We start from the raw sequence: 144,179 nt of genomic DNA, 5'->3' as shown, positions 1-144,179 counted from the left end.
GGACCAGCCTTCTCCCAGTTACAGACTCTCACTCTGAAGTGAGAGACTTTCTCCAATCATTCAGTTCATTGCACATGCTCTCACCCTGCGCAGGAACTACCCATGCACCATGAACCCTTCCCACTATCAATCTCCTCTAGATTGATTTTAAAAAATATGAAAGGGATAGTGCCCTCACCGTTGGGACTGCCCAAGGAGTGACCCCCTTTGGTGTACCAAGAGCAGCTGGGCTTTTATCCCCCTGACCCAGCCAGGAGCTGATGCAAGGGGCTGCAAGACTGACTGCAGTTTCTCTCTGGAGTCAGGGCCAAGCATAGGGTCCCAGTCCTTGCAGCACTTAGCAGGGACTTCAGCTGTCTCAATAGACAGCAACCCAGAGGAGGAAGCAAGCAAGCACCCAGATGCTTAGGTACTCACTCCCAGGGCAGGTCTTCTCTAGTCCCCCAGTGCTGCAGCTGTTCCCCTATAATGTTGTACCACTGAGCTACAACCCTTCCCCAGAATACCTTTTTCAGAACTTCCCCAGAAGAGCTGTTTGTTGAGGGACAGTACCAATCATACCACATACTGAATCATTTCGACTCTGGTGGGTTACATACTATTTGTTAATAATAAATCCGTCACTTTTGAGTTACATCATTGATATTCATCTTTCTAACACTGAGATTTTTCTTGACCTAGAAGTTTGCTGTAGATTCAGTTAGATGTTCATCATAATAGCTTAGTAATTCTAGAACACAATACTCTGTGGATATCTCCATGGGCAGGACATAATTACATTATATTCCATTTTATACTATATTTATCTTAGGGGAAATGCAGTTGGCAAAACAATTGTCTGTGAGTGATAGAACTACCTAAGCAAATATAACTTGCCAAGATGCACACTTAGATTAGAATCTTGCTGGTACTTGGATATTCCACCCATTTAAAAAATCTAAAGCAGTGCTAGGTCCAGGGGTTGAATGCAGTTCTCCACGCCCTATCTGGCCCTCAGAAATCTCCCCAGGTGTTTATTGGCTGGCTGGAATGTGTCTGTGAACTCTGATAATTCTTCTTGCTTACCCATAGGGAGTATAGAGAGGGCTAAGTGAGTGTGTGTAGAAAGTAGGTCACAAAGGTAAAATTCACCTTAGATGTCCTGTCCACTTCTGCCTCTGGCTCTGCCTACTACTTGTGTGTGGTGCTTGGAAAGTTTTTGCAAAAGGGAATGTGGCCCTTGGGCTAAAAATGTCCCCCAACCCTGAAGTAAAAAGGAAAGAAGGCCATAATCATTGTTTTAGCCAATTTGTTTTAAAAGACTAAGAAAAATAGCTTTTTTTGGTGAAGGCAGTTAAGAATTTTTGGGTCTCCTCATGTTGTTAGTCAGTGCTAAAGCAATTTAATTGCTTTGAACTGCTTAATTTGCTGCTTTTCACTCTTCTTGTTATAATGTGTCGGAGAGTAATTACATTCAAAACAGCTATAGCATCCTAAATAACAGCTTTGGGGCATTAACATGGGTATCAATAGTTTTATCTATATTTAGTGCAATAACCTTGGATATGTAATGTGTCTGTGACACCTGATTATTTAAAGCATTCAATTGTTATTATTAGTTAAGTGATAGTCACTTTGCATGTGAAAACTTTGCAGATAAAAATCTTTCTTACATTTCTTACCTTTCTTACATTTTTAGTGTGGGATATATGGCTATGTTTACACTGGTTTGGGGAAGGGTCATAGAAGGGCACATGCTATATTCAAATAGGACTGTCTGAAACCCTGGTAAACAACACTTTGTGAAATAGCCCCATCACCCAACTCATTATAAGGAAACTCCCCATGTTCCTATATTTTATCTGCTCTATATTTGCCTATATTCGAAATCTGCTCAGAGCCTTGACAGCACCAGTATTAAAACATCAAAAGTCTGCACAAATGTGTTTTAAAAAAACAAAATAATATGACATGAAAGAGTTGCTTGTTTTTTAAACAGTATCCAAAGGAATTCACTCTCTAACTGAGGAACAGCCATTGATAATACTTCCCAGTGTTAACCAATACATTGGTGATAAACTTCAGAAGGATGCAACTTAAAACCACTTCCTATGAGTCATTTATACTTAGCTGTTATTATGTGCTTTCAAGTCAATTAAGACTTATGGCAACCCTATGAATCAGCGACCTCCAACAGCATCTGTTATAAACCACCCTGTTCAGATCTTGTAAGTTCAGGTCTGTGGCTTCCTTTATGGAATCAATCCATCTCTTGTTTGGCCTTCCTCTTTTTCTACTCCCTTCTGTTTTTCCCAGCATTATTGTCTTTTCTAGAGAATCATGTCTTCTCATTATGTGTCCAAAGTATGATAACCTCAGTTTCATTATTTTAGCTTCTAGTGATAGTTCTGGTTTATTTGTGCCCAAATGCCTTATCATCCCTGTTTCTACTTAAAACAAACACATTTGCCAAAATTGGGCCACTCACACCATATATGTTCAAATGACTGGGTATAACAGCAGCAGCAGCAACAATAATACACAATCATGGTTCACACTTCACATCATGCTACTTGTGTGTTTTGCAATGTATTTATTATTATTTATTTATTAGATTTATATCCCTCCCTCCCAGTAGGAGCCCAGGGTGGCACTGAAACCAAAATACGGACTTCAAAACCAAAATATCAAATTATCACCAGGAAAGCATCAGGAAAAATGTAGTGGTGGCTAAGGTGAGTTGAATGTCCCTAGTTCAAATCCCAGCCCAACCATGAATTGATGAGATGGACGTAGGAAAGCTGCTCTTTCTCCAACTTGCGGTCCTCCTCCCTGTCTTTCATATAGGGATAACAATAGAGGATAATACCTCGGTGACAGAGCACATCTTGTGCCTGCAGAAGGTCTGGGGTTCAATCCCTGAGAGTTAGAAGAATCAGGTAACTTGCGATGTGAAAGACCTTGGACTGAGGCTCTGGAAAGCCTCTGGTACTATGTGCCCAAACTAGAATGGTTGGACAAAGAGTCAGGCCTAGTGTTCATAGGTAGCTTCCTATATTCTTATTTTTATGTTCCTAGTTTGGTGGTAGGGCACATTCTTTGAATGCAGGCTGTCTCATGTTCAATCCATGCCATCTTTGTTTACCAGGCTCAGGTTGGTGGTGTTGTGGAAAACCTTGGCCTGAAGCCCCAGAGACTCAATGCTAGTCAGAGAAAAATTGCTGGGCTAAATGAACAAGGTGTCTGAACTGTAAAGAGGCCACTACTAACTAACAGGGTAATTACATAAAGCACTTTGAGGACTTAGGAACATTTGGAGCAGAAGTGGTCTATGAACAGTAAGTTGCTCTTATGCATTTCTGGCAATAAAGATAATACATCAGATAATTAAACATGGGTTTCTTTATTCCCCTTCAGTTAAGGACACTGTAAAAGCAGGATCTCTCCTGAGAATACACCATATTGACCTTTCAGTCCTCTTTAGGTAGTATTTGTTTCCAAATCCCACAGGGGCGGTCTCATTGAATCTATTGCTCCTCCTTGCCTATTTTTTCCTCCATAATTTGACTTTGATGTATCTTTTTCACTATCAGATGTCAACATTAACAGGTTGGGTGTGAAAATAGTATGAAACATTATCAGTCCTGTAATCGTGTATCTACTCAGCACAGCTCTATTAACGAGGCAAAATGCAATCTGATTTTATTGATTTAATGGCAGAACAAATTTGTAGTTAGTAATCTGCTTTAGGATTTTGTACGGAACTGGATTCAGCATCATATACACCCATATACAAATATGAACATATGGCTTGACATAAGGTTAAAAGGCCCAGTTTTTGCATTTATGAATTTTGCCACATCTGTATGAGAACTAATGAAAGTCAAAGCAAATCGAAACTGTGGTAATAATGAATTCAAATGTTATGAAACAAATTCTGATCAAAGACAATAACTAATTTGTCTATAACAGAAATTTTGATAATCATGGTTGTTATCAAAATATAAATATAGTGGTCCTGCTCAAGATATCACATTGCAATATAGATGTGGAGATTTAACCCTTCCCAGTCCTACACCCTGCAGAGTCAAGGGATAATTTCATTAGATGTGCCAGGCCTCAGTGTGTATGGTGCTACTAACACATCTGCATGTGTACACCTTCAACTTGTGCACACCTTGAAAATCGAAGAAAGAAACGGCAGGTGGAAGCCTGCTACTGAAAACAGATTTCCCTTGTGTAACTGGAATACAATGTTTGAGCAGGGCATAGTATTGGCATAATACCCCAGGTATTATTCCGTACATCGCAGTGTGGTGTTGATTACATGATTTGCACCATGCTCTTAAGTTTCTTTGCAATAGCTCTGGTTGTTTTATGCTGATGTTTTTTCATGAAAATTGCAGTGGCCTTGGCAGCTAGTCAATAAACACATCTTGTTCTGTTCCTCATTCTATTCTATTCCTTTTCAATAGCAGTATAAAATATTATGCTGCGCTGGCACAAAACATCAACACTCTTATGAAGTCTGTCACTGGTGATAACCACAATGTGATCTGACATTTCTTTTCCTGATTTTTTTTTTTTAAGTTCACCATCTTTGGGCCAAGTCAGGACTACAAGGACAAAGTTGCACACTTAGCAGCTGCACTTCATCCATATGGATTCCTGCTTTCCTGGAGACTTGCCACTAAATCCATAGCCACAGTTTTATCTAAGGTTATGCACAGGGAGCAGGAGATGAATTGAATCAATCCAGGCAGATTCTAAATTCAGGTGGCCAGATTATGTTATTTAATTGTTTTATCACATGATTACCCAATGTGAGCTAAGCAGGGATTCAGGTGCTCAATGCAGGAATCCAGCCAGAAAACTGAAAGGCAAGAGCTGACATGCTTCTCACTGGGCAGAGTATTCCTTGCACACATTTTCATTATGTCACCTCAATTAAAAATATTACATATGTACTTTTTGCGACAGTTAAAAAATCAGGGTAGGGGCCCAGAACATCGCCATATAGACTGTGAATACACTAGTTGGCAGATCAAAGCATTTCCGTTAGCCACACCTGGAGGGGGAATGGGTTAATCTGCTGATCAGTTGTGAAATCTCTTTGAAGCTAAATAATAATAATAATTAATAATAATAATAATAATAATAATAATAATAATAATAATAATAATAATAATAATAATAAATGCACTCAAGCTGCTTCTACCAGGTTTTACAATAAAGGGCCCGGGGTTTGACTAGCGTCATGTGCCCCTGTTTTCAGAAGAGAGAGATGGAGACATACTGGAACCGACAGAACAGTGAGTATGTTTCTTCCCATAATCTGGAATCTCCCGATACAGGACAGGCACCTGGAATATCCCCAGTGTAACTATAACCATGCTTTCCAAAGCCCACATCTGTGGATCCATTCATGTTTACTGCTAATGGTGTAGAAGCCACTTCCCAACAATGAGATTCCATTTACAGAGGTAAGTATCTGAACATGGAAACCAAACAGCTGGACCAAATCATGTGGGCTCTTCCACCATCTTTTCTGGGAAGAAGGATGACCATCAGGCAGGAGTTTATGATTCCTGTAAGATTAAACTCTTGTCCAGGTTAAAATATAAGTATCCCGTTATTCCCAGCAACTGTAATTTCTTTCCTTGTAGAGGGGGCAGGGAGAGGAGAGAAAGCACAAGGAAATCAATATCTCTTGTGCAAGTTTGAAATAGCCTCTAAAGGTGCAGACATGAATGGGTTTAGCTAAACTGGTAATGTTTCAAACCACAATGATGAAAACAATACTTAAAATAAAAAGGAAATCAAGAAAGCTCTCTGTTGACAGTTCCGTGAATGAGTGCATGCTTTGGAGAAATGTAGCACTGAAAACAATTTCAATAAGGATTACAATTGGTTACTTTACAAATAATTGCCTGTCATAGTCAAATACAGGAGCTTATCCCAATTAAAATTATTTGAACTTGAACCAATGATCAAATGGTTTTGTTTGGTTATCTCACTGCAGGCATTCAAACAGTCTCTCTCTCCTTTTTGCTGCATAATTCATGGTGTATGACATGCCAATTAGTAAACAATAAATTCAATGCAGAACAGAAAAGTAAACTACATTTTCTGTACCATTTCAAACAGGCAATAAGTCATCACGCAAGACATTATTCTGCTAAAGATGGGACAAAATGATGGATCACATAGTTACCCATCTAAACATAGTTAGCAAATTCTGAACAGGCTTGGTGTGGATTTTTTATGTATTTGTTGTGTGTTTTGTAGTTTTTTGTTATTTATTTATTTATTGGATTAACAACTGTCACAACCCCCCCCAACAACATAAAGTATACACAAAATGACACTCTTTGAAAGCTTGTATAAATCTTTCACAAAACACTAATGGCACTATACTTTATTATCATTACTAACCTTAAGCTGTACAACAGTTGAAAGTGCATGCATGTGCACACACACACACACACATCAAAAAATCTAACTGAGCAAATTAAGAGGATAAATATAGTCCGCAATCCACCATCCAAACACACTAATGTTGAACTAAGAGGGACACGTCTTTTAATCTTTTGAACAAAAAGGGTTTATGTTTCCCAGTTCCCAATGCCATGGAGACTACCATGAGTCTAGGGTTGCTTCAATGACCTGTTTATTGAGCATTCATCCTGATTTGTTTGCACAAAGTTTGTGGGGAGGTTAAACAATGTCAGCTATTTATTGAGCATTCATTCTGATTCAATTCAGGGAGACTACATGGTGTTGGGACAAGAAATTTAAATCCCACACTTTCCAATGCACTTTCCAACACATTTTCCCATCAGTTTCCTTATTCTCCTTAACAGAGTTACAATTCCCAAAGTGGGAACTCATAGAATCATATAATACTAGAGTTGTAAGGGGGTTATAAGGCCATTGAGTCCAACCCTTTGCTCAGTGCAGGAATCCAAGTTAAAGCATACCCGACAAGTGCCTGTCCAGCTGTCTCATGAATGCCTCCAGTGTTGGAGAGCCCACCACGTCCCGAGGAAATTGGTTCCATTGTTGTACGAATCTAATAATTAGCAAGATTTTCTTAATGTGCAGCTGAAATCTGGCTTCCTGTAACTTGAGCCCATTATTCCCTATCCTTCATTTTGGGATGATCGAGAAGAGATCTTGGCCCTCCTCTTGTGTGACAACCTTTCAAGTACTTGAAGAACACAATGATATGTCCCCTCAGTCTTCTCAAGGCCCAGTTCTTTCAGTCTCTCCTCATAGGGCTTTGTTTCCAGTCACCTAATCACCCCTGTTGCCCTCGACTGAATCTGTTCCAGTTTTGTCTCCATCTTTCTTAAAGTGTGGTGTCCAGACCTGTACGAACTATTCAAGATGAGGCCTACCCAGTACTAAATAATGGGGAATTAGTACTTCACATGATTTGGAAACTATACTTCTGTTAATGCAGCCTAAAACACCATTTGCCTTTTTTGGAGCCACATTGCATTGTTGGCTCATATTCAGCTTGTGATCAATAACAATTCCAAGATCCTTCTTCCATGTAGTATTGCTGGGCCAAATATCCACCGTCTTATAATTGTGTATTTGTTTTCTTTTTCCTAGGAGTAGAACTTTGCACTTATCCCTGTTAAATGTCATTCTGTTGTTTTCAGCTCAATGCTGCAGCCTATCAAGATTCCTTTGAATTTTCTCTCTCTCTTACAGGGTATTTGCCATCCTTCCCAATTTGGTATCATCTGCAAATCTGATAAGCATTCTCTGTATCTGCTCATCCAAGTCATTAATAAAAATAATGAAGAGCACTGGGCTCTGTCATACCCCACTCGTTACCTCCCCCCAATTTGAAAATGAACCATTGATAAGCACTCTTTGAGAATCCAGTTGTGGATCTACCTGACAGTTATTCCATCCAACCCACATATAGCTAGCTTGCTAATCAGAATATCATGGGGCACTTTGTCAAAAATGTTGCTGAAGTTGGGATACATTATATCCACAGCATTCCCATGGTCTACCAGGGAGGTTACTTGATCAAAAAATAGGATAAGTTTAGTTTGGCAGGATTTGTTCTTGATAAATCTATGTTGGCTTCTAGTAATCACCGCATTGTTTTCAAGGTGTTTACAGATTAACTGCTTTACGATCTGCTCCAGAATTTTCCCAGGGATCGATGTCAGGCTGACTAGTCTGTAGTTCCCACGTTCCTCCTTTTGGCCCTTTTTGAAGATAGAGACAACATTAACCCTCCTCCAGTTATCTGGCACTTCACCCATCCTCCACGATTACATAACGATAATAAACAGCGGTTCTGAGAGTTCTTCAGCCAATTCCTTCAATACGCTAGAATGCAGTTCACTGGGCCCTAGAGATGTGAACTTGTTCAAAGTAATTAGGTATTTCTTGACCATTTGTGTATCAATCTTAAGGTGAAGTCCTGCCCCTTCAACCTCATGTTCCCAAGGAGGGTCATAGACCCTCTTTGGGGAGAAGACTGAGCCAAAGTAGGAATCAAGCACTTCTGCCTTTTCTTTGCCATCTGTCATCATTCTGACATCTTATCCTCATTGATCTTTTCCTCAGTGATCCCCATTTCTTTTCTCTGGCTTTTATTATGCATGTTCCTGAAGAAAGCTTTTTTGTTGCTTTTAGCATCCCTCACTAACCTCAGCTCATTCTCAGTGTTAGCCTTCCAGACACCATCCCTGAAATTCTGTACTTTTCCTTTGTGGCCTGGCCTTCCACTTTCTATATATGTCCTATAAACTTCCTATAAAAATTTCAGGTCATCTCAAGTTATACCTTGTTCCTGTTCAGTTTATTCAGTGATTATAAGTTTCTTTTCTCTCTGGGCTCTACCTGCTTTGAACAGGTAATATGGGCCTAGATAGATCACTTAACATCTGTTCATGGTATTCCTTTTCACACAATCTTCCAACGATGCAGGTTGTGCTATACATGCAGAAGAGAAAGAAGAATTGGACCACTGTTTTTGCCTCCTGCACAGATCTCTATGCAGCTCCATGCAATCAGCAAGGTGTATTTTCGCAAAGTCCAAAATCACGCAGGCAGAGCCTCCATACAAACATATTCTGTGGGCAAAGGTTCTATGTACAAAGAGCAGACGAAAGTGTAAAAGTGAGATTTTACTCCTCCTTGTATTCAGCTTATGTGGGCACTCAGACAACCTTGTGGAAAGTGCTGTTGTGGCAGAAGAAAATGGCACATTGCACTAATTATTGCCATTCCCTCCTGCCCCTTTTGGTTAAGTTGCTACTGACTGATAAAAATGTCACCTTCCTTTAATGGCATTCTTTACAAAATGACTCCCTTTTGTACAATAGAAGCGGAAATGTCAGGGCACCTAAAATCAATTTCTGAAACTTCTGGGTAGCTATAAGCTACAATAGCTTTCCATTCAGCTGGATGCAGTAAAAGGAAACACTTTGAAAATGCGTGCAGTTAAAAGGAAACAAATTATCTTATAAAAGGCACTAAGGGTGTCTGCATTATAGCAACTACACATTTAGGTTACATAATACTTTAGAAATACAAGGTGGGCCTCTACACCCATATCTGTCCCTGTTTTATTTCTTGTACAAATTGTACAGAGACTAATGTACTGCTGTAAAAATTACAGTCCATACTACATTGGTTTCATACTGTTTAGACTGTTTGTTTAAACTTTCAATGAAGTAGTTTTATTTAAAAACTGTATTCTTGTTTGTATTATTCACTTCATTTATTTGGCATCTTAGCAAACTCCTTTTAATGCAAATTGGGTGAAAAAAGTGCTCTGTACTTTTGTATTAAATCCCTTGACTCTGCTCATATTCAGTCATCACTTTATCCTGTTAAAATGTGCTCAGCACAGTATATTATTATTGCTTAATTAGGCTGCATTGCATTTTCATTGGACAATCCAAAACTCAGAATTGCTGACATTAACTTATTAGAAAATGCTAAGCCTCTTCTGCCCATTATGAATTGAGCCAATACCAATTCACAAGGGCAGAATTCATGTAATACTGTGCTCAGATTCAATTATAATTGTAGCTACAAGCAATTTAAAATATTTAGTATTTATTTTTATAGCATTCGATCAATTGGTCAGTCTTCCTGGTCTGGAGAAAAAACAATTTATTTCAGCAGATATGTAGACAGTGGCTTTTCTCCTTTGCATTTCATATTAACCATTTAAAATGTACACTGTTTTACTAGAATCTTGCATGAGGTACACCACAAAAACTAAGGGGTAGAGTTTATATTTTTCAGTTCCCCAAGGGCACTGCCAGCTTATAACGGTCCAGAGGTTTTTCTCAAACCCTTAAGCTAGTGTTCTCCAACTGATACCATCCAGACATTTTGGACTACAGCTGTCATCATCCCTGACCATTGGTTGTGCCTTTTGAGGGTTATGGGAGTTGTAGCTGAACACATCTGGACAGCACCAGATCAGGGAAGATTGCCTTAGGTAAACTCCATTATGTACCATGCTCACCAGTTCAACTGTGTTCCCCTTACAATGCCATTTCCTTTCATCAGGTGTTTGCACATAATGTCTTTGAAGAAAGACCAGTATATCTTTACCTCACCTTTGGCTGCTTGTGTTCTTTATCAGATTCTCTGCCAAGTCAGGCTCATTGAAGGTTTCAGACAAGTTCCTGTGCCAGTTTTCTGGCAATCCCATCTGTGCTCTAGGTGGCATGGGCAGAGCTTGGAAAAGTTACTTTTTTGAACTACAACTCCCATTAGCCCAATCCAGTGGCCATGCTGGCTGGGGCTGATGGGAGTTGTAGTTTAAAAAATTAACTTTTCCAAGCTCTGGGCATGGGTCTTCTGGATCATTCATGAATGCTAGAAGTGAGTTCAGTTGTTCTCCAAGTACACCTCCAGGTTCCTACTGGTTCTGCCCAGTTCTTGCTGTTGAAGCCAATTTATATATAAATTTGATGGCAACTTTGGGACATTGAGTACAGGGTGTCACCTTATTTCCTGCCCAGATGTTTCACAGTATACCATGGCATAGCCTAAGGTTAGCCAAAAAGGTGTCCTGCAGATGATGCTGGAGTACAACTCCCATCATTCTTGACCTTTTACCATGTTGGCTGGGGCTGATGAGAATGGAGTCTAACTTCATTGGAAGGTATTGTGTTGGCAAACAGCCAAATAGTTCCAGCAAACAAAAAAACTGACATTTGAGAAATACTGTTATTCACCTGCTGTCGTGGGAGACCATATGAACATGACCTTCACAGCCTTCTCCAGCCCTGAAGTAATGTCTCACCATCAAATTAAATCTAGCATAATTATTTGTCAAATGAGCTGATATATTAAATCTGTTGTGGAATAATGATGTTGAGTTATGATGGCCACTCAACTAATGAAATGTTTGACCCTGTCTGGACAGTATAGAAATAGCACTTAGGGATTAAAAGTGGACACATACTGTGTAGTAATGTACAGTATAAATTAATGTCTTTCAAGTGTTCCTCAATAATTAAGCACGGCAAATACTACCAGTGAAACATGGCATTTTCAATATGATAGATTTTGTCAGTGAAGGGATTCCTCCTCTCCATTTTCACCTAATTAATTAGCAGTAAATTTGGAAGCAGCATTCTGACCTACTTATAAATCTCTGTGGATACATGTATGTTTATATAATACTTCTTTGGGTTACCTCATTAGGCAGAGTGCAATAAACTAATTTTAATGACTGAACAGTATCACCCATTTTTTTTGTGTGAGGTACCACAAACTCCTTAGCTGAGTGAGCAAAAATATATACCCTATTAGCATCTAAATGTATCACACCATGTACACATCTTATTAACATGTAGAAAGAATTACAGAGGTTGGAAAACCAGTCAACTATTGTCAATTGACTAGTCAATTAGCCGCTTATTATTTCAGTGTTCCACAGTTATAGTCAACTAACTTGTTTGTTTTTAAATTAGCATAAACCTCTTTATTGTTTCAGCTCTAACAAATTAATATATAAAATATTTGATCAGTGTTATGTAACATTTATGAGAGAACTAAACGTTCTTTTTCATCCAGGGATGTTTCTGAAAATTCCCCTTTATTGTAGCACAAAATGAAGTTCTTTCTTTTCCTTTGCTGACAGCAGCCATAGGTAAAGGCCAATATGGACTGGACTACAGTGAGGTGGGTGGAGTTAACCTTTTCACAACATCAATGTCCCAATGTAAGTAGCCTCTTGGAGCTCCAGAGAGGAAAACATACAGGTCCTCCTTTAAAAAAATATACATTTTTAGGAGCTGAACATTGTCTTGGAAAATCCAGGAAATGCAAAAGCCAATGGATAATCTGGACATTATTCCACGGGTGTGTGGATCAGGTCAGGTCATACTGGAATTTGCAAAGATAGGATTCTTCAAGCTTCTCTAGTCAGAGTCTCAATGTGCTTTTGGTTCATGCAGTCAGGATATTAAAAACACAGTAATAAGGAAGATTTTTGTTCTTCAAAAACATAAATATCAAGTAGTTCTCATATTGAATTATTAATCCATGCCATTTTATTTAAGTTAATAAACCTGGACAAGGATTATGATCAGGAACATGGATCAGAAGCACCACCCTTTCTTAAAATATGCTTTTTGTCTCATTTCCTTATCTGCTTATCACAGGCCTGTGAAACTGAATATATCCCCTTGTCATCACCCCAACAGGAGGGGTGAGTGTAAGATTAAAGGTTGTTAAATATTGCATCTGTCAAGTGTAGGTATTCTAGGATTTGCAGAACTTGCCAGCTCAGGATTCATGCAAATACCCTTCCATTCATTCCTTTCTGCTCCTCTCTCTATCATCATGAAGTGTTGCTGCAGTGTTTTTGTAGCCCCTCTGCATTCTTAAATAAGGCCATGGCATCAGTAGACTGAGAACAGAGGCTCAAGGGGCAGGGAGAGGAGGGATTAATCATCACAAGACAGTTTTCAGAGGAACAGGATTTCACTAATGTTCTTGGACAGAAGTGATGACATTCAATGAACTCCACCAGGGCATGTAATTTGGAATTAAAGCATTGCAGGAATGCAAACTTTTGAAAGAGCTGGAAAATTTGCCTTCCCTCCAGTGAAAGAAATACATCATGTTGTAAGGCAGAGTAAGCCACCCTTGGAATTTGCAGCAGCAGAGGGTTCTAAATCACAAAATTGTACCTCTATGATCATGCTGGTTTTGATTCAAGAAATATACAATGGGGTTGAGAGAGGGAGATTTCTGTTCATTTAATGTTTCATTTCCCTCTTCTCTGTTCCAAAATCTTACATCTTATTTTATACATTAAACTCATGTAACTATAATACCCAACTCAGGGTGGAAAGATGCTTTTCAGCTTGCCATGTAGTTTGCAGTTGTGCAGCCGCTGGCATTTTGTGGGCGTAATCCTAACCCCACTTACTTGCAAATAAGCCCCAATGCATTCAATAGGACTTACTTCTGAGTACAGTTGGTTAGGATTGCGCTGTTCCTCCCTAAAGCTTCTTTCCTTCTTTCTTTCTTTGATGGTTTACTTTATGGTAATAATTCTCTGTTAAAACAGAAGATTTGTTGGTGGATACAATTTTATCCAAGTCCCCATCATCCTGACAAGTTATATTTTCCCTTTGGGTAGGCACTGTCCTCTTGTCTGGGAAGTGCACATCCTCAAGACAAGGTCCACCTCATGTCAGGGAAGTAACTGTCACTCCTCAGCATGGTCCAATCTGTCTCTTCATTGCCGTGAAGCTCCGAAGAAAGATGGAGCCAGGCTGTACTGAAGGGAGGAGTCATTATTTTCTCTTCAGCCTAGACTAGCCTTCTCAGCAGACTTACTTTCTCCTTCTCTTGGACTTCTGGACTTCTCATATGCATATGGCCCCCTTGAGAATAAGAAGGGTCATGGCTCAGTGATAGAGCATCTGCTTTGCATGCAGAAAGTCCCAGGTTCAATTCCCTGCATCTTCAGATAGGACTGCAAATGTGCCCTGCCTGAAATCCTGGAGAGCCACTATTGCACTGCAGCCAACTCAGAAGGGACAGGAAGGGGGGAGGCATGAGTTTCAGGCTCCTTCGCAGTCAGAAGAAGCAGAGTTGGGGATTGTTGTGTCTGAGCAGGAGCGTACGGGAGGGGGGCAGCCTTCTCTCCAGCCAGTTCCCATGAGTAATGCCCTTTCCGAGGAGCCACCCGTGCCGCCCCCAGTTGACGCAGAGAACTTGTGGGAGGAAGCTTTGAAGTCAGTGCCAGTCCCTCCTTTTCCAAGCAGTTCCCAGGAGGATTCCAGTGTGGCACTGCCTCCTGACCTCGAGCCTGTTGCTCGGGAGCAGGTGTCTTCGGATGAGCAGTTGGAGGCATGCGCCCCGTCTCCTCGTTCTCACCGCCGCAAGAAACGGACAGGGCAAAGACAGGAATTACGAAGGAGTCAGAGATTACGTTCAAAAACATTTCCTATATAAGCCTGCCGCTCCCAGGGGGTGTTCATTGAGTCAACTTCCTTCACATGTTGCAGAGCATGTCTAGAGTATAGTTAGGGACTTTAGTGAGTTAGTGTATAGTTTCCATGAAGCGCAATGCCTTTGATGTATCCATTACTCTAATAAAATGAGATTTACTTGCACACACACTCCAGCCTCATTCTTTCGGCTCTGGACAGGACAGTTTGACTCAACCACCATCCCTACTCGAACCTGTTCCCATGGCGGATGACATGGACCAGAACGGAGCAAGATGGGGAGTACCTATCACCATGGAACCCTTGTATGCCGAGATCCAGAACCTCCGAGTGACTACTCAAGCCCTGCAAACCGAGAACCAAACCCTCAGAGCCACAACACAAGCCTTGCAAGTGGATAACCAGAATCTCCATGCCTTGGTCACCCAAGTCCAAGCTGTGCCTCCAGGGGTGGCAGCCCCTGTGAAATCTCCAGTGGGACTCCCCGTGCGATACGGGGGCCAGAGTGAACAGTTTGCCACATTTCTAGCCCAATGTGAGTTATACATTCAAGTGCGCAGAGCTGAGTTCCCAACTGACGACGTGAAGGTGGCGTTCATCATCAGTTTATTGGAAGGAGAAGCGGCAAAATGGGCCACCCCGTATTTGATTCGCAATGACCAGATATTGCGCCAGTTTGACGCCTTCAAGAATGCGATGGGAGACATGTTCCGAGACCCCCAGAGGAAGGAGACGGTTGCCCGCCAGTTAGGGACCCTGAGACAGGGAAAGGGGTCTGTAGGGCAATACACGAATGCTTTTTGTGTTTTGTCTCAGGAGACGGAGTACAATGACCCAGCCTTGATGTACTTCTACAGGAATGGACTGAGCCCAGAAGTGCTGGATGAACTGGCGTGCTCCACATCCCCAGACTCACTGAGGGGTTTGATTCAACTGAGTTTGCAGATAGACAGCCGCTTAGAAGGAAGAAAGTTGGAGCGAAAAATGGAGCCTTCACGAAGTCAGGTTGCTGCTCCGCTGCCTCTTGTGCGCCCCGTGCCCAATCCTGGCATCCCTACTGTCTCGGGAGAGGAGCCCATGCAGATTGGGGGGGCTAGACCATGATTGACAGAGGAGAAGAGGGAAAGACGCCGGAGGAAAGGACTGTGTCTCTATTGCGGAAAGTCTGGACACCTCGCCAGAAATTGTGCAGCCAAAACCTGAAGATCCCAGCCGCCGGAAAACTTCACATCCCAGCTGTCGTAGAGGCTAGAGAGTTGGGGAGTGCTACAGATACTGAGCCTCCGTTACGACCCCTTCCCTCCCAAGGGGCCCTTCTGTTGCCCATTCGCATCACCCTATCCTCAGGCGAGAGTTTCTCGGCCAAGGCTATGATCGACAGCGGAGCATCCTCTTGTTTCATAGACAGAGAGTTGGCGCTACACCACGCTATTCTCACAAGAGAACTGAACCAGCCGTTGGCAGTGGAAACTATAGATGGCCGGCCTCTGAAGTCTGGGGGGGTGACTAGGGTGACTGAGTCTGTGGAAGTGAAGGTCCCTGGACATCGGGAAGACCTGTTGTTCCATGTGGCGTCTTTGCAGCATTTCCCGGTAGTGTTGGGTATGCCTTGGCTGGTTAGGCACAACCCCACAATCTTTTGGGATGAAGCTGTGGTGGCTTTTACCTCCAAGTACTGCCGTCAACATTGCCAGCCTGAAGAGGAGCCACAGGTATTGGCAGGCGCATCTCCCCCAAGGGAGATAACTTTGCCCGCTAAGTATGGGAGTTTTCGGGACGTTTTCGATAAAAAGGAAGCGGAGCAACTACCTCCTCACTGGCCCTATGATTGTGCCATAGATTTGGTGCCAGGGGCACGCATCCCTGCCGGGCGGATCTACTCTCTATCTGAACCAGAGTTGGCAGCGTTAAGGGAGTTTCTGGACTCCAATTTGAAGAAAGGTTTCATCCGCCCTTCACAGTCCCCAGCAGGTGCACCCCTGCTGTTTGTGAAGAAGAAAGGGGGGGAGCTCCATCCCTGTAATGACTATTGGGCCCTAAACCAGCTCACTATCCCCAATAGTTACCCGCTACCACTCATCAGGGAAATGTTGGAGAGGTTGCGATCCGCCAAAATTTTCACGAAACTGGACTTGAGAGGAGCGTACAACTTGGTGAGGATTAAGGCAGGTCATGAATGGAAGATGGCGTTTCAGACCCATTATGGTCAGTTTGAATATTTAGTAATGCCATATGGGCTGTCGGGAGCATCTGGAGTCTTCCAAAGTTTCATGAATGACATCTTCCGGGACTTTGTGGACCGCTTCATGATAGTTTATCTGGATGATATTTTGATTTACTCAAATACTCCCGAAGAACATGACTCACATGTGCATGCAGTGCTGCAGAAGTTACGGGAGAACCATCTTTATGCTAAGCTGGAAAAATGTGGGTTTGACCTAACCACGTTGGACTTTCTGGGTATCGGATCTCTCCAGCAGGAGTAGAAATGGACCCAGAAAAAGTGCGTTGTGTACTCACGTGGCAACCCCCCAAGACCAAGAAGGATTTGCAATGCTTCTTGGGCTTTGCGAATTATTACCGTCGTTTCATAGCAAACTACTCCCATCAGACCGCACCGCTCACGGATTGCCTGAAGGGCTCAGGACCTTTCCAATGGACAGAAGGGGCACAAGAGGCTTTCGAGAGCCTGAAGCGAAGGTTTGCTACCGAGCCCATACTACAGCATGCCGACCCGGCGCTCCCTTTTGTGATAGAGTCGGATGCGTCGGACGTCGCAATCAGAGCGGTTCTTTTGCAACCGTCCCAGAAAGGGGGTGAGCTGATGCCTTGTGCCTACTTTTCCAGAAAACTAACCGCCTCTGAACAAACTACACTGTGTGGGAAAAGGAGCTATTGGCCATTAGAGATGCCTTTGAAGCCTGGAGACACCATCTGGAAGGGGCGTAGCATGAAATCAAGGTGCGCACGGACCATCGTAATCTAGAGAGTCTTCATACTGCCCGTAAACTCAATGAGAGGCAAGTGCGCTGGGCTCAGTTCTTCGCACGGTTCCATTTCAAAATTCATTATATCTTCCAAGCACAGAATAAGCGGGCTGATGCCCTCTCAAGGAAGCCAGAATTCCTGAGGGATCTCACCCCAAAACCAGTACAGTACATAATTCCTCCCAAGCAGGGAGTAGTAGGGGCCTGCCAAGAGTCTTGGGAAGCTGAAGTGCGTGAAGCGCAACAACAGGACCCTTTCGTGCAGAAGCAGCAGGTTGAAGAGGGCGCGTCACCCCAGGCAGAACAGAAGGACCTTACATGGAAAGGTGGCATACTGCATCATCAGGAAGCTGTTTATGTGCCCCCTGGAGAACTGCGAGTGAGGGTACTACGTCAGTGCCATGATGCCCCCACGGCAGGCCACTTTGGGGTTTTTAAGACCATTCAAGTTGCCACTTGGGATTTCTGGTGGCCCAAGGTGAAAAAGGACATAGAGCATTACGTCCGGTCTTGCCCCACTTGCATGAGAGCTAAACATGCTACTGGGAAGCCACCGGGGCTACTGGAACCCCTCCCCACTCCCGGAGGACCCTGGCGAATGATTACTATGGATTTTATAACAGACCTTCCACCTTCGCAGGGGAAAACCACAGTTTTGGTGGTCGTTGATGCCTTCTCAAAAATGGCTCACTTCATTCCGTGTGTGGGACTCCCAAGCGCTCAAGACACTGCTAAGTTGTATGTGCAAACTGTGTATCGACTGCACGGTCTGCCAGACAGCCTGGTTTCCAATCGAGGCACACAATTCACCTCGTGTTTTTGGCAAGCGTTGTGGAAGTTGCTGCAAAGTGAGTTAAGACTGTCCTCTGCCCATCATCCCCAAACAGATGGGCAATCCGAGAGAGTTAACACACTGTTGCAACAGTATTTATGTTGTTTTGTGGGGTATCAGCAGGACAACTGGATGTCCTACCTGCACTTAGCAGAATTTGCCTATAATAATGCTGTGCATTCGCACACGCAACAGACTCCTTTCTTCACCAATTTTGGCTACCACCCCCAAGCCTTCCCTGCCCCAAAAGACAGTCTCTCAGTTCCAGCCGCTGAGGATTACTTGCAGGAACTTAACGCTATGCAACAGCTACTCCAAGAGCAACTAGAACAGGCCAAAGCGGATTACAAATGCGCCGCTGACCAGCATCGGAGAGAGGGGGACCTTATACAAGTGGGAGACAAGGTCTGGATCTCTACACGTTTCCTAGCTATGCCTGGCCGGTGTCGTAAACTGCAGGATCGGCGTGTAGGGCCCTTTGAGGTGGAGGCACAGATTAACCCCGTGGCTTACAGACTAAAATTGCCGCCCACCTTCAAGATGCACCCAGTCTTCCACAGGGCATTGTTGACCAAGGACGCTGCCCCCGACCCTCACCATCCGCGAGTGGAGCCCGCACCGCCGTTGTTGATAGAGGGGGAGGAGGAATAGGAAGTAGAACAGATTTTGGACTCACAAAAACGCCGAGGGCGTCTTCAGTACCTGATTCATTGGAAGGGGTACGATTCAACTGAACGTTCCTGGGAAACAGAGGAGAATGTACACGCTCCGATTTTGGTGAGAGAATTCCACAAGGCTTATCCAGAGAAACCTAGACCTCAGGGTGGGAAGGGTTAAAGCATGGAGGGGGGGATGATGTTGCACTGCAGCCAACTCAGAAGGGACAGGAAGGGGGGGAGGCATGAGTTTCAGGCTCCGCAGTCAGAAGAAGCAGAGTTGGGGATTGTTGTGTCTGAGCAGGAGCATACGGGAGGGGGGCAGCCTTCTCTCCAGCCAGTTCCCATGAGTAATGCCCTTTCCAAGGAGCCGCCTGCGCCACCCCCAGTTGACGCAGAGAACTTGTGGGAGGAAGCTTCGAAGTTAGTGCCAGTCCCTCCTTTTCCAAGCAGTTCCCAGGAGGATTCCAGTGTGGCACTGCCTCCTGACCTCGAGCCTGTTGCTCAGGAGCAGGTGTCTTCGGATGAGCAGTTGGAGGTGTGCGCCCCGTCTCCTCGTTCCCGCCACCGCAAGAAACGGACAGGGCAAAGACAGGAATTACGAAGGAGTCAGAGATTACGTTCAAAAACATTTCCTATATAAGCCTGCCGCTCCCAGGGGGGGCTCGTTGAGTCAACTTCCTTCACACGTTGCAGAGCATGTCTAGAGTATAGTTAGGGACTTTAGTGAGTTAGTGTATAGTTTCCATGAAGCGCAATGCTTTTGATGTATCCATTACTCTAATAAAACGAGATTTACTTGCACACACACTCCAGCCTCATTCTTTCGGCTCTGGACAGTACAGCCACTGCCACTCAGTGTAGACAGTACTAAACCAGATGAACCACGAGTCTGACTCACAGCCTTCATCTTCCCCTATGGGAAGGTCTGCTCTCAGTGGTAGAACATTTGCTGTGCAGGTTCAATCCCCAGCATCTCTAGGTAGGGCTTGGAGAGGACCTTGTCTGAAATCTTGGAGAGCTGCTGCCAGACAGTGTAGACAATACTGAGCTAGATGGGCCAATGGTCTCACTCAGCATAATGCAGCTTACTATGTTCCTAAGATGGCACATTGCACAGAAGTCCAGTATGATCAAGGACCTGAATCTGTGAAATGGGCTTTAAAGAACAGCATTCTTTTAGGTACACTTGGCAAGTGGTTGAGCATAATTATACTGCAGCTGGTTGGGTCCTAAAAGAGAATTAAAACCAACCAAGTAACTTCCAGCCTCCATACCATGTTTGCTATATTTTATTGCCCTCCTCTATTGCAAGTCTAAGATAATAAAGGCAATCTGTACCATAACCCTACTGTTCAAGACGTAAGAAGACAAGGATTTTCATAAGCTGCATTTCCGGTGTAAGATATGGTTCTTCCTCAATAAAAACATCTGTGAATACTACATACATGGATGATGACAGCTTACTGGGAACATAAAAAACAAAACAGCTCTTTATTTAGGCTACTGCAGAATATTGAAAAGCTCATTTGTTTGCCATCTAATGATCAAGTCAACAATAAGGCAACTTAAGGGAAAGTAAAGCTTCCTGAGTGTCAAGGTTTGGAAAGAGTGTAGAAAACACAGGGCACTAAGGGGCTCATACAGATGATCAAGTGATTAGCCTTGCAAACACTGTTTACATAAGAAGAGCCCTGCTGGGTCAGGCCAAAGGCCCATCATGCAATACTCACCGAAATTACTAACAGCATGAAATACTGTTCCATGTGTATATGTGTGAGAAGGAATACATTTGTTATGAGAGGACGACCATCCTATTATTTGGATCCCTTTTAAAATGCTTAAGAATGTGTGTGCAGCCTTAGAGGAAGGTTTAAGGCAGGGGTGGGGAATCTGTGGCCCTCCAGATGCCATTGGATTCCAAGTCCCATCAGCCCCAGCCAGCATGGCCAACAGTCAGGGATAATGGGAGCTGTACGTAGTCCAGCAACATCTGGAGGACCACTGGTCATTCTTCACCCTAGTTTAAGGGGAGGCTGTTACAGTAGCTACGTGGTTGGCTTTGAAGAGCAGCAGAGAGTCACTGTGTTAAGCAATTAAGAACACCTGCAGTGTGCTTCAAGGTTCTTTTATTTCTATGCAGTCATTTTGGTGTGGTTCTTTGGAATGTCTTCCTGCTACTATAAATCAAACAAAAATGAATTTTCCTGACAGACTTTGCTTTATCTGAAATTAACCAATAGCATCTTACTTCTGCAATGTGTGTCCATCCTTTTGTCTCTCTCTTCTGCCCACCTCACATTGTCTCGATTTGTTAAATGGAAATAAAAGTTGACTTTTGAGTGTAAACATATTAGTTGTTTATTATTATTATTATATTTGAATCATATTATTTTATTTCATTATTTCAACGTTAGACTTTGTTGAGATCCAACTAGAACAATTTTTTTTAAAGAAAAGAAAAAAAAAGAAAAAGAAAAGAACAAACAGAACAAACAGGCTCCTGCTGGGAGGAAGGGCAGGATATAAATCAAATAATAAATAAATAAATAAATAAACTAAGCTAAATTAATTTGCAAACTGTAAATTACAATCGGGAGCAGGTAAAAACACAATTCCACACATATAATCAAAATATTTTTCATCTTAGTTCTTACAACTCTGTTAGCATACATGGCATCACACTCATGCCAGTGAGTGAATTTATGATTTTTGAAAAAGAAAACAGATGTATTGGAGGAAGTTTGGGATATAAATTTAATAATAAACAAAATGTGTATGAAACAGTGCAGGATTTTTTTCTTTATTTCATATACTGCCTTTCTGACAAAGCACCCAATTTACAATTTTAAAATACTAAAACAAATCCATGATAAAGTGGGCCCAAGGGGGGCTGGGAATGGACAGTCCAATTGGAGCAGGCCCTGATGTTGTCTTTGCCTGCCTCCCTCGTTCTCTCTTTCCTCCGCACAAGGCAGATGGTGCCCACTGGCCCTTTGGTGAGGAGGAGACATTCTGTCTGGGGGGATGTGGCCTTTGCCTTCTTCCCTCACTCTTTTCTGTTATTTATTTTTACTTTCATTTTTACTTCATTTACTTTCTAGAATCACTTCCTATCATTAATAGGCAAAAAAAAAACCCTTGCGGTTTAAGAACGTATGTATAACCAGGGAAAGACATCATGAGGTAACTCCTCCCAGGGGCTTTTTCAGATCAGGAAGTGTGAGCAGACAGGGAAGTTTGAAGAGTACTGGGAAAATATTTAGACAAAGTAACACGCACACCCCACCCTCAGTCACCTCGCAACAATAAGGTAACCTCAAAACTCCATAGCCACCAAAATTCTGAAGAAATTCTAAAGTGCTCTGAGAACAAGCTATTGAACTGGAAGCTTCTTTTGCAAGGCAAGAAAATGTGCAAGAAATTGGAGGGCAGATTTCATTACAGCACTACTCTGGTCATGTTTGAATTTCCTGGTGATTTACCTGAATGACCTCCAACATGTAGAACTCCTTGAATGTTGGTTCTGCCATTTACACAGCATACCTGTTAGTAATTTTAGAGTCTCCCTCAGAAACACCCCCCCAAAACACACACACATTTAAAACTCATGTGACAATCAGCACTCTAGTTTTTTGTTTTTAAGCCTTGCAATAACCAACTGGGAAAGAAATGAACTTGTTTCTGGAATTCTCAAAATTCTACATAATGTGCATCTTATACTATAGAGCATTCGCCTTCACAGTAGGCTTGGTTTTAAAATAATATCAATGGAATATACTTTTGAGATGAAGTAACCTTCTATTTGCAAATCATATCAGCTAAATAAGTAGTCTAAGGTTACACTATGAAAAGCCTGCAGAAATACTCTGATTGGACACTCTAGGTTTTGACACCTAGTTTTGCCCTTTCCTTTGGTTTTGATCCACTATAATTTATCTAATGAGCCTCGCTTACACGCCATTTTTTAATGAAACAGTCGACATTCCGAGTTTTACATATTTTACATCTAGCTTTCCACTAGCTAGGGAGCTCATTAGCAGCTATTTCTTGTGGTGAATAAATGCCACCTGAGAACAGTGCTACTCCCTAATTCACAAGTTTGCATTCTTCTAAGAGGTCACTTAACCTTTAAGTCAACTGCAGTCTAGTAATGGTAAGCAGTTTTCAGCAAAATACTTTTGAGGATGTAACTTTTGTATTGGATTTTGCAGATTATACAGAGGTATCAGAAGTTTAGGACTATTTAAAGCTCTGTCATGTGTGCACATGTGGCATGGCTGAAGACTGTTCAGGCAGACCTTTGAAAATGTAGGGTTTAAATTTGTTTGGAGTGCAATACAATCTTTGAGAGGATATATCTCACAGTGGTTTTGACTGCTGCAGTTCAAATAATCATTGCAGTCTCTTGAATTAGTAACATGATCCCCCCTTGTTAAAAATAATAATTTTTCTATGGATCATTTATTTATTATTATCATTTTACAGTGCAATCCTATAAGTGTCTACTCTACTCAAACGTAAATTCTTTTGAGTTCAATGGAGTTTACTCCCAGGTTAGTGGTTATAGGATTGCAGTTGTGCAGGGTGGTGTGGATTGTCACACACCTGGGAGAATAAAACCTTCTGACAGCTAATACAGCATACTTAAAAATCTGAAATTTGGACTGACTTGGTGAGTGAAAATTTGTTGGAAGTAGGGATGAAAGAAGGTGGCAGTTTCCATTCTGACCTGTATTTGTTATACAGCATTGTTTCCATTCTGCTACAGTTCAGTTTCCATCAAGTACTACATTGTTTGTCTTGTTGTCTGCTATTTAATGTAAGTTACATAAGTGATGTAAGTTTCATAACTATACATAACTTATGTAACTTTCATTCCAATATAAAGGAAATACAAAATCAATGTAAAAATTAATTATATAATTTTGCAGACTTAAAAACAGCAACAGTGATGTGAAGGGCTACCAATCATATTCACTTGACTGATTTCAATCCGTGACGACAGATAAATATGCTAACAGCAGCAGTTTCTGCTTCCTGTTACATTTTATTCAGAATTATCAGAGTTAATTCAGAAGGAATTATCAGAGTTTGCAAGCAATTTGAAAGCCAAACTGAAACCTTGGTATACCTCATGGGCAAAAACATTATATACTTATATGGATGAGAGGATTTCCTCCATTTCTTATTATTCTGTTGGCTTGCTCTGACTTGTGCTCTTGAGCATTACTTTACTTGCATGGGATATTAAGGCAATAGTTCGATAATTACTGCATTCCCTGGGATCCCCTTTCTTTGGAATTGGGATATATATGGAACGCTTCCAGTCTGTGGACCATTGTTTTGTTTTCCATATTTCTTGACAATTTTTTGTCAAAATTTGGACAGATTCAGTCTCAGTAGCTTGTAGCAACTCTATTGGTATGCCCTCTATTCCTGGTGATTTGTTTCTTCCAAGTATTTTAAGTGCAGCTTTCACCTCGCATTCTAAAATTTCTGGTTCTTCATCATACGGTTCCTCCGTGAATGAATCTGTCATCCTGTCATCTGTTTTATAGAGTTCTTCAGTGTATTGCTTTCATCTTCCTTTGATTTCATCTCGGTCAGTCAGTGTGTTCCCCTGTTGATTATTCAACATCCCTACTCTTGGTTTAAATTTCCCTTTCAATTCTCTAATCTTTTGGAACAGGGCTCTTGTTCTGCCCTTTTTGTTGTCCTCTTCTATTTCTATACAGTAACTATTGTAATAGTTCTCTTTGTCCCTACATACTAGTCGCTGCATTGTTGCATTTAGGGTTCTGACTGTGTTTCTATTGCTTTTGCTTTTGCTTTCCTTCTCTCTTTAACCATTTAAAGAGTTTCTTCAGTCATCCATTGAGGTCTTTCTCTCTTTTTAACTAGAGGTATTGCCTTTTTCCATTCTTCCCTGATAACGTCTCTGACTTCATTCCATAGTTCTTCTGGTCCTCTGTCAGCTAAGTTTAAAGCCTCAAACCTGTTCCTTATTTGATCTTTATATGCTTCTGGGATGTTATTTAAATTGTATTTTGGCATTATGATTGCTTTGTTGGTCTTCTTTAACTTTACTCGGATTTTTGATACGACCAGTTCATGATCTGTACTGCAGTCTTCTCCTGGTCTTGTTTTTGCAGAAAGTATGGAACTTTTCCATCTTCTGCTACCAATTATATAATCAATTTGATTCCTATATTGACCATTTGGTGATGTCCACGTGTACAGTCGTCTCTTTGGTTGCTCAAAAAATGTGTTCTTAAGAAACAAATAATTAGCTTCACAGAATTCAGTAAGTCTTTCTCCTGCTTCATTTCTGTCTTCTAGACCCCATTTCCCCACAATTCCTAATTCTTCTCTGTTCCCTACTTTTGCATTCCAATCCCCCATGATTATCAGCACATCTTGTTTTGGTGTGTGATCAATTTCTTCCTGTACTTCTGCGTAAAATCTCTCCCAATTCCTCTTCTTCTGCGTTTGCCGTCGGAGCATAGATTTGGATGATGGTTATGTTGATAGGTTTCCCATTTAATCTCATTGATATCACTCACTCAGACCTTGCGTTGTAGCTCCTCATTGCTTTTGCTACATCACTTCTCACTATTAAAGTAACCCCATTTCTTCTTAATTTCTCATTTCCTGCATAAAATATTTTGTAGTTGCCTGATTGAAAATGTCCCATTCCCATCCATTTTAGTTCACTCACACCAAGTATTGTAATGTTGAAGTGTTCCATTTCTTGCATGACAATTTCTAACTCTCCCTGGTTCATGCTTCTCACATTCCATGTTCCTATTGTGTGCGTCGTACAACTCCAGACTCTCCTTTTGCATCTGTGCGCATCAGCCTCTGGGCTTCCTTTCGGCTTTGACCCAGCTGCGTCATTAGTCACAGTGCTACTCGTACTTGTCCTTTGTTCTTCCCCAGTAGCTCGGTGAGTGCCTTCTGACCTGGGGGTCTCATCTTCCAGCACTATCTCATGTTGCATTTTGGATACTCTGTTCATAGGGTTTTCGTGGTAAGAGATATTCAGAGGTGGTTTACCATTGCCTTCCTCTGAGTTTGGATGCATCTTAGTCTGGTGTTTCAGCTTTGACCATTCTGCCTTGGGTGCCCCTGCTAAGAGTCTAGCCTTTTGGTCTAGACTTCTGACGACATTGCTCTTAGCTTCTTCAACACTCTCAAACCCCTCACCATGTTAAGGTGTGCATCCTAGAGGGGGTTTCTCAAAAGTAATCACTGCAATTACATTTCAGTTACTTAAAAAAAAAGCCTACAAGATGCTGGCCTTGGCTACTGCATATCTAAGTAGTCTAAAACAACATTAAAAATAAACGCACACAGAGAGGTAGTAGAATAATACTTTTTATGCATAAAATAGCAATGGTGGTCTCTCCCCTGGTAAAGGAAGTGGGGAGGGAGGCAGAGGCCACTAATCAGATCTTTGCATGTCAAACCAAGTGCACCCCCCTCAGACAGCAAGCATAATCTCTCTCACTTAACCACCTCCCAGACACTGCCCTGCCACCAACTAAGGGACACTCACCCAAGCAAACATTTTCCTGAGATGCAAAAAAGTTAAAATACTGCAAATGCAGCACAGTAGCTGGAGAGGGTGGTGGAGGCCACTTTGTGTGCCAAGTGCAAACACAGTATTCACACACACACACACACACACACACACACACACACACAAACACACACACACACTGTCATGTTTCACCTCCACAATTCTTTATCTCCATTCTGCGGCTGCCTCCTTGTCCTCCTTTATTCATGTTCTTGCCCTCCAGCTCCTTTTCCCCACCACTCCATTCTTCACCACCACCATCCTTTTTATTAAACAACTGTTTTCTCCACTCCACCCTGTCTCACTCTCTACCTCCTCACCTGTCACCTCTTACCCACCCACAGAGCATGAGGAAAGAGCGATGCTGTACAGAAGCCCAGTTTAAGGCACATGATTTTCATCCACAAATCAGGGAGCAGAAGACATTCCCTGCTTCCCCCCCCAAAGGTAATGCTGGAAACATTACAATTACTGCACAAAAGTAATAAAATTACTCCTAGTTCTATTATAATCAAAATGTAAAGGAATTACCCACTCAAAAAAGTAATGAATTACAAGTAATTTGTTACTTGTAACTAATTACTTCCAAACTCTGGCTATACAGTAACAATATGGGATTCCTAACTGATCAGTTCCACTTCAGGAACAGTAGCATGTAATTTGGAACTCTAAAATCCAGAAAGAAATTTGAATGATGAAAATTCCAGAGTCATCCATGTAACCAATCCACATTACAATAATTATTCTTATGGATCCATCATGCCATTTTATGCTGGACCAAATTAAATGAAGGGATTGGGTAATATAAGAGACCATGAAGAAAAAAGAAAAATTAAGGGGATGGTTATTTCATATGTATAGATTTGGGGACTAAAAAGGACATTGGGTTGTATCCAGTTGTGTCCCTCTGGTGATGAACAGCTCTTTAATCTTCCAGAGACTTCCATAAATGGAAAGCAAAGAGAAACCATCTTTGCAAATTACCTTTTTCCTGTAGCCTCCCACAGCACCTCCCAACCCTCTCGAGCAGATCTGAGTGGTGCAGGCAGCAGGATACATATTGGATGATAAATATGTGAAAAACACCTCCTTCTTTCACTATGGAAGTCCTGCTGGGTCTCAGAGTCTTCCATCAGTGGAGGGATACAGTTGGACACCATCCATAGTAAAGACAGGCTGCATTGGCACCATAGATTTATTCCACTTTAAACAGTCATGGCTTCCCTCAAAGAATCCTGGGAACTGTAGTTTATTAAGGGTAATTCCCAGAGTGGTTTAACAATAATCCCTCTTCCCAGGGAACTTTGGGAACTGTAGTTGTCTGACAGGAATCGGGGTCTCCTAACAACTCTCAGCACCCTTCACAAGCTACTGTTCCCAGGATTCTTCGGGAGAAGCCATGACTGTTAAAAGTAGTATCATGGTGCTTTAATGTCTGATGCGGATGTGGCCTGAGGGAGAAAAGCTATATTTGAATGATATGTAACCCATAAAATAAATATATCTGATAAAACAGGAAATATTTCTGCTAACATCAGCTGAGAAGTATCAAAAGCATAGCACCATTTCTACAGCAGCGGATACCATCAATGACGTCAAAAATATATTACTTTGAGACGTGCTAAACCTGAATGTTCTTATTGGGAAGTCAAACATTATACTTTAACACAGTCTTCCTGCAAGATATCCACAAAGAAATTATTGTCAGACTTCAAGAGCCTTTGTTAGAGGGTCAACATGACCTGACTAAAGAGAAAACGATGATGATTCAAACTACAAAATACATCATGTTCTTGGAAATGTGTGTTCCCTAATCATTTGAAATGTCAAAAATTGTTATTTTAAAATTGAGGCTTTGTGTTGAGTCATTGAAGGAAAAGACATTTGGCAAGATCAACAAATTGTTGTCTTTTTTAAGTGGTTTGATAGATAACCAGATAGGAAATGGATGGTATGCACAGAACATTGATTGCAGTAAGGACAAAGTCCATTATCTGGGGATTTTCAGATGTTCAATAGGGGTTACATGAGTGTGTCTAAGTGGGATGGCATCACGGTAGCAGATTCCAAGCTGATCTATGTTATGACCTATGTTAGGAACATAGAAAGACAGGAAACTGCCTTATACCAAGTCAGACCACTGGACCATCTAGCTTAATAGTATCTACTCTGACTGGCAGAATTTCAGGCAGGGGCTTCTCCTATCCCTACCTGGAGACTTTTCAGATTGAATCTGGGTCCTTCTGCATGCAAAGCAGATGCTGTAGCATTGAGCTACAGCCATTCACCAGGATGCCTATAGAAAGCCCCTGCATGTACAAATGTTTACACAGATGTTTGTCAAAATGCAAATAGGAACCATCCCATTACATGATTCAGCTATAAGTATAGGGATCTTACAGTCTTTCCAGAGATCATGTGTAGGTCGGTGTGAAGACTGCTATATGATGCTGACCCTTAGCTGGAAAGGAGTTACGTGAGCTGGTGACAGCCCTGCTTCCGAATGTGTGAACATCCAGCAGTTATACACAGTTTGTACACATCTTATATGTGTTTTAACCTTAAAACACATTTTATGCATTTTGAATTTTAAAAAACTGCATTGCAAAATGCACAGTCAGTTTATCTGCATTCTTATCTGTGCATAAGTCCAGAAATGGCCATTTTGCTTTAAAATTCAGGCTGAATAAATCAGATGGGCATAAGAATAATGCTAACTGGAGGGGGTGAGGTTGGCTTGGGCAACCAGAACATTGCCCTCCCAAGAATTCCAGAAGCCTTAAACCCCCTAACCAGTAGAATCCAGCCCCTCTCCCATCCCCAACACACCTATTAATTAATTTTGCATTCACTAAGACAGAAGACTTCCTCACTAGTTTCATTGAAAATACAAATAATTGCTGTATATTATACACATTATTAAACATATAATTAATATGTTTAATTATAAACCCAATTAATAGATCCCATGTCTACAATTTATTTTCTTTCTAGATTCATTTATCCCCCAGTTCCTTAACAGTGCAGTCCAGAAGTGATTGTTTTCAATAGGTCTTACTCCAAGCCAGTCTCACATATACTTCCTGTTGATGCTGGTACTGGCATTCCTGTGGAGTCTATATGTGTGAAAACAGGCAATGGTTTAGCGCACTAATCCGGTAAGTGGATGAACAAAAGTGACAGGACCTTTTCAGTGATGGTACCATGACTGTGGAACATGCTTCCAAGGATGGCCCTTCTGACCCAATCAATGGCTTCCCTTCCAGTGAGCAGTGGGGAAAAAAATTGTTCAGGAAGACTTTGGGAGTCAGGACGCTATTGCTAATTCCAGAGGAGGAGAGTGGAAACACCTGCAGCTAACTGACTGCGCCCAGCCCACAGATGAGCTATGAAGGTTTCTGCAAAGCAGAACTCTTGGGGTCTCCATGAGGGCATCACCCCCTTTAATATTGTACCATTGAATGTATTATCCAGTAGAGAGAGAGTGATGTTGTATTATTGGTTTATAGTTGAATTGTGCATGTGCGGCCCTGAGTGAGAGTCTGGGTTGTCATGTTTTTGTATGTTTCAAAGATGCCCAATACCACTTAGTATGAGAAACTGAGCTGGTATTGAGTATGGCCCTACCTGGGTGAGAGACAGGGAGGGAGTGGCTGCGTTGGATGCTAAGTATTTTTGTAGGTTAAGTGTTTTTCCTTATAGTGGTTTGGCTGGAGATAAGTTATCTGTATGGTTTGTGGGAATGAATCAGAGTGGGATTTAGACATGGAGGACTGTTAAGGACATATTTGGGAGGGATTATTTGGGGGGGTGTAGCTCCTAGTATAGTTGTTTTAATTAACTAATGATGCTGTTTTGGGAGTTTGTATTTTGTATTTGATTCTTAACTCATAATGTTTATGTTTAAGAGAATACTTTTATTTTTCTGATAATTATGTTTTTTTTAATGTGTTTTTTATATTTGGCTTGAATTTGTAATGTTTTCTTTTAATATTTTGTGATGTTTTGTTCAATGTTTTAATCTAGATTGTAAACCGCTTTGAGATTTGTTTTCCAAATAATATAAAGTGGTATAGAAATGACATAAATAAATAAATATATTGTTATATCCATTCCTATAGGCACATACACTCTAGGTTTCCTAAAATAATCAGCACATAAACAGACACATTCTGACGATACATCTAATGGTATAAAATATTTGTGCATTAATATGCTTGTACAATTATACTGGCCCTCTGTGGCGCAGAGTGGTAAGTGGCGGTAACGCAGCCGAAGCTCTGCTCACGGCCGGAGTTCGATTCCAACGAAAGGAGAAAGTCAAATCTCCAGTAAAGGGGTCGAGGTCCACTCAGCCTTCCATCCACCTGTGGTTGGTAAAATGAGTACCTGGCATATGCTGGGGGGTAAAGAAAGGCTGGGGAAGGAACTGGCAATCCCACCCCATATATATGGTCTGCCTAGTAAACGTCGCAAGACGTCACCCTAAGAGTCTGAAATGACTTGCACTATAAGTGCGGGGACACTTTTACCTTTTACAATTATACTGCAGATATATAGTATAGTATAGGGCTTGCTCTTTTATATGTATTATACCTATAATGTACATTTTTGGCATGTAATTTTGTATATAATTAGTTGGGCCTTTTTAAGGAAAACACACACACACAACCTGACAATGCATGAGTAGCTCAGAGATAAGAGGGAGTTTGATGTGAGCAAAGCTCAATAGGGTCAGAACTGCCAAATTCTGTGTATATCTCCATTTAAAAATGATTATTCTTTCATCCCTATGTACTGCTGCTTCTTTGTCATTTGGCTTGATTTTATATGGTTTTCAGCTGTCATCTCTGATCTTTGTTACCATCTATAATGAGTTGTTTTTAAAAAACGAATTGCTGCAGAAATGTGGAGGACTGAATTTAAGGTTGGAAAAATGAGAAACTGAGAGGATGGAAATTGACAGATCTTTCCATCCCTTGTGTGTGTATACTCAGAGAGAGAATAATGGTGACTTTGCACAGATTCAGAAGTCGAAGGGGCAGAGGAATCCTAAGGGGTGCTCTGCTTGATCTTCTGGTGGAGCCACGGCCTCTTCCATTACCTTGTTGATTTGTTGCATCCAAGGCTGGAAGGGAGGGTATAGTTATTTCTTCTTCCCAACATGCCATTTCTCTGTCTCTACTACCAGAAAATCCCTTGCAGAAAACACGTGACAGGTGAGCTTTCTGCATGCATACTGGGAGGTCTCCAGTGGTATATTTATCATTCTTCTTGAAGCCCTTCCTCTGTGCAAGTAGTTCCTAACATGTCACATCCATTTTGTATGTATTTTGGATTTGTGTTTATTTTTTGTGAGCCTCCTTGAGGGCCTTTTTGGCCAAAAGGCAGCATAGAAATAAACCTTAACATAACATAATATAACATAATATCCAGGCTCAAGATAGAGATAGGATTCCTTCCTTTGGTTTTGTTTTGTTTTGAAGTTAAAATAGATATATCATCTGCCATTCCTTTTTCAAGCATTTCTGAAAGACATCATGGCTACAGTGAATGACAGCTGTCCAACAGCATTGCTGGCAGTCTGCACAACAAATGTGCAGGGGAGGAGGAAAATTAAAATGGAGATTACTCTATCTAGTCAGGTACTCTGTCTTCATGATGGGCTATGTGCCAATGTGACCTGCATCTTAAAAAGAAACTTCTAAGTTCTTGCTGAAGTTTGAATATAATGATTAAAGTGCAGATTTTTTTTTTAAGAAAAGCAGACACATAATGTAAAAAGAATATCAGAAGGAAAGGTTTATGTCAAATCAATGTCTGCATCTAGTTGATTTTGACTGCCTTTAAGATCCTATATTGATCTGATACTTAAATTCCTCAAATATGGAAATAATCTGTATTCCCATCAACACTGAATAGAATTTAAATCTAGAGTCTTTTCTTCTTTTGCACATTAAAGTTTTAGCCAAGTGGTGTATAACCATGCAGGGAAGTATCCTGCTTAGTGACAGTCTTCAGTTTATGTTTGTTGGATATTTAAAAATAAAGTGATGGTGGTGGGAAGAGAAATCAATGGGATTATTTTTTGACATGACCTCCGCTCTTTTTGTCTCAATTTCTCTTGGAGGATCACTGTCGGGTATGTGCCATTTCAGAACACTGACGGTTCTGATCTCCCCTCCCCACCTTCCCACCTCCTGCATTGCCTTTAGGAAATTCTAATTCTCCAACTCTGTGGCTATCAGTTGATTCTTCCAATATTTTGATGGCATTGCAAAATACTGCGTTTCCTAGAACACTGTCCTGTATGCTGAAATGTTTTTCTGCCAACACATCTTTTTCCTCTCTTTGGACTGCCACTGACTATTGCTTCTTTTCTTAACTGTGGCAATAATAGCTGCCTGAACCTTGTCCAATTTTTCGCATTCGGATCAAGAAATGAGAGGTGAGAAGTTTACTGTTTTGCTTCCCAAGCCCCAAGAAAGTTGATGGATCTTCTGTGTTGGCAGGTAACTCTGTTCATGGCAGTCTCTGGGTCCTTGAGGTCAGCAGTGTCTTAATTGGGCAAAGGTCTGGCACAGCCACTTTATTTTGAGTTTGAGGCATCTTGATTACCACCAGTGACCTGACAACAATCCATCCCAGGACAAAGTTAGATAATAGACTGACTGAATAGTGGTGGTTGTGGGGGGAACAGAGCAGAAAGTGTATACCTCTGTTTTCAACAACACGTGTGCTGGAGATAACAAATAATCATTCTTAAAAGCAGGCAATATCCAGGTGACCCAAGCTATTCCTAAAAAACCGTGAAATCTTGAAATATTGGATTACTGTATCAGATGAAATCCTCTCTTCTTGTTTAATGATGTAGGATAAGTATGTAAGAAAAAAATTAAAAATCTGTACATCACCTAGAATTCTAACATACACATTGAATATTTATGATTATGATGATGACTAAGACGAAGACGAAGAAAATGGGGCTTGGGATGGAAACTACACTGGATTCTCCCAATGCTTGGAATGGACTAATGGACTCCCAGTTTTTCTGGAAGTGGTGTCCTTCCAGCCTCCCTGTATTCACTCTCCTCAAGGTCAGCAATATTGTCATCCAGCTAGTCACATGTGTGGGTTTGGGAACCTGCAGTTCACACAAGTTTACAAGATCTCTGGAGTCCATGACATTGATTTCACACAGAAAGGTGGACAGGGGACACACAGACAACAAAGGACACAGGTAATTATAGAAAAGAATCAAAAGATAAAGTGAATATATATTATTTAATATTTTCCAGACACTGACGTATTCAGGGCCAGCCCAAGACATTTTGCTGCTTAAGATGAAGGACAACATGGCACCTTCCCTATTCTATGTACAAACGCTGACCAGACTAGCAGTTGAATCTTTGGCCCCATCTGCACTATACATTTAAAGCTGCATCATACCACTAAGAACAGTTATGGTTTCCCCCAAAGAATCCCAGAACTGTAGTTTGTTAAGGGTGCTGACAGGAGATTTCTATTCCCCTCACAGAGCTACAATTCTCAGAGTTCCCTGGGAAGAGGGGTTGACTTTTAAACTACTCTGTGTATTGTAGCTCTGTGAGGGGCATAGGGGGATCTCCTAACAACTCTCAGCTTTACTTGGACACTGGCAATGGGAAAGCACCCTCCACTGCACCTGAAGGCAGCTGACTAGCTTGGGGTGTGTGTGTGCAGAGCAGGCCATACAGCTCTGTCCACTCCCCACCCTTCATTTGCTACCTGTGGTGGCCGTCTCACTCTGCCTCATGGTAGGGCCAGCCATGGACTTACTGCATCCTGGTATAAGCCAGCACAGCAATCTTAACTAGTTATTATGCAAATATATTCACATGTTCAGACAGATGGACATTTCCTGGGTAGGAGTTGAATTATGACAGCTTCTATAGGTAGAAATTTCCTCCTCCTTCTTTGCCCCCAACAACAGATCCCAGGATGGGCAAGAGTTAGTTTCTGGGGCACTAGTTCACTCTGGTTCTAGGAATTAATATTATAACTTCAGCCCAAAACAATAGTTTCAGAGAGGGGCAGCTGCTCTTCTGTTGCCTGTAAAGTATCTTTACAATAACAAATACAATGAGCAGACCTTTAAATCTATTTAGTGTAAATATCCTGTTTATTCAGTTAAAGGGGGGAAATGAAGGGAGGAAAGAAGGGGAATTTATTATTATTATTATTATTATTATTATTATTACTTCTTGATTGGCTAAACTGAGTGAATGAATTATCCAAATGAATTTACAACACAAAACATAATATATAAATCTTTTTAACTCTACCTTGTATAAATATTTAAAAAGGGAAGGGGGGGGAAGAATAGAAGGGAAATAGGGGAAAATTTTAAATTGACTAAATAATATGAATGAATTATCCCAATGAATTATTCTAATGATAGGAATAAAAAGAAAAAAATTTGAGAGGGAAAATGACCAAAATTAATTGTGTAAAGCCTGATGATCAATATACCATAGTAATATAAGTTGATAACCATCAATTTAAAGATTAAATATTGACTTCTACATAATAACAGGACCTGCTGAATTTATCTGTATAATTATTCTGCTGCTCAAATATAAGGTATTTTTTAATCAATTAATTCATAAATTGCAACAAGCAGACTCACTACACAACTCTGTGTGGGTATGTTACAATCTAAAGACAGAAGAGTTCTGTAGCTGAATTCTAATGAATGATAAGTACTCTGGTTATAGTTATTATGATGATTTAATAATATTAGCAAACTATTAGGGAAAATGGAGGGAAATAGTAAATGACAGTTGAGAGGGTTAGATGGATACTATGAAATATTTAAGCTTTGAAATTTGGTGGGGGGCTGGGGAAGGGCTAGGGATGCACCTACCTGAGTGGACATCCTGCGTAATGGAGATCTCAGTCAATCTCCATTTGAGGCTTCTTTCTGGTAAGATGCCTCAAGGATGGGTCATTTATTTGTTACTTAGTGTTAAGTAAATGCTTATTATTTTTCTTATTTTACTTTTCATTTCTAATTTAATTTCTCTGACATTTATTTGTGAACCCTTTTTGAAGAGAGTTACTGAGATTGCTGGTATGGTTACAACTTACCACTTTTACAAAATATTTCTGATAGCTTGGATTTTCTAAATCACAACCAATGGCATGTTCTGAACTGACAGTTACAACATGGAATGTAAGGGGTCTAGAAACAGTAATAAAAAGGAAAAAAGTATGGAACACCTTAAAACATGCTAATAGTAAAGTCATCTTTCTGCAGGAGACACACCAGAAGAGAATAAGACACTACTCCATACTGCCATCAGCAAATGGCCGGTGGTATGAGACTCCTGGATCCTCTAAATCAAGAGGAGTGGCTGTGTGTGTTAGTAATGATTTGGGCTTTATTTTGAAAGATACACTAAGAGATTACCAAGGTAGATACCTTTTCCTTAAAGGCACTCTAGGACAGGGGGCATTGCTCTAACCTTAGGAACAACTTATGTTCCAAACACTAATCAAATTGGTTTCTTGTCACAAACTCTCGAGACACTAGATGGCTTTAAGGAAGGCTCATTAATACTAGGGGGGGATTTGAATTTAGTTGCTAATCCAAATATAGACAAAATGGGGGGGGGGAACCAGGATATCCTTTACATCAGGTGAGAAGCTAAAATATCTCTTCCTTAAGAATGATTTTCTGGGTGTCTGGTGTTTAGATCATCCAGTTAGTAGAGACTATACATGTTTCACATGTAAACATAGGGTTTTTACAAGAATTGATTATATTCTAATTTCATCCTCACTTTCCTCTCACTTGAAGTCCACCAATATTGGTCACATATTAATATCAGATCATGCACCTGTACATATGACACCATATGCCTGGCCTCCAAAAGGTCTTTTGTATCTTTAAAAGTTGTGGAGAGGGGGAGGGAAAATTCCACCTTGTGGTTTTTCCCATTACAGAGTTGCAAGAACACCTGCACTTGGCTGACTTTCTCTTCTCCTAAAGATACAGGATCAGTCTCAGGTCAAGGATCTGGCAACCCTAGCTGGGAGGTAAATATCAATTTAGCCTCCCCAGCCCATCTTTACTGCCTCTGCTTCTGTTCCTGCACCTGTAGAATTGCAGCCTATTGGGGAGCCAGAAGGTTGAGCTAGCCAGCCCCACTCTGGAGAGCAACTTTGCCACAGCTGTAGCTGCTTCCAAGGGGAAGCTTATTGTGTGGGCTCTTGTTTGTGGTGAGAGCACAAATGCATCTTATGAATATATGAATGAGATTTATGGTGTTCTTTTTGTTATTTTATTTTTTATTGATTTATTGTATTGTATTTCTGAATTTGTATTTACTGTGATTTTATTACATTTTCTTCTGTATTATTTTGTATACCAATAAGTGGTATACAAATAAACCAATGAATTAATAAGAGTGAGGAGATGATGATGATGATAGGTAGTAGTAGTACTACTAGTAGTATATTTTAGGTATACCTGACTTCATTTAGAGTTGAGCATAGTTTCTGTTTGGGGAGAAAATTAATCTCCAAGAAATCAAATTTAAGGCAGATTTTAGACAACTAACAGCACATTCTTAGCCATGCTGGGTAATTATGTCTGGAATTACTATCCTGACATTGCTTTCACTGGAGATTCAGGAGCTGTTTTGCTGTTGTAACTTTGGGGTTTTTGATCCAACTGGCTTATTATGATCGGAATGTTTAGAGTTAAAAAAAAATTCCTTTCAGATGCCTCTAATGATAATTATGTTATCATTAGCATAATTTGTTAACTTATATTTTATATTCTTCTGTCTTTGTTAAATTATATCATATGTCTTTCTGTAAATAGTAAACAGCAACGTTATGGATTCAAATAATTGCTCCACAGTGTCAAATGAGGAATTCATTAATGTGTCAACTCAATTTTAAAATGACTTCAAGCTTGTGATGTATTTTTGGCCCTACTATAATCCTGCCAATGGTAACAATTTCAAATTGGTAATGATAATCTCAGAAGATATGGATAAACCGATATGCGTTAGAGACTGCAGGTGGATAAGCAAGGCATCAAAATATCTTTCAGGTACTTCATGCTTACTCAATGGCTATTTTCACAGATGATGCTTTATTCATGATTAGGAACAAGTTTCCCTTTGTGAATTCATGTATTATGCCAAGAAAATAGGAGTGAATATGTTCATCCCTCAAATATTCTCATTGAAAACAATGGGATAGTGATTGAATTATGAGTTAGGGAGAGCACTACTAAAATATAAATATGACCCATGCATCAGCCTGAATTATGGGGCATATAGGAGTGATTCAGGGAAGGTTCTCATTTTCAAGTCAGATTGTGCTGTTAAGGAGGCATCTCATGTCAGATCGGGGACTCCCTAGGTTCCTGAATTGCTCTCTGGTCTTGGCTGTTCAAAAAGGCACGGCTGTGTTCTTTTCTTTTCTGAAAACTGAAATGAAGCTGCCTGGAGAAACTCCCAGAGCTTGAGAGGGGAGGGAATGGAGACGTGGAGGGGGGATCTTTCATTTTGACAGACAGGCCTAGCTTTTAATCACAGTGAATTATTTCCCTAAGGCAATCCAATAGCAATGATTTGGGGAAGGGATGAAAAATTGGTGGTGGTGTTTTCACATGGATCTATGCAAGTCTGTGGAAAGGTCCCCAATGTATCCCCAAATATTTGTGTTTGTGTGTAGGGGGGAAGAAGCCTCCTCCCAACAAGACCCTTGGGATAACAGGGTCTTTGCTGGGTGTGTGTATGACATTGTCCCATTCTTTCCTAGGGATCTATGCTCTTTTACAGACCACACTGCACCCTATGATTTATTTTCTACCCATACTATTATGGTAAAGTGTTGTGAGAGAACCACTACAGCTATAACTCTAAAATTTGGCAGGCTTCATCCCTTAGAAGGGGTGACCATGCCTGCAAATTTTCTGGCAAAAAGTGAAAAAGTTATGCACCCCTTGTTTTTTAAAATAAAACTTTGAAGGTGCCCTGCATGAAAACTCCTGGATGCCTACAATTTGGAAAGCTTAATCCACTCTGGAGGTGCTGCTATGGCTGTAAATTTCATTCAATTCTGTGAGAAGGAAAAAAAGTTACAGCCATTTTTAGATTCCCCATTATAATGAATGGGGGAAAACAGCTCTCTGTTTTTAACAGATCTAATTTGGTCCCAGATAATGAATCAAATTAGAAAGACATAAAGTGCCTCTGAAACTGATCAGGCTGCTGCCCAAAGATACAGAAGCAAGCTGAATCTTGTGACCAGTGCATATTCTAGTAAATAGAACTCCTCTGTATATCATGTCTGTAATACAGTATATAGTGCAGGGGTTCCTAAACTGTGATCTGTGGACCATCAATGGTCTAGGAGCTTCATTCAGGTAGTCCATAGTGTGTCTGTAAAAACACAATTAAAAATAATACAGCATCTAGCACAGCATATTACAATTGCTACAACAGGTAGAAAAATTATTAAGTGATCTGCCAAGACCCTCAACAATCTTCCACATTCTAGTTTTCTTAAAAAGTCAGAAATTTATCAAAGCCACTTCCTTCTAACCAAACAGGAAACAACTGCTTTTAAACCTTAGTCAGGGCCGGCTCCAGGCATGCAGGGGCCCTTGGGCATCACCTTCCCCTGCCCCCCCGGTGGGTGGGTGGGTGTGCGCATGTGTGCATACACATGCAGCCCCCTGCATGCCCCCCACGACCCCCCTATCTGTCTAGTCTTTACCATTGACCTTAATGAAGATGGCAGCCACGGTTTCCCTAAGGGGAATGAAGCCTCCACTGCCATCTTTGTTGCACACACATCTCTGCCATCAACTAAGATGCCGGCAGCAGCTTCAGTACCTTAGGAAAGCTGCGGCCACCATCTTCATTAAGGGCAATGCTAAAAAGCCGGCTGACAGGTAAGTGGGGTGTGTGGGGGGCGCGGATAATGGAAGGGGAGCAGAGGGCCCCTCAGGGGCTCCTGTAGCTCTGGGGCCCTCAGGCCAGTGCCCAACCTAGCCACCCTTTAGAACCGGCCCTGCTTACAGTATCTGTTCAATGGCATTCAAATTGGTTATAGCTTCATGTATGCAACACATTTAGACACAGAAGGCTCCCTATAACAGAAGCATAATTGAATTCTGCAAATATTCATGTGATTCAGCAAACGTTACACTCTTCCAAGAGATATATAAGCAACTGCTTAGCTCTCCCACTCAAATAAATGGGTCTCAGAAGTGTCTAACTTTGGTTAAATCAGGTCCTGAGAACCTGTGGCTCTCTGGTTGTTGTTGGACTCCAACTCCCATTAGCCTGAGTCAACATGACCAATTTTCAGGGATTCTGGGAGTTGCAGTCCACCAATATCTGGAAGACCACAGTTCCCCACCCCTGGGCTAGATCATGTATTTCATTTATATTAATGCAATGATAGTATGAAAACTATTGCACTGGCTTATTCAACTGTCTTATTAAATATACATCATATGGTAAGTTTTTTTGTTTATGCATCAAAAGTAAACACTGAACAGACCTACTTCCCTCTAAATAATGAGGGTGACAATGACAACAGGATATAAGAATAAAAGAGAGTCAGAATATTTCTATACCTGCAAGGCATTACCTGGCACATGGTATATTTTGTTCTGCTATTTTAGAAAACATTAATTACTGTCAGAGTACTGTCTTTGTTCATTGAGAGCTATTAAGGAAAACCTGGTCATGGTAATAAGACATTGTAGGTAACAATTATGACCCTCCGTGGCGCAGAGTGGTAAGCGGCGGTAATGCAGCCGAAGCTCTGCTCATGGCTGGAGTTCGATTCCAACGAAAGGAGGAAGTCGAATCTCCAGTAAAAGGGGTCGAGGTCCACTCAGCCTTCCATCCATCCATGGTCAGTAAAATAAGAACCCAGCATATGCTGGGGGGTAAAGAAAGGCTGGGGAAGGAACTGGCAATCCCACCCTATATATATGATCTGCCTAGTAAACGTCACAAGACGTCACCCTAAGAGTCGGAAACGACTAGCACTATAAGAGCAGGGACACCTTTTTAGGTAACAATTGCCTGCTGGGAAATAGGTGTGTCTAAGGAAGGGTGTCAGAGGCTCCTAGCATAATTATGATGATCCAGTGTGCTCCACAGCTTCATTTATGTTATTCTATCTGTTTCTGGGAAATTCTGGTAGAAAGACAAAAATATTGTTGAGCCTCCCCAATCTCCGAGCGGTGAGATTTCAGGGGTCCCTGCGCTGCTCCAGGGTTTGGTTTCCTTTGGGAAGAAGGTCAGCGGAGACTGTGATGTCTTTATGAAATATGGTTTATTTATTTACACACATTCCAACCTGAGCTTAGGATGGAGGGGTTCAAGGCATCAGCAGTCTAATATCCAGTTTTCCCATCAGTGTTACAGGAGGCACCCCAAATGCCATGGTGCAGAAAGCTAGTCTCTCTGCCTGCCTCCAGCTCCCAGCAATTCCTGGACACCACTAAAAAACACAAGCCTCTCCTAGCAGACAGGAGGGGCGGCTCTCCTGAATAGCTTCAATGACAAAAGGGTCTTCCTGACCCATTCTCCTACCTGGCCACTCTATTAGCTTAACAAAAGAGAGACTCATCTGATCAGCAGAGTAAGTTCCTCATTCCAAGGCACAGGATTCCAAATCAGAGGCTGGAAAGGGGACCCACAGGAATCATCCATTCCAACCCCAAACTCATAACAATACAAATAAAACTAAAATATAATAAACCAAATATTTTGGACCTTTCAGAAAATGGATATTTATCACAAATGAGAACAAAAAGAAGCACAAACTTTGGCAAAAGAAATGGAAGCAGACAATAAAAAATGCAAACAATAAATAAACATATCACTAAAAACAAAGAGACCAACAATAACAAATCATCTAAATATGTCAGAAGCAGGAAACCGGCAAGAATGGCCATTGGGCCACTGGATGACAAGGGAATTAAAGGTATGCTAAAAGAGGAAAAGGAGATTGCCAAGAAGCTTTAGGACTGTCTTCAGTGCAGAAAATGGAGGGCAGATACCCAGTTCTAAACTGATTTTACAAGAAGTGAAGCCTTACTGACAAATTAAAAATTAAGAAATCATCAGGTCCTGATGATATCTGTCTGAAAGTCCATAAAAAACTAAAATGATAAATTACTGAGAATCTGTAAGTTCTTTTTCTCACCAGTGTTTTAGAATTCTTTGAAAGTGTCAGCAAACATGTGGATAGGGGTAATCTGGTATATGACTTTCTGTGAATATGACTTTCAAAAACTTTTGATAAATTTCCTCACAAAACCTCTTCGAGTAAAATTAGAAGTCAGGGGACAAGATAACACATATTCTTTATTTATTTATTTATTTTATTTATTATTTGATTTATATCCCACCCTTCCTCCCAGCAGGAGCCCAGGGCAGCAAACAGAAGCACTAAAAACACTTTAAAACATCATAAAAACAGACCTTAAAATACATTAAAACAAAACAACGTTAAAACCATTTAAAAACATTTTTTAAAAAAGCTTTAAAAACATCTTTTTAAAAATGGTTAAAAACATTATTAAAAAACATATTAACAATTCTTATGAATTAGCAACCAGAGAAGAACAGAAAACAGGAATAAAATGACAATTCTCACAGTGAAAGGATGTGAAAAGTGGGGTACCCAAAGGTCTGGTGCTTTTTAATGTGTTTATAAATGATCTGGGATTAGGAATAAGGGTTGCACAGGTTCAGTTAAAATCCCCATTCAGCATTTCAGAAAACAGCCTAATTCAGAAGCTGCCCAATTCAGTTTGGGTCCAAAACTCAAACACAGTTTGGAAAAATGAATTTGCCTACCTACATCATTAACTATTGTAAGGAATTTATTTTAAGGCCATAAATTTTTCTTTCTCATTTTGAGAGAATTGGATGACATCTGGAGACATAGTATCCTTTTTTGAGAGGATGAATCTTGCATGTTTTTGGTAAGCAACAGTGGGCGAGCACTATTGCAATCGTGTCCTGCTTGAAGGCTTCCCAGAGGCATCTGACTGGGTACTGTAGGAGGCCGAATGCTGGACTAAATAGTGCTTTGGTCTGATCCAGCAATGATTATATGTTATGTGTGTATGATTCCATTAAAGGAATGTGTGTGTATGTGTATGTGCATGCATACCTGCATTCATGAATGAAGAAATAAAAGCTTTTTGGGCATGTGTTTTGTGCAAACTTATGTACGCTGGAGCACTTATTGTGCCATTTGGGATTTAGTGAGTATTATTAAATACAGCATACTGTGCAAGAAACAGTTATGTTTGATTCCGGAAATGACAGTTGCTAAAAATGTGGCTATTAAGTCTGAAATATTTGAAATCTGTGCTACAATTCTACTAGTTTCAGGATCTTTCAATAGCTGTGATGTCTGAAATGCATTTGTAAAAAGTTCAGAATTCAAACATTTGGAATGAAATTTTCAAGAATGAAACATCTTGTGGATTATACATTTTCTTTCTTTTTACTGGTCGTGGTCTTCAAATCATAGCTTTTGGGGGGCATGAATGTTGTTGCTAGAAAATGGTGGGTGGGGTCGTGAGTGTCTATAGGATTTTTTCCAGGAAGGGGGCAGCAAAGTAAAACACTGAAAGTGGGGAGCAGGCTAGTTTCTCACTTTTTAAATTTTGTTTAGAATAATAGTGCCTATACATTTTGCCTCATATCTCTGGTCCTACAAATGTCAAAAATAAAAGCTGGGAATCTGGAGATTATGCTTCATGGTGGGGTGGGCAATTGTCCCCCCCTCCCCCTGCAACTATCTGTGGGCATGATGGTGCAATAAGTTCAATTTGATGTCATAGAGATGCAGAGGAAAAGCAATAACACAATTTAAGTGTCTGTTATGAGTGCAGCCTATATAACTTCTTCCCACGTTGTGAAGACAAGCTGTGTTTCCATTTCCCATGGAATTTCCTAAGGAATGTGAAAGAAGCCATGCCAAAGCATATCACAGCCCAGCTTTGCTGAGAAGGTCTGCTATGCTTGCCATCTGCTCATTCCTGAGCAGTATCTTTCAAGCTTTGCCATTTTTACAAAGGACACCTAGCCTAGAATTGAAACAATGCAGCTACCTTCTACCATCTCACAGCTGAATTTTCTGTATCAGCCTATAACAACCATAGCTCTTGGAGACATGCGGCAGCATATTCAAATCTATGCACTGTGAGGAAACTAGTTATCTGTTTCCAGTAATTCTCAGTATCGAAGCAGTGCACATCTGGCTCAGTACAGATGTTGCAACCCAATGCTGGCATTTTGATAGGCTATAAGATTATTATCTGCAAATGTCAAGAGAGGGGATTTATATTGTGATATTTTGTATTGTTGTAATAATCTTGGCTGTGGTAATGAAGTCAGGATGTGCACTTAGCTGTTCTCCTGTGACCTTTTGCCTCACAAAAATGAAGCGGTGGAGTTAATGCTGGGAAATATTATCAGCTTTTAACAGATGTGGAAGGGTTTTAAGGAAGGGTTTTTTGCTCGCATTTAGGCTATTTCTTTTTTTTAACCTGATTGCCCATTCCTTCTCTTTTCAGGTTCCCAGGGTTAAATAAATATGGGAGGTTGTGCACAGACCACAGTGACTGAATCAGACGATGGAGCTTTTTGGAGGTCAAAAGACTGTCTGTCTTCAATGTAACAATCACCACAGTATCTCGGTGCCTCTATATGGTTTACAGTAACTCCTTGCTTTGAGGAGTGAGTGTTTGTCAATTGCACAACACCCTTCTGACCCTATATGGTAGGAGTCTAAGTGCCCATATTTGAAGGTCTGTAATTGTCCAGCTATAGACATGCCTCTCAATTGCCCTTCACTGTTATGACAGGTATACTAAACTGGCTTCCATTTCATGCTGCCCTCTCAAGTTTTTCCAGACAGCTTTCTGGTATTACTGGTAGGATCTGATTTTTTTTTATGTACTCTCCCCTGGAAAGTAGCAACTTTCAGAAATAATTAATAAAACCCATACAATCGTGAAATAATTACTGAAATGTTTCAAATACTAGAAAATTTTATATGTTTGAAAATAAGTCACTAACAGCCAACCCTATGCATGTTTACTCAGAAGTAAATATCACTGATTTTCACTCCTGAGTAAATAGGTATAATATCATTTGTAGACTACCCTTCATCAAAAGACAACAAGGCAGTTGGTAATACATAAGAAAACAACAAAATATAAATACATGTTAATGATATGTATTAAAATAATAATACATTACAACATTAAAATTTAAACCATAGATTTACAACCATAGATATACAAACCATAGATTCATCAGCAGATAGATCAATGTAAGTGGCTTGGCACAAGCATTAGTCCCCAAAGGCTGGGCAAATAAATGCATATTTAGTTGATGACAAAAGCTCAAAACAGGAGGTGCTTCGCACAACTTTAGGGGCAAAGGTTTCCACAAGTGAAGTGACACCACAGAACACCTATCTTGGAACATTGCATAGTGGGCAGTGCTCAATAATGGGGCCATCAGAAGCCCTCCCCTACAGATCTCAAAGGCCAAGCCAGCAGACACATAGAGAAGGGGTCTTTCAAGTATTGGGGCCCCAAGCCATTTAGGGCTTTATAAGCCAGTATTAACACCTTGAACTGAGCCTGCGTAAAGGCAGTCAGTGCAGATCATGGAGAATATGTGTAATATAGCTGCAATTTGATGGCCATTCAGCATCCAACTACAGCAGTCTGCACCAATTGCAGTCTCTGAACCATCTTCAAGGATAGCTGAAACATGATCCCAATGTGAGGTTACCAGAGTCACTGTGGCAAGACCGGGAATAACCATAACTGAAACAGGCACTCCTAGCCATCCTGGCCATTGCTGCCTCCAGTAATGATGGAGCAGCCTGAAATTTTTTCCTTTTCCTTTTTGGAGAATGCAAACCACCTACCAAGCACCTTTTCAGGATTCAGAATCAGTTTTATTGGCCCTCATTTAGCTTATTATTATCTTCAGATGCTAGACTAGCACCTGCACAGCCACACCTGGTTCAGATAGTGACTTTGTCGTCAAAGTGCCTTGCAAATTTGTTACAACAGGCCTCAGAAAATGCCACTGTTCCCAACTGTGGGACAGATTTCACCAGCCCATTCACTACCTTAAAAAACTCTGGTATAGACACCTGTTTGAAGATGCAGTGGTGGTGGAGAAGCAGACTTTCTTTACTGCAATCAGCACACAGTAGGTACAAATATGTGCTCATTCTGAGATTTCTGCCATCAGTGCTCCAACCATTGTCCAGCTTGCTTCATTGCCTTCAGCTCTCCAGAAAACCAGAGAGCCATCCAAGTTCTGCAATGCTGGTGGGGGTTCTTGGGAGCTATGATGTCAATGGCCTTACCCATCTCACTATTCCAGGGTCTCTACTGGAGTGCCAGGCCACCCACCCACTCTTGAGTGTATAGGATTAGAGCTTCAACAAACCCTTACCAAAAAGTCCACAAAAAGGATAGTCAGATACAAATGCATTTGAGGCTACTGTCTTATGTAGAATTAGGCATGCTCTGACTTCAGTGGGCTGTTTGCTCACTTCTGCATAGGATTAGATTGTCCCATCAGTTTGAGAAAATACTCAGGCTATGGACAATAACAAAGACTTGTGCATGTAGAACCTACATTGTAAACTGCCCTTGACTTTGTCCTGGGACTGACATTCTTTATTTTTATCAGTGACTTAGATAAAGGGTTAGGGAGAATCCTTATCATATTTCCTAATGACACAAAAGTGGGTAAGAAGACAGGAATAAAAGTAAAATCCACCTTAAGAGAATGGAAAACTGGGCTGAAACTGCCAGAATGAAATTCAAGGGACAAATGCAACATTCTGTATTAAGGCAAAAAATATTTTGCATAGGTATAGTCTGGAGAATATCTGGCTTGGCAGTAGTACATGTGAAAAGGATTTTGGGATTGCAGTTGATCCCAAGCTGAACATGAGCCATCACAGTGATGTAACTGCAAAAAAGGCACATGCAATTTTAGGTTGCATTAATAGAACCATAGTCTCCCAAGTCATGAGAAGGAATATTCCTTCTTTATTCTACACTAGCCAGACCACTTCTGGAATAAAGTATCCATTCCCAGGTGCTGTACAATGTAGACAAAACTAAATGACTTCAGAGGAGGGCAATTAGAAGAGTTTATTAAAGTCCTATGAGCACTGAGTACATTTAAGCTGAAAAAGAAAAAGGAGGGGGCCATGACAGCACTCTTCAAATACCTGAATGCTGTCACACAGAAGAAGCCAAATACTTATCTACTATCCTAGACAGCAACACTGAATCAGATGAGCTCGAGTTACAGAGACAGAGATTTCAATTGAACATTAGAAGAAATATGTTAAAAGTAAGAGCAGTTTGATGATGGAACCAATTACCTCTCCCTCACTGGAGGTTTTGAGAGAGGAGGGTGAGCTCTAGCTCTTGATTTCCTACACTGAGCAGGAAGTTGGACAAGATGGCCGACAAGGCCTCCTCCAATTCTTACGATTCAGCTATCTATAAACTCCAGCTGCTTATAGATTATCATCCTATATCCTCTCTATCTTTCCAGCTTTGACTCATTGTTTCTTGACCACTTTCAACCTAGTTAACTATTAGCTCTATGTAGCAATCCATTATCAAAGTCTAGGCAGTGTTTGCATCGGAAGAACTTGAAGCTTAGATCTGGCATTTTTGGCCGCTGGCTTTGTTCTTCAAGTTGAGTCTGCATCTTGCTGCCCCGATACAGAAATATATCCTATCAATGTATGGCATAATATTATGCATAGCAGGGATGGGAAATGTGTTGCCCTCTGGAGGCAATTATAGGAAGACAGGGTCCATCATCCCTGACCATTGGCCATTCCAGCTGGGACTGATGGGAACAGTCATCCAACAACATCTGCAAAGCCACAGGTTCCTCATCCTTGATGTACAAACTACTCACTGATCTGCCCAAAAAGACTAGAATCATAGCCTAGTTGAAGCTTGGAAAACTGTACCTCTTAGGCCTACTTGATCCCTTGGGTTTGTAGACTAGATACTAATATTTAGGGTTGTGCATGGGCCTCCCAATCCAATCTGTGGCTCTGATTTATAAATAAAGATCAGGCCCAATCTGATCTGTACAAATCTGGACCCGATCTGACCCAATTCGGATCTGAATCCAGATCACTACCCCGATATTACAAATCTCCAGAAATCCCATTGACTTACATTGCAAAACCAAAATGGCCATAACTTTCTTGTTTTTGACCTGGAGACATGACATTTGGACACGTGTCAGCATGTAAGGGAGTAAACGTGCTATGTTGCAGGTGTACTGCTCCAGGGTTTTCATGCTAGCCACCTTTAAAGTTCAGAATGTTTTATAATTAAAACAGACATAACAGTTCTGTTTTTTTGGCTTACAGTGCAAAACAAAATGGCTATAACTTTCTGGTTTTTTGAACTAGATGCATGAAATCTGGTGACATAGTAGCCCATATAGATAGAATTAACCCTGCCAAATTTCATGTGGATAGCTCGAGGAGATTTCCACCTTTCAAGTTTGCTTTTTCCCCATTTTTTTAAAAAAAGACAGTGAATGCTCAGTCATGCCAATTCTCATGCTTTTGTTTCCCCTGTTCCTTTCTCAACATTTTGCAAAAACAAAATTTGTGGTTTTTTAAAAAGGTTTCCAATACCACACACAAGTGGGTACATTAGGCAGGCATGGGCTTGCAGGATCATGGAGGTAACATGCACATGACATGAAATTTGAGGACCTGGTAGCTCCTACAGTGGAGATTAAGCCTGCCAAATTTCAGGTGGGTAGCACCAGGAGATTTAATGCTAACCATGTTAAAGTTTGCTTTTTCCAAAAAAGATTTTTAAAAAGACTGTGAGTACGCAATCATGCCATACTATTTCCCCTGTTCCTTCAAGATTTTGAAGAAACAAATGAGAGTTGCTAAAAAAAATTAGGTTTGTGATGCTAGACACATCTAGGTAGCATAAGGCAAGCAAGAGTTGCAGCACTGTGGAGATAATAAGCACACAGGGACATGAAATTTGGCGACATGGTAGGCCCTATGGAGGGGATTAACTCTGCCAAATTTCAGGTGAGTAGCTCCAGGATTTTGCATGTTAGCCACCTTTAAAATGTTCATATGAGGGCAGATTGCCAACAACAGTAGTGAGTGAGGTAAAAATACTATTTATTATTAATATTTACTCTGGTTAGCAAATGGAAATACTAATAATAGTAATCCTTAACTCAGAATGCTGGCTAATATGCCCACAATGTTAGACTGGTGGGCTTGCTGGCTAACAACAACAACAACAACAACAATAAACTGGTGCCTGGAGGCTGTGAAAGGCTGGATGTGGGCTAACAAACTGAAACTTACTCCAGACAAGATGGAAGTGTTGCTGGCCAAGGGAAAACTGCCACAGGGAAAGGGTTGCAAACTGTTCTGGATGGGGTTGTACTCCCCTTGAAAGAGCAGGTCTGTAGTTGGGGAGTTCTTCTGGATCCTGCCCTGCTGCTGGATTATCAGGTGGCTGCGGTAGCCAGGGGTGCTTTTGGCCATCTCAAAATGGTCTTCCAGCTGTGTCTGTTCCTGGAAACAGCTGACTCGGCCACAGTGACACACACATTGGTGACATTGAGGCTTAGAGTTACCAGGTCTCCGGTTTTCAGCTGGAGCCTCTGGTTTTTGGGGGGCCCTCCAGCTCTCTGGCTAGCACCCTTAATCTCCGGACTCTCAGCTTCAATTTTTTTAAAAATTAAGTTTCTAGGTGGTCTGGTTCCCAAGATATACACCAAAAAGTCAGCTGCCCCCCGCGACTATTTAATCTATTTAACGGATACGACACTGAAGTTAGTTCCAAGTTCCCAGTTCCTTATTTGCTGAACCCCAAAATATATGTTGGGGTACCCTGTATGATATATCACTGTGATCGGGGGACTCTCCCCGTCAAGAATAACAATACATTTCTGCAATCAAAATCATCAGGCTTCTGATATTATCATAAATACATAATGATGTCATAAAATCATAAAAAATAAGTAACTGGGGGTGCCTGTGATGTCCTTATATGTTAAAAACTGTAAATATGGTAAGTGTGGGTTTATATAGGGATATATGGTAAGTGAATTGAATAAGAGGGGAGAGTACATGGGCTAGAATGCGGGAGAATGTTGGATGATGATTGGCTGAGTGTTTTGAATGGCTGAAGGTATAAATCAGAGGATGACAGTTGAGTAGGGGGAGTTGAGAGGAGAGTGATTGGAAAGGAGTTGACGTGGGAGGCAGTTGGGATTGAGTTGACAGAGTTCTGAGGGAGGTTTGGATTTTATTAGGCTGATATTTGGACAGAATATATATAACTGGAAACATAAGAGTGACACTATATGAAAACATATGCTTGTTAAACATTCCTAAAGTAATCTTGTTATTTCCTGGTGTTATCAAATAAATACTTTTATTGGTTTACCAAAAGACTGATCCTTGGCTGGGGATATACAGACCAGAAGGGAGGGCAGGGCAATTACCAAGGCTGAAGGGAAACTGTATCTAATGGTGGCAGCAGTGAAGGAAGAAATTGTAACATTGTCAAGTATCCAGAGCAACCCAGGATTGTATGCTTTATAGACAAAGATACAGGGGGGTTGTGGACAGCAAGGGCAGCCAGACACAAAGTAACAAGCTATAGAGAGACTGAGGCAAAGTCTCTAGCAGTATTGTTTACAGAGAGTGGCTGCTGCTGCTGCCTAGCAGTGGGATCTTGAGAGATCTGTGCTAGAGTGGAGTGAGAAAAAATAAAAACGACGATCCTGACTGGTGGTGTCCTGAGGTGGTGCCTAGTGAAAGGCGGTAGCCACAAGCAGGTGGGAACCTGACAGGTGGAGCCAAAGGTGGGATCGTCACAGTGCCCACCCCAAACTCTGCTCTGGGACAGGACAAATCATATACCCCAGGAAAGGGGAAGGTGTCCTTGTGACGCCCTTCCCTGGCTCTCCCTGTCAAGTTCCTACCTGCTCGTGGCTACTGCCTGTCACTAGGCACCACCAGGGACTCCACCAGTCCGGGCTGTCCTTTTTTATGGTTTCCCTCTCCGCTCTAGCATAGATCTCAACAGATCCCCCTGCTAGGCAGCACCACCAGTCACGTCCTATAACCAGTATTCCCAGAAACTCTGCCTGAGTCTCCCTCAATTAGGTTACCTCTGTGACTGTGTGCTTAAGCTGTCCCAATCCCTTTGATTTACTCAGACTGCTTATAATTCTGGTTTGCTCTGAATGCTTGTGGTGTTATATTCTTCCCTTCACCCGCTGCCACCATTTGCTACAGTTCAGCCTTGGTATTTACCTTACCCTCCCCCTTCTGGTCTGTGAAACCCCAGCCAAGGATCAGGCCTTTGGTAAACCAAAAGTATTTATTAAATATAACAAAGATAACAAGATTTCTTTAAAAGGCACTTAAGCATATGGTTACATCTATTCCTGAGGTACTGGTCTTAGTATTAATCCGAACTCCATCCTCTCCTCACATCCACCAACTCTCCACACAATCTCCTCTCAAAACCCACCAAAACAACCCTCTCAAGTCCACCAACGTCCACCCAGATTTACCTGACATTCTTCCTTTTATACTGTCAGCCATTTTAAACATTCAGCCAATCATCCAGCATTCTACTGCCCATTCACTCCCCCTTCCTCTTTCATTCTACTTACCATGTATCTCCTATACAAACAGCACTTACCCTATTTACACTAATACAGGAACATCACAGTCCTCTATGAGATGCCACTGCGTCCCGCCTGGCCCAGAGCTTCTGCTGGGTGCAGGGCATGGAGGAGGGCATCGATGCAAAATCAAAGCAGACCAAAACATACAGGAAAAAATAAGTAACTGGGGGTGCCCACCCCGAAATCTGCTCTGGGCCAGGACAAATCATATACCCCAGGAAAGGGGAGGATGTCCTCTATGAGATGCCACTGTGTCCCGCCTGGTCCAGAGCCTCTGCTGGGCGCAGGGGAAGGATGAGGGCATCTATGCAGACAGAAAGGGTAGAGAATCTTCTTACTCTTACTCATTTCTCAGACCTCTTTCTGAAGTGAAGGGTCAAATCTGTAAAGAAGTTTGGAGCAGCCACATAAGGGCAGGGCATTCCAGGCAGGGGGTTGCCAACCCTGCTTGGAGATGGATGTCTTTGCAGAGGATCCCTAGTCAAGCTTTACCAACAGCACAATCCAAACTATATCTACTCAGAAGTCAGTCCTGTTGAGTTCTATGGGGGCTTAGTCCCTTAGTACATGTTCAGAATTGCAGCCTTCAGGGGCATCCATCTTTATTCTTGAATGCTCCCATCTAACATCTCCACAACACTAGGCTCCTTTCTTCCTACAGTGGCCTTCTGATGACTGGCCTGGCCTGGCCGCACTTAAACCCTTCTTGCCGAAAGCAGGTAGGCTAGATTAAATGTTCCCTACCCAGGCCCCATCTTTTAGCTAAGATGTCTAGCTTAATTTCCAGTCAGATTTTTTTTAATTGTACGCTCCAAGCCACTGTGATTGATGCTTAATGTATCATGCTTAATGTATCATGCTTAATGACATCACTTGGGCCCACCCCGTGACATCACTCGGACCTGCCCTGTGATATCACTTGGGCCTGCCCCTAAAATCTCATGTTTTGGGATGCTTCTGACCTGGCAACCCTATCAAGGGTTGATTACTGTAACACACTCTATGTGGGGCTGCCTTTGAAAATGATTCAGAAACTACATTTGGTCCAAAATGCAGCAGCCAGAATGTTAACTGGAGCACGGTGCAGGGAGCATATTACTCCTGTGCTTTATCTACTCCACTGGCTCCCAATTTGTTTCCGGGCCCAATTCAAAGTGCTGTTTTTGACCTTTAAAGCTCTAAACAGCCTTGGACCAGTGTACCTTCCATCCATATGTTCCTACCCTGGATTTAAGATCATCTGCCTCTGGTCTCCTCTGCATGCCTGGAATGAAAGAAGTTAGATTGACAGGCACGCAGGAGAGAGCCTTTTCAATTGTGGTCTCAGACTTTGAAATTCCCTGTCCCAAGAAGCCTGTTTTGCTCCCTCCTTGATGGTTTTCGGGAAACTTGTAAAAACTATTTTGTTCCATAGAGCCTTTGGTTGGGACTGACAGGTGAGCCTGACGCTGTTTTAAGTTGTCTTTTATTTTTATCTTTCAAGTTCTTTTATTCTCACTCCCTCATACGTGTATGCACATATATACATGTATGTATGTTTGTATGTGTGCTTATGTGTATGTATAATGCATTTTTATGTATTTTAATTGTATTCTATGCATTTTAATTTACTGTAATGTTTGTGTTTTTATTGTGTATTTTATTATATATGTGTGCAGTTTTATTGTAGCCACCCTGAGTGCCCTGTTGTAGGGTAGAAGGGTGGGATAGAAATATTTTAAATAAATAAAATAAATAATAATAAAAATGTAACTATGCAAGCTGGCTGCGTCTTATTGTTTGTGCGTAGCAACAGAAAAATAAACAACAACACTGACCAGAAAACTGTGGCTAAATATGCCCACAAATTTTAGTAATTCTTAGCAACGAGGAACAAATTTAAAAAAGACACAAAATTATTTTAAAGAAAATGTAAATAAGGATGGCACTGGGATTAATTAGAAAGAACAGAAAATATGCATAAGCTGAACAAATGCACCTAAACATTTCTAAGAGACAGAACTTACAAAAAAATCATTATATTTTAAGACTTCACTGCTTCCAAGCACTGTGATTAGAGAGTGTTGGGTGGGGTGAGAGCATTCTAAGCCTTCCTCCTTCTCTCCCTGGTGTTCTCCTTTATGCTGTTGTAATTGCGCCAGGTCAGAGACACCCAGTCTGGCTTCATTAGAGACTATTTTGAGCTACAGATCTGTACAAATCTCCACAAATTGATTTGGGACTAGCCAATAGGCTTTGGACATGATAAATTGGCCCAAATCATCCCAATTTTGTTTGTGATTTGTGATGTGTACAAATACAGTGCATAGCTGGCCCTGGCTGGCATTGGCTTAGTCCACACTCTCAACTCCATGTTGTATTGTAGACAATTTGAGAGAGATGCCAGAGACCAGTACTTAATCCTCCTTATTCCAGCCACATTCTCCTCAACCCGTTCAAACTCCTCCCCTTCCTGCTCTATATCTCCCAGCCTTATTTTACTGTAAATCCCAATATGCAATTCCCTTAGCACGATATCAATATCCCCTTTATCTAAGAAAACTACTTCCTGACACCCTACCAAACATATATCTAACACAGCAAACGATAACCGACCTAGTAACCTTCTTTGCTTTAGAAATTACATAACATAGTCTTTAACCCACACAGGTGGTCGCCTGCTGCATGGCAACTGTTGATCAGGCAGGAGTTCTGGTTGGCAATTTTGTGCATGAGGCAATCTATTAGAGTAATCTGTATGAACTAGGTTATCAGTAATATTATTCGCTGGATCACCACAATCAGGGGCCGGATGTGTATCGTGCCTGATCTGGTCATATGAAGTTGGGTCATGCTGAATAGGGGCCAGATGGAGGGCATTCCATATGCGGCCGTCTGACAGTTTATAGGTGTATTTCACTACTCTGGCAAGTACCTTGAAGGACAGTGTAAATCGTGGTTCCCCTTTCCGCAGGATGCCTTGTTTCCTGACCCTTACAAATGAACCACATCATATCCCTGGTTCCTTAGTTCCATTTTGGCAATCTGCATACCTCTTATATTTTTGTTGGTTTTGGTGTACTATTTGTTTCATGCCTGGCTGTAAAGAAGCATCTGACTTAGGCATGAGTAGTCCAGCAACATTCAGCTTTGTGCACATCTCCCATCCACATAACAATTCAGCTGGGGACTTTTGTGTTGTGGCACCCCAGGTAGATCTATAAACTTGTAAGAAATCTGTGACAAAGGGTTTCCACACTTTACCTTCTAGTTCAGCCATTTGTAGACTTTGTTTCAAGCTCCTATTAAAATATTCTATCTCACCATTTGCCTGTGGATAGTAAATTGATGAGTGCCTGTGGCAAATATTTCTTTCTGACAGGAAAGTCTCAAATTCTACCAAGGTAAACTGGGTGCCATTGTCAGAAATCAGTTCCGTTGGATCTCCTTCTTGACTGAAAAGGAAGGCGATAACAGCAGCAGAAGTAGCATGGGAGGTAAAAGCCACTTCAGGCCACTTACTAAAATAGTCTATAAGGGTAATAGCATAATGACAATCAGCACGTGCCCTCTCAAATGGGCCCACAATATCAATAGCCAACTTCTCCCAAGCTGAATCTGGAAATAGGACAGGCTGCAATGGTGGCACATGTGTGAGTGTAGTCTTGTCATGATGCTGGCAAGTCACACAAGATTTAATAGTATCTTCAACCTGCTTATCCATACCAGGCCACCAATATAAATCATGCAATCGTTGCTTCATTCGTACAATCCCTTGGTGTGTCTCATGGGCCAATTGTATCAGTTTTGCGTGTAACTTTGGTGGGGCAATGAGACAATGAGTACCATGGATTACAAGACCATTATGTAGAGACAGCTCATCACATATTTTAAAGAAAGGCAACAGAGTCTGATCCTCATTGCGCATGTGACGTGGCCATTTCCCTTCAAGGAAATCCCGCAGCTTGCCATGTATTGGACAGGCCAAACAAGCAGCTGTAAACTGCTCTTTGGAAATGGCTGTCAGGGCAGGTGCAATGGGAGCAACCACTTCTGCATCATCTTCATGCTCACTGTCTGTGGATGGCAAAGGTAGGCAGGATAAAAAGTCTGCTTTTACATTCTCAGTCCCAGGCCTGTACTCCGTCTTGTATGTGAAAGCCAACAGCTTAGCTGACCACCTGGCAATTCTCATTCCAGCTGTTCCTAAACCTTTAGATTGTCAGCAAGATTGTCAAAGGGTTGTGGTCAGTGCATAATGTGAATGTGCAACCCTACAGATATGTGTGCCATTTCTCTGTGGCCCAGACACATACAAGTGCCTCTTTCTCAACTGCAGAGTATGACCTTTCTGCCCCTTGTAATGTCCTGGATGCAAATGCAACTGTCCTTTCTTGTTTGTATCCATGAACTTGAGTTAGAACAGCCCTGAGTCCATAATGAGAGGCATCAGTAGTCACAATAGTAGGTAATGCTGGATCAAATAAGGCTAGTGCTGGGCTATGTACAATCAAAGACTTCACTGCATCAAAACTGGATTGTGCATCTGATGTCCAAGCCCAGGTTGTAGATCCACGGAGCAGCCGAAGTAGAGGTTCCACTATAGATCAGTAATCAGGCACAAATTTTGCATACCAAGATGTAAGACCCAAGAAGGAGTGTAGTGTTTGTACATCTTTAGGTAGTGGGGCCTCTGTAACTGCTCTAACGTGGTCTGGATCAGGTTTTAACCCATTTTGTGATATATGTCCCAAAAAAGGTAGCTCAGTCCGTCTGAACACGCATTTAGAAAGGTTCAACTTTAATCCTGCATCTGCTATACACTGTAAGACGGCATGTAGTTGTTCATCATGATGTGCTGGCATCTTTCCCACCACAATGATGTCATCCAAATAACACTGTACTCCTGATTAGTTCTTAAGGATGAGCGACATCATCTTTTGAAAAGCGCTGGGGGCCAATGCGAAACCATATGAGACACACTTAAAATGAAACAAGCCATCATGGGTGATGAATGCTGTGAGGTCCCTACTATCTTCATGTAATAAAACATGATGATAAGCACTTTGCAAGTCAAGAATAGAGAATACTGTGCACTCTCTCAGTTCAGTGAAGACTTCCTCTATATGAGGGAGTGGGTGGCTATCAATTACCACTGCCTTGTTTGGCTCCTTCAAATCCACACAGAGACGAATACTTCCTTTTTTTTTGGTATACCACAATTGGAGAAGCCCACTCAGAAGAATCAGTTGCCTCAATGATGTCATTCTGCACTAATTTTTTAAGTTGAGGCTCGCAGAGTTGGGAGTTGGAGGCACTGCTTGGCAGTGGTTCCGCTCCTACTGGGCGGGTCGTCTCCAGAAGGTAGTGCTTGGGGAACATTGCTCGACACCGTGGGTTCTCCAATGTGGGGTCCCGCAGGGGTCGGTTCTGTCTCCCATGCTTTTCAACATCTACATGAAGCCGTTGGGTGCGGTCATCCGGAGTTTTGGCGTGCGTTGCACCAGTACGCTGATGACACGCAGCTCTATTTCTCCTTTTCATCTTCTTCAGGTGAGGCTGTCAATGTGCTGAACAGTTGCCTGGCCACGATAATGGACTGGATGGGAGCTAACAAACTGAGGCTCAATCCAGACAAGACTGAGATGCTACTGGTGGGTGGTTTCTCTGACCAGATGGTGGATGTTTACCCTGTCCTGGACGGGGTTACACTCCCCCTAAAGGAACGGGTTCATAGTCTGGGAGGTTTTTTTTATCCTTCCCTGTCACTTGAGGCCCAAGTGGCCTCGGTGGCATGGAATGCGTTCTACCAACTTCGGTTGGTAGCCCAGCTACGCCCCTACCTGTGCAGAGAGGACCTTACATCAGTTGTACATGCTCTGGTAACCTCATGATTGGACTACTGCAATGCGCTCTATGTTGGGCTGCCTTTGAAGACAGTTCGGAAGCTACAGCTTGTCCAAAATGCGGCGGCCAGATTAATAACAAGGACCAAGCGGTCGGAACACATAACACCTGTTCTGGCTCGCTTGCATTGGCTGCCAATATGCTTCCAGGCCAGATTCAAAGTGTTGGTTTTAACCTATAAAGCCTTATACGGCGCGGGACCACAATACCTGTCGGAACGCCTCTCCCGATATGAACCTGCCCGGACACTGCGCTCTACCTCGAAGGCCCTCCTCTGAATCCTGTCTCATAGGGAGGCTCGGAGGGTGGTGACAAGAACTAGGGCCTTCTCAGTGGTGGCCCCTGAACTCTGGAACAGTCTCCCTGAAGAGGTGCGTATGGCACCGACGCTGCTGTCTTTTCGGCGCCAGCTTAAGACTTGCCTCTTTTCTATGGCATTTTAATTTAAATTTTAAAATTTGTGTAATTGATTTTAGATTGTTTTCCTTTTTTACATGTTTTTGTGGTATTTAATATGGGATTTTATGAGATGTATTTGTATTTTCTGTTGTACACCGCCCAGAGAGCTATGCTAGTCGGGCGGTATAAAAATCTAATAAATAAATAAATAAATAAATAAATAAATAAATAAATAAATAAATAAATAAATACAGCGTCTCTCACAGCAAATGGCAATCGGTGCAGCCTCTGTTGTACTGGCTTCACATTATCTCTAATTTTAACTCTGTGAATGAACCCCTTTGCACAGCCCACAGGTTCCTCCCCTCTGTGAGTGATTATAGTTGCAAGCGATGCTGGCTCCATAGTACTGTTGGAAGAAATTGAAGTGATAGTCCCATTAAGCACTTGCATATGCAATGCAACAAACAGGTCTCTGCCCAGAATGGGAGTTCCCTCTGGTACCACATAGAATTCAGCTGCCACAGCATTTTTCTCAAATGCTACTCTTGCTGCTAGACAACCAAGAACTGCAATTGGATTCCTTGAATAAGAGACGCAGTTTAGGTGCTGTAAGTGGTGAGCTACAAAAGTATTGCATGTAAACTGACTTGGGTAGTATGGAAACTGCAGAGCCTGTGTCTAACATCAACTCAATATCCTGAGAAGTGTTTTCTGCAAGGGCAGACATTGTTATAATGCAGGTCAATCTATCCACTATAGAGGCCTGAGCAAGATCATCCACACTCAAAACAGTAACTTCTGGTACAGCAACTTCATTTGTAGGTTGCAAGGACTGGGTACTATGGCAGACCCATGCAAAATGTCATTTCTTTTTGCATTGTCTGCATTGAGCTTCCTTTGCAGGGCAGTTAGCATAATTTGATGCATGTTGTATTGCATCACAGCAGTAACATTATACATATTTTGCAGGTTGCAAACTTTTATTTGCACCATCTTTAACAGTGCCCAAAGATCTTCTTGTTTTCTGCCTCTATAGGTTCTGTCATGCTTTGACCCATTAACTTAGCTTCTGCCACTGCAGTTTCTATCTGGCTAGCAATTGTCATGGCTTTTTGTAGGGTAAGGTCAGGTTCTAGCAAGAGGTGTTCCCTGATGTGAGGCATCCCTGTCTTCTCTATCAACTGATCCCGAATCATTTCCTTTGCCATATTTCCAGAATTACCAGTAACAGCTAATTTTCTTAAAGCAGCAATATATTGATCTGTCTTTTCTCCATGCTTCTGTCCCCGCTGGTGAAATTTATAGCATTCTGCCACAATATTGACTCTAGGCACAAAGAAATTCCTTAAAGCAGTCAAAGCTGTCTCATATTTATTATCCACAATAGGCAGATTATAGAAGATTCTCCGAGCTTTTGCTCCCAAACAATGAATATGTAATGCATGCTTTCTTGCCTCTGGAAGTTCCTCATCATGAATGGCTAGTACATATGTATCAAACATTCTAATCCAAGAAGTACAGTAGGGCCCTGCTTACTGGCTCTTCACTTCCCGGTGTTCTGCTAATGTGGCGGCTTTCATTCCTCATTTTAAAGCCGCTTTTGTGGCATTTTTGCATCATTTTCGCATGACGTGCCCCATTATACTCAATGGGGTTCCGCTTTACAGCAGGGGTCCAGAACAGAACCTGCCATATAATCAGGGCCCGCCTGTAAATGGAATCACAGGCTCACCTGGGGTTTGAAGGAAAGGTGGTGGGGGAGACAAAGGCAAAAGCGCCATCCCACCTTCATCGCCAAATTGTTGTATCATAGACAATTTAAAAGAGACGCCAGAGATCAGTACTTAATCCTCTTTATTCCAGCCACATTCTCCTCAACCCGTTCAAACTCCTCCCCTTCCTGTTCTATATCTCCCAGCCTTATTTTACTACCAATCCCAATATGCAATTCCCTTAGCATGATATCACACTCCAGCAATGAGCATTTTCAACTGAACAAGGATGCTGAACTTTCCATCGCTGGCATGCTACTCATTATGTCCCACATATTTTAGAAGTTAGAAGTTAAGACTGGAGAAGATAAAGGATAGATAAAAATGTGTAATTAAGCAGAGCAAATTGCAAGACAGAGCTGGAAAAGGTGCATTCCTACTTTTTAACTGCTGAGAACTGCAAATATATCCAGTTACAAGGTTTAAACAGGAATACCAAACTTTTTCACTCATAGTGACATATTAACTGTTCTAAGAAAAAGTTTTCATGTCACAAAACAGTCCAAATTAACTGTATTGTTATGAAAATAATTGTAATGGTGCCAGAACACTAGATATTCTAGTCATGTTTAATTCACTTTCAAGAGGAATATTGCATTACATCTCTTTGCGACTGAATGGAACCTCCAGTAAAAAATCAGTACCAAGTTCATTTGGAATCAGCAAGATTGAAATGGAGTTTTCAAAGTAAACTAATTTGGCATACACATATCCCTTGGATAGCATTGCTTGCATGAGGGCAGCCCAGCATTTACAGAGGTTCCCCTGGTCTTTTATGTGAGAGGAAAAGAACTTGGTGCATGCAATGGGAAAAATGCATGTGTATGCCTTCCATTTCCATTTCATGTGGGATGGAAGCCCTTGCATGCTTGGAGCTCTGGTCAGAGGAAACATTTAGACAATCAGCTGTCAACATTTACTGGAAGAGAGTGGGATGAATGCAACCAGGTCAGACGTACACCATACACTTAAAGCATTTTTATTATATTATTTAATAGCCATGGGTTTCCCCAAAGAATCCTGGGAACTGTAGTTTGTTAAGAGTAGTTAACAGACTCCCAGAGCTACATATCCCAGCACCTTTAACAAACTACAGTTCCTAGGATTCTTTGGAGGAAGGCATGACTGTGTAAGTGGTGTGAGAGTGCTTTAAATGTACGGTGTGGATGTGTATGAGTTCCAAGTGGATTAAGATAATCCTGCAACAGAAATGGATCTTGTAATGAGGAATCAAATATTGGGGATTTTTAATCTTTGATTCATCTCAGTGAACCAGAGTTTGGGAAGCCGGCAACAGCAAGGATTCCTGGGAGACAGCCCCTGTGTGACCTCTGAGCAGTGGGATAGCTAGAGATTTTGCCGCCCGGGGCGGTCCCTCAGTTTGCCACCCCTCTCAATACACTCCAAAAATACCTCCGCCCCCCCTAGATATGCCACTGTGGGGGCTTTTCCCTTCCCGACTGTCCCCCTCCCCTCCCTCCCTCCTTCCGTATGCCTCGCCATCTGCAAGAGCAGATTTCTTGTTCCGCTGAGTCCATTTGCGGGCACGGATTCCCTTCGCCCCCCGGGGACTTTCTCTGCCGCCTGAGGATGCCTCGCTGAGAGGATGCTGGATGCCAGAAGACACCGGTCCTTCCGTGGGCACTGAGCACCGGGGATTTCTGCCCCATGCCTCTTTTTTAAGCTGCTTGGTGCGATTTTAAGAAACAGAGCGGGTGAGCGGGTGGTTGGGCGAGTCGCCGCTTGCTCCTTTTCCCGTCTTGGGAGGGCGACCGACGGGGGGCTGCCTCCCCCTCCCCTCCCTGTCAGCCCATCTTTCCTTCCCTCCATGGTGGTGGTGGAGATGTGGAGGCTCCAGGCAGACAGGGTGAGTGACTCACCTCAGAAAAACAAAGAAGAACAATGTAAAATTGCTGCAAACGTGCAGCAGTATAAATAAAATAAAATTGTGTCTCACGTGAAAAGTGCCACCCCAAAAAAAGTGCCGCCTGGGGCGGACCACCCCCTCCGCCCCCCCTAGCTACGCCACTGCCTCTGAGTACATATCATGCAAACCTGAAGGTATAGACTTCCTGACTCCTATGGAAATTTGGGGAATGTCACCCAATAAGAATAGGCACTCCTTTCAAACAAAGGAAATGTTTATAATAATCTAAGCCTTAGGAGGAGACAGAATAGCTCCTTTCAAACTAGAAAATGGTCTGCATAACCATTATGATAATCTTAAAGGAAGAGACAGAACATTAAGAGTTCACAGGTAGGAGATTGCAGTCATTATCTGGGAATTCCTCAAGGAATGGTTTCTGGAAAAACAACAAATTCCTTGACTGATGATCCTAAATTCTTTCATTGTTCTTATTTGTCACGTCCACATCTTCTTGGAGACTTTTACATTGGGTCTACATTGGGGTCAGTTTAGTTAGGAAAAGGTATAAAACATGAGGAGGGCAGTTCATCCTTCTGGAGTGCTCAACAGCTGCTTTTCTTATCAAGGCACCCTAGCCTCTTCACGACAATGGCAGAGCTTCAGAGCTACGAATTTAGGTGAGAACTTTAAAATCTAGCGCTGGATCCATGAGGGCAGAGCTTTTGGCTCGTTGAGCTACATATGAAAGTCTCTCGCAGTCTTGGTCTTGCAGCAACTCTCCAGGGAAGGTATATGCAACTTCTGGGCCTCTTTCTTTCCATTTTCTTTCTGTGTGGGTGAGCTTAATGTGAAAGTGTTCATAGGGTTAGTCTCTTTGCTTTAGTCTATCCAGTGTTGCTGAATGAATGAATAATAGTTAGAAAGCTGCTCATTGTTAACTGTAATTGTAAACAGCAATATTTTCCCTTGTTTCTTCTCTTAATAAACCCACTCTTTATTTTACTTTCTGTGTATGTGTCATTGGATTAAGGGTAAAATTATACATGCTCTGGGGGGGTGACGTGCGGGTAACTCCAGCAAAAGATCCTGCTGTTCTCTTAATAGGGGAACTTGGATTTCTAGTGAGCTATGCTAAGTTCAAGGTCCATTTGTAACAATATATTTGACAATACGGCTGCAGGAATACACCAAATCAGGCCGAAGATTGGGGGAGGGGGAACCAGTGGCAGTGGCAGGTACTTTGTGGAATGTTTTATATTTTCAGGCTGGTTGTTTCAGCGATTTTTTTTCCCATAGAGCTGCTGTCAGCTCTTTGGGAGAGTTTGCTTTTGAGATGTGCAAAGCTCCAAGCTCACAAAAACACCTTGTTGTCTACCCCTCAGGCACATCTGGCAGAGAGACTGTTGCTGCTGACGTGAGTGTTCAGGTCTGATCCCACTGCTCCCAGGATGAAACACTTCGGCAAAACTGATGTGCAAGAGCAGGACTCAGCTTGAAGCAGAAGGAGGGATTGTCTTTTGCCCTGTGAAATGCTCCTGCGAACCTGAGTGGACAGAGTGAGGAGGGGGTGGGGAGGAAAGGAAAGGAAAGCCTCTATTTGGCGGAGGCTGAAAATATGCAAGATAAAACGAGTCATTCACAGACATAAAATTTGCCCCCAAAGGTCAAGCCAGTTCATACACTCTTGTTATATGACTCTTATTACTCTTTCTCGATCCGCTGGTATAATTTTCTTCGATAAAGAAATATTGCTCCTGTCTTGCCTTTCTCGACATGCAGAAAATGATACTCCCAAGTCCAAACACTACAGCTCAAAACTGGAAAATTTTGGAATTTGCATTTTAGGCTATCAGAAAGAAAAGGTCATGTGGTATAATATCCTAAACGATACAATCTTCTCACACACACGTGTCTGTGTATGACAGTTTTGAAAGCAACAAATAGAACTTCACCCAAGCACGCTTTGGATCCCTATAAGGATTCTGTTAATCACCTAAAATATATATACATGTAACTGTGATTAAAAAAACAGAGGTTTTATTTTACGAGCAAAATGTTTCAGCTTCCTACTTCATCAGCTGCTAACATACAAATGCTGTTACTAAGGTGGCAGTTACAGAGCTTTGAGGATGGAATGCTCAGAGGGGCTTCACAAGTTTGCTCTGTATCCTTGTAGGATACAGTTAATCACTAAACCATGTATTCATTACAGTGACTAATAAAACAGAAATATTAAATTCATGCACATATACACCTGAGAAATCACTCTGACTTCATTGCAAAAGCAACAAGAATTAAACTATTTGGAAGCCCAGCTTGATGCTTCAGTGTGAGCAATTTAAAGGCCAAAAGACACCATTACTAGGCACGGAAGAAAATGAATTTGTGTCACGTTATTTTTTCCATCCTGTTTTTTGTCTTCCTTCTCCCCTCCTCTCTTCAACCCTCACTTCAGTCTCTTGCCTTTTAGCACGTACCAGACATCCCTTCAAGGCAGTGCACAATTCCCTTACCTATTTTGACAAGAAATGCACATTGCAGCTACAAGCCACAGGCCATGGTTGCACAAAAGTCACAGGTCAATAAAGATCACTTACGTTCCCTATGAGTCTTTTCATGTTCCTTTCCTTCATTGGGGATGGCTGGGGGGAATGGGGGAGTCAGAAAGGAAAAGAGAAAATGTCAAGGGGCCCCTTTATGAAACACTTAAAAAACAAACCCCCCAACTCAGAATGAGTTGCCCCCTCACCTTATGCTACCGTGCCTGAGGGAAAGTGGCCTTTCCTCCCCCCTCCAAGGAGATCTTCAAACTTTCAAGAAGCTCGTTGCTGACTTATCTCCCTCCCTTGATGATTTACAAGAAAGTAAAAGAGATTAGCCAGTACTCTTTATAAAAATTGTCTCTTACAAAGAATCCAATAAAATGATCTACATCATATCACAGTTCAACATATCTGACATCTGTTCTGTAATAAAATTCACTTCATGCATATGCTTCTTTCGACTCATACATATGCTTCCCATGAGCATCCCCCGACTGCTCTTCAGAGGCAGGTTTCTTCACGTATCCATAATTCAGCATTATAACATGGTCCCTCCTTTTTGCGTGCCATCATGCTCCAGTTACCTACATATTAAGTTGTTTCTATAATTTAATGGGAACGATGTCTCCAGCTGTACAATTAGATTGTGTTCATGAAGGAATCTTTCCTTGTTTTTGTTTTTATTTTTGTTAACAAATGATGCAATTTGCTCTACAAACCAGTTATACTACTGGAGCAAAATGCATCAGTTAGAGCCAAGGGTCACCTAACCCTGAAACCTGACTGTTTCCATTGTGATGGCTCAACTCTGGGACTCACAAAGCAAAAACATACCTTTGAACATATGCAGTACCTGTATGGCTTGATGGCAGTAAGCAGGTTATCTTCTAATGAGGAATGTGTGAGCTGTGGGAAAACCATGAATGTTGATAATTAAACATAGCAGATGCTGTAAGAATTCTGGCACCCCCTAACTACTGTCACTGTATGCTATATAGTGGTGGTATAAAGAGGATGCCAGGATTTATTTTGCAAGTGAGCCAGTTCTTCCATTCATTCTCCAGTATAATAAAACATCTGGACAAGAGATGTTTAAGTGATACTAGTTGCAGCCCAAATCTTACTGGTATTTGTGACACGAAATTGCAATTCAAGTAACGCAACATTTTAGAGTTATTCCATGTTCTTCTCTTGTTGTCTGTTATTTCTTTAGAGAGCAATCACTGGGTGGTATTCAACTAAGTCCTACTCAAAGTAGACTCATTTTAAATGAATAGCCTTAAGTTAGTCATGTCTCTTAACTTCAACGGGTCTACTCTGAGTAAGACTAGCATTGAATACCACACACTGGTTCTCTGGGAGAGTGACATCTTCAAGTAATCCCATTCTGGGGCCCCAAACCAAGAAGCAATAAACCTTTAAATTTCTAAACCATTTGGCTTTATGCTCCTTGAAGGATTGTCCCCTCCCACAAGGACCTCAATGTCATTTTCTGGATGCCCTCACCAAACAAGGGTGTGGGGGTGGTACTGTTGAGAGGCCCTTTTAGTGGCCCTTGTCATAATTCCTCATTATGGAATGCCCTCCCAATAAAGGCCCACATGAGATCCACACTGTGGCCTTTTCAGTGCCATATCAAGATCTTTTTGTTTTTCCAGGCATTTAAATATTAAAATATGTTAGCGGGCTACAGATTTGATTTTAGAAGTTTTGTGCTGTGGTAAGCATTGCTATATGGTTTTTGTTGCCTGTGGCTGGTCATTTACTGCCTTAAATAATACAGTGATGCACACTTACAAGTATATGTGCCAGTTCTGAAAAAAGCCTGTTCTTGTTGTTCCCAAATGTTTAGGACAAAGCAAACAGTCACTTATAGAGCACTACTGTGGGAAGTGAAAGGGGGGAGAAATATTCTTTCACCCTAGATGGTAGAAAAAAACCGAATCAGGATTCTGAACAGCTCTTATTACTACAACTTTCTTAAAATTGATTTCCTGCAACAGGAAGTTTGCATTAAATGGTACATGGTAAATAAACAAAGAAGTTCATATAAATGTTTTGACTCATTTTTTTAGATCGTTTCCCTAACACGCACATGCACACACACCTGGAGGTCATCTTTGTGCATTATTTGGAAGTTTGCAGTGCATTTTGCCTTCTCAGATATCAGAGTCTAGCAAGCTATTTTCTAAATGCAAAAAACAGGCATAAAGAATATATTTCTTATACTCTCTGGGAGAAAGGGCGGGATATCAATCAACTAACAAATAAATAAATAAATAAAATTTATGGGAATGGAATTATTTTAATATGGCACTCAGCTATAACAAAATGTATCAGTTAAAATGGTCTCATACTTCTTGCAAATAAACACATGCAAAAAACTCCACATCATTTTCATTCCTTCTCTTGCTTCCTCCCAGTCTAAGCCACTTGCTTCTGCTAGCCTGTGCTTTACTCAACTGTCCCCCTTCTTTGCCACCTCTTCTGGATGCTCAGACCCATTAATTTAACATTCTAGTGCCCACCTTTCTAGATTATTAGCTTTGATAATTGAGAAGAGATAACTATGGAGATTGGAACTGCTGCGTCTCAGGGATTGAAAAGGGAAGGCTGCAGGAAGGATTAGTGCAGAAGGTCCTCCTAAGCAAAGCCTTCATAGGATGTCTGCAGCTTATAGCTCACTAGAAGACTGCTGTTGTCTCTATAAATGAGCATTTGTCAATAATATCTTGAACCATTGATTTCTCCTGTTCGTATTTTAGTTCTTTCTATGATAAAAATATGTTTCTGTCCTGATTTTCAAACTTTAAGAATCAGACAGATGTTAAGTATTAGAAACCATGAACAATACAGGAAGTCCCACATGCTTTCCATGAGACTTCTCTGATTTTTATTTCTGATCACAGCTCTCAGAGGTGCTTCAGAAGATTAGGCCAAGGATCTTGGGAATAATTTGGACAGCATGAGGTATTGTGTTATGGCTACCTGCCCAACATTAATTTGTTAGGGAGATTGCTTTTTAATAGCTCAGCACAAGTGGGATCTGCAACAAAATGTTGCAGAGTCAAGTCCTTCTGTTATGTGATGCAGCCAGCTAGCCAGCCATACACAGTTCCAGAATATTCCTTTGCATTCCCTCTTTTCCTTTTCTGTCCCAGCAGACACTCAGAAATCTGTTGACAATGAGTATGATTGACACTCATTGTGCTATTTGGGGGAGGGAGGAAGAATCACCCACTTAGGTCTTTTTCCCCCTGAAAGATTTCCTTTTTGGTTTTTTAACTTCTGCAAACCTGTCAACAAATGTGGAAAACTAAACAATGGCCCACAGACTGGAAGTGTTCAATATACATCCCAATTCCAAAACAAAGAAGATCCCAGGGAATGCAGAAATTATCGAACTATTGCCTTAATATCCCATGCATGTAAAGTAATGTTCAAGTTTCTACAACAAAGGGCCTTACCATATATGGACCGAGAAATGAGATGTCCAAGCTGGATTCAGAAAGGGAAGAGGTACCAGAGATCATATTGCAAACATATGTGGGATAATGGAACGGAGCAAGGAATTTCAGAAGAAAATCACCCTGTGCTTTATAGATTACAGCAAAGCCTTTGATTGTGTAGATTATGAAAAACTATGAAATGCTTTAAAAGAAATGGGGGTGCCACAGCATCTGATTGTCCTGATGCGCAACCTATACTCTGGACCAGAGGCTACTCTAAGGACAGAATATGGAGAAACCAATTGGTTCCCCATTGGAAAGGGTGTGAGAGGGGTGTATTTTATCACTCTGTTTCATCTGTACGCAGAACATATCATACAGAAAGCGGGATTAGACCGAGATGAAGGAGGTGTGGAAATTGGAGGGAGAAATATCAATAATTTAAGATATGCAGATGATACCATACTATTAGCAGAAACCAGTAATGATTTGAAAAGAATGCTGATGAAAGTTAAAGAGGAAAGCACAAAAGCAGGACCACAGCTAAATGTCAAGGAGACTAAAGTAGTGACAACAGAAGATTAAAGTTACATAAACAAGGAGGACATTGAACTTGTCAAGGATTATCAATACCTCAGCACAGTCATTAACTGCAATGGAGACAATAGTCAAGAAATCAGAAGACTAGGACTGGGGAGAGCAGCTATGAAAGAACTAGAAAAGGTCCACAAATGTATTCCCGATCTCCCGACAGTGAAAAAAGTGGATAAGAGAAAAATCAACTCATTTGAAATATGGTGTTGGAGGAGAGCTTTGTGCATACCATGGACTGCAAAAAAGATGAATAATTGGGTGTTGGAAGAAAGTAAACCAGAACTATCTCTAGAAGCTAAAATGATGAAACTGAGGTTATCATACTTTGGACACATAATGAGAAGACACCATTCACTAGAAAAGACCATAATGCTGGGAAAAACAGAAGGGAATAGAAAAAAAGGAAGGCCAAACAAGAGATGGATTGATTCCACAAAAGAAGCCACAGACTTGAACTTACAAGATCTGAACAGGGTGGTTCACGAGCGACAGATGCTATTGTAGGTCGCTGATTCATAGGGTTGCCATAAGTTGTAATCGACTTAAAGACAACATCAACAACATCAAACCTGTTTTCCCTTGCTGATACCTCCATCTTGTTTCTCAGCAACCTTGTTTTGGCTACAGTTCTATCACTCATCAGCCAAATGTCTTATTAGTATACATGACAGCTGGCCTGTGGTAGTTAATTAGCAGGAGATGGTTTCCTGATACGTTCTTATTGCTATAGTGTGTGTGAGAGTTGAATACGGTGGATCACCTCTTACAAAAAGAATGCAGGGAACATAGCTTCTCTATGAGGGATGTGGTAGAATTCTTCCCAATTTGGATTTGGCATCAAATTTTCCATTAATTTGTTTATTCACTATTTTTGCAGATTGGATTTTTAAGCAGTGATTTTCTGTGGCTATTTTCTAAAAACTTTTTTTAAAAAATCCACATCTAAAGCATTGATATTAAGAATGATAATTTTATTGATATTTTGAAATCTTTCAAAATATCATTTCCTTTTAAAATATTGATATATTAATATTTTGGGGAGAAAAAAAGATCAGTAAAGCAGCAGACAACGAAATGATTCCGGCCTGTTGGGTCAACAGAATGCCTTCAAAGCAGCACCAGGCAACGGATTCCATCCCTAATGCCTATCACATCCATTCTGGTCAACTGCATGGATTGTCTATATGATTCCAAGCCCAGTTCAATGTGCTGGTGACTACCTTTCAAGCTCTTCGCGACCTTGGCCCTGCAACCTCTACCCCACCATCTTCCATATGTTCCTCTCACTTTCTTTAGAAAGGGCTATCAATGAGGTCATGGAGTTGTGCTTTTCCTATGGTGGTTCCAATGTTTTGTTGGGCCCAGACACTTCAACCTGGCTATCGTGTGCCTGACCACCTCTCTCTTGGTGTTTCAGTGAATGATTTAATCAACGCTTTTCATACTGACAGATGTTTTCATGCTGACATATTCAGCATCTTAAGTATGTCCCTTTGGGCCTTCCTTTCTGTCATGTTTCTGAGTTTTGTGATAATAAAAATTATTTTAAAATATGTTCTTGTTCATTGTTCACTGTTTTAGGCACACACATACACATATATATTTCTGTGGATTTTGATGCAAATTATGTGTCAAAAATGGATCCTTCTGTAGCTGTTTCCTGAGAGGATCATCTTCTCAGTTGTCCCACTTTAATATTCAATGCATTGATTTTTCTGCTTTAATACTCAATGCATTGATTACACTAGTAATCCCCTGACCAGATCGTTTTATACTTGATAAGGCAGGCCTCTTGAGGAGGGTTTATGAGTCCCAACATATTTGGAAACTTTTCTTGACAGAACAACTTCTTTGAGGAAATACATCAAAACTCTGTTTATCTCTACAGTTGCTCCCTTAAAACCTGTCAGCACTAATAGTATCAGATCTCAGATTAAGTAAGTCCTATTGAGAGACAGTGTGGCCATATCCATATTCAAAACACATACTAACCACTATCAGAGGGAACCATTGCTTACAAAAGTGGGGAATAGGCAATGAGGAAGTACATTGTTCTATCAACATACAAGAGACTTACTTAAGAACTTCTCAAACTACTGCTCAATTCTCCAGGCAAATTCCATTCAACTGAACACCCTGACAAAACAAAAAAAGCAACGTAAGTATTTTTTTTAAGAAAGGAAAAAAAACTAGTGTTTTTTTCTGAGAAGTATGAATATAGCCCATCTGTTATTTTATGTACGTATAGATGCCAACTTCCATTTGCTACAAAAAAAGGAGGCACATCATATGACTACAAACTAGAAATTAATTGTATTTAAATCATAGAATGCAGGAATGGGGGGGGAGAAATTCAGTTTGCTTCATCTTTTACTGTGGACCAACCTAATTTGCACAACCCCAAACAATATGCGAACCAAAATGCAGCTAGCCTTTGAAATTCACACTTCTATGAATGTTGTAACGCATTCAAACTCCAATAAAAAATGTGCAAAAATATTAGGGGGGGGAAGGGAAATGGACTGCCTTCAAGTCGATTCTGACTTATGTCGACCCTATGAATATTATTTTCATGGTAAGCGGTATTCAGAGGGCGTATACCATTGCCTTCCTCTGAGGCTGAGAGGCAGTGACTGGCCCAAGGTCACCCAGTGAGCTTCATGGCTGTGTGGGGATTCGAACCCTGGTCTCCCAGGTCATAGTCCAACACCTTAACCATTACACCACACTGGGTCTCATTAGAGGGAAGTATGCATAAAAATGCATATATTTTTACATTAGTGGGAATTTGCTTGCAAAAATGTGTATATTAGCGAAATAGACAAAACAAGGTGTATATTAGGAGAACATGTACTAACATGCTGGCAAATTTTCATGAGGACTTACAGTGCAAACTGATGTGGAAAAGCAGCAAAGACTTTTCCAACTTAAATGAGAAAAGTCAGAAACAGAGAGAAAGCCGAAATGAACAGATTTGTCCATCCCTAGTCAATTGAAAGGGTCTTCAAGTGATAGTAATGTGCATTAGAAGTGTGATTTCTCCTTTTCACCACTTTGTTTTTGAACTTCCTATATACAGAAACACATAATTGTAGTGTTGTTGTTTTGAAATAAATAAAGTATGTGTTTATGGATCATGTTCATGTTTATCAAGACAATGTCATGGGAAACGAGACTCAATTAATCTTCAGTTTTTAGAGATGTTTTAATTTTAGAGATGGCTGCTATATTTCAGTCAGTGTGAATTGATTCCTTCCCACTTCCCAAGACTTCTCAATATTTCTCAGTGGAAGCATCAGAAGTCTGCGGGAGTGACGGAGGAAAGCCAGTAATTATGTTTTGCCATGAATGGTATGTGTTAGGCTCAGAATCATTACATTGACACGCCGTTTCTTTAAAATCCCTAAAATTAAGTATCCCACCTTATTTTTTTTTCAGAGCCACAAAACAAATAGCAATTTGCTGTCTGAGAAGATGTTCATTATTTTGAGTAAAAGAACCCACATTACCAGTTCATCAATTCAAGGCAATCTGTTCTTTATTGACTAACATATTACATTGCTGAGTAGAGAATTATCCCTTCAGTATTTTGGCTTCTGGTTGCTTGAAATCATTATTATTGCAGAAGGATCACCTTGTTTTAATTACTGAGGAGAATAATATCATTGTATTAACTTTAGGATTTATGCCAAGTTGGAAATAGAATGTAAAACATGACATTATTTGGTTGATGACAACAGCTTTCTGTGGGACCTTTATCAGGGAGAATACCTGAATGCAGAAGACAAATGCCCATATTATTTTTTTAAAGAAATCATTTAATTTTGATTCTTTTCATTAAAGAATATGAACTCATTGTTGTATTGTAAGTTAGTTATGGGCAAGATACCTATGTCTGCATAATTCTCAACTGATTAGGAAATTAATCTGCACAATCAAAATCATGTCTTCTTAGTAGAGTAAACCCACTGAGTTAAGCGGACCTTACTCCAAGGTCAATATGTACAGGACTGCAGCTTATAAGTTGGAGTGTATGGTGGCAAGTAAAAAACAAGGTAGCATGGAGGATGGCATGGTGCAAACTCACTAGCAAAAACTCTGGATTGGCTCCACTATTGTTTTGTACCATGCAAGCTTCCTGCCACCTTGACCTTGCCCCTCTCCTTTCTGGTAAGCAACAACAACCCCCCTAATCAAATGTGGTTGGATTGGATTCTCAGGCCACCATTTTCTGACGATTATCTTGCAGAATCCTAGTCATGCTCAATGACTGCAAGTTTTTCCTTCATTCCCAGATTTTATTTTGTTGAACTCTGGTGTAGATCCAGAGTTCTATGAGTGGAACTTGCTCTCCAGATGGGGATCTTCCAAACCCTCTTCATGTCATGACCCCTGAATCTAGCAGAAATCCAGACACAGAGTGGGACAGTGCAGCAATATCAGCTAAGGGTCCAAATCAAATTTTGAGCTCTTCACTGACTGCTGGAGCTCAGGATATCACTGCGCTTGCAGCTGTCAGATTAACTTCCCAAACTATGAAGACCCTCACAGGTGCCCAAGGAACCAGATTCCTCCCACTTCATGTCACTGGTGCAGTAGCACAGTGAGTGCACCTTAGCCCTTAGGGAGACTATGGAATAGAGGGGGAGTGTCTGTCTTCAGGCCAGAGGGTTGTCCCTTTAAGGCTCTGAAGTTCTTCATACTGGTGTGGAGCCTGGAAGACAGAGACAGAGGCTTAAAAGGCCTCAATCTGTTCCCAACCTTTGTTGGAGCAAGTTGCTTATTTAGAGCTATCTGTGGTCCTGCAACTTCTTACCAGTCTTGCTGCTTTCTCCATGGGATCTGGTATTGCATGGCACTTCTCCACAACAGTTTGCTGTATCTGCAAAAAAGCTTCTTCTGAAGGTGAAGAGCCTTGTGTCTTCATGCAGTTCTCTTCCCATTCTGCTCACAAGCTGCAGCCCACCAAAACACATCTCACACCAGAGGTCACCAGTGCAGCACCTGTGGATGCTAGTGTGCCTGCCAGTATCTCCTATGATGCCCACAAAATGTCTCAGTAAATGTTTCTTTATGCCCTTATCTCCAATGCACAACAGACTATTCTTCTTGCTCAGTTCCTCTTTGCACTGGCTCAGCCTCTCCTACATTGAATACAGCCTCTTACATTTTATCAGAGCTTGGAAAAGTTACTTTTTTGAACTACAACTCCCATCAGCCCAATTCAGTGGCCATGCTGGCTGGGGCTGATGGGAGTTGTAGCTCATCCATTTCATTGGATGTCTGGATTGGACACCTTCCCTCTCATTGTTTCTGAGCAAAGGAGAGATGCAAAGAGCTTCTTTCTTAGTGGCTCTACATGGTAGTAGCTGAAGCAGGTGCCTTTTTCCCCCGTCAGTGGGGCAGCAGATGGGAGCCATGCCCACGCCATTTGTGGTCCTGTCTTTTTCTGCATTTTCAGATGTGGCAGCCGTTGTGTTATGCCATACCCCATGCCCCCATCACAGCCATTTTGTGACTGATAGTCACAGGAGTCCAAGTATGTCCACATGCCCTCAAAGGTTGATTTCCCCTGTTCCACAACTTTTTGGAGAAACTCCTGACCCTCAAGAGAGATTTTGAAAGAAAGTGGACTGTTGTAGGAAGGAGCTATGGATGGGATCAGTTGGCTAGTGCCAGTCCAAAAGCATTCTGTCGACCTAACAGGCTGGTCTCAATTTGAGTTTATTCTTTGTCTGCAAGTTGCTGCTTTTACCAATCCGTTTTTTCTTTCTCAGAAAATAATATTGATATTAATATTTCTGTATCAATATTTTGAAAGGAAGTATTGATATTTTGAAAGGAAATATCTATAAAATATTGATATTAATATAGCAACTATAACAAATAAGTGAATTAATGGAAATTTAGTACCAAATCCGAACTGGGTAGAATTTTAGCACATCCCCAGAGGGAATGTCCCATTGCATGAGTGTAGTTCCCCTCACATTATTCGGGATTCAAGACTTTAATATTTATTATGAATTGAATATAAATCTGAGAAAAACACCCATATTTTAAGCAGAATTCTGAAATGGAGAACTAGAATCACACATTTCATATGAGAAAGAGCTGTGAACCTATGCTATATTCTGTCTCTTGTCCCAGTTACCTTACCCCTAGGTGTAACTTATCTCTGTGCAACTATAACACATATTACATTCCTTTCAGCATTCAAAATGCATTAAATGTCACAAGTTTAAACACAAAATGAATAAAAAAGATAGGTTCTATCAGGGGTTTTTCTTCTCTCATGCAAAATAATTTGTTGGCTTTGTATAATGGAACACAATTGAGGGGATGTTTCTGTGACTCATATATAATAATGCAAATACAATTTAAAGCACCCATTAAAACAACAGATTAGAATCCATTAGGCACAAGTTCAGTTGCACTGATCATCCTAGTCACTTCCCATTCCATTAATAACTCTTGGTCTCTCTTTAAAAGACCAGAAGACAAATACCCTGATGAGCAAATATGGACAAGGTGTATTGAGGCTGTTAGAAAACCATCCTCTTGATTTCAGAACAGTGATGCATTCAGAGTAGTGTCTCTACCAATTTGAGCATTCCTGTGAAAACAATTCCCTGAGACCAGCTTTCAGCAGCCTGATGTTCCCATCCCAGATGTTTTGGACTACAGTTCTTATCAGCCCTAGTTAGCATAGCTAATGATCAGAGATTATGAAAACTGTAGTCCAACGACATATGGAGATCACCAATTTAGGGTAGGCTGCTCCAGGCTTAGCCTTTTAGCCTTTAAAAGTTGGAAGTGACTAGCCAAAGGTTCTCACCTGAGATGCTTCAGTTTCTCCCATCAGTGGTGGAGTGGTGAGGGAACCATGGGTTTATTTTGTGTGAATGTAGCAACATTGTATGAAGTTGAATAGGGCTTACCAATAAAATAAGCTGAGTTTGAATCCTGGCATGGTGGAGGCACTATGGGTGAGCAGTTCCCATGTTTGAGAAATTAGTCAGCTGCTTACCCTGGACAGGGTTGCACTCTCCCTGAAGGAACAGGTACGTTGTCTGGGGGTGCTTCCGGATTCAGCTGTCACTGGAGGGCCAGTCACAGTGGCTAGAAGTGCTTTTTGTCAGCTGCACCTGGTGAGACAACTACGACCATTCCAGGACCGAGAGAGCTTAGTCATAGTAGTTCAAGCATTGGTGACTTCAAAACTGGATTATTGCAATGCATTCTATGCTGAGTTTCCCTTGCACTTGACGTGGAAACTACAATTAATGCAGAATGCTGCAGCCAGATTGCTGACAGGATTGATACCCTGTCAGCATATAACACCTCTGCACCAATATCTGCCAATTTGTTACTGGGTCAAGTTCAAGGTGTTGCTTGCTTACAGACAGTTCCTGCACCTAGGGTTTCCCTCTGCAGTTCACTTTAAAGGTGTTTTGTTATTGTTTAATAAAGTGGCCCTTTGTTCAACCCAAACTGTGTCTGATTTCACCCCTCAGCCGCAAATGCGGAGAACTGACTTAAAGTTTAGAAAAATGAGAAACTGAGGGAATTGAAATTGACAGAACTTTACCTCCCTACCTGGAGTAAGTTCCATTGAATTCTGTGAGACTTGCTTCTGAGTAGACAGAAGTTGCAGCCTTAGTGCATATAGGCAATCTCTAGCAACAAATAATGTATACAGTCAACAAACAACAAAAACAAATGCAATGTAGCCCCTGTTGGGATAGTTGCAATTATACACAGCAATTAATAAATAATGTATATTGCAAAACAATGTCCATATCTATTTGTGTATAATGTACACGTTTTTTGTAAAAAAAAAAACACAACCCAGTACCCAAAACACTTTGTCGTAGAGAACTAAGGCAAGAAGCATACATAGCAAGATTTCATGCCATGATTGGGCTCAGGCATGCAGACAGAAGGAAATTCACATGATAGTCCACTTTCAATGGATTTCTTTAACATCTTTATTGGAAAACCCTGGTAAAATCATTCTCTCTTATTAGAAACTATATCTGTCAGTCAGAAAGCAGATCCCTCTCCCTAAACTGGTGTTTTCTTTATATGACAAGCTTGGGGACAATTGTTTCAATTTTTGCAGACACACTGTCTGAAGTGGGTTGTTTTGTTTAAAAAAAATAGTAACACACATCTGATTCTCCAAAGTGCTCCAAAGCACCTCAGAGGTCTCCACTTCAGTTCAGGGCACTTTGAAGAGATCCTGATTCAGCTCAGACTAGCCCCAAATCTGTCCAAAGCAGTCCCAATTTGCTTCTTGATTTGGGATTCATCCAAATAATCTGCATGTGTCTACTCTGAACACAAATGACAAATGTGTCTGGGGAACATTCCTAAATCTGAACATTCTAATTCCAAAGGCCCTGTTCCTAAATCTGGGCCGGGATCAGAACCTGTCATAACCTGGTAAACTATTAGAAATAAACATCTTGTCATAGTATAGCAACTTTGCAAGAAAATGTCTTCCTAACTTTGGAACTCTCAAGTGTAATAGCATAATCCAAATTTACCTTTGTACTTTGCTTCAACCTTGTATGTTTGAGAAAACCCTGGAAGCAGGACTTGTTTGCATAAAATCATACAAATAATGTATAACTAGTAGATCTGGACAAATAATTTACTGTGAATAAATCACTTGTGCTTTGTATTCTGCATGACAAGATAGTACTATTTGCAATGCAGATTATCCAAATTTTTGTTTCGTTTTGCAATTTATTTCTTGTTAATGTGTTTGAATAGAAAGCTATTTGCGGGACTTCCCAGGATTGCTCTGCCTGTGACTGCCTCTGAGACGAGCTCCAGTCTCAGAGGAAGCTTTTTCAGTTTTAAAACCAGTCAGAAGAATTTTTTGACTGGTAAAAACTTTCTCCCAGGCAAGGGAGAAACGAAGAGATCACCCACAGAAGCTTTGTTGTGTTTGTTGGGGACTGGAATTCATCAGGATCGCCTATGAATGAAGGTGTAGCCATCAGCGTCTGACGGAGTCAGGGAATTCAAGCAAGCTCAAACTGACTAAGCGAGATGTTTTTTTTTCTTTAAAGAAAAACGGATTTTAACAGGCAAGCATCCTTCTGTCTATTACTATCTACTATCACTCTTGTTACAGTAAAAGAGATTTGTTATAGAATCAGCAAGAAAGAATCCCTGGGTGAGTTATACCTTTCTCTTTTATACACGGAATTAAGGAAGAAGAAAATCGAAATAGCTTATCTTTGTTTTTATTGCAAAAAGCTGGCATGGAATTGAGCATTATAAAGATATAAACGGATGAGGGGCATCTAATTTGAAGAGAAATATCTGATTAATATGAACATTTGAGTACTATTTGTTTGGGACTATTTTTTCTGGTCTACTTTATTTTGACGAATCTGCTTATTCTTTATGCCACTAATTATTTTGATGCTGGGAACTAAGTTTGTTTTGCACTCTTGGTAACATAAGAGATAAGGCAGTCTGTCTAGAAGATGATGTCAACAGGCTTGGAATATTAACTCCTTTGTTGCTGGAAAAAGAAATAAATTGCTCTTTGCTTGAGAATAGTGGCTATATTGGAAATTGAAGGGGGGGGTTGGTCTTAAGAATGACAATCAAGAAAGCGGCCGAGACCCTGGATGTACAGGAAGGGGTTCTCTCTTTAAATATGTTTCAGAAAATAATGGATGAGATTAAGATAACGAAACAAGAATTGAGACAGAGCAGACAAGAGATGAAAATTGAATTTGGCAAAATGAAACAGGAGCTGAAAGAAATAAAGGATTCTATGAGAAAAGAAGATATAACTGGACAAGCAACAGGAAATGAAAGAAAAATTAAAGGGAAGGTGCAAGTCCTGGAGATTGGAATAGATATATCAAATGTGGAATTTGAAAAAGATTTGGACTTTATAGCTGTGATGGATTCTAGTGACAAAGATTATTGCTTGGAATTCAGCGCTGTCTCTGAAGGAATTGGTGAATATATCAGAGATAAATTTATCAATGTTTCAAAAAAAATTCTGGACTGGAATGATCTGATGGAACCTGAGATAGAGAAAGTTTATAGAATTTTTCCATTGTCACATATCTGGAATTAACTCTCAAGAGATGTGCTAGTGCACCCCGTAAAAAAGAAGAACAGAGATATGACTTTACAACAATATTTCAGTAACACAGTCAGAATTGATGGCAAGAAAATATTTGTGATGAAGGAAATTCCTATTAGACTCTTACTATATGACTATGACAGCAGAATTATGTGTGCAAGGATGGACGATGGAAGATGGAACTAACACTGATAATGGAAGAATAGCTGTTGAAACTACTGGATTTATTAGACTTGAATAGATGGATTAATTGACATGTCTATTTGGAGAAAAATCGATAGAAATATTTCTCAAGAACGGAAACCTCTCTTTGACTTTTTGTGGAAAGAATAAAATGATATGATGTTAATGAGATTTAATGATTAACCAAGATAACCACTGGAGGAAAGTGATTTTGTAATATATTAAGGGACAGGTTTGTTATATACTATAGACCTATAGCTGATTTAAGACAAATCGGAAGTCAATATTTTTATTGTATTAGTTATTAATTTGTTCTTTTTCTTTTTGTTTTGTTTTGTTTTAGAAATCTGAATAAAAATTTATATTAAAAAAAGAATAGAAAGCTATTTGCTAGGGATGAAGTCCTGATTCCACAGAAGTCACATAAAGATCTGAGATATTCTTCAAATAGCACACATCAAACGAAACAGCTACAAATGATTATGGAACAAACACTATTTCTGGTCTTCTCAGTTAAAGGCTGGCTGTACTAAACATTTGATTATCAGCACTTCTAATACTGAAATTGATGGGCACAGACAAAGTAGATGTTTCTATGTTCTCAAAGGATTCCCCAGTTTTTAAAACTGGGTTTCTAGGGTTTGTTTGTAACTTAAAAGGGGAAAATGAACTCCAAATGGCCAGACAAATACTCAAACACAGTGGCTTCCTGAACAAGCTGGAATTGGGGGAGGGAGTACTGCCAAGGGAGAGAGGATCTAGCTTGGATCCTACTGTAAATTAACATAAAGGAGTTCCCAGAAGAAAGGTTTTCCATCTCCTCCTAGCGCAAGGTCCAAGCCTTTCAGTATGCAACTGAGATCTGCTTCCAAATCAAGTTACTATATATTAAATATACACACTATTCAGAAATATTTCAGAAATTAAATAATAAAGGGATCCTGATCTTTTCTTAACTCTGCATTAACTGGTTCCAGATGTTCAGAGTTTAAAGACAGTAGATTGTAATAACTATGAAATTACTAAATAACCCTAGACCTGTCTTCATAAGACCCTGTCAGCATGCCAATCAGTCTGCCTATGTGTTGTTTCATTTCTGGCAGTTATCCATAATATTCCAAGTGATTTGAAATGCAGATCAGATGGCCATCAGGCTCCATTGGTCTTTGATTAACTATCAAGAGGTGTTTGGTCAAAAGAAATTGGCAATGTTTTTTATGGGAAAAGCAGTAAATGAGATCACCTTATTGATCTCATGGCCATGAGAAGCAACATGACTTCCATGGCATGAGTTACAAGTAGCAGCATCTGTAACCACTGCATTCACTCATTTCTTGCTACCACTACTATGCACAGAAATGGTTGTTTGCAGGCTGATGGCACATACACACACATCTCTGTGCATGTTGACTGCTGAGATCACATGCCAACCCCATTCAGAGTTGTGTACTAAAGCTAGTAATACATATTTGCAGACATTTTATTAGTTAGTGTGTTGGACTATGACCTGGGACACCAGGGTTCAAATCCCCACATGGACATGAAGCTCACTGGGTGACCTTGGGCCAGTCACTGCCTCTCATCCTCAGAGCAAGGCAATGGTAACCCCCCTCTGAATACCACTTACCACGAAAACCCTATTCATAGGATCGCCATAAGTCAGGATCGATTTGAAGGCAGTCCATTTCCATTTTTCATAAGATTTCTTACCTGTCCTTTACCACAAGGTGCCAGGACGGGTTACAACAATATAATATACAGTTATAAAAACAAGTAAACCTGTTCCAACCAAAACCAGAACAGTATAGATTCAATAAAAGAGTTGGGTCCCACAAGAGAAAATGCTTTGACTGTCAAAGACCAGGGAAAAGAGATGTACCTTCAGCACATGGCGGAGGATGATACGAGGATGATAGAAATACAAAAAGATTATATCCTGTTTTATATTGTCTATTTCTAATAACTGTTAGCTTGTGTTCAGTGTTCAAGCTCATAGATAGAAAAGAGCTCAAAATAACTACCATTAACGTCCACCATCTGGTCACTATCTTGCTATATATTTATTTAGTCAACTGATACAAATTCCACTCATATGAAAGTAAAACTGAGAGCTCCTCAGTGTGGCAGTTACTGTTTGTGCTAACATCTAAGTCCTTATTAGAAGATTTGAGAAATTAATGGACACTAAGGCTCTCAATGGCTACTAGCCATGATGGCTATGTTCTGTCTCCACTGTTGGAGTCAGTATGCCTCTGAATGCCAGTTGCAAGGAATCACGAGTGCTATTGCACTCAGGTCCTGCTTGTGGGCTTCCCATAGGCACCTGGTTGGCCACTGTGAGAACAGGATGCTGAACTAGATGAACTTATGGCCTAATCCAGCAGGGCTCTTCTGATGTTCTTAGGTGGACCATGGTGGATGATAGACACTCCACTGTGGGGAGGGAGTTTGACAATTTGGGAGCTGCCACAGAGAAAGCCCTGTACTAGGTTGCTATACCCCACTCTTCTGAGGGTGACAGAACTACCAAGAGGCCACTTTGGTTTGAGTGGGGATATAATCATGCATGGTCCACCTAAGAACATCAGAAGAGCCCTGCTGGATTAGGCCATAAGTTCATCTAGTTCAGCATCCTGTTCTCACAGTGGCCAACCAGGTGCCTATGGGAAGCCCACAAGCAGGACCTGAGTGCAATAGCACTCGTGATTCCTTGCAACTGGCATTCAGAGGCATACTGACTCCAACAGTGGAGACAGAACATAGCCATCATGGCTAGTAGCCATTGAGAGCCTTAGTGTCCATTAATTTCTCAAATCTTCTAATAAGGACTTAGATGTTAGCACAAACAGTAACTGCCACACTGAGGAGCTCTCAGTTTTACTTTCATATGAGTGGAATTTGTATCAGTTGACTAAATAAATATATAGCAAGATAGTGACCAGATGGTGGACGTTAATGGTAGTTATTTTGAGCTCTTTTCTATCTATGAGCTTGAACACTGAACACAAGCTAACAGTTATTAGAAATAGACAATATAAAACAGGATATAATCTTTTTGTATTTCTGTGTAATAGGGATTTTTTTTAACTATTCAACAGACAGCACAGTTCTAAGCATGTTTAGACAGAAGCAGGTCCCGTGGTCTTCAAAGGGGCATCATTCCTTGTAACATGGTTAAAATTGCAGCTGAAGAGTAATTTTCTTACGATTATCAGAAGTTTCCTTGTTCATTTACTGAAGCCCCATCAAACTGAACAGCCAAATAAAGCAACTGAAATAGCAAAAAAAAAATACACAATAATATAAATTCTGACCTGTTGATAGTATCATGTGGTCATTGCAATTCACAAGGAAATGAATCAAGACAAGTGACATCAATAGATCTGGGAGATATTTTTAAGCTGTTTCACAATGTTATTGAAGATTTGCTAAAGAGGCTGAAAAAGGAGAATATTCTTTTAAAATGAAAAATAAACCCACTTGTTGAAACCCATGACACTGACATTCTCATAGATTTATATCAAACACATAGTGCAATTAGGAATATTTTAAAAGCTACTCTCTCTTTTGTTGAGACACATTGTATCATTTGTTGAAACCTTTTGAATTGGGTTTATATGATTTAACACTGTGGTTCCCAAACTTTTTCCCCAGATACTACTTGAAAATTGCTGCTGGTCTTGGAGGACCGCGCACTGATTTTCCTGCCTGTTGTAGCAGCTGTAATGCCATAGAATTCAATACAAGAAATACAAGAAGAAATAAAAATACAATTAAAAATCAATGTGAATATTCAATATGATGGCTGTGTTGTCTCCCATCTTCAACCACAAATCCACAGGCACACTGTGGACCATCTGAATGAAGCTTGTGGACCATTGGTGATGCATGGACCAGTTTTGGAAGCCCCGATTTAACTCATTCCATACTCAAACTTAATTTCTCTGTTAATTTTGGGGCAAAGTTCTAGAATGGGAATTGTAGAAGCTATCATAACAAAAGTAAGAATATGTTCTATATAAAATGTCACCATCACTGATAGAGTGTTCGGATGCAATATTCACCAGTTTGTTTAATTATGAGTTGATGCAAAAATTTCTCTGAAGTTCAGGATTAGCTCATACTTCACTTAGTTTGGCCTCTGATTTTAACCATTGACCCTTTCTGTTCTGTGCTGAAATTTGCCTGGCAACAAAGGCAGTGATGTGCAGGGCCTAATCAAAGCTGCTTCAGCAGTCTCTCCTGTTGGTGCCATCCATGAGATACATTTTGAGGGAGCATGTCACCTGGGGTAGGGTATACGGAGGCCTCAATGCCTAATCATTGTGATATGTGTGGCCTGCCTCTCTAAGAAACATGCCTGATCTGTAATAAAAACTCCCCTCCCGTCTCTGGGTGTGGTTCCCTCCATAGCTCAGTGGGAACTGGTTGGAACCTTAGTCTTACCCATGTAGCAAGTCCTACCTGCTATGCTGAGTTTCTGATCTGTTGTTCACAAATATATGTAGCTATTGAAGTTTTTCTGAATGCTCCTGCTTCCGGTATTAGGGCAGACTGGTTGTAAGGTTTCCTCACACACCGAGTGCCCTTCTCAAACCCATAGGATACTACAATCATGTTTCCCAGCAGGGGAGACGGTCCTGAAGGGATTGTAAGGCCTCTGGGCTTCAAAGTGTTCCCAGTCACATAATTTGGGAAAATGATAAGACTTAAAATCTTGTCTCATTGGGCTTTGCTGAAAATGAATTAAGACAAATCAGTGGGTTCAGACAATGACTTTCAATTCTTTTGCACGAATTGAAGTGAAATTTCAACATTTTTTTTTCTACTTGGCAATATAAAAAACGGCTTTGAAGGTTCAAGCTGCTGAGAGGAAAATTTTAGGCATAATTCCAGTAGTGCGTTTGTGTGTGCGTGCGTGCAAATGGTGTAAATCTGTCCCTCTAGATCACACAGCCATGGACAAGGCTCACAACTCCATAAGACGAAAGTACTTTGGGAAAGTAGAAAATGTTCTACCTTTCATCATAGTAACTCTTAACTACCCTGCATTGGAAGTCCGCTTAAAATGTCAAGTGATTCCTTGAAAGCACCCACAGAAACATAGGAAGCTAAGGCAAAGTTTAAGACAGCTCTCTGCCTTCCCTTGACCCCTCCCCCAACAGTACATATGCTACATTTGCATCTGGGTGTAAATCAGTGAAACTTTTCATGGGCAGGGCACTGAATGAGGGATTGTAAGTGGATGATGTTCAGAGCTGGAGAGAGATCCTTAACGGGTTTTAATCTCTTTTGTACTGAGTATAAGTGACAGCCCCATAGGCAACACAAATCTACTCTACAGTACAGTAGCTACACAGCATGGATTCTGAGGGCTTATCACTGTTGTCATGCATTTGCAAAGGAAAGTGGATGAAACAAAAGTTTGCTTTTTTCACCAAATACATGGTTTTCTTACATTTTGCTAGCAAAACAGACACAGTGGCATGGAGCTCTCAGCTGTACTTATTTTGCCTGTACTTCTCCTTCTTGACTTGTAAAAGCTAAATAAATTATGAATCCCCCATATTATTTGCGTTATTGTAGAAGCAGGAGTACTGTCATCAGTGAGATCATTTCAAGGTATTGTATGGTTTCAAGTGCTCTTCAGAACTGGGTTAGTTTGACTCATCAGTACGACTGCTTTGGCATCCATATAATTGTTTGGAAGTAAATGGAAAAGAGTAGCATGACAAGCATATCTAGCCTGGGCTTTAAATAACATTTTCCCTCAATCATTTCTCATAATTTCCAGTGTAATTTTGCAATAAATCTGGTTCAGCTAAAAGTGAATAAAGAATAGCTCCAAAATTTTCATTTTTTTTTTACTGGCTTCTAGTTCTTTCTGACTAGCTTCCCCAACCTGGTGCCCTCCAGATGTTTTGGACGACAGTTCCCATTAGCCCCAGCTAGCATGACCAATGGCCAGGGCTGATAACTGTAGACCAAAACATCTGGAGAGCACCAGGTTGGTAATGCTGCTATAGAACCAATCCTTATATGGTCGGTTAGCTTTGGGGCCATACTCTGCCTACCTAATGAATACTAATATCTAGAAGATGTTCCTTTAATATCCCAAACTAGCTGGAGGGGCTATTACTATCCAGGATACACTTACCAGACAGGGTGGTACTTACATGAGTTTTCCTCTGTGTGAGTTATGTAGCAGAAAGGGGAAAAAACACCAATTTAGAAAGATGCAATGTAGCCAAGGGATTCTGCTCGCTTTGGGGCAAACTAAACTGAAGATTTTATTGACTAGCATTATGCTTCATGCTCAATGTGCATATTTGTAGGAATAGTTTTATTTTCAATTCCTTTCCTAATGATCCCTAGCATGGATTTTGCTTTTTTCAGAGCTGTTACACACTGGCTTCATTAGTTCATTTTTTCATTCATTCTGAAACTAACCTAAATCCCCTACAACTGAACCTTTCAGGGTCTTAGCAAAATTGTACAACAAAGTGACATGATAAAACTGTGGCAGGGTTTTTAACAATAGGTTTACTTGACACTCCCTGTCCCAATTTCACCTCCTTGATAGCTGACACTTCATCTGATATAATGATCTCTGGAGCTGCACAGGCACATTCATGCAAAACTTTCACTGATTTGAAATGAACTCTTGAATTTACTCTGTTTGGGGGGGGGATCCAAAAGAGAAAAAAGCACAAGAAATAAAAAAGAGAGGAAAGCAGAACTTAACTATCTTCAGAAGTAGCTTTCTGGGTGGAATGGAGACACCATGCTAGAGTCCCGGCAAGTGGGTCTGCTTACTGGGAGAGAGACAGGGAGGGCCAGACCATTGGGGAGATTGGCACAGTGCAAACACATTGGCTGTTGCACCCCAAGCGCAAGGAGAGTTAGATCAGGGAGAGGAGTCAGATGAGAACGAGGTCCCTGGGAACGTTGGAGGAGGAGGGGGCTCTGTCAGCCTGCAGACTTCCTCACCCATCCCTCCTGTCAAAACAGATCCCACCTCATCTGCGAGTTCCCTGCCTCAGCCATTGGGAAGCAACCCTTCACGTGCGCCATTTCCTGCCTGCGCTGGAATCCTCATCTGGCACTTCAACAGCTTCCCCGCCAACCAGACTCCCATTCCCTGAGGTCGCACTATCACCTAGCAAACCCTGACTGTTGGATGGGTCGTCGGAGGCTCGCCCCCCCTCACCCCCTGTGAGAAGGCACAAGAAGCGGGACTCTCAGAGGGTGAAACTGTGGAGGAGCCGTCAGTTACGGGCGAAGACCTTCCCTACTTAAGCAGGTGCCCACCCAGACCCTAGTGCTGAGTCAACTCTCCCCACACGCTGCAGAGACTGCTTAGTTAGACTAGTTAGGGCAAATAGTGAGTCAGAGTAGACAGGTGTATGAAGCACACTGCTTTGGACGTAACCATCACACTAATAAAATGAGAATTAAACCAAATCGTCTTGTGTCTCAGGCTCTGGGCAGGACATTGGCAGGATCTCAGTGGTACATTTGCACCATGCTGACCTCCCTGCCACCTCACTCCTCTGATAAGCAACAGCAATCCACCTGTTGGGAAGCTTGCATAGTGACACCACCCCACCTGGTAAGCTGCATCTACCCAACACTTAACCCTTAACCCTCAAGGCAGGGATACATGATACAGTTCTAAGAATTATCAGGCATGGACTATGCCAGAGGACCAGGCTGCTCAATTGTGGTATATAAGCCATAGTACAGATTCCTGTGACTAGAAACAGCCAGCTGTTTTGCAGTGTCACCAACATAGTAGTAGCAACATAGTAGGTTGTGAGCCAACATGGAACAGAGGAGAGGAGGGTATAGCTATCCATATGCATGAGGCAGTGGTTCTTGTCCTTAGTCAACCTCACAAATTTACCTGAATTTGGTCTCACTTTGCTTTGCTTGCTTGGCAACATGCTTCAGCTTTACTTATAAAATATGTCCTTAGAAATCTAGTTGAATCCATTCTTCATAGAGTGCATATTGTGTGAGGGAAGGGGAACACATGTTTTTCAGCCTGTGTAGGCTGATGGGAATTCTGCAGAGGTAGTAATGCTCCCTAGAGAAGTGCTGATACTTCAAGCAGATGGGGTACGCAGGGAAGAGCAAGTAGAAACATATGAGAGAGGGGAAGAGGGACCAGAGAGAGAACAGATGGGAATGGGAGGTGGGAATACACTAGAATTAATTCCTGTTAAAGATAAAAAGATATAAATACAATTTGTAATTGTCCGTTTAGGAATTAACCAGCCAACATACTGTAGAGCTTCATGCTAATATAACCAACTGATGGAAACAGTGCCAAAGAGAATGAGGAGCAGATGACAAAAACCATGGCTGGGCAGCCAAGGTGTATAATATAAGAGGAGTTCTGCATTAAGAATGATTTTCTATATAATGCCAAGCTGTCAAATGCATTGTGACTTCAGCTGGGCTCATTTCATTTCACTTTCAGGGTTCAGCCACATTTAATATGGCATTTGTCAAAACTCTGACGTTATGATGCAAATGCTGACCTGAGTGGAGGCAAGGCCTTTTGAAGGCTATATGAGAACAGCACTCGGATGCCTCAGGCTGAATATTATATATATGCAGCATTATACATATGCAGTTGCCTTTTCAGCAGGGGTGTAGTGGTCCAGGGTCCTAGGGGGTCTTAGATCCCTTACTTTTTTGGGAGCCATGTCCCAGTTAGGGATTGAAAGATTTGTCCATTTTGATTCTCTCCATTTCTCATTTTTCCAGTCTTAACTTCAGTTCTCCACATTTCTGTAGCAATTTGCATTTTTTTTAAAAAAAAACACCTCATGAAGTTTTCCAGTATTTTAGTGTGAATTTCACCTAATAAACACATTTTTAAGGCAGTTTCACTAATACACACATTTTTGCAAGCCATTTCTTGTCATATATGGCATTTTTGCATGCTATTGTCACCCATGTATTCATTTTTTACACTTTTCCCTAACATATGCATTTTTGTAAACATTGTTTGGTTGGCGAACTGCATTGCAAAATTCTAATGTGTGAGTTTCAAAGGATGGATATGTTTCAGTTCTCATTTTGTTTCAGAAAGTGTGAATTTGATAAATTTGGCCTGAAATGTGAACTGAATTGAATTGCTTGCCCATCCCTAATCCCAGCAGGGTCCCTATGTTGCCAGCATCCTGTGAGCCAATCAGAATGAAAGGGGAGTTTGTTAGCCACTGAAACGAGTCCCAATGAGTGTCAATTGTAGGCAAGTCCTTATTAGTTCCTACTTCAAAAAGCCAAAACAAATTGTGGAGAGTGAGAATACTGTAACTGCAAAAGAAAAGACAGTGACTCCTGATGATAACATCCCATCTACATCGTCAAGCAGTCTGGTAGCAGCAGGAGACATCGGCTGCTTTCACACTGCACTTTATTCCGTTATTCTGACGATTTATTTCCTGTTAAATTGCGTATAAAATTTGAGCTTTCACACGACATAACGGGTAGCTCCGGAATTCTGGTCGAATGTAGTGGAAGTTTAGCGCTAATTTCTGCAATAGATGATACCAGAAAAATTCCGATAGCAGGCTGGGAACCCAGAAGATTGTGGGAGTTTTGCACTAGCTGCCGCTGCTCACATGACAGCCATCCCAGCATGCAGTGCATTCCCGCCCTTACCAACAGCCCTCCCAGCATGCAGCCTTCACGCGCTGCTGCGCTGCCACCACCGCGCCTCCCAGCCGATCCCAGCTGCTCCTGAGAGCATCCTGTGCTGCTGCTGCTTGTGCTCAACCAGAGCCTCTGCTGCTGTGCTACCGCGCCTCTCAGCTGATCACGATCACGCCTTTTTCAAACCCCCCCACGCAGAAGGAACAAGCAGAGCTTTTGAATAGAAAAGGCGGGGAAAGAAGCAGTCTTCTAACGGCTGCGGTAGGTGAGAGTGCTGTGTGAAAGACCATTGCGCAAAATTCCACTAAATCGGTACTACAGTGTGAAAGGGATTTTTGAAATCCGGAACGAAGCGCTAGATTTTTAATCCGTTAAACTAGCGCTATTAGCCCCATTTGTGAAAGCAGCCATCGAGTTAAGTAATTGTGTAGACATTGAGTTGAGTAATTCAAGCAATATCTCTGACAGTGAGAAAGGACAGTCAAATGGTGACATTGATAAAGCAGAAAGCAGTATTCAAGCCTGGCCAGATTATTCTATAATTTTATTTATTTCTTATTTTCTTTATTTTTGTATGTATAATCTTAGAAGAGGGCATGGCTGTGACTATCATGAAGTGACCCTGCAGTTCTGAATTTGCCATTACACTACTGCTCTTCAGTTAAAGGGGATTGGCCTACTCCAGTGGCCTTTTATTCTGATGGACCAGGGGAGGCTGGTTGTACTGAGGCTTCTGTGATGGAGTCCTCCGAGTTAGAGGATGGCAATGTGACATCTGCAGGTTGCGGATTTGCTTCTGGGAATGGCAAGAGGATACAATGCCCCTTCTGGCTCAACCTCCTCTGCCTCCTCCCCTGAAGCAAAACAAAAGGGGAAGGTTAAAACAATTTGTTGAGATGCAGAAGTACATTGGGGAGAGGTGCTTACCATCTGGTGTATGAGGTGGCTTCTTATTTGCTCCCTTGACAGGTGATCTCCTTTCACCTCCTGCAAAAAGTGGCCCCCTTTTCCAGTGGGTTATTAGGGGGGCACTCTTTTGCAAAAAATAAATTGGAAAAGTAAGCACGGGGAGAGGAAGTGGGAATACACAGGAGTGTAGGGAGACAATTTTCATTGGGTGGACAGACAAAAATGGGGAGGGACAGAAGGAGAGAAGAGCATCAGTCACTATAAAAGAGATCTCTGGGGAAAATGTTTTCATAAGTAATGAGAAAAATAAACCCCAATTTATTCATTTTAATTAGGTAATATTTATTTATTTATTTTTATCCACCTTTCCTCCAAGGAGCTCAAGGTGGTGCATATGGTTCCTCCCTCTCCATTTTATCCTCACAACAACCCTATGAGGCAGGTTAGGCTTAGAGGCTGTGACTGGTCCAAGGTCACTCAGCAAGCTTCATGGCGGAGTGGGGATTTGAACCCTGGTCTACCAGGTCCTAGTCCAGCACAACACAAAAGCAAATCAATTCAAAATATAATATTTTCCACATGCAAAATAACAGTGTAAAGTAAACAATAGTGACTAGGAAGTAAAGGTATATTGTGCAAGTCATCCTATGATAATGATCTGAACTGGTAATAAAGCCTCATACACCGCAATTTCTCTGCAGACTTGCGGAGGAACTGTTCACTTGAAATTCTTTCAAATATGTTACTTTCAAAAGCCAAGATTGCTAGGTTTGCTTTTTTTTTGATGAAGCACTGAACGCCTTTGTGGTGTCAGCACATGTGTCAAAGTTGAGAATGAATTTTCACACACAACTGTAGATGCACCAAAGGTGAGTCCTACAGCATACGAAGTATACATGTGCGGAAAGGCTTCATGGTACAGGTACAAAATTTTGTAAGCTCATGAACTGTGAGTTTCATGGGGGAGTAAGATTATCATTTGTGGGGGCAATCCTCATTCACCCTCTCCGTCATTACACCCCTGGGAATACACCCCCATTGATAAGGCAGCTGAAACTCTGTTTCTTTGCCATGATCCAGCTAAGAGTTGTTGACTAGTTGTGGCACAATATGACTTGGAGTGCACATCCTCCCCCACATTTTGCCACAATTAGTCATGTGACTAGAGCCAGATCAAGGTGAAAAAATTGCTGCATGGGGCTAGAAAGCAACATAACGGTCAAGGCAGTGTTGTTGATTATTTGGCATTAGTGTATGTTAACCAAAACAACTCAGTTGGAAAAATAATGTGACAACACAGGAAGGTTAAACCCAGATTCGTGTCAATGGATATATGTTCTCATAGCAACAGCAGTATTAGGGCTTATTTTACCCTCAGTGATGATGTGGCAGAGCCAATTCTGATTGACTATATGGTGCCATTACATCTTCACTTTCCCTATGTGATCTCTGATTGGGTGGGATCATGCTGTTTAAAAAAACCACAAACCTTTAAAATGTTGCCAAAGCAGTAGCAGATTAGTGTTACAAAGCAGCATGGAAAATCAAAGGTCTCTAAGGTAGGGGACTTTTAAAGGACCTTTTCCACTCCTTAACCCCCCCCCCATCAGAACTTCGGGATTACAGTAATAATGATGATCAAAAAAATATTTTGGTGTTTGTTCAGCTCTTGTTCTGGATTAATTTGCACAGGAACTTCTCACTTTCCTGTGAGCATTGCAAGCCCTGTGTCTTCCCTGACATGCATAAATGTCAGTGTGAAATCAAACATATATAGAGCCAGAAGTGAATAGCAGCACTTCCCATGATTTCAGAAGACATAAACATTCTAAACAATTACAGAAACTACTGCTGGCTGTTTCTGTTAGCAACTAGGTTAACATGACATTTCTCTGAAGGCTCAGCAGCAGTTTCTTCTTGCAACCTGGCATTCCTTCCCAGTTTTCTTTTCCACTGCCAATGTAGTGTGTTTCATGGACCTGGAGTATTGCTAGCTGGAAGCTGCTGTTTGCCACCCAGGATTCCCTAAAGTGAAGGGGGGGGCATTGACATTGACTCTCATTGACTTTTTAAAATAAGTCCTATGGGATAACTATACAGATAGCGAGCACATTTGGAGTAGAAATGGATAGCAAAAATGGGCTAGCTAGTTTATATGTGGTTTATCTATTTAAAGGCATTTCTATACCAATTAATAATTAGCATTTCTAAGCAGTGTACATAAACAAACCATACCATGGTTGCTGATTGGACAGAACTCTCTCTTCTCTTTAAAGCCATTTGTTCTCCTTTGAGCTGGATGGATGTTGATTGGGTGGCAGAATGGAAGGGAAGCTCACATCTCCAATGTGGAGACTATTTGCCTACTTCAGACACCACCATTGTCAAGTAGTACTAGAAATAAATGGGGTGTGTGTGTGTGTGTGTGTGTGTGTGTGTGTGTGTGTGTGTGTGTGTGTGAGTGTGTGTGTGAGTGTGTGTGTGTGTGTGTGTGTGTGTGTGTGTGTGTGTGTGTGTGTGTGTGTGTGTGTGTGTGTGAGAGAGAGAGAGAGAGAGAGAGAGAGAGAGAGAGAGAGAGAGAGAGAGATGGCAAAAGTGGGTCTGTACCTTGCTACTGTACTCAACCTGTCATTCCCATCTCACTGGTCCATCTGATCTCAGCCTCCTGTTTTCATACTGAACAGATTCATCTGCATACATTTATATGTAAGAACAGCTCTTCTGGGCTCCTTCTGGGAAGAAGGGCAGAATATACATTTAATATATAAACAAATAAAAGGAGGGCCCAGGGATCAACAGGGCCACTGAAGCTACACTGCCCTGCAGTCTGCATGCCTGCCCTATGTTCCAACTTGTCCTTCATACCAATGGATACTTGCTATAGTTTTTGAGGATTTCCATCCTGGTCTAACCAGGAAGTTTTTGCTTGAAATCATAACAGCCTGAACGATTACTATTATGCTCATGAATTATCCCACCCAGCCAAACAATATGATGCTTTTAGTCTGCCATTGTTTATCTCTCTTCCTTTGGAAACTCCAAGCTGTGATCAGTCTCCTGCAAGTTCATGCATCCTTAGAAGAAAGCTTCTCTAGAGTCTGGGCTACACAGAAATCAGATGAGTAAGCCCTGTGTGGCTTCTTGAGATGCTCCTGGAAAATGGCAGTATTTGCTCCTTTATTCTTTTGAGATTTATGGCACTAGAGTACAAGACAAGATAAAATTGCACAAGACAAAGACTTCAGGGTATCACTAGGAAAAGAGAGAGCAACATAGATTGAGCATTAAATCACTATAAACAACACTTTAGAAAGTTTGAACGATACAGCCAGAATAGATCTGTAGAGCTATTCTTTTGCTCCTTCTTCTCTTAGAGGAAACAATAAAATACTGTAGCAAGATGGGGAAGGGAAAGGGATATGAATTCTACGGTAAAATATTATTTACTACTCAAGACTGGGGAACAAATGTTTTGAAATATTTAACTAGTTTTCATTTTAAAATATATGCAATGAGTTGTTAAAAGTATAATATTTATTGCCCTTATTATTCTGAAGATACTTCAGAATATGCGAATGTGGTACTGCTGGAGATAGGTAGGACTGAATCTAAAATAGAGGAGGTAATTCTGTCTGTCTATCATTGTCCACAAAAGGGCTCCTTCTTTTTGAGCACACTTAAATAAGGGGGAAAGTGTTCCTTGTGATGTGATGACAGGGAGAGCTGCACATCTGTATGACAGTGGCCTTAGCAATACAGATGTGCTTTTATATATTGCTTAATCATTCTAATTTCTAAAAACTCAGCAAAATTGCATACAAATGTGTATATCAGGATAAATTCACATTTAAATTGTGATGAATTTTCATGAGTAGTTAACAACAACAACATTGCAAACTGATGAGAAAATGGAGAGAACTGAATTTAAAAAATTGATTTTAAAAATGAGAAAGTAAGAGAAACCAAAATCGATTCACCCATCTTTAGTCTGGAGGAAATGCTGAGGCTTTTTTCCTTGTCACCTACACCAGCTGTTTGGAATGAAGCCCCGGTGTACTGCAGGAGGGTGGGCTGGAACTACGGAGACATGACAGAAGCTTTCTGGTTTATTAGCCACAGAGAAAGAGGGAGAAAGAAGGACAGAGGACTGGAAAAAGACAGAAGCAAAAAGCCGTCTTTGAGGAACATTTTGAGAATGTGTTTGTAGTGGGAAGGCAGAGGGTGTCCTAAATTCTGCCCTATGATGAACTGTGGTTGTTGGGTTCAAAAGCAGGGGGCAAGAGTTGCTCTAAGGCTTTTCTTCTGGTGCAAAAAGATCACTGATGAAAGAATGTTTTTCACTGTGACTGTGTTTTAGAAAACTTTTCTTTTTCTTGTTTTGTTTGTTTTTGTTGTCATGGTGGCTCCCCTCACACTTAGGACTGGCAAAGCAATCTCAAATCCCTTTGGGCCAGACTGAGCAGGAGAAGGTTAGATTAGGCAGAGGTGCTCCCTCCCGCCAGCCTCTGTCAGCCTTCTGCTGGCCCCTTGGAGTGTAATGCCAGTTCCAGTCCACTGGCATGGAACTTCTCCTTTGACCTGCTGAATGGGCAGAAGTGTCACCAGTGGCATACCTGCCAATGGCAACTAGTGGAAGTCCCCAAGATGGGTTTTTCTGGTGGTAGGGCTGTAGTGCCACAAATCAAGAAGACCATTGCATTTCAAGGAGGTTTACGTTGGTACACCACAATTGCTCCTTTTATGCCTTGAGATGCTTTCTGGGCCAGAATGCATATAATTGGTTAATGCCTAACATTTTCTGACTAGTTGTATTGTCATATAAGTGATGCATGTAATATTCCCCATAACATGCCTAGTTTAGGGGCTTGAACCCATGCTTATTAGAAGCCATGATATGAAGCCTACATTGCTAAGCAAAGCTAGTAAGTAGAATGCTTTCCTTCAGGAGCTAAACTAGCTTTCTCACAGTTCTTAACTCTGAACTTCCAGCTCAGCACTTAGCCTGAGATACTGTGCCGGATGGCCGATGCCTTATCAGTACAGCAGTGCGAGAACTGGAACAATAAAGTAAACAACCAGGGGATATCTCCCTTTGATGTAGACTTCTAGACTCTTTCACAGAGATGCTCATTATGTTCATCTGTTGTTTAGAATTAGGGGGGGATCATTAGTTAGCTACAGATCTTAGCTACTTCCCATAAGTTATGTCATGACTGTCTACTAAGTGCCTTGTGGAAAATATGAACATGGTCACCATAACTCCAAAAACAGCAGGTGCAGCATATTAGCATTTAAGAGTATTAAAATCCCTGCCAAACTGTTCCATATCAGAACTTGGTGTAGACCCAAGATCCTAGGATGGTCTGCTGCATAGCTCCTACAGGAGTCCATTTGCTGTTGTTCTGAAGGGTTCCCCTACAATGCAAGGAATGTAAGGTTGATTGCTTCACTTTCTGTATCTCTTTATATTGCTTAGTAGTTAATAAACCTGTGACTTTTCACTCCATCTGCATTGTTATTGTATCCAAATGCAAAGAACCTTGCCCTTGGGCATTACATGGCCTGGGCAACACAAGGGCTGAGCTGGCCCAGGATCAAGCTCATTATAATACTCACTTTTTCCCACACCTGCTTTATCCAGGATGTTCCTTTCATAATTCCCTCTGTGTTGTAACATCAACACTGTGTGATGGTATCAGGTCAATTCTGTGCCTGCTCCAGCCTTCTTACTCCCATTTTCCAGCCCTGCTGCTTTGCATGGCAGGGTTGTGAATGTGATGGAGCTCCCACCACTCCTTAAATTGCCACCCTGGGCTCCTGCTGGGAGGAAGGGCAGGATATAAATAAAAAATAAATAAATAAATAAATAATCCCAGCTGGAGGTGGGGGCTTGGATTTTCCCTTAATCACCCAGCAAGCTTTCTTGGATAGAAACTGCTTCCTGCTACAGGAGGTAGAGGAAAGCCAGCATGAACCACACAAAATGGAGCAGGGCTCAAGACATTGCCCCACAGTTTTGTTTTTACTCATGCTTCCTGGAGAGGGTTCTAATCTCAACAGTCCAATCCTTTATGTGTCTCCTCATCTACTGACTTTCAAACATCACTATTGACTTTCAGGAGGAATTTGAAAACATTCCTGTTTACCTAGGCATTTGATGGCTGAAGGAGACTGTTCCTGGCAACCTGAAATTCACTGATGAAATAATGTTTTTAATTGTATTTTTGAATACTTTTAACCGTGTTTTAGAATGGTTTTGATTGTAATTGTATTTTGGAATGTCTTTAACTATTTTTAGTATGCTTTTCTTTTTCTTATTAAATTGTTTCATGTTTTTTGTCCTGGGCTCCTTGAGGAGGAAGAGCAGGAAATAAATTTAATAAATAAATAAATAAATAGATAGATAGAAGCAAGTCCCATTGAGTTCAAAAGGGCTTACTCTTAGATAGGATGTAGGATTGCAGGAAACTGAATCTAAAAGTTGGAGCTTGTAACCAAAAGATGTGGATTTTGGCCACCTGTAAATAAGAGTTTCTGCCTGAAGAAACATTTTATTTATTTATTCGCTAAATCTGTTGAGAAAAGAATACATGAGGATAGCTAAGATGCTGTCAATTACATAAAATATTTTGAAAGATTTATTTTTATTTTTATTTATTTCTGCTCTCTACCCAAATGCTTCAGGTGGTTCATAGCTTATAAAAATATAATAAAAACCATAACTCCTACAACAAAGGTTCTGCAGTAGGAAAAACATTCTTTGTAGCACTGTAGGTAACGGGTAAGGATTTTTAGTTGTGCTACTATACAAATTTGGAGTGCGTGGGGAATGCCCATTAATATGAATTCTGCACACAGGGCAATACATCTTATTGATGTTTTTTGCTGTGGGCTTCATTAAAGACTCACAAAGTTGAAAAAAGTTATTAAGTATATTTTCACTCCTTCTGTCCCTATATATTCATGTATATGTGATGTATGGATTTCAGCAGCAAAACATCTTAGAAGAAGAATATTTGAATGGGGAAAGATATTCAGATCATAAATTAAACAACAGTTCTTTTTGATCATTTACTTGAGAGAAGCTCATTTACATTTTCAAATGTGATCATTTATTAAAGTAGTTTGTGTAAAGGCATCGCAAAAGAATCTGGCTTGCCTGCCAAAGCTCATACTTGCAATTTCAGTAACTAGCACAGCTTCATGAATGAATCTTAGCATTTATTTTTATTTCTAGTTACTACTGTGGATCTTTTATTTTTTGTGCAAAATTATAATTACTGGAAACTGTTTTTGATTATTGTCCCTAAGGCATACAGTAAATTAGCATCTGTATATGGAAATTCTAGCTTAATCCAATCCACCCATTAAGACATGCTGGAGAAACTTCTTCTTTTTTTGCAGCTTGTCCTCCGTGATCAAATTACAGTGGTTTTTTCTTCTATTCTGTTTTCTACTCTGCGTATCTTCTTAATTAATGCCTTCATAGAAAATGTTGTGTTGATCTTGATTCTTCCCATTTGTCCTTGAATTCCTGCTGAATATCGCCAATTAAGAACCTCACCAACCACCAATTTGGACCATCTTCATATATTACTTAGATCCAGTTTGAGAACTACGGCTTCCTCCTTCACCCCGTGAGCTGTGTAAGGATGCAGGAAAGAAAATGACTAGTATTTGGAGCTGAAAGCAATTTCTTTCCTAAAAGTTTACTCCACAAATTATTTCCTGATGCTTGCTGAAGATATCTGATATCTGTATTTAATATCCAGTGATAAAATGATACAGAAACTGGATGGCTCTGAATACCAGTTACTGGGAAACTTGGGCAGGAGAGTGCCATTGTGCTTATGTCCTGTGTTGTGACAGCTATCAGCAGTGTCCTAGTATCAGCCTGACCAGATGTAACATGGCCAGGCTGGGAGTGGATCACCACAGTGGCAGTGAGACTGGAAATACACTTCTGTGGTTGCTGCAGCTCCATAAAGGACAACCTTTGGGTGTGTGGGAGCTGAGCAGCACAGTACTGGAAGGGGGCCTGGGGCCAGAACCCCAGTGGTGAGCCAGGGAGAAGAGAGAGAGGAAGAAGCTGCATACAGACAGGAAAGCCTGTGATGAAAAGTCTTCTTGAGTCCCTGGGCAAGGGACCAAGTGGACCCTGAAGTAGGGATCCATTCTGAAGTTCTGTGGGCTGTCAGAGAGGAGGTTCTGACATCCTGCTCTTGGCTCACTATGGGCATCTGCCTGGCCACTGTGGAAAGCTGAACAAGATATGCCTTTGGTCTGATCTAGAAGGGCTTTTTTTAAATATTCCTATGATTTCAAAGTTTTCAGTAGTGTAATCAAATACTTGGATAACATTTGACAGATAGCAATAATATTCAGTGGCAACCAGTGAGGTCAAGCAGAAAGTAATGAACAGCTGTTGCTAAATGGCAATCGACAGGGAGGGACTCCTCTGATATTTCTTTACTAGAAGCCATTTCTTGGGGCAGTTTGTGCAGCAAAATGCAGGTGTACTGTTGATGAATGGCCAGAAGCAGCCAGTAAAGGCTGATTTGACAGTACTTATTATTGACTGCAGTTGATAATCCATGAGAGTTCGTATCTGAAGTTTGCCAAACCCAAAACTATCAAGAAATGCCAACTAGTCTAAAACACTTTATTTTTGAGATGAAAATTAATTGAGATGCATCTTGTGACAAGCTGTGTTCAACTTGTTAGGCAAGATGACTACTTTTTCTTTGCATTTGTGAGCTGCCTCCAGGACTCTTTAGTAAAAAGGTGGGATATACATTTTATACAAACAAGCAAATGCACAAATAAACATCTACAAATGTCACACTTTGCATAGCTGGCCTGCATAATTTTCCATAAAGGTTGGGACTTTCTAAAAGAATGGCTGACCCGCAAGGATCATTCTTTCAGGCTAGTGGTAGCCAGCATGATGCTTTTCAGATGAACTCCCATCAGGTCCACCCAGCAGAGCCACTGATCAGGGATGAAGGGAGTTATAGTTCAGCTACATCTGTGGGGCACCACATTGGCTATCCTTGTTTCAGGCATCACAAAGAAAGGATTAGGGGGAGATGTGCAAGACCCCTTCTAAACAAATTGCTTTCTCACCCGTCACTTATTATTGGACCCTTGTATAGAGATACTTGAAAGAGTGTCACTTTTCAGATTACAGTGCATCATTAAACAAGGCTGCAACTTAATTCATGTTTAGTTGAAAATTAGGACTTGATTTTGATGGAATTAAAGCTAAAAATTACCATTATTTAACTTTCAGAAATCTATCAAATGGGGTCAAAGTTGTCATCACCCAAATTCACTTTGTCCCTTTAGTGCTCATGTAGTTCTCAGGCTGGTGTTTCCCTTGGCCTGGTAGCATCTGTGTCTGTGGTGGCATGAACACTTGAAGGGAAGAATTAAGAAAGAAGTGCTTAATCCCTTCCTTTCACCCTTTAGTTTTCTCCTGCAAATGACTCTCCAGTTTACATTTTCCCCAGCTGGGCTTCGAACCCAGTTGAGAGAAGAGGAAAAAAGAGAAGAGGATCTGGGGATCATTAGCAGGGGAGAGTGGATGGGCCTAAAGTACTCCCTCTTTCGCCTGTCAATCTCCTGCTATATTTGTTTGCTGTGACCACTGCCACCATTTCCATTATCTTAGCAAACACACACACAGCAACACCGTATTGTTCAAATAACATTTATTTCCATCCTCAGTCACTCTCACTACTTGTGGAAGTAGACTACTTTGGTCATATTGAGATTTATCCCTTTCAATGGCTGTTGTTATGTGCCTTCAAGTCAATTACGACTTATGGCGGCCCTATGAATCAGTGACCTCCAAGAGCATCTGTCATGAACTGCCCTGTTCAGATCTTGTAAGATCAGGTCTGTGGCTTCCTTTATGGAATCAATCCATCTCTTGTTTGGCCTTCCTCTTTTTCTACTCAGAACATAATTGTGTGCATATACACTTGTTTCATTATATATAATACATTACAAAGTATTTTGAGAGAAAATGGAAATCTATTTCTCCCCTTTGTTTATATTTTTATTTACTTATACTGTTGATATCTGTCTATCTCTGTGTATGTAGCTATCTATAAAATCATAACATAAGCTAATATGCATAACATACTTCATAATAATTTCTAAATTCTATTTGTGTAAATGAATGAATGAAGGACATTTTGCCAGATTTTTAACCTAGAGACTTTGAGAAGCTGGAAGCTTTACCCTTAGGATTTGTGTCAAATAATTTAGCACATTAATGATATTTTAGATGTGGGTTGTTAACATAAGCAAGGAGATTATTTAAATGAATATTTCATTTTTATTCACCTTGCCAGAAGACAGAACATGTTTTTAATTGCCATATAATGTAACAAGTAGGGGGAGGGGGAAATGATCACAAAGAAAAGTAATTTAAAGCATTTGGCTATTTTTTTAAAAAAAAGTATGTCTTTGTATCAGACACAGTGGTTATCTTTATATGTACAGTAATTATTATGTGTATTCCAGGAAAACTCATTACATTGTTTCTCTAAAGCACAATCATAGTGGCTGAAGGAATATTTGATACATATATACTGTATTTGTGGAAAACTTGCAAGAACCAATATCCTCCAAGAAAGTAAAAATTCTAAGATGGAAAAAAGCCCTTTGATGTAGCAGTACTTACAAATTTACTCAAATGTCAACAAAGATGATAAGGCACATGACCATGTCAGCAATTGGCACATTCCACAGCCTTACTTATTGTGTTCACTTTCAACTTAGCCTTCAGCACCTATACTTTCTCTTGATCTCTCAGTCCCAATTCTCTTCCTGTGCAATTCTCTGTAGAATTGTAAAGTTATTGGTTGTGGTGGTTGTTGTGATTCCTCCCTCCCTCCCTCCCTCCCTCCCTCACTCACTCACTCACGCAGACACACACAGTGGCAGATTGGTCTCTGAATACTTCCCTTGGTTTTTTATTTCTAATTTCTGATACATGTGAACATAAATATTTTAGAACAGCCTGCTATTCTGTCTTCATTGTTCTATTGGATTTAAGATGACCAGAGCTTGGAAGTTTATTTTTAAAAAGTAATAAATTACAGTTACAATTGCTTGACAAAAAAAGTAGTAATTACTGTTTACAATTGCAATTGTTCTGAAAGTAACTGATTACTTTCTCAAAAGTAATCACTACAGTTACATTTCAGTTACTTTTTTAAAAAAACGCCTACAAGGTGCTGGCCTTGGCTGCTGCACATCTAAGTAGCCTAAAACAATATTAAAAATAAACACACACACACACACAGGGGGTAGTAGGATAATTTTTTTTATCCATAAGATTAACAGAATGGCATAACAGAATCTCACTGATACCCTAACACTTGAAATCACATTTTACACTTGAAATGCTGCTTTTATAATACATTCTTACGACGCTGCTCATTCAGAACCCAACAAAACCACATATTAGTTGCTCAGAGTTTGGAAGTAACTAGTTACAAGTAACGAATTACTTGTAATTCATTACTTTTTTGAGTAACGGGTGGGTAATCCCTTTACATTTTGATTGTAATAGAACTAGGAGTAATTTTACTACTTTTGTGGAGTAATTGTAATGTTTCCAGAATTACTTTTGGGCATTACTTGGGGTGGAGCAGGGGAAGTCTTGTGCTCCTCTGATTTGTGGATGAAAATCATATGCCTCAAACTGGGCTTCTGTGCAGCGTTGCTCTTTCCTCATGCTCTGTGGATGGGGAGGAGGAGGAGAGTGAGATGGGGTGGAGTGGAGAAAAAAATTATTTTAAAAAATGGATAGTGGTGGTGAAGAATGGAGTGGAGGGAAAAAGGATCCAGAGATCAAGAACATGGATAAAGGAGGAGAAGGAGGCAGCAGCAGAATGGAGATAAAGAACTGTGGAGGTGAAAGATGACAACATGTGCGTGCGTGCGTGCGTGTGTGTGAATACTGTGTTTGCACATGGCATACAAAGTGGCCTCCACCACCCTTTCTGGCTTTTGTGCTGCATTTGCAGTATTTTAACTTTTTTGCATCTCAGTGGAAAATGTTTGCTTGAGTGAGTGTCCCTTAGTTGGTGGCAGGGCAGGGTCTGGGAGGTGGTTAAGTGAGAGAGATTATGCTGGCTGGCTGAGTGGGGGGGTTGCACTTGGTTTGACATGCAAAGATCTGAGTAGTGGCCTCAGCCTCCCTCCCCACGACACTTACCAGTGGAGAGACCACCATTGCTATCTTATGATTAAAAATAATTATTCTACCTCTGTATGTGTTTGTTTATTTTTAATGTTGTTTTAGGCAGCAGCCAAGGCCAGCACCTTGTAGGCATTTTTTAAAGTAACTGAAATGTAATTGTAGTGATTACTTTGGAGGAAAAGTAAAGTAATCAGTTACTTTCAGAGCAACTGTAATTGTAACGGTAATTACTACTTTTTTGGGGCCATGCAACTGTAACTGTAATTTATTACTTTTTAAAAGTTATCTTCCAAGCTCTGTAGTTGCTAATTAAGATTGTACATCCAGTCAGCTTGAATGATGACTCACAAGTCCCCTCCCTTTTTTTCCCCATAGTAAATTGTGGCATACTTCACCTGTTTGGGCAATTTGTCCTAGAAGCTTAAAGGTGGCAAATGAACTTTGGAGCCTTTGCCTTGTAAAAGAATCTAATGTGGTCTGATGACAGCAGGCTTTGTTCTTCCAAGAAAGACTTCAGGGTTCTGTTGCACATGGTGGGTCCTGCCACTGAGAAGGGTTTTTGAACTAGATGTCTCTTTCAAGCCCCCAAATCCCCCATTACTACACTTCTATTAATCACTTCCTCTTTAACCCAATCAGTTACTGCTAATGAATGTGCACTTTTTCCTATAAGTTAAAATCACCTCATGGCTCATGCCTTTTCTGTGGCAAGTAGGAGGGGCAGGGGGTGGGAGAAGGAGAGTAGCACTATTTGCTAAAAGCAGCTAGGGAGAAGCAGGAGCAAACTTAAGGAAAACAGAGGGGGGCAGGGAGAGAGAGGAGCTGCACACCAAACCATTGAATGAGGAGAAACAAAACAGAGAGAAAGAAAGATGGGGAGGACAAGAAAAGGGGAAAGAGAAGGCCAAGTGAAGAGCTGAGACAGAAAGAGAGAAAACTTTAGGGCAATTGTACTTAGGAAAACTCATACAGTATCCAAGGGCTTGGGGGTGGGGAATTCACACCACAAGAAAATGACCTGACTGGCCTGCTGCTGCACTTTTAACAGTCTGATCTGCAGGCATCAGCAGGTGTAATTTTTGATGGCACAACAATTAACCTGATTAGCAGATGGAAATATTTAAGGCACAAACACAAGGACAGTTTTTAAAAAGCTGGTAAATCTAGAGGTGTATCTTTCATCACTGATCTCTGGAAAAATATTCTCTAACACTTAAGCCCAAACAGCAATGCTGTGGCACCATCCCAGTGATTTGTAGAGGCTGAGCTGTGACTCCACAACCATTTAAAACAGACACAGGTCTACTTAAAGTCAGTTGCTCTAAAGTTACTTTCAGCTGAAAGTGCACACCTTGATCCTAAAGCTATAATCGGAAGAAAGACTCCTAGATCTTTTCTTACACATGCATAGGATAGTGGACTACAGTCTGAGCTTAAGCACAGTCAGGTCAGGATGCACCAGGGCTCAACCCTGGAGATTTCTTTTCTGAGGCCAAATCCTGGACACAGAACATGTTTATTATTATTATTTCTATCCTACCATACAAAATGCTTGCAACAAGTTGCAAACGTCATCAATCAGTTCTATTTAAAATAGGGAAGGACTATAAAGTGAAAAAATATTTTACAAAAATATGTAAAAAGGAATGCCTCTGAGTATTATAGAGTGTCTGCACCTCACTTGAGGTCAGCTACACATATTACATAGCAAAAGCATATGTCCTCCTCTGCTCTGCATACTGTGGGAAGATATGATCAATCCTATTTCCCTGGCACAGGTACCTGCAACCATACATACACATAGACATAAGTAGCCCTAAAATAAAGCAAAGTAGTTGCCTAGGGCAGTGAATTTAGGCATCACTAAGGATAGCTGAGAAGAAAATAGGTCTAAAGCAAAGGCAGACCTCTTGCACGATCTCACTGAAGTTAATGATATTTGTGCAGGAAAAGTTTGCAGTCATTTTCTAGAAGGAGATGGGAAGGGGTAGAGTTTTACATGAAAGGTTATGCCTCATTAAAGAGATCCATATTTTTCTTCAACTGGTTCTGACAGAAGTGAATGTAGTTTTCTTTCTCTCTCACTTCCTTTACCATTTTGTGCCATTCATTCATTCACCAAAATGAGCTTATTTTTCTGCTAATTTCTTTTAGCTGAGATCAAACCTGTACCCCCCATCTAGTCCCAATGATCCTAGAGACCAGCTGTTGCACCATTCTGTCTTGTGGCTCACCCCACTGTTCAGAACAGTTTTGCCTAAAATATAACAGGATATACATGGGTGCAATAGCACCAATTTATGATCTTTTAAAATTTTCCAATAAAAATCTGAGCCTGCTTATTGGAAGGCTTAGTATTGGATGAGGAACAAAACTGAATTGATAAGAAAAGCAAGTGTCCTGGCGACGATACCTTTTTATTCTCAAGGCAAGTCTGGGGCATTTTGGGTGCATTCATGCCTTGTTGTGAGGAAATTATAGAGGCTTGTACTTTCAGCTATTTTACAGCCCAATCCATACTTAAGTGATTGAAGGTAATCCAATTTATTCTAAGTGGTGTTAACTTGACTCAGATCCTAGTATTCACTTAAAATGGGTTGCAGTTTGAGCTGTTGGCATCATTCTCTCATGAGGATTGAAACTCTTCCTGCTTTATTGCTAGATGATAAAACAGGGCAGGATTTGATCCTTTAGAAATGCTGCTTGACGCTGCTCATCTAGCTCAATGGTAATGTCTTTTTTTCTTTTGGCGGTTTGTGCTTTTATGTTGCACATCTTGCCTGGGATCTTTGCCCATCATTGCACTCCCCACAATTACAAACATCCAAATGGTATGTAAAATAGACATCAGTGTGCTGTTCTGTCATTGTGCACCAACAAATGAAGTTTGCATGTGTGTTTGTTAAGAGTTCAGTTCTGTTTGCTCAGGTATAAGATTTGACTCTCCTGTCAAATATAGCACAGCTATAGATGGCAATGCACATGTCTTTGGTGTATTTTTTTTGCTTCCCCCCCCGGAATCATTAAAGTTATCAAGACAAAGGATCATTGTTGGACTTTTTCCCACCCACCCTTAGGATACCAACTATGATGTATCCTCATCTTTAAATGTGGGTATGCCACAAATCACACACAAAGTGGAGGGCAGGAGGAAATTTAAGCAGCAAATGTTACATGAGTCACAGGGACTAGATACATAGGAAGCTGCCATATACAGAGTCAATGGCTGCTAGCCACAATAGCTTTATTCTGCCTTCACTGTTGAAAGCAGTATGTTTCTGAATACCAACAGCTGGGAATCACAGGTGCAGAGAGTGTTGTTGCACCCAGTTGCTGCTTGAAGACTTCCCATGGGCACCTAGTTGGCCCCTGTGAGAACAGAATTCTGGACTAGATGGGTCTTTGGCCTGAACCAGCAGGGGTCTTTGTACGTTCTTAGGCCATGGGTCCATCTATCTCAGTACTGTCTACACTGACATCAACATCAACATCAGCAACAACACATCCACATCATCATCATCATCATCATCATCATCATCTGAAACAATAACAATGTCCTCAACAAAAACAACGCATCACCATCATCGTCATCAACTTCAACATCAACATCGACATGAACATGAGCATCAACATCATCAAGATAAATAAGCTATAACAATAATAATAACATCATCAACAGCAGATCACCAACAACAACATCAACATCAAGGCGGAGTATAAATAAATTATAATAATAATAATAGCATCAACATCATCGACATCAACATCCTCCTCCTCCTCCTCATCGACATCATCAACAACAAAAACATTAGCATCAATATCATCAAGATAAATAAACTATAACAATAATAAAAATAACATCATCAACTCACCTTTGCAGGATCGCCCTCATCCAGCAGGGCTGCGGGTGCAGCTTCTCCAAGAAGATAGTTGTCATCAATAACAGCATCAACATTATCATCATTGTCACAGTTGTCAATATTGCCTTCAACATCAACAACAAGACATTGTCAACGTCAACATCAACATCTGAAACTATAACAACATCCTCAACAAAATCATCATCATCAACAACAACAAAAACAACAACAACAACAATGTGTCACCATCATCGACATCAACATCAACATCGACATAAGCATCAACATCAACAACATCAAGGCGGGGCAACAACAACATGTAATCATCATCAACATGAGCATCAACAACGACATCACCAACATCGACATCAACATCAACAACACCTCATCATCATCATCATCATCATTGTCATTGTCATAGTCGTCAATATTTCCATCAAAATCAACATCAACAACACATCATCATCATCGTCAACATCAACATCTGAAACAATAACAATGTCCTCAACATAAACATCAACATCAACAACAGCAACGCATCACTGTCATTCTCTTCAACATCAACATGAACATGAGCATCAACATCAAGATAAATAAGCTATAACAATAATAAAAACATCATCAACAGCAGCAGCACCAACAACACGATCAAGAGAAAGGCGGGGTATAAATAAACTATAATAATAATAATAGCATCATCATCAACATCATCGACATCCTCCTCCTCATCATCATCATCGACATCATCAACAACAACATTAGCATCAATATCATCAAGATAAATAAACTATAACAATAATAAAAATAACATCATCAACTCACCTTTGCAGGATCGCCTTAACCAGCAGGGTGGAGGGTGCAGCTCCTCCGAGAAAATAGTCATTGTGAATAACAGCATCAACATTGACATCAACATGAGCATCAACATTGACATCAACATTGACATCAACATGAGCATCAACATTGACATCAACATGAGCATCAACATGAGCATCAACATGAGCATCAACATGAGCATCAACATGAGCATCAACATGAGCATCAACATGAGCATCAACATGAGCATCAACAGCAACAACATGTCATCGTCATTATCATTATCATATTCTATCTGATATCTGGGAACACCATTTTCCCCTGCAGTTTGTTAAATATAGTGATAATTCCTATGGACTATCACCTCAGGTCAGCTCAGATTCTTGTCCTGATTGGCTGCCGGTTGCCCAAGATGAAGTAATTTGTCTAATTAAAAATCTAAAAAGTGGAAAGGCCCCTGGAATAGATGCAATCTTACCAGAAATGCTCAAAACTAACATCCAATGGTGGGCTCCACTGCTCTCATCCCTTTTTACCCAGATAAATTTGACTGGGAAGATACCCTCATCCTGGTTTGAAGCTGTCATCATTCCCTTATTTAAAAAGGTGATAAGGATGATCCTGTAAACTATAGGCCCATCAGTCTTCTATCTGTAGTGGGCAAAGTATATGCATCCTTCTTAAATGTCAAACTACAATCTTGGATAGAAGAAAAAATATTCTGGGTCCTGAGCAAGCAGGTTTTCGTTCAAATAGATCCACTATTGAACACTGTTTAATATTACGATTCTTGGCAGAAAAATATATGAGCAACAAAAACAGGGGACTTTTTGTTGCTTTTATGGACCTCAAGACTGCATTTGATTCAGTCCCAAGAAATCTTCTATGGGCCAAACTAAATGCGACCTCTATAGATAAACGTCTTTTATTTCTAATCAGCCAGTTATACCATAGTACTTCTCTGAGGGTGAGATATTGGATAAATGGTGAATTGACCAGACCTATACCAGCACAAGTAGGAGTGCGGCAAGGTTGTGTTTTGGCCCCCTCCTTATTTAATCTTTTTTTAAACGATTTAAGCTCAATTTGCTGTACCGAAAATTTTCATTCCCCAAAATTAGCAGGATTAAATTGTCCCCTTCTATTATATGCTGATGATACGGTTCTGATGTCTTTTTTGGAGATTGGCCTTAAACGCCTTCTTAGGCCCTTTTTGTGCTATTGTGAATTTTTTTTTCTTGCTATTAATTTCCAAAAGTCTAAAATAATGGTTTTCACCAAAAGAAAACTGACACACCATTGGAAAGTAAAAGATAAAACTTTTGAGCAAGTAAAAAAAATTAAATACCTAGGTATTTTATTCTGTTCCTCACTTTCATGGTCCCTTCATATACAGACTGCAATTCAATCAGCACAAAACGTCTCCAGAGCTTCTATTAGATTTTATTATACTAAAGGAGGCTGTTACATCCCTGCTGCCATGAAAATCTTTAAAATTAAAATACTTTCACATCTTCTTTATGGAGTACCAATTTGGGTTACAGAATTCAATAAAAAAGTAGAGAGGGTTGTTTCGAGCTTTTTACGGGCCATTTTCGGTATGCCAAACTGTGTTTCCCCAGCTGGTCTCAGACTCGAGGCTGGAATAAACTCGATAGAACACACAGCCTGGCTACATGCCTTTAGATTTTGGATCAAGGTAGCTTATTCCGGTCCTTCTTTAGGGTACCTCCACTTAATATGGAGAGACCCTTTTACAAGCTCGTGGATCAAAATCTATAATAAGCTAAAATGTTCAGGCCTGTCCACAGAACTCTTATCATCCTGGGACTCTGAAAAGGCCAATTATATCATCAGCCAGAGAATAAGGGATCTTGATTATCAGTATTTATATTCTAAGGCAACTACATCCTGCTCACCATTACATTTTGGGCTGAGTTTTTGTTCTTCATCTCAACTGTCATATTTAACAGAATTAACATTTCCCCATTATAGATTTTTGTTTTCTGGCGCGAGGTTTAATTGCTTACCCTCTGCTTATTTAACAGGCCGATACCTAGGAATCCCTATAGAACATCGTTACTGTGTCTGTAATTCAAATTCCCCTGAATCTTTATATCACATTCTTTTACAATGTGAGCTATATAAAGAACCTAGAACCAAATTCATCTTGCTGCTTATTTCAAGCAATCAGGAAAGTTCCCCAGAAGGGGTAGTTCGGTTTCTTCTGCCAGATAAAACAAAAATATTACAAAGTTAGTTGCTAAATTTCTTTATATTGCCCAAGCTTTATGGAAAAAACAGCTCTAATATCGATCAAATGTCCTTAACATCAAAACTGTGCCTTATTTTACATCTATATTGTCATTTATAAAAATTATTCTTAAAAATTGTTTTTATAAAAAGTGTATCCCTGTATAAATGTTGTTTATGTATATTTATCAAGGATTTGTATTTCCATGTTTTGTTTGGGTCTATGACCGTAATAAAGTAAAAGTAAGTAAGTATCATAGTTGTCAACATTGCCATCAATATCAATATCAACATCAACATCAACAACAACACATCATTGTCATCATCAACATCAACATCTGAAACAACAACACCCTCAAAAAAACATCATCATCAACAACAACAACAACAACAACAACAATGCATCATTGTCACAGTCATCATCAATGTAAGCATCAACATCAATAACATCAAGGCAGGGCAACAACACGTCATCATTATCGACATCAACATGAGCATCACCAATGCCATCAACAGCAAAATTGACATCAACATCAACATGTCATTGTCATTATCATTGTCATTGTCATCCTCATTGTCATAGTCGTCACTATTGCCATCAACATCAACATCATCATCGACAACATGGCATCGTCATCATCAACATCAACATCTAAAACAACGTCCCCAACAAAAACCTTTTCAACAACAGCAACAACAGCAATGCATCACCGTCATCGTCATCAACATTGACATCAACATCAACATCAACATGAGCATCAACATCATCAAGATGAACTATAACAATAATAAAAATGACATCATCAACTCACCTTTGCAGGCTCACCCTCATCCAGCAGGGCAGCGGGTGCAGCTTCTCCGAGAAGATCATCATCATCAATAACAGCATCAACATGAGCATCAACATGAGCATCAACATCAATATCAACATCAATATCAACATCATAATCAACATCATAATCAACATCATAATCAACAACAACACATCATCGTCACTGTCATTATCATCATCATTGTCATCGTCGTTGTCATAGTCATCAATATTGCCATCAACATCAACATCAACAATATGTCATCATTATTGTCAACATCAACATCTGAAACAATAACAACGTCCTCAACAAAAACATCATCAACAACAACGCATCACCATCATCATCAACTTTGACATCAACATAGACATGAACATGAGCATCAACATCATCAAGATAAATAAGCTATAACAATAATAATAACATCATCAAAAGCAGCAGCAGTATCACTAACAACACAATCAACATAAAGGCGGGGTATAAATAAACTATAATAATAATAATAGCATCAACATCAACATCATCAACATTGACATCATCATCATCATCAACAACATTAGCATCAATATCATCAAGATAAATAAACTATAACAATAATAAAAATAACATCATCAACTCACATTTGCAGGCTCGCCCTCATCCAGCAGGGCGGCGGGTGCAGCTTCTCTGAGAAGATCATCATCGTCAATTAAAGCATCAACAAGAACATCAACATGAGCATCAACATTGACATCAACATCATCATCAAGAACACGTCATCGTCATTATCATTATCATTGTCATAGTCATCAATACTGCCATAAACATCAACAACAACAACAAGTTATCATCAATGTCAACATCAACATCAACATCAGAAACACCCTCAACAAAAACATCATCATCATCAACAACAACAACAACGCGTCACTGTCATCAACATCGACATCAACGTAAGCATCAACATCAACAACATCATGGCGGGGCAACAACAACACATCATCATCATCGACATCAACATGAGCCTCAACAATGCCATCACCAACAGCAACATTGACATCAACATCAACACATCATCGTCATCATTATCATCATTGTCATAGTCATCAATATTGCCATCAACATCAACATCATCAACAACAACACGTCATCATCAACATCAACATCAGAAACAACATCCTCAACAAAAACATTACCAACAACAACAATTCATCACTGTCATCGTCATCAACATCGACATCAACATGAGCATCAACATCATCAAGATAAATAAATTATAACAATAATAATAGCATCATCAACAGCAGTAGCAGCATCACCAACTGTCAGGATGTATGGTTGGGGTTCTGATGTTTCTGAGAATGAGCTAGGAGAGGGGGGCAGCTGGGCTGAGGCATCTGAAGGGGAGGGTGAGGCATCCCAGATAGAGGAGGGAAATCTTGAACAGACAACAGACTCGGTTCCCATGCACTCCCCCCCCAGGAATGTGCTCCAGTTACAGACAGAGAGGGAGGAGGAGGACCAAGGCCGTTCAGCAGCAGAGAAGGGTAGAGAGAAATTGCCTGAAGTGTTGGGCCAACCCCCCCACTTCCTACCATCCTTTCCGAATCAGAAGGGGAGGAGGCAGCCGCCCCCCCATCGCCCTGCACCCAAAGACAGTTAAAAAGGCACCAAAGAAAAGAGGAGGGAAGGGGCGTAGATGTGGGCAGTTTGAGGCGGAGTGAGAGGATCCGGGCCCAAAAGCCCCCTTGATAAGGGACGGGGAATGTTTGAAACTCTGTTCTATCAACTCTCTTCCATGCTGTGGGTTTTGGTTCATGTTAAGAGTTCATGAGGCAGAGAAGCCTATGTCTAGAAATTACTCTAATAAAAACTGATTTGCTTTCATCAAGTGATTCTGTTCTTGAGTCCCAACCCGGGCACAACACCAACAACACAATTAACATCAAGGTGGGGTATAAATAAACTATAATAATAATAATAATATTAATATTAATAATAATAATAATAGCATCATCATCAACATCATCAACATCAATGTCATCATCATCAACAACAACATTAGCATCAATATCATCAAGATAAATAAACTATAACAGTAATAAAAATAACATCATCAACTCACATTTGCAGGCTGGCCCTCATCCAGCAGGGTGGAGGGAGCAGCTTCTTTGAGAAGATTGTTATTGTCAATAACAGTATTAACAAGAACATCAGCATGAGCATCACTATTGCCATCAACATCATCATCAACAAGTCATCATCATCATCATTATCGTCATCATTGTCATCGTCATTGTCATAGCCATCAATATTAACATCAACATCAACAACAACATCAACACGTCATCGTCATCATCAACATCAACATCAACGTCTGAAACAATAACATCTTCAACAAAAACATCATCATCATCAACAACTCATCACCATCATTATCATCAACATAGACATCAACACAGACATGAACATGAGCATCAACATCATCATCATAATAGCATCATTATCAACATCAACATCATCATCATCAACAAGATTAGCATCAATATCGTCAAGATAAATAAACTATAACAATAATAAAAATAACATCATCAAATTACCTTTGCAGGCTTGCCCTCATCCAGCATCAACATCTGAAACAATAACAATGTCCTCAACCAAAACATCATCATCATCAACAACAACAATGCATCGCCATCATCATCGTCGTCAATGTCAACGTCATCAATATTGCTATCAACATCAACAAGTCATCGTCAACATCAACATCAACAAGTCATCATCAACGTCGTCGTCGTCGTCGTCGTCAACATCAACATCAACATCAACATCAACATCAACATCAACATCAACATCAACATCAACATCAACATCAACATCAACATCAACATCAACATCAACATCAACATCAACATCAACATCAACATCAACATCAACATCAACATCAACATCAACATCAACATCAACATCAACATCAACATCAACATCAACAAGAAGAAGTCACCCTCATAGACATCAACATGAGCATCAACATCGACAACATCAAGGTGGGGCAACAACACGTCATCGTCATCATCATAGTTGTCAACATCGCTATCAACATCAACAAGTCATCAACATCAACATCAACAACATCCTCAATGAAAACATCATCATCATCATCATCATCATCATCAACAACAACAACAAGAAGTCACCCTCATAGACATCAACATGAGCATCAACATCGACAACATCAAGGTGGGGCAACAACACATCATCGTCATCATCATAGTCGTCAATATTGCTATCAACATCAACAACAAGTCATTGTCATCATCAACATCAACAACATTCTCAACAAAAACATCATCATCATCATCAACAGCAACAACAACACATCACCGTCATAGACATCAACATGAGCATCAACATCAACAACATCAAGGTGGGGCAACAACAACATATCATTGTCATCATCATAGTCATCAATATCCATATAATCCGTTTCATCCAGGAATCTCTGGAGCTGGGAGGCCACCACACACTCTATTACCTTGCCCAGAAATGGAATGTTGGAAGCTGGCCAATAATTATCCATTATAGAGGGATCCAGGGAGGGCTTTTTCAGCAACGTCCTTACAACAGCCTCATTTAGGCACATTGGAATTCTGCTTTGTTGTAGGGAGGCATTAACCACTCCCCTCACCCACTCGGCCATTCCCCCTCTGGCACTTTAAATGAACCATGAGGGGCAAGCATCTGGCAGACATGTGGTGGCTCTCAGCTCTCCAAGGATCCTGTCTACGTCCTCAGGCTATACAAATGGAATAGAATCCATTATTATTGGGCAAGCAGAAGCCAGAGCTACATCCCCTGAGACTGTATCAACAATAGCGTCCAAGTCAGAATGAATCTGAGAGATTTTATCTGCAAAGTGCTGTGCAAATTCTTGTCAGCAGTAATCTGTATTACCCTCTTGAGGGCCAGAATGTAAAAGTCCCCTGACCACTCAAAACAGCTCCGCTGGACAGCTTCCTGCAGATGCAATGGTGGCAGAAAAGAATAATTTCTTTGCTGCCTCCAATGCCATGGAGTAGGCCTTCAGATAGGCTGTCACCCATGTTCGGTCAGACTCGCTCCAAGTCTTCTGCCAACGTCACTCTAGTTCCCATCTTATACATTTCATCACCGCCAGCTCCCTGGTAAACCAGGGGGCTGGTTTGGCTTCACTCTATAAGAGGGGATGCTCAGGAGTGATCATGTCCACCGCCCTGGCCAACATCAACATCAACACCATCAACATCAACATCATGAACAACATCAACCCACTCACCAGCTTCAGCATCCTGGCCGCCATCACTGTTGCAGGTATGCCGTGGATCGCACTCATCCAGCAGGGTGGTGGGTGCAGCTTCTCCAACAAGATCTACATGGCTGCATCAACATCATCATCATCAACAACAACATCAACAATATCATAGTATAGTGGCAAATCCAGAAGCGCAGGGTCCCCTCATGATAGTCATGCCATGGCCCCTTGCTCACTTGCTCTCGGTCATCAACTCTACACTCCTCAGTCCTTCCTGTGTGTGCCTTCTCCCACAACAACAAAAGTTCCTAGAAGCCAATCGGCATGGAAGGGAAGTGTGTTAGTTACTGAGAAGAGTCTTCTCAATGGTTCTCTTACTTCCTTTCACTCCAATTGGCTTCAATCAGCAGGAAAGAACAAGGAAGCATGCTAGAAGATTCTTCTCAATGGCTAACACACTTCCCTTTCATGCTGAATGGCTTGTAGGATGCTGAAGACATAGGGACCCTGCTCCCAAAAAAATATGGGGTCTAAGACCCCCTCAAGCTCCATACGAATACATCCCTAGTCTTTACAGTATATGACAAAAGCTGTACAGTGAAGGTGCCAGATGCATCTCTGCAGGGAGCCAGCCAAACATCTGAGGGTGATAGAACTACCAAGAGGGCCCTTTCTGCCAATCTCAACACCCTAGAGGGTCTGTAGGAAAGGAGGTAGGCCCCCAATATCTGAAAAACCAAGTCATTTAAACACAAGCATAAGCACCTTGCATCAGGCCCAAAAAGAACCATAGTCGTCATCCTTCCAAGAATGCATCACCCTTGACCATTGATGTCATGCTGATGGGAGTTGGAGTCAAACAACATCTGGAGGGCACAAGGTTGCCTATCCCTGGTCTAAGAGAGATGCTCCAACCTAGAACTCTGTGGGTGACCACATGGGGGCACACGTGCACAGTGATGGGGGCTCCCCATTCTAACCCCTGGGACCCTCTGTCTTCTGCATCAATAGATTTCTACTAAGATGCAATAAGGCCCAGGTTGAAAGTCTCACTGCTGGGAAGCAAAGGCAGAAAAACACCTTCCCACAGTCCCACCATTGAGGTCACTCCCTGCTGTAAAAAACAAACTGGAGGGGGAGGAAGAGGGGGATCATTGCAGCATTCAAATTTCCTGAAGCATTGCACCCAAAGATATCCCCACTGTGCAAGTAATAATTTTACATTCAGCTCCACAGGCCATCTTGGCCAAGCATGTAAACATAATCATTAAACAGACCCCCCCCTCCCGGCCTTGTGTCATACAGGTTGTTTCTCTAGTCACGGATCTGCAATCCCAGCACTCACCAACCCCATTAAAACCATTGCGGTGTCCTGTTGGCCTTTGCAGAAGCTGAATTAAACATTAGCAACTCTATTTGGGTCAGCCTCACGTTCCTACAGAAGCAGAACTCTTCCAAGGAAAGAGAAAGGCTGCCTTTGAGCAAGTGAGACATCCACTTACCAGAAAGGACATTTAGTCCCTGACTGAACAAATAGGATAGCCTTAGGGTTGAACACATAAGGCAGCTTTGGTCTGGGAAGAACGGGCATTAGCCAGAAGATGATACAGGGCAACCAGTTAAGACCAGGTTGAACACAGGGCAACCACAGCAGAATTAAAAGTCTATTCTCCAGCTGATATAGGTTTTACCAGGTAAAAGCTGAGTCACACACTTGAGAAAAGCAACCTACCCTGTTCTGAGCTTCTAGGATTCTGGGGGCCTATATTGATTGATCCTTGTTGGAAACTGGCAGCCCTCCAGAAGGTTGCACTACAGCTCCCATCATCATCACCCCTACCTGCTGGCCATGCTAGTTGCTGGGGCTGAGGGACACTGGAATCAAACAACACCCAAAGGGTCCCCCACTACCTCTGGCATAGGCAAGATGAAACTAGATGGAGTAATGACCTGGCTCTGTAGAAAACAGCTTTCTATGTTTATTATAATCATCATAATCATAATATAATTTATATCCCAGCCTTCCACCTGAAGGAGCCCAGGGCAGCAAACATGAACAAAACAATTCATCAGAAAAAATAAAAGCACACTAAAAACATTCTAAAATGCCATTACAGTTAAAAAGATTCTAAAACACTGTTCCTGAAAAGCACCAAAAAACATTCTTTCAGCAGTGACCTTTGGGTTGCCACTAAAACTCCAAGGGTTGCCTTCAGGGGCTGGGGTCCCAGTTACAGAAGATATGAAGTTTCACCAAAGTACTCACCCAAGGAGAGCAGGGTTGCAGATGTAGCATAGGCCAAACAAACCAAGGTCAAGCACAGCCCAGAGAAACAGTTTAGGTCCAAATGTGATCCAGAGACACAGTCTGGCAACACTGCAAGGTCAATATCACAGGGCATTCAGGCAAAACACAATTCAACAAGGCAGGAAGACTAACCACAAGCTAGAGACCAGAAACCTGTGTTGCTTCCAGAAGTAGAATGCTTAAAGGGAAGGCCTTATATCGTCTGGCATTCTAAACCACACCCTAACCACAGCTGCAGATAGTGGAGGAGTATCAATCATTACTTACTCACTCCTTACTCATGAGTAGATCAATGAGTCAGGTTTCATGGACACATACCTTGCCATCCCTCTTCAGCCTGGACCCAAAGTTTATTGAACCATCACTCTAGAGCAGCCTTTCCCAACCTTTGGGCCCCCAGATGTTGCTGGACTACAACTCCCATCAGCCCCATCCAGCATGGCCAATGGTCAGGAATTATGGGAACTGTAGTTCAGCAACATCTGGGGACCCAAAGGTTGGGAAAGGCTGCTCTAGAGGATGTAGGAGGCAATTCCATAAGAATGTAAGAAGAACCTGCCAGATCAGGCCAAAAGGACCCATCTAGTCCAGCCTCATGTTCTCACAGTGGCCAACCAGATGCCCCAATGGGAAGCCCGCAATCAGGACCTGAGCACAAGAGCACTCTCCCCCTCCTGTAGTTTCCAGCAACTGGAATTTGGAAGCATACCACCTCTGGCCATGGAGGCACAGCGTAGCCACCCACTCCCTCCTCTGACAGTTCCATGGGTTCATCATCAGGTATCAACCCAAAGGGGCCCTCAAGGGGGCCCTCAGGACTGGATTCAGGGTGGGGCTGCCTGCTCCCCAAGGTCCTCAATCTGTGGAGTGTCTGGTTCATCCTCTGAGGACTCCATCTCTGGTACCAGGTCAGGGCTAGGCATGACAGATCCTGGGTGTGAGGAACATGATGCACAGCCACTGGACCACCACCCCTCCCACTTTCACTTTATCAACAACTGGCCTGGTATCCAAGATGGAAACCGCCCTGCCTCCTGCTCCATCTTGCAGCTCACAAAGGCTGCAACCCAATACATGCTTACCCGGGACTAAGTCCCATTGAACCTAGTGGAGCTTACTTCTGAGTAGACACATATTGGATTGCAGCCTAAACTGTTTGTCCCTGACACACACACACTGCATCTCTTTATGGCTGCAATCTCGTATACATCCCTATTTAAAGAATAATTTAATTAAGTGGAAGAAAATGTAATTAATTTTAATTGTTGATGATCATTTCCCCTTTATTAATATATATATACATCTCAGTGCCCAGTTAATGTTGTATAATAGGGTAATTAAATTCTCTTATAAGAACTAGTTAATCTTCAAATGCTTTGGATGTGGCAGAGCTCAGTGACCCTTGGGGGCTTTGTCTGAGATTGGGATTGACTCCAACAGCTGCCAGGAATCAGAGATGAGTGTCTCTGAACATAGGCAAAGTTAGACACAAGAGTGGATGGGGAGGAGTGAGCAAAATGCAGTGGTGACAGGTGGGAGGGGAGCCCACTTTCTTAAATCTTGGGAGCCAGGAATTGGGGCAAATCATTCCACTGCAGAAGCTACCATTCCGACTCTCTCATTTTTTCCAGCCCTGCTATTAGTTTTAAACAACGCCTTGAATGTTTTAAGATCAAGATGAGTGGTTCAGTTAGGTAGCTATAGCCAATGCCAGCCCAAGTCAGAGCAGACCCATTGAGGTTAATGGGCATGGCTAACTTAGGTTCATTCATTTCAATGGGTCTACTCTGAGTAGGTTGGCTACAACCCAATGATCTTATGGATGGGACAGGCCCTCTTTGGATAGCGCGAATTAGGGACCCCTATTTCCCCTTACAAAGGTACCATTCTTACAGTGGTTTAACAATTCATCCCTCTTCCCAGGGAACCCTGAACAAACTTTGTAGCTCTGTGAGGGGAATAGGGGGGGTCTCCTCGCAACTCTCAGCACCCTGAACAAACTATACTTCCCAGGAGTCTTTGAGAGAAGCCGGGACTGTTTAAAGGGGCATGATAATGCTTTAAATGTACAGTATAGCACTGCTAAGGCCATTAAGGGAATTGATGAATGGCTTCCCTGGGGTGAACCAGAAACACACACCCCACAACCATTTGATAAGATGGGGCACCTCTACTGTTTTTTATCTCTATGTTGCCCTGCCAGGATTTCCCTTCAGCACCCTGCCCAGGAGGAAGAATGGACTCTGCTGATTGGCCGAGCCTGTCCAGGAGGGGAGGGGCACCGGGTGGGATTTCCCCGGCTTGCCATTTTATATATTTTTGCAAGCAGCTGCCTGCTTATTATTTCTTTTTGCATCTGGTGGCTCTTCGGAGCAGAGACTCCACCTTTCCCCCACTGCTTTCCCAGCACAGAGGTAAGTTCCCAGCACAGAGGTAAGTCCCCAGAGGGTTGGGGGCTTTTGGTTCCTATACTGGTTCCTATAAACAGCGGTCAGTTTTATCCTTCAGGCAGCTGGGGGGAGAAAATTGTGTCAAAAAATAACTAGGAGTTTCTGTATATAATGGAATGTTGACATCTCACAAGCGACTTGCAGGTGCAGCAGACAAACAGCCGCCACCATCCAGCTGATTGTCCCCAGATTCTAGCACTCGGAGATAGACTGCCTCTGATTGTGGAGGCTCCAAAAATCCAACTGGCCCAGTATTCTGTTTCCAATGGCAGCTGGCCAGAAACATCTAAGGAAACCCATGAGAAGGCAAGGCCTTTCTCATTGTCCACCCCCCCTTTACTGCATTTGGTCCACCGAAATATACTGCCTTGACAAGTGGAGGTTCAGTTTGGCTATTCTTGCATAAGAAGAGCCAAGGCGGTTTGCCTCTAATTTCAGCAATCTGCTTCCCACAATGGACCAACCAGAAGCCTCCAGCAAGCCTGTGATGAAGGCATGAAAGATGATGGCTTGCTTCCCTGTTGACAGTCCCCAGCATCAGATATACCACCTTGGGATATGGAGGTTTTGTTCAGGCATCGAGGCTAATATGAATCTGAACAAGCAAGGATGGGGAACCCGTCACCCTCCAGATGTTGTTGGACTACAACTCCAAACTTCCCTCACCTGGAGGGGGCTGATGGAGTCCAGCAACATCTGGAGGGCCACAGATTCCTTGTTGCTGCAATTATCCTGTTATCTCCCTGCAACTGATGCCTTTTCTCCATAGGCATGTGAGCCAGGCTCTCCTAGCCTTATGGAAGGCTCTGAAAGGGGCTCAGACCAGAGCTTGGAAGATTAGTTTTAAAAAGTAATAAATTACAGTTAGTTACATGGCCCCCCAAAAGTAGTAATTACTGTTACAATTGCAATTGCTCTGAAAGTAACTGATTACTTTACCTTTACTCAAAAGTAATTGCTACAATTACATTTTAGTTACTTTTTAAAAAAAGAATTGCCTACAAGGTGTTGGCCTTGGCTGCTGCACATTTAAGTAGCCTAAAACAACATTAAAAATAAGCACACACACACAGAGGGTAGTAGAATTTTTTTTATCCATAAGATTAACAGGCAAGACCTTGGTGCTGCCTCCACTGAGTGCTGCCCAGTTGGTGCTGATGCATTACAAGGTCTTTTCAGTGGTGGGTCCCCTTTTTGTGTAATTGTGAGGTGTGTCTGTCTCCTGAACTATTAACTTTCAGGAGGAATTTGAAAACATTCCAGGCATATGATAGCTGAAGAGAACTATTGCTGGCAACCTGAAGATCACTGGTAAAAGAAGGTTTTAAAGCTGTGTTTTAGAATATTTTTAACTGTGTTTTTAGAATGTTTTCAATGGTAATTATGTTTCAGAATATTTTAACTGTTTTTAGTATTTTTTCTTCTTTTTTGTTAAATTGTTTGCTGCCTTGGGTTCCTCCAGGAGTAGTAGTGGGATATACTACTACTACTACTACTAATAATAATAATAATAAAGTAAATCCCTTTGAGTTCAACAGGGCTTACATAATAGGTCAGTATGTATAGGATTATAACGTTTGGGTGAAATCCAGCACTGAGGAAGAAGAGCCCTGAAACCTCTGTACATCCCCAAATCTGCTCCAGATGTTCCCCCAACCCACCAGAGTAGATTGTTGGACGTGTGGGAGGCTGCGGGGGGGGGGGGAGAAGAGGTGGAAGCTGTGCTGCATGAGCAGAAACTCATGGTGGTCACACACTGACACAATTAGGGTTGCCAGGTTCTGGGCCTGAGAATGATTGCCAGGCCCAGCCTCCAAGAGGTCTTCTGTATCTTTAAAAGTTGTGCAGGGGGAAGGGAGAATTTCACCTTGTGGTTTTTCCCATTTCGGTGCTGCAAGAAAACCTGCACTTGGCTGAATTTTCTCTTCTCTTAAAGATATAGAATCATTCTCAGGCCCAGAACCTGGCAACCCTAGACACAATGGGATATCTGCTGGGCCTAAGCTTACAGGAAGATGTCGTTTTTACAAAGGAAGAGCAGTGTTGAGAAAAACATAATTTGAATGAAAACAGACAAAGTTTTAATGACATTAATGAAACTAATAAAGAAGAACACACAAGATGGAACTCTTAATCACAGAAGGGCTTTCAGCAGGCAATAGACTTTAGTATGTTTTGTCATGTGAATTGGCAATGACTCTTTAGAACTGTGTAGATCCAATACACATTTTTTACTTTCAACTCCTCTCAGGGATTTATTAGAGTTGAAGTATTTCCTCAGGTGATCTTTACTTGATCACTTAAAGCCAAAGTGAAGGCATTCTTACTTCACAAAGAAACTATGGAGTTCCAGACAACCCAGTGTATACAGCAAACATAAAACGATCAGAGAGCTAAAGATATTTCATGAGCTCAGCTGATCATTATCTTAATGGCAACACTGTAACCATTTAAAATTTTCATGTCTGGTGCATCAGTTTAAAGGGGCTTTCATATGTCAGATCAAATGCCAAAAGCTTCTTTCAGGGTTATTTACTGTTATTTATTTTACTGTCTGTACTACAGATGTGCCTTACCATATCTGCACAAGATATGGTGAACATTTTTTTTAAGAGACAGCCCTGACTGAGAAAATATTTAAACCTCCACAACCAGATTAAAAATAGCTATTTCAAATACATGAATGTGGTCCTGGTTGAAGACCAATGTACGTTGCAGTAAATGGAAATTCGTTCCTCAGTTTCATAGGTAGGCTGATTATAGGCAGGAAAAGGTGCTTCAGAAGAACAGTTACCTCATCATGGTCTGAAAGCCAGTCTGATGTCTAGGCCCAATTTCCATGTGACTCTATCCTGTGGAGAGTTTTGTAGCCAGCTCCATTTCCCAGACATTCTTTCTGGGAGTAGTGTGGACATTATCCCTGTAACAGAGAGAAGTCATTTGGTAACGTGAGCTAGACCTTAGAATCATTAGGAATAAGCAGCTGAGGAGTGGGTAACCAAAATATTTATTAAGCTGACCATGAGTTATGAGCTCTCAAATATGAAGATCAAGCACTCCTTTAGAACGTCTCTTGAGTAAATGTACTGTGCCTGGACATGACTAATCTGAAAATGCTTTTTGGAAACATCAGCTCTTTCAACTTCTGCATAAGATCTCAGCATTGGGGTTACAACAGTCCCATCATTCCAGATGCTGGCATGAACACTGTTGATCAGTGTTCCAGCATCACCTCTTTTGTAACCAGCAGTGGTGAGTAACTTGTTCTGTTTCTTTTGTGTTATCCATTTTGTCTCTCTGCTTCAGCCAGCTGAGATACTGCCCTCACTCAGCACCATTCCCAGGGGCATTCTTGTGTGTGGGGAGGTGGATGGCTGTCCCATGCGAGCACTATAATTGCTCCCCCCATCTCCCGAATGTCCCTGGTAATGATATCATATCAAGATGTAGCATCATTCACAGAGCATTCTGTAGAGGCATATAACCAGGCTGCTGAGAACAGCTTGAAGCTGCAACAAGGCATTTAGGGTGGTAGGGAGAGAGAGAGAGTAACCCAGAGGAGGAGGAGGAGGAGGAGGAGGAGGGGGAGGAGGAGGAGGAGGAGGAGGGGGAGGAGGAGGGGGAGGGGGAGGAGGAGGGGGAGGAGGAGGGGGAGGAGGGGGAGGGGGAGGGGGAGGGGGAGGGGGAGGGGGAGGGAGGGGGAGGGGGAGGGGGAGGGGGAGGGGGAGGGAGGGGGAGGGGGAGGGGGAGGGGGAGGGGGGGAGGAGGAGGAGGGGGAGGAGGAGGAGGGGGAGGAGGAGGAGGGGGGAGGAGGGGGGAGGAGGGGGGAGGAGGAGGAGGGGGGAGGAGGGGGGAGGAGGGGGGAGGAGGGGGGAGGATAGGGGGGAGGAGGGGGGGAGGAGGGGGGAGGAGGGGGGAGGATGAGGATGAAGAAGAGGATGTGGACGGTGAGGACGAGGATGAAGAAGAGGATGTGGACGGTGAGGAGGAGGATGAAGAAGAGGATGTGGACGGTGAGGACAAGGAAGAAGAAGAGGATGTGGACGGTGAGGACGAGGAAGAAGAAGAGGATGTGGACGGTGAGGACGAGGAAGAAGAAGAGGATGTGGACGGTGAGGACGAGGAAGAAGAAGAGGATGTGGACGGTGAGGACGAGGAAGAAGAAGAGGATGTGGACGGTGAGGACGAGGAAGAAGAAGAGGATGTGGACGGTGAGGACGAGGAAGAAGAAGAGGATGTGGACGGTGAGGACGATGAAGAAGACGAGGATGTGGACGGTGAGGACGATGAAGAAGAAGAGGAAGAGGACGGTGAGGGCGATGAAGAAGAAGAGGACGATGAGGGCGATGAAGAAGAAGAGGAAGAGGACGATGAGGGCGATGAAGAAGAGGAAGAGGACGATGAGGATGCTGAAGAAGAAGAGGAAGAGGACGATGAGGACGCTGAAGAAGAAGAGGAAGAGGACGATGAGGATGCTGAAGAAGAAGAGGAAGAGGACGACGAGGACGACGAGGACGACGAGGACGACGAGGACGACGAGGACGACGAGGACGACGAAGAAAAAGAGGAAGAGGACGACGAGGACGATGAGGACGAAGAGGAAGAGGACGATGAGGACGAGGAAGAGGACGATGAGGACGAAGAGGAAGAGGACGATGAGGACGAGGAAGAGGACGATGAGGACGAGGAAGAGGACGATGAGGACGAGGAAGAGGACGATGAGGATGAGGATGAGGACGAGGAAGAGGACGAGGACGAGGAAGAGGACGAGGAGGACGATGAGGACGATGAGGACGATGAGGACGAGGAAGAGGACGATGAGGACGAGGAAGAGGACGATGAGGACGAGGAAGAGGACGATGAAGAGGACGAGGAAGAGGACGAGGAAGAGGACGAGGAAGAGGACGATGAAGAGGACGATGAAGAGGACGATGAAGAGGACGATGAAGAGGACGATGAAGAGGACGATGAAGAGGACGATGAAGAGGACGATGAGGACGAGGAGGAGGACGATGAGGACGAGGAAGAGGACGATGAGGAAGAGGACGATGAGGACGATGAGGAAGAGGAAGAGGACGATGAGGACGAGGAAGAGGATGATGAGGACGATGAGGACGATGAGGACGAGGAAGAGGAAGAGGAAGAGGACGATGAGGACGATGAGGACGATGAGGAAGAGGAGGACGATGAGGAAGAGGAGGACGATGAGGACGATGAGGACGATGAGGACGATGAGGACGATGAGGACGATGAGGACGATGAGGACGATGAGGACGAGGAAGAGGACGAGGAAGAGGACGAGGAAGAGGACGATGAGGACGAGGAGGACGAGGAGGACGAGGAGGACGATGAGGACGATGAGGACGATGAGGACGAGGAAGAGGACGAGGAAGAGGACGATGAGGACGATGAGGACGATGAGGACGATGAGGACGATGAGGACGACGAAGAGGACGACGAAGAGGACGACGACGAAGAGGACGACGACGAAGAGGACGACGACGAAGAGGACGACGACGAAGAGGACGACGACGAAGAGGACGACGACGAAGAGGAAGACGACGAAGAGGAAGACGACGACGACGAGGACGACGACGACGAGGACGACGACGACGAGGACGACGACGAGGACGACGACGAGGACGACGACGAGGACGACGACGAGGACGACGACGAGGACGACGACGAGGACGACGACGACGAGGACGACGACGAGGAAGAGGACGACGACGAGGAAGAGGACGACGACGAGGAAGAGGACGACGACGAGGAAGAGGACGACGACGAGGAAGAGGACGACGACGAGGAAGAGGACGACGAAGAGGAAGAGGACGACGAAGAGGAAGAGGACGACGACGAGGAAGAGGACGACGACGAGGAAGAGGACGACGAAGAGGAAGAGGACGACGAAGAGGAAGAGGACGACGAGGACGATGAGGACGATGAGGACGATGAGGACGATGAAGAAGAGGAAGAGGACGATGAGGACGATGAAGAAGAGGAAGAGGACGATGAGGACGATGAAGAAGAGGAAGAGGACGATGAGGACGATGAAGAAGAGGAAGAGGACGATGAGGACGATGAAGAAGAGGAAGAGGACGATGAGGACGATGAAGAAGAGGAAGAGGACGATGAAGAAGAGGAAGAGGACGATGAGGACGATGAAGAAGAGGAAGAGGACGATGAGGACGATGAAGAAGAGGAAGAGGACGATGAGGACGATGAAGAAGAGGAAGAGGACGATGAGGACGATGAAGAAGAGGAAGAGGACGATGAGGACGATGAGGACGATGAGGACGATGAAGAAGAGGAAGAGGACGATGAGGACGATGAGGACGATGAAGAAGAGGAAGAGGACGATGAGGACGATGAGGACGATGAAGAAGAGGAAGAGGACGATGAGGACGATGAGGACGATGGAGAAGAGGAAGAGGACGATGGGGACGATGAGGACGATGGAGAAGAGGAAGAGGACGATGGGGACGATGAGGACGATGGAGAAGAGGAAGAGGAAGAGGACGATGAGGACGATGGAGAAGAGGAAGAGGAAGAGGACGATGAGGACGATGGAGAAGAGGAAGAGGAAGAGGACGATGAGGACGATGGAGAAGAGGAAGAGGAAGAGGACGATGAGGACGATGGAGAAGAGGAAGAGGAAGAGGACGATGAGGACGATGGAGAAGAGGAAGAGGAAGAGGACGATGAGGACGATGGAGAAGAGGAAGAGGAAGAGGACGATGAGGACGATGGAGAAGAGGAAGAGGAAGAGGACGATGAGGACGATGGAGAAGAGGAAGAGGACGAGGACGATGAGGACGATGGAGAAGAGGAAGAGGACGAGGACGATGAGGACGATGGAGAAGAGGAAGAGGACGAGGACGATGAGGACGATGGAGAAGAGGAAGAGGACGAGGACGATGAGGACGATGGAGAAGAGGAAGAGGACGAGGACGATGAGGACGATGGAGAAGAGGAAGAGGACGAGGACGATGAGGACGATGGAGAAGAGGAAGAGGACGAGGACGATGAGGACGATGGAGAAGAGGAAGAGGACGATGAGGACGATGGAGAAGAGGAAGAGGACGATGAGGACGATGAGGACGATGGAGAAGAGGAAGAGGACGATGAGGACGATGAGGACGATGGAGAAGAGGAAGAGGACGATGAGGACGATGAGGACGATGGAGAAGAGGAAGAGGACGATGAGGACGATGGAGAAGAAGAAGAGGAAGAGGACGATGAGGACGATGGAGAAGAAGAAGAGGAGGAGGACGATGAGGACGATGGAGAAGAAGAAGAGGAGGAGGACGAAGAGGACGATGGAGAAGAACAAGAGGAGGAGGACGAAGAGGACGATGGAGAAGAACAGGAGGAGGAGGACGAAGAGGACGATGGAGAAGAAGAGGAGGAAGAGGAGGAAGAGGACGATGGAGAAGAAGAGGAGGAAGAGGAGGAAGAGGACGATGGAGAAGAAGAGGAGGAAGAGGAGGAAGAGGACGATGGAGAAGAAGAGGAGGAAGAGGAGGAAGAGGACGATGGAGAAGAAGAGGAGGAAGAGGAGGAAGAGGACGATGGAGAAGAAGAGGAGGAAGAGGACGAAGAGGACGATGGAGAAGAAGAGGAGGAAGAGGACGAAGAGGACGATGGAGAAGAAGAGGAGGAAGAGGACGAAGAGGACGATGGAGAAGAAGAGGAGGAAGAGGACGAAGAGGACGATGGAGAAGAAGAGGAGGAAGAGGACGAAGAGGACGATGGAGAAGAAGAGGAGGACGACGAGGACGACGAGGACGATGGAGAAGAAGAGGAGGACGACGAGGACGACGAGGACGATGGAGAAGAAGAGGAGGACGACGAGGACGATGAAGAAGAAGAGGAGGACGACGAGGACGACGAGGACGATGAAGAAGAAGAGGAGGACGACGAGGACGACGAAGAAGAAGAGGAGGACGACGAGGACGAGGACGAGGACGAGGATGAACTGAAATTAATAACAAAAACCAACAGAGCAATCCAAACCCCTTTTTGAAGAGCTGGGGCCTGAGCAGATTAGATGTAGATGTCTCATTCTGCCCAGCTCCCTAGGCTGAAGCAGCCACCTGCCAATGACAGAGTAACACAAGCTGATGGAGCTAAGAAATGGGTCCAATTGCCCTGTCCCTTCTGTAGCTGCTGTAAAGAACAGGGCTGCAGATGTGATGGTGGCCCTGTTGCTCCATAAAGACCTACTAGCGGGAGGGGGATTTTGGATAGTCATAAATACGCAGATGACACCCAGCTCTATATCTCTGTTCCATCTGAATTAGAAGAGGCAGTTGAGGTGCTAGACCGGCATTTAGAGGAAGAGATGGGCCCGATGTGGGCCAATAAACAGGCTAAATCCTGAGAAGACAGAGGTATTATGTGTCCAGAGTTCTCATGTCTGGAAGGTGGGGAGACTCCTCTTCTGGACAGCGTTGCACTCCCCTTGAAGGAGCAGGTCCACAGCTTGGGTGTACTCCTGGACCCAACATTGTCACTGGAGGCTTAGGTGGCCTTAGTGGCTAGGAGTGGGAGTGCCTTTTTCCAACTCAGGCTGGTTCACCAGCTTCAGTCCCTTTTGGACAAGATTACATGACCACAGCAACCACATGCTCTGATAACTTCCAGATTGGATTATTGCAATGCGGTCTATGTGGGGTGCCCTTGAAGAAACTTCCACTAGTCCAAAATGCAGCAGCCAGATTACTGGCTAGGGTTCCCTTTAGATCTCACATAACCCATTTTTAAACACCTGCACTGGCTGCCAGGTCATTTCTGGGCCCAATTCAAGGTGCTCACACTAATGTTTAAAGCCCAAAATGATGTATGTCCCAAATATCTGAAAGACCACTTCCTTTTCTACAGACCCTCTCTGGTGTTGAGATCAGTGGGGGGAGGGGCTTTGGGTAGTTCTGCCACTCTCAGAAGCCCAGGGGGTGACCCAGGAAAGGACATTTTTGTGGTGGCCCCTAAACTGCAGAACGCCCTCTCTACTGATATGCATTGGCAATTTCATTGTACCGTTGTAGGCGTATGCTGAAGATGTACCTCTTTACCCTGCCTTTGACACCTGAAACATCTGTTTTTAAGACCCACATATTTTGTGACTTCAGGTTGTTTTTACAGCTCTATTTTAAATTTTTTGTAACCTGCCCTGGGACCTTTGGGTGGAGGGTGGGTAATAAATATTAGCAACATCAACGGTGGTGGAGCTTTCTGCTACTATATCAAGGATGCCTCCAGCTTTGGACATTCCTCTCAGCCAGTGGAGATGTAGGGCTGCACCGTCCAATAAGCCCTCAGTTGTCCTCCCTGGGACCATAGAATTGCTGTCTCTCTCTAGCTTCCTTTGAGTTTTTCTCCTAAAAGAAACAGTTTAGTTTCATTCGTAAAAAGCTGTGTGAAGCCATATGTTTGTTGTGAACCAGTAATAGCAACATGAGATGGAAAAGAGATCAAATGGACCAAGTAAAAATAATACAGAAAAAAAAAGAATTTCTAGGGTACCTGGAAAAAGCGATCTTAATGAATCCTAGCCATATTCTCACATGCATGAAGGACAGTGTTTTTCTTCCAGGCAAAAGAGCTGACATTGTTTCAGGGGTTGGAGGAGTTTGGCTAACCAAACAATTCCTAGGATGCAGAGATAGGGTTCCAATTTCCATCAGTGATTAATTGTAAGGGGAAGCAGTGGCAGTAGCATCTTCCTAGTTGTGCTGCCTCCGCAGGGTTAGAATTGTATAAAGAGATATTCCTTCTGTTGTGTTAAATAAGGCATTTATTAGGTTAAGTTATGGAACTCTAGAGGGCTGTCTCTATGCTCTCTTAGCCTCATAGTAACTTCCTGTCAGGTGACATCACCCCTCTCTTTAATTGGTTAGTTATTTTTCCCTCCAAAAACCTGCCTCAGTTTGTTTCAGTCATCAGTGAAGCTAGCAGCAGGCCTAGTAGCACCAGAGGACAACACTCCTTTTTTACCTATCTCTCTCTCAGAAGCTATCTCTCTCTCAGAAGCTATCTCTCTCTCAGAAGATACTTCTCTACCAGAATTGCCTCTTACAGAAGCTTCTTCCTCAGAAGGTAACTTTCCTCCATTTAATCTACCTCATCAACAATCCTACAATATAATTTACCTGCTACCAATCTTCTTCATCATCATCACCCTCCTCAGTTCATCATCCCCAGAGACTGTATGCTTTCTTTTAAGTTTTTGCATACCTTTGTGTTTCCTGGTTTAATAAAATAGTTCTGATTAAAAGAGAGAGATTGAGTTGACTGTCTGGCAAAGTGGGTGTCAGAACCACGGGCTCAGAACAGTAAAAAAAGGAGTGTTTTACACTTCCTCTGAAGTCTTGAAAGCAAGTGAATTAGCATGTAACCCTCCTGCTAAAAAATCCACTCAGCTTCTCTTACAAGTATCTAGCCTGCTTGTCTCACAAAGTAGCTGGGCCCATTCTGAGTTATCAGGAGACTGTGTTTGGCTGTATGTTACTCCAAAGCAGTCTGGAAACTCATACACAGAGTTCTTCAACCCCCAGACGGCGCAGACCAAGCCAAGCAGGAGACAGAACAAAGCACACGGGTATTCCAACCACGCTGAAGGCAGTAGCCCACCAGCTGTTCACAAGGCCTGATTGCTCAAGGCAAGCCCTCAGACCACCTTGTACTCAGCTCCAAACTCAAGCTCTGGGTGCGAAACGCAGATCGGCCTACAAGGAGCCAGCCCTGTTGTTTCGCCCACATTGAGTGAGCACCAGGGTGCCACCTACTGGACTCCAAGCATAACTGCAGTCCAGCTATCCACATTAGAAATTGCAGCCATTTTAGAAAGCTGCTGCAAACTGCAAAATGCAGGTTTCCACAATGCCACTTCCCAATGAAGCAAACTGCAATGAAGGCAGTCAGGATAAGGCTGAAAGTGTTGCATCCCTATCAGACAAAAGAAAAATGAAACTAACTTCTAAGATGAGGGAGTTTCTAGAAGCGCAAGAGGCTCAACTTTCCATGAAGTGCAGCAGAGCCTGGGAAAAGGTAGAGAGTGACCTGGAAGTATCCAGAACAGCTGCCATCCTGGAAGACATGCAGAAAGTCCACAAAAACCTGGCAAAGCACTGCATCGCCTGGCTTGGCCTGACACAAAACCACTACCGCATCCTAGACAGACTGAATTCAGAAACAAGCCTGAGTGAGAAACAGGTAAACAAACAACTACATAAACTAGTTGATGAGGTTCAGGAGGACCGGGAGCAGCACATCCTAGCCTCAAGGGAACTAGAAATGCAAGATGGGTTAACACCTGCATCATCTGGTGACAAAGTCAAAGGGAATGAGCCTCAGGAAGCACCAAACCCTAAGGCCCTTCTTTCATCAACAGCTTCCACAACATCAAGCTCCAAAGCTTCTTCCAAGTTAACCAGTAGTTCTGGGAAGTCAGCCATAATTTCCCTAACCCTTGCTGCAGCTGAGGCAGATGCTGAAGCTGCAGCAGCAAAAGAGCGCATAGAATTTGCCAGGAAAGAGGCTATTCTATGTGTAGCAGCCGCTCAGGGGAAGGCAAAGATGGAAGGGGAATTGGCTCTGCTTGAAGAAGAAAAGGTAGCTGCCCAGGCCACTGCACGGGCCAAGGCCCTGAAAACAGCGCTGAAAAGGGAAAAGACAGATTTCCATCCTGAGAAGCTGGAAGAGGTGGACTATGCTCAGTGCATATCAGAATACATATCAGACCAGACAACTTCACTGTTTGAGTCCATAAGGTGTGAGCCCAGCCACAGCCCAGAGTATGCCTGTCAGCCTGACTCCCGTAGGCCTCGATACACTGAAGCTTCCTATTGGGCCCGTACAGCAGATGTTGGCACTGGGAGCAATCCATTGGACGAGATAGAGTTGGAGTTCAGGAGTCAGTCACAGCCATGCCTTCCCAAGATGGATGACATCCCACCTCTCCTTGATGAGGATCCCCTGCTGACGGTTCCACCAAATGGGCCCATCTCCCATGCACCCTGGGAGACTTCACAGGTAACCCCTCCAGCAACTTACACTGCCCCCCACGAAGGGCGTCAGAGGCTATGGGATACTCCAGGTCATGCTGTCAACTACTCCAGCTTAGCTGCCCAGTTATCTAGATGGGACCTGTTATCTGGAGGGCTTTCAAAATTTAGCGATAGACCAGAAGACTTCAGACCCTGGAAAGATGCATTCCTAACCACCACCCGAGGTCTGGAGCTGTCAGCTGCTGAAGAGCTTAACCTCATGACAGCCTGGCTGGGGCTTGATTCTGCAGCCCAAGTGCGGCGTATCCCTGCAGCATGCATAGGCAAACCCAAGGAAGCGCTGTGTCGAGTTTGGAATAGGCTAGAGACACACTATGGTGAACCTGCAAAGATTGAAAGTGCCCTTATGGCAAAACTGGAAAGCTTCCCCAAGGTAACCAGTAAAGACTACCACAGGCTGTGGGACCTGACAGATCTCCTGGAGGAGCTTGCAGCTGCGAAGGCAGACCCACATCTTCCAGGACTCTCATGCCTAGACCACTACCTGTCTCAAAAGCCTATTGTAATGAAGCTGCCATATCCAATACAAGAGAAATGGAACTCTGCACTCACAAACTACAGGGAAAGGTACCAAGGCATCTATCCTCCCTTTTCCTTCCTTGTCAGCTTCGTCCACAGAGTTGCTAAACAGATGAATGGCCCCTACTGTGTCCGCTCTGCATCAAGTACCATTGACCCTACTCATAGGAAGACATCTACACGTGACACCAAACCTAGAGCAGTTGCAACTGTCCGTAAAACAGAGATTGCAGATCTCATGTCTACACCTAAGAAAACAGAAGGCCCAGACCATATCTGCCCACTACACAAAAGGCCCCATCCTCTAAAGAGGTGCAGAGCCTTCAGAGAGAAGCCACTTGAAGAACGCAAAGCTGTGTTGAAGGACCACAAGATTTGTTTCAGGTGCTGTGCCTCCACTGAGCACTCTGCTAAAGACTGTAAGGTCAGCATTAAGTGCACCGATTGCAGCAGTGACAGACATGTTACCACACTGCATCCTGACTCAAGCAAAGCAATTCAGTCCTCATCTGTTCCCTCTGCCACCAACCACGGCTGGGAGGGAAGTAACAAGAAGACAGAGCTTGATGTCTCCATAGTCAGGTGCACCAAGGTGTGTGGTCCAGGGCCTAAAGGAAGGTCCTGTCACAAAATATGCCTAGCCAAAGTGTTTTCTGAAGGGCATCCAGAAAGAGCTATAAAAATGTACGTCATGCTAGATGATCAGAGCAATCAGTCATTGGCAAGACCTGAATTCTTTGAACTGTTCAATCTCCATGGGAAGGAGATCCCATACATTCTTGAGACGTGTACGGGTGTCACGCAGACAGCGGGGAGAAGGGCCACCGGCTTCCTGATTGAACCCATCCAGGGTGAGGTGCAGCACCCCTTACCTCCACTGCTAGAATGCGATGCCCTACTGAATAGGCGTGACCAAATCCCCACCCCAGATGTTGCCTTCAGCCAACCACATCTCAAGCCGATTGCCAACCACATTCCACCTCTAGATCCAGATGCCCAGATTCTGCTCCTGCTGGGGACAGACATCTCAGAAGTCCATGTGACCCGTGAACAACTTACTGGAGCTTATGGTGCTCCCTATGCCCAAAGACTGGACCTCGGGTGGGTTATTGTGGGCAACGTCTGTATGGATCGTATTTGCAGGCAAGGCCACACGAGTGTCTTCGCTACAAGTATTCTGGAGAACGGACGTCCTTCATTCTCAGAGCCATGCCCAGAACACTTTACTGTGAAGGAAGACCTCTCCCTTAGAGGGCCTCTCCAGCCTCCTAGAAAGGGAGATACAGCTTTAGGAGCCACAGTGTTCCAGACAACCAAGGATGACAACAAGCTTGCTCTGTCTATAGAAGACAAGCAGTTCCTGAAAATAATGAACAAAGAATTCTTTCAGAATGAGTTCAGTAGCTGGGTGGCACCGCTTCCATTCCTCACACCTAGACATAGCCTGCCCAACAATCGTGAGCAGGCCCTGTCACGGCTCATCACCTTGCGCCGTACCCTGGAGAGAAAATCTGAAATGAAAGCCCACTTTGTGGACTTCATGGACAACATGTTGAAGAACAAGCATGCAGAACTCGCACCACCGCTGAGAGAAGGTGAAGAGTGCTGGTATCTTCCGCTCTTTGGCATGTACCACCCACAGAAGCCAGGGCAGATCTGAGTGGTGTTTGACTCCAGCGCACAGTTCCAAGGATTGTCCCTGAACAAGTCCCTCCGCACCGGACCAGACCTGACCGATAGCTTGCTCGGTGTTATTATCTGCTTCAGAAAAGCAGCCAGTGCAATAACTGCAGATATTCAACAGATGTTCTACTCATTTATTGTCAGAGAAGATCACCGCAACTACTTGCGGTTCCTGTGGTACAGTGATGAACATCACAATAAAGAAGTGACTGAATAGCTCATGAGAGTCCACGTCTTTGGAAATGGACCATCTCCTACAATAGCCAACTATGGACTGCACCGTACTGCGCTACTAGGTGAAGAAAAGTATAGCCGTGATGCCAGGCAGTTCATAGAAAAAGACTTTTATGTGGATGATGGCCTGAAATCCTTACCTACCCCAGAAGAGGCTATTGACCTGCTGAAGAGAACGCAGCAGATGTTAGATGCTGCCAACTTAAAGCTGCACAAAATAGTCTCTAACAGCCCTCAGGTGATGGAAGCATTTGTTCCTGAAGATCATGCTAAAGGCCTAAGAGATTTGGATTTGAGTTCTGACACTCCACCAATACAACGCAGCCTTGGGCTGAGTTGGGACCTCAAAGGTGACACCTTTACATTTCAGGTGTCAAGAAAGGCAGTTTACTAGGTGTGGTGTCCTATCAACGGTGAACAGCCTGTTTGACCCCCTGGCATTTGCAGCTCCTGTGACAATCCAGGGAAAATATCTTTTGAGAACTCTGACCGTAGAAATCAAAGACTGGGACGAGCCACTTCCTCCTAGCCGAAGGCATGAGTGGGAGTCATGGAGTAACTCCCTCAGTACTCTGCAAAATGTTAAGATACCACGCACCTATGTTCCAATCTCACCCTCCACTGCCATGCGAAGAGAGATCCATGTCTTCTCCGATGCATCCATGAAAGCGATAGCAGCTGTGGCATACTTGAAAGTCACTGATGGGGAGAAGCGCCCCCACGTAGGGTTCATACTTGGCAAGGCCAAACTAGCGCCACAGCCAGAACTCACCATTCCAAGACTCGAGCTGTGCGGAGCAGTGTTGGCTGTGGAGATTGCAGAATTAGCAGGAAAAGAGTTGGACTTTGAACTTGATGCTGTACATTTCTACACAGACAGTATCGTAGTTCTGGGCTACATATACAATGAGAGCAGAAGGTTCTATATGTACGTAAGCAACAGGGTAACGTACATAAGGAAATGCCACAGAATGAGTGGCCTGTAGGAGTCATTGAAAAAGTCATCCCTAGCACAGATGAAAAGGTCCGCAAGGTACAGACCAGAATCGTCAAGCAAAGTACCCAAAAAGCCTTCACCCGACCAATCACTGAAGTAGTACTCCCTGTATCCAAGGAGGAAGCTCAGACCTAGTGTACATGTCCTTTAGTCAGTATTGAAGCTGTATAATATGTTTGTTAGTAATGTTGATTCCCATCATCACAGTATATAGGTGATGGAATCCATAGAATACCAGACGGGGAGTGTGCTACCTCCGCAGAGTTAGAATTGTATATAGAAATATTCCTTCTGTTGTGTTAAATAAGGCATTTATTAGGTTAAGTTATGGAACTCTAGAGGGCTGTCTCTATGCTCCCTTAGCCTCATAGTAACTTCCTGTCAGGTGACATCACCCCTGTCTTTAATTGGTTAGTTATTTTTTCCCTCCAAAAACCTGCCTCAGTTTGTTTCAGTCATCAGTGAAGCTAGCAGCAGGCCTAGTAACACCAGAGGACAACACTCCTTTTTTACCTATCTCTCTCTCAGAAGCTATCTCTCTCTCAGAAGCTATCTCTCTCTCAGAAGATACTTCTCTACCAGAATTGCCTCTTGCAGAAGCTTCTTCCTCAGAAGGTAACTTTCCTCCATTTAATCTACCTCATCAACAATCCTACAATATAATTTACCTGCTACCAATCTTCTTCATCATCATCACCCTCCTCAGTTCATCATCCCCAGAGACTGTATGCTTTCTTTTAAGTTTTTGCATACCTTTGTGTTTCCTGGTTTAATAAAATAGTTCTGATTAAAAGAGAGAGATTGAGTTGACTGTCTGGCAAAGTGGGTTTCAGAACCACGGGCTCAGAACACTAGTAGTTCACTGGGAAAGGGATGGGGCAAGGCAGTGGCAACAAGACCAGCAAAACTCCAGGTTGGCAACAGTGGCCCTGCAGATGTGCACACACACCTGCAGGGTCACAACTATCACCAACTTGGAGCTTCCCCAACTTTGCTGTTGCTGGCCCATTTCTGTTCCAGTTAGTATGGCACTGCCAGGAGGACACCAGTGCCTCCACCCACCTTCCCTCATGAGCCACCACTGGCTTCCCTCCAAGGTAGCAAATATTTTTACAGCCATCTGTGCTGGGCTTAGCTTTTGAATGCAATGCTTATTCAGAAGAATCAGTCATACCCCATATAGCAAGAGCAAGCTGATAGATCCTCTGGGTCAAAACAAGAGACATTTCTTCTCTAGAGGGGACTTTTTGACCTTGCTAGATATGGCATCTTTTGAAGCAGATTTCCTGGGTACAACATATGTCCTCTGCACGAATAGAAGGTTGTGTCTGATTGAATCACCAGGTGGCTATGCTTAAAACAAAGAAGGGAATGCTTATAACTAATCATGGGGCTTTGAGCCACAGTGTGCATGAGCATATTGAAAGGAAGTGTATACGTACCATACCTACTGATGACCCTGGTCTTAAGATCACTGGTCTTAGGATAAAAAGATGTCAAGTACTGTGCATACTGTATTTGCTTGTCACATATTTGAAGGTACAGGACAATACAAAGAATATTTAGTATAGAACATAAATTCCAGATGAATGTTTTAATTTAAGAATCAGTGTGATGTACTGTATGGTTTGTAAAACTACTTCTATTATTGTTGCTGTTGTTATGATTGTTATTTATGTAATGGAGCCATATTGTCAGCAAAAGCATACTTTGGGTCACTTCTAAAATACTGAAAGCAGACTATGCCTGATAATTTGGTTTTTTTTGAGGTTGTTATTCCTATTTAACTACAGTAGCAATAAGATAACTTTGAAGTACATTGCCAAAATGAATGATCTTCCTCTTGCATTTCCTTTAAATAAATGTGAAATCAGCTGGTCACCTTGGTCCCAGTCCAATGGTGACCTGTCAAAATATGTTTCCATCATGTTGATCAACTATTTGGCAGGAGACCAAAGATCCAGGCCACTCTTCCTCTCAGTAGTTGATTGGCAAGACTGCAGTTTATTTGACAGGGCTATGTGTGTCCAGCTAGGGATACTAGAGAACTTTGTCCAGTCTACATTTTTAAGCAAATCAACCTAATTTGCACTTTCTAGACTAATATGTAGAGTGGAATGCAGTTGTCCTTTGGACTGCAGAATTTGCAATGCAGCCTCTCCTGAAAAAATGAGAACAAGACATGTATTTTATGGGGAAATGTGTACAAAAATGCATTTTAAAAGCAATCTTTTCTGTGTGTGTGTGTGTGCTTAATTTAAAAATTTGCAGAAAACAGAACAGAATGGATTTGTGACTGAACACATGTGAAAGTGACATGAAACAGATTGGTCCATCCATCTCTTGGAATGGCCCTGGCTGCTAAATTGAGCTGGGTAATCTAGGGATATGAGTGCATATGTCCCATCACTGAATCATGATGTTTGAGTACAGATTTTAATTGACAAATCAACCAATAACTAGAAAGACACTTCAATATATGATGCATTGTTACTGGCACATTCAGCTAATATTTACATTTTATTAATCATGTGATATATATTAACCAAGACACAGACTTCTGATTTCAAAAAGAAACTTTAAATTTGAATGAATAATAAAGTAACAATTAAACTACAGCAGCATCCGATAACTCTAAAAAATGCTTAAAATCTATTCATGTCTTAAAGATACTTATTTTTTAATTAAATGATTGATTACATTCAGTTTGAATTACATTTCTATAATCTTAATCAAGGCTGCAAAATTCAAGCTGTAGAATTTTAAACAAAGGAGTTTCTAGATTTTATGACTATATTTTAAGGTTTCTGCTTAATTATTGTAAACTAGATTTGCCATGTCTAAACGCAGAGACTCTGGTGTTTTGGGAGCGTCCCTGGATCTCCAGGTAAGGCACCCAGAAACTTCCTCCCCACCCCACTGATCAAATGCAGCCTGCTCTGAAGGCAGGGATGCATCAACAGGCCTAAATCTCCTCAGGGAAGGGAGATTTGGGCTCATTGTCATGCCCCCTGGCCTCAGAGCCAGCTGCATTTGATTGATTGCAGAGGGGGGAGGAGGAAGTTCTTCCTCACCTTGCCAATCAAATACAGCCAGCTCTGAAGCTGGAGAGGCACATCAACAGGCCTATGTCAACAACAATGCCCCCAAATCTCCCTTCCCTGGGAAGAATAGGCCTATTGATGTGCCTTTCCTGCTTCAGAACTGGCTGCATTTGATTGGTGAGGTGAGGAGGAACTGCCTCCCCCCCCTCAATTGAATGCAGCTGGCTCTGAGGCCAGGTGACATGAGAATGAGTCCAAATCTCCCCTCCCTGAGGGGATTTAGGTCTGTTGATACATCTCTGCCTTCAGAGCCGGCTGCATTCGATCAGTGGGATGAGGAGGAAGTTCCTCCCTCACCTCCCTGGTTAAATGCAGCTGGCTCCTTTCCTGGGGAGATTTAGGCCCCTTGTTGACCCCCCACCTTCGTAACTGGCTGCATCAGATGCAGCTTCCTGCAGTGCCCACCCCATGATACCACTAGGGCCTGCCCCTGAAATCTCAGGTTTGGGATGCTTCTAGGGTTGCCAGGTCTCCGTTTTTTGGCCGGAGTTTCAGGGAAAAAGGGGCCGTCTCCAGCCTCCGGCAATACTTTGCTTAAACTGGATGATCTCCGGCTTTTCATTGGCCACCTTCCTGCCCTTTGTCATTGAGGCAGGGAGAGCTGGTGCCGCCGGGGCTGGGCTCTGTCTTCCCAGGCAGCAGCCTGTCTTGGACAGGGGTGGGCGGGAGCGGCAACGAGGGGCTGGCCCTGGGCGCACGAGGCGGGCGCTGCTTAAAAGGCCAGTTGGGTGAGCGTGGCGCTGTCATTCTCCCTCGTGCTGTGGGCGCTGCTCGGTGGGAGTGGCTGCGATGGAGCTCGGCAGTGGCGGCGGCGGCAGCCGCAGCGTCTCTGGCTGGGGAGCACATCGCAGCCGCTGCCGCCCAGCGGCGCCCACAGCACGAGGGGTGAAGCGGCCGGGCGTCCTCGGGGCTAAGAAGGAGCTGGCCCCGTCCGGCGTCCACTGCTGCTGTGGGTAGCAGGCTGGAGAGAGAGAGAGAGAAAGAGAGAGAGGCTGGAGAGAGAGACACTGGAGAAAGAGAGATAAAGAGAGAGAGGCTGGAGAAAGAGAGAAAGGCTGGAGAGAGAAAAAGAGAGATGCTGGAGAAAGAGAGAGATGCTGGAGAAAGAGAGAGATGCTGAGAGAGATGCTGGAGAGAGAGAGAGATGCTGGAGAGAAAGAGAGAGAGGCTGGAGAGAGAAAGAGAGAGTTTGGCCCTAATCCTCAGTTTCTTACTATTTCCTCTGGATAATTGCACTGCTGGAAACGGACAGAATCATCATGTAATTGTCTTTTCTTGACAGGATGTGGGAGTGAGATTGAAATGACAACAAATAGGAATGTGTGCCATTGTTCCATTTTTCTGCACATTTCCCATCTCCCCAAAGCAGCCTTCCCCAACCTGGTGCCTTCCAGATATCTTTGGGCATACAGCTGCCACCAGCTAACATCTGGAGGGCACCAAGCTGGGGAAGTCTGCCCTAAATTGTCAGCTGCTTCAGGTCTATCAGATCTAAGCATATGGTCACCCTGTTGTGGGAAAGTTCCCATTAAACTGACTCGTGTTGTCTCATTAAGTCTCTAATGTGGCAATTTAAGCAAACAGACCTGATCTTGTTCTGGGTTTTGGACTTCCAGCAGGGGCTTATACTAGAAGGACTAAAAGCCCCCTTCTAGCTCTGTGATTCTATGCTACATGTAAGTGTGTGTGTGTGTGTGTGTGTGTTACACACAAACGCACAGGCACACACACAAGCATACTTTTTTTCTTTGATCAATTTTGCTTAGAAAAAAAGTGTCTTGTTCTTGTCAGTTGACTTCCTTTTTTATTCTTTGTATGTACTTAAACAAGCTGGTCTGTTTTAAAAGAAAAGCTTGGTGGTGTTTGTGAGAGCCCACGAAAGAGCAATTTCAGGTAACTGCCACAGCCAAATGGTTAAGAATTGGCCTTATGACATAATGTGTACTGGCTGGTCTCTACAGAATTCCAAACACCATTTCAGACTTAAGGCTGCCATCTATTATCCCAAAGGCAGCCAAAGTAGCATCCTCCAGATATTGTACTAAAACTCCCATGAGCCCTACCCTGCTTGGCCAGCAATCACAATAAAGTCCAAAAACTTGACTGCATCTGTTTAATTATATGCATGGAAATGGAAATGGACTGCCTTCAAGTCGATTCCGACTTATGGCTACCCTATGAATAGGGATTTCATGGTAAGCGGTATTCAGAGGCGGTTTACCATCTAAGGCTAGTACTCCCCACCTGGCTAGGGCCTGCTCAGCTTGCCACAGCTGCACAAGCCAGTCCCTTCCTTGTCCGCAACTGCCAGCTGGGGGAAATAGCTCCTTGCGACTATGCACCTTGCCCACAGGTGGCAGGGCACATAATCCCTGAGCCACTCACTCTGGGGGTGATCTTTAGCTGGCCCTTGACATCCAGGAGACACAAGCGGGGATTTAAACTCATAGACTCCAGACTCCCAGCCAGGCTCTCCTCCCCACTGTGCTATACCATCTGTTGCATGAGCATACAGTTAACATACAACTGACTTCATAGCACCATGCAGATAACAACTGGCTCATTCTGCATTAGCATAGCTGCTGCAAGCACTCTTAGTTCATTTTTACAAGATAGTTCAACATGCTATCTTGTTCATTAAAAAAATGCATTCATTCCTGACTTTACCTCTTACCACTTCTCCAGGCTGTAAAAAATAAAATAAAACACCTTCCACTTTCCTTTTTCGTATCTTTAATTCAGTTGTTGTTGTTAATGTGCCTTCAAGTCAATTTCAACTTATGGTGACCCTATGAATCAGCGACCCCAATAGCATCTGTCATAAACCACCCTGTTCAGATCTTGCAAGTTCAGGTCTGTAGCTTCCTTTATGGAATCAATCCATCTCTTGTTTGGTCTTCCTCTTTTTCTACTCCCTTCTGTTTTCCCCAGTATTATTGTCTTTTCTAATGAATGATGTCTTCTCATTATGTGTCCAAAGTATATGTGTCCAAAGTCAGAGGAAGGCAATGGTAAACCACCTCTGAATACCTCTTACCATGAAAACCCTATTCATAGGGTCACCAAAAGTTGGGATCGACTTGAAGGCATTCCATTTCCATTTTCCATCCATACTCCCTAAGATGGTGAGAAGGAATGACCTTGTCACTTCAGCTGGACCTCTTTTAGGTAAGATTTCTATTTTAATTTCCAATCAGAAATTTTTTTTTGAATGGTATGCTGCACACAAGCGTGGTTGATACAATGTATCATGCTTCATGATGTCACTAGGGCCCGCCCCATGACATCACTAGGGCCCGCCCTGTGACATCACTAGGGCCCGCCCCGTGATGTCACTAGGGCCCGCCCCGTGACGTCACTAGGGCCCGCCCCGTGACGTCACTAGGGCCCGCCCCGTGACGTCACTAGGGCCCGCCCCGTGACATCACTAGGGCCCGCCCCCTGACATCACTAGGGCCCACCCCCTGACATCACTAGGGCCCGCCCCCATTTTCTCAGGTTTTGGGATGCTTCTGACCAGGCAACCCTATTACTGATCAGAAAGCTATACTAGTGAGTGGTTTATACATTGAATTATTATTATTAACCACCACCAACAATGTCAAAACTGTACAATATGTGTTTTGAATGTACAATATGTGTTTTGAATGTTTAATTTAGTCTACAATTCTACAGCTGGCCTGACTAAGGGGCCATTAATGAGTTGGAACATGTCAATTGTGTCCCTGGACCACATGATCCAAAGCCTCTCATGCCCCTAGAATTGGTGTTTTCATTGACCATCCATTGGGGACACAGAGGTAAAAGAACAAAACTGTTGGCATGGGGAGAAAAAAGAACCAATCTGCCTGTTTTGAGCCAGTAGAACATAGGAAGTGGCAATAGCTCCGCCATGGATTATTTGCCCCTGCACCACCTTCAGGATTGTTCTGTCACAAAAAGGATTAGAACAAAAGCAAAGATATTGCTGCATAGCAAGATATAGCACAACATATAACAAAGATATTTAACAAGATATGAAATCTAGCTATTAATTTGTTGTCATAAAACATTTCATATTATTTGACTTTTACTACTTGTTCTTGCACAATGTTAGCCACTCTGTGCTTCTGTTTAGAGGGGAAAGCAGGGTACAAGTAACATGATGATAAACATTTTTTTAAGGTCTTAGACACTGCATTGTAATACAGTAGGACCCCACTCATACGGCAGGTTACGTTCTGAACCCCCACCAAAAAGCGAAAATCGCTGAAAAGTGGAACTCATTGAATAGAATTGTGCGTGACCCCCGAAAACCACCATAAAAGTGGAACAAGTGCCATATGAGTGGGGATTTAATCTAATTGCATCTAATTGAGACTGCTGCATTAGCAAAATGCTGTAAAGCGGGCCCTACTGTAAACCTGCTGCCTATATGAATCTTGCATTTTATGCATATTCCAGGGCAAGTGCGTAGTCTATAGTTTAGTTTGCCTCACTATCTTAACAGTAAGACACCTCACTTGATCAGAGTCATAACAACATTACTACTACAGATATTACAAAATTAAATGGTGACTTGGGTTAAATTCCCACAATCAACCCTCATACATTTAAATATCTGGAGAAGAAAATTATTTGCCTAAATACAACATTTTGGACTAGATTTACCATCTACTGAATCTGAGCTTTTTTAAAAATTCTGCGGTGGAAAGTCAAATGATGAGTCCTTAGTGTAGAAAATCTTGCTGAAGCAGACCGGAATGCAAACATGGCCAACATTATTAACTGGCAAAGATTGCCCACAGGCTCAGTGTTTATACGTTATTCCATTACGTGATTTGGTGTACACTTTTTCTGCTGTGTATTCTTTTGTGTTTTTTTCTCAGAACTGAGCTCAGAAATCTTTAATTAAAAAATGAACAATTGTTTGAATTTGTATATTCAGGATCCTATCAAACATCCAATACCAGTAAATATTTTCCATGCTCCTGATATTTTAAAATGCACCATCACCTAAGATTTTTAGGGACTCCCTGGGAGAAGGCAAAATTGCCCGAGATTGCAGTAGTCTGATATTGGGAGTGCATCAGTGCAACAATGCATTCTAAATGGCAATGAGCCACAGAAGCATAACAGCATCTCAAAGTACAGTGGGGATTTGTTTAACTGGAGATGGATCCTGACAGAGATGTAAAATGCTGACACAGGGAATTAATCGGCTGTTAGCTATTTAAGAGGTGCTTAGAATGATCCTAACATTTGAACGTTGTTATCAGTATGTAGCCATTCAGCACTGTTGTTATTAGCTTTTGAATATTCATTGTATCCAATGTAAGTCATGCTCAGAACAGATACACTATTGGGCATGACTAACTTAGGTTTATTAATGCCAGTGGGTCTACTCTGATAACATAGTTAGATACATATACCCCAGTGAGCTATGTTCTGTTTTCTGTGTGATCACTTCTATAGCAGAAGGGACAGGAAGGATTTTGGGGTGTCATAGTTTATACATTGTCTGGAGAACAGTTGGGACGGTGACTGCAAACGATTCTGAGAAAAGGAATAAGTATTATATATATGTGAATTGTGTTGTGGTTTTCATTGTTTAAGATCCCAGAGCATATAGGGACAATTGACCACTTCTGGGGATGATGTTATGTGAAAAATGTAACCCACTGAATATATGCAATTCTTGCATACAATGAATGCAATCAAGCCTGGGAGTTGCTGCTAGCGGTGCCCTGAAGCGATGCCATGTCAGGGGCACTGTGCAAAATGTAGATGGTGGACAGCTACAAGCAACCTGGTGATCATCACAGTATTAATTATTATTATTAATTAATTAAACTTATATACCGCCCGACTAGCAATAGCTCTCTGGGCGGTGAACATCAAAAAATACAATAAAATTACAGAATCTCATAAAACAAAGTATATAAAAACTGTACAAACTGAAATCAGATTACAACAATTTAAAATTAAATTAACTTAAATTAAAATGCCTCAGAGAAGAGGAAGGTTTTAACTTGGCACCGAAAAGATGATAGTGTCAGTGCCAAGCGCACCTCCTCGGGGAGACTATTCCATAGTTCGGGGGCCACCACTGAGAAGGCCCTAGATCTTGTCACCACCCTCCGGGCCTCCCTATGGGTTGGGACCCGGAGGAGGACCTTCGTAGTAGATCGTAGTGAACGGGTGGGTTCATATCGGGAGAGGCGTTCCGACAGATATCGTGGTCCCGCGCCGCTGCGCACCACCTATACTAGGTAAGCTGCCAAGGATCATTAATATAGGAGGGAGGCCTACAAGAGAGTCTATGCTTAGGAAACCCTTAAACCTTGAGCCAGGCTGCTACACTGTGTCTACAAATATAGAGGGGGTTCAAACAATTGGCAGTTCAGAACACACGGTTCGACTTGATGGACCAGAAACTGCCCATTCCATGTTTTCTGATATGAAACTTTGTTGATTTGTTAAATGTAGTCCCCTAATACAGCCTTTCCCAACTAGTGGGCCACCAGATGTTGTCGGACCACAACTCCCATCAGCCTCAGCCAGCATTGCCAATGGTCAGGAAAGATGGGAATTGTGGTCCAACAACATCTGGTGGCCCACTAGTTGGGAAAGGCTGCTCTAATACTTCACTGTAAAGCTCCTCTGTGACATGAGGTATGAAAGACTCTCCTCCATTGATAGGATTGCTCTGGATCTGTTATATTTCCTTTATGAAAGTCTAATGTGCCCAATAGTTTTGCTTTAACTGTACCCTTTCATTTCAGATATACAGTATATTTGGGAAGTCAGAATAGAATTGAACCAGAGGGGGGGGAGTTGGAGATGAAAGCACCTACTGGCATTTCCTTTACTAGTTGTTTACTGAATAACAAACAGTTGCCTCTTTTCACCACCTTAGACAAGGGAAAGGAGTTGGTTATTTTATGTCATCTAGGATGTTCATTGTTTGAATTAAACTGGGGAAGACAAAGGTGGAGTGAAATAGAGAAGCAAGGATTACAAGTCACAAATCCCTTTGAAGAGCTCTAGGCTTTAGAAAAATCTTCTTTTAACAACAGAGTTTGCCATGTCTGCAACATCCAGGGGCACTTAAATAAATAAAAAATTTCTTTCAAAAGAATCTCAAAGTATTGCTGAGGGTCTTCTACTTCCTGCTGATTTTGTTTTCCCAAAAATGTGTATTGATTTCTTCCACCTTAGAGAATCATAAATGTTATTAAAAATAAATGGCAGGCATGATATAAATTAAATGCCAGGTGGCTTGTGGGTTTCACAGTATTTTAACAAAAACAAATCAAGACAGCTTCACCTGATAATGCATTCAGGGGATAAAAAACATAGATCACCAAACATATCATAAAAGAGCTATCTAGAGCTATTAAAATCAAAAAAAGATTTGTGATTGATTTCAGTGCACCAAATTGCCCAGATCAAGTGCTCCACAGGGTTAGGATGTGAACACACGTTTAGTTCGGACTACACATTTCTTGCTAAAGGCATAACCTAATGCAGTGGGCAGGTGTGTATAAGGACTTTATATGGAAGTGTTATGAATTCATCAGAAATATCTCTGAGTTGCTAGACTGAGTAATAGTATTGTAGAAAAATATATGAATGATGCAATAAATCACTTTATTCGGATACAAGGATCCCTCTCTCTCTCTCTCTTAACATGGACTTCAATTTTTAAATACAATTTAAAATACAGAGAACAAAACAGAACAACACATATAAGAATAAAATAAAGTCACTAATTAAGGGGAAATGGAAGTTCACTAATTCCAATCCTTAGTGTGTTGTGAGTGACCTGATGGGACAATTAGAGTAAAGAACCTAAGGAAGATTTTGCTAACTATTGAGAGA

At 42.1% G+C, this 144,179-nt stretch overlaps 1 protein-coding gene across 1 annotated transcript; it reads left to right on the top strand.

Moving 5' to 3' along the window:
• Positions 1–61,903: 61,903 nt before the first annotated feature.
• Positions 61,904–125,632, top strand: LOC133386875 (uncharacterized; the record flags this gene model as incomplete). The annotated part of the gene is made up of 4 exons (XM_061630647.1): positions 61,904–61,932; positions 62,552–62,669; positions 121,664–121,981; positions 124,661–125,632. Coding segments are annotated over exons 1-4 (1,437 nt in total), but the record flags the coding sequence as incomplete, so codon positions are not given.
• Positions 125,633–144,179: the final 18,547 nt, after the last annotated feature.

The sequence above is a fragment of the Rhineura floridana genome, chromosome 6 (assembly GCF_030035675.1).
Source record: "Rhineura floridana isolate rRhiFlo1 chromosome 6, rRhiFlo1.hap2, whole genome shotgun sequence".
Lineage (NCBI taxonomy): Eukaryota > Metazoa > Chordata > Lepidosauria > Squamata > Rhineuridae > Rhineura > Rhineura floridana.
Note: the sequence above shows the minus strand (reverse complement) of the source record. Positions and strands in the feature narration are given on the sequence as shown.